General features: G+C 41.2%; 1 protein-coding gene across 1 annotated transcript; it reads left to right on the top strand.

Moving 5' to 3' along the window:
* Positions 1–30,580: 30,580 nt before the first annotated feature.
* On the top strand, positions 30,581–88,547 carry cdh2 (cadherin 2, type 1, N-cadherin (neuronal)). Its single transcript, XM_083889267.1, has 16 exons — positions 30,581–30,715; positions 32,457–32,562; positions 66,983–67,203; positions 70,347–70,514; positions 71,708–71,863; positions 73,226–73,370; positions 73,688–73,860; positions 75,570–75,707; positions 76,176–76,361; positions 77,004–77,257; positions 77,761–77,903; positions 78,954–79,187; positions 80,173–80,406; positions 80,653–80,792; positions 84,363–84,527; positions 87,509–88,547. The coding sequence occupies exons 1-16, from the start codon at positions 30,653–30,655 to the stop codon at positions 87,713–87,715; spliced, it is 2,733 nt and encodes a 910-aa protein (XP_083745393.1). The 5' UTR covers positions 30,581–30,652; the 3' UTR covers positions 87,716–88,547.
* The last annotated feature ends 55,632 nt before the right edge of the window (positions 88,548–144,179 follow it).

The following is a 144,179-nucleotide window of genomic DNA, read 5'->3' as shown; positions in this document are numbered from 1 at the left end:
GTACCGATACCGTGGCCCCAAAACCGCGATACATACCGAACCGTGGGAAAACTGTACCGTTGCATCCCTAGTATATAGTGTTACCGTAAAACGTTCCTGCTTATTATAATGATACACATTTACATATAAAACACCCAAAGAGGGTGGCTTGCACGTGTAAATATGTGTACGACTCTCATTTAACAGTCAAAAATATGATCCAATAAGACATGGAGGATGACACCCCCCCACATTAAAAGAAGAAGAAAAAAAAACACCACAGAGGCTGCCTATCCAAAATGTCCGCAGGCAAAGAAAAACCTTGTCACTCGCTCCGAGTTCCCACATTAATGTCAAACTAATATTACCCACCGTCAGTGGCCATGTGCATCAAAGAGAAACCGTGCATGTCTGATGAAACACTTGCAAAATGACTTTTAAGCACTCTACACTGGGTTGACAGAAAGCAGCTCTAATATGGGCATATAGAAGGCACTTGAGCACTCCAGGCAAGCTCACTCTTTGATTTTTTCCATGGCAATCCCACTTAGAAACTAAATTATTCAGTCTGTTTTGGAAAAAGTGTGCACTTCAAGTGTGAGAACAGGGTGGGCCTTCAAAAGAGGCCACAAAACATAGTGTACGTAATGATAAAAGAATTGTTAAAAAATAGCTTAAATTGTTTAAAAATACATATACGCAAGCAGTGGTTGCGACGGATGTAGACGATGACCCGGGGAGTAATCTTGTGTTGCTCGGATTAAGCGATCACACGGTTCACACATGGTTTGTTTTCATGTAACTTGAATCATCAACGATGGATCCAAACTTTTCTCTGATCAACGTGTAAAAACAACTCAACCATTAGTCAAAGATTTTCATCATTTGCATGATCTAGGGCCTGGTGATTGGCGATGAAAGCACCAGGTTTTGGTAATTTACACCTATAGCTACAGTCTGATTGTCAAAAAGTCTATTATTATCATAATGATGCCATTTCACCACGTGCGACACCTTTGCCTGCCTTCATTATCAGCTTTATCTTTTTGCAACATGGTGTGCTAATTAAAGTGAAGCGATTTCAGTGATTTCCTACTGTAGCAAGTTATTTATTATTGAAGTATTTTTTTTTGTTCTTTGAAATATGAGATAATATACTGCATTGTTATGTGTCAATGAAACCTATTTTTTATTTTTTATTTATCTGTCACTGTTTATTCTATTGCTCTATTTAATATCTATTTCTCAGCATTTGAAATGCATTTTGCGTCCTTTCTAAATAGCGTGGACGCAGGCTTTTCACAACTTTTCATGAACAGAACATGGCGGTGATTAAACATGACACACACCTTGGGGAGTTTGACTCTGCAAAACGAAACAAAAAAAAAAGCGAATGCCTGTGACATATCGCGCCTTATAGCACCGAATCGTGAAGGTGAAAGATGTGAATACAGCCGCCATAGACATGGTTAACACACTTGAGAAAAGGTATGACAGGTAACATTATATATCATAATCTGCATGTGAAATTAACTGGGTTTGGTCACAAAATTCCTCCCAACTTAAATAGTATATATATATATGTATATATATATACATATATATATATATGTATATATATACACATATTCAAACGGAAATTAGAATAATTATGTATAAATGACCAATCCCCCTCATATCGCAAATCATATCAAAATAATCGCAATTAGATGATTAGATTTATATAAAATAATTCAGCCCTATAGTTTACAGCATGTTGAGCTAAGTGAAACAGCGAATGAGATGCATTCAAGGACCCCGGTTCACCTCTGCCAGGTCAACATAGGCAACTTCCTGATTAGAACATATGGAAGTGATGGTTAAAATGAATAAATGAAATCCCATTCTCTACTCAGTTATACTGTTTATTACACACATTACAGCCTGAGCAGTATCCTCCTGTCGCCATTTTACCTTTACTTCTCGCCGTGTCTCTGTTGCTACAATACGCAGGACACGCAATGAATTGGACGACCAATTAAAAGTGCCATTATCTGTTGGATAGTAATGAATGACAGACATATGAAAAGGGCCTGACAGCAGGGGGAAGATTTTTATTTCCCCCTCATAAGAATCTTCATTAGTGGACTAATCTGTCATTTTTTTCTGTCCTGCCATGGTTTTGCACCGACTTGATGATCAAAAATAAGGAACAAAGTGTGTTCCATATCTGTTCAATACGGAACACATCTTTTATCTTTCAGATACGGAACAACAGCATGAGCTTAGAGGAGCGGCTGCAAAATACATTTAAGAAATCTCGTAAACTTCACGAATGCTTGTGGCTGCCACCTTGTGGTTACAGATGCGCCAGAGATTAGGCAGATATTGAAGGTTTTATTTTAACAATGAATTTGTTGATTTTAATATTCATGCCCATCACTAGTACCAACCGCATTGCACATACATTTAGTGCCAAATGTTGGTAAAAAAAAAAAAATGGTACCAATTTAGATATATCTAAGTGAAATGGACGCTGTAAACTTTGCATGAGAGACTGCAGCACCAGAAACTGAAAGGTTTTCACAAATTAAACAACATTTTTGTTTTTACAGAGACAGTAAAGAACCGAAAAACAGGTAGCGTTCAGTACTGGTACCAAATTCGAGCACAGGTACTGGTACAAGTGTCTATTAAAAAGTGAACAGCACCCACCCCTATTCCATTATTGTTATTACTATTAATAGAGCCACTGCAGGCTTGTTGAGGCAGTCACCTTGAGCTGGAACTGCACAGTGCGACATGCCTCAATCTCTGCATATTATCATATATACCCTCCAGATTTGTGAGAGCAGAAGTCTTTTTAATATTTCCCATTTCTTCTTCTGCCTGTCAATGCCACTGCTGCCCTGCATCAGTGCTGCTGCCTGTGGTTCCAGCCCCACCACTCCACTCAGCGTCTACCTGTAGCACAGTCCAGATTCAAAACGGGAATGTGCGTAAACAACAGCAGGAACAAATGCTCTTGTAAACACAGTATATTTCGCCCGCTATTCACCCATGACATTTAATATTATTTCACTGTGCTGACATGCTGCAAAAAAAAATAAAAATGTACTTGCAGAGCATCAGCTTTTCACCATTCTGCTCCACCATATCAATGTTAACAGCTTGTCGAGATGTAAGACGTGCGGCCCAGATAACTGGGAGAGGAGTATTTTCTCTCACTGCTGTAGAAATCCCTGCTAAGAGAGAAAAAGAAGCTACACTTAGGTGAGATCAATACTAGCTCTGACCAAAGTAAAATGGATGACACATCTGACCCGCTGAACTTGTTGGAACAGAAAGTCGTCAGACCATAATCGGTGCATTCGTTCAGGATGCTCACAACAACAGAGAAAACAAGGACAGACCCTCAAGAGCAGCTTGTTGAGGACACGCAGACTGCACTGGGTAGTAAACACAAGAAGGTGCTCGCTGCCATTGAACAATGACAGCCTCTTAAAATGATTTTTACAGTGTAATAGGCCTGCAAAGATAACATTGAACGACACTGCATTTGCACTAAAACAACAGTAACAACAATGTCAGAAGGACATTAAACTGTAAAACGTTCTCCTCTGCAGGAGATAATTTTGTTACATTTGTTACTGGAACTTTCTCTCCTGCTAGATTGGTCTAATGCGTTTGCATTACTGTCCGCCTAAGTAGTGTCTTCATTGATTTAATGAAGCCTGTTCATGTACCGTTTATCAAATATGTTCTTTCTATTGATCAGGTGAAAATATCCAATTGCCATAAGAGAAGAATCGCTCAAGGGAAACTGCCTCATAATTAAGAACCTGCCCAAAACCATTAAACTGCTTCGTAGCTCAATCCACTTTAGTTTGGAGTGCACAGCCTCCAATAGTCCATTACTTTGATCTACAGGTCACAGAGGAACAAAACTCAATACACCAGCTCAGATGATGATATAAGCTATATCAAGTTTAGTTCAGTATCTGACTTTTCTGCAGTATATTAGCTGTAATTTCTCAACACGATGGAGAAATGAGGTAAAAATAGCTGAAGACTGTCACAGTGCATCAGCTCAGTAATACAGTGGTTCGGCTCAATGGTGACAGAAGAAAGGAATACGAAGAACCCATTCCAAATAGCTCCCTCTAAAAAATCTCCATAAAAGGACATCTGCATTCCATCCCATTTGAATGTCAGTGACATATCCTGCTGCTGGCGTTCCAAAGTTCAAAAGCTAAACTGGTTCCTGAACAGCAAGGCCATATTTGCAGGGCTTTCAATGCTGTCAACATTTCATCATCAACTTTCACCACTTGCAGACGAAATGTTCAGTTTGTGCACAAAATACAAATGGATATCTTCATCTTGATATATTGATATCTGCAAGTTGTGGACCAAACAATGAACTGATTCATCACTGACCCATTCACTGACCCATCCATTAATCTTCTACCACTTTATCCTCTACATGAGGGTCTCAGGGGGCGCTAGTGCCAATTCCAGCTGACGTAGGGCGAAAGGCAAGGTACACACTGGACAGGTGGCCAGTCCATCACAGGGCAACATAGAGACAAACAACCAACTACTCTCATATTCACACCTATATAGTCAATTTAGAGTGTCAAATTTGCCTAATCCCCAAATCTGCATGTTTTTGGACTGTGGGAGGAAACCGGAGAACCCGGAGAAACCCAAGCACACATGGGGAGAACATGCACACTACACCAACCGTGTACCGTGGTTGCATCCTATGTGAATCCTAAATAATATCTACATAATTACTATACCTACCTATTATTTAATCCTCATTGTTAATTGGGCACTCTAAATTGACCTCAGCCACAGGGAAGCCACATCCAGTGTATTCCTTGTGCCAGTCCCAAGCCCAGTTAAATGGGAGTGTTGCATCAGGAAAGACATCCGTTGTAAAAAAAAAAAAAAAGAAAAAAGAAATCTCTGGTAAATCAAATATATGGATCATCCACTGTGGCAAATGACTTTTTTGGTTCTCTCATTGGAACAAGAATGGATTTGCTGAGGTGAAAAGGTGATCCCAGAGCCAAACGATGTTTCTGTCCATGTCCTTGATTGGGCTGTTATTTCAGCAACACACTGAGCTCTCGGAATAAATAATAAAACCAGTACCCAAAAGATTCTAATAATTGTACAAAATGTATTCCACCTATGATAAAAGTCTGTCAACGTATAAGAGAAGCGACAAAGGAATGAGAAAACATCTCAACCTTGGAGGAGGTAAAAAAATAGGAAAAGAAATGTGGTCAGAATACAAAGCAACACAGGGCCACGGGGCCCATCAGCAATGACTGAGTAGTATCATTTAGCTTAATGCTATTTAAAGAGGTGGAATCCTGTAGTCTTGGAAACATCTTTTGGTAATGCAGTTTACGCTGACCTGCTGTCTGATTAGCACAAATCTACCATGAAATTGCTTAATTTCGAAGCAGACATAAAACATGGAGTTCAAAGGCTGCGGGTGCATACCAACAAGCATGATGTAATACTTCTTTTTAGCGTCAACTCAGGCTCTGTGCTGATAAATGTGGCGATGATCACAGCTGTGCTTTGATTTAAAACATGAGTCAAATGGAGCTTTTCCACGAAACAGTTCAAGCATGACTTGGCTCCAGTCTAGTCAGTTTGGTATCAGGCACTTTCCATTACTATAGTACCTCCTCAGCGTGGGTGGGGTCGTCATAACACGGCTGCGCTAAACTGCCGAGACGTCGTTTTATACACGACACACACAAACTGGTGATGAGTAAATCAGTTGTTTTCCATGTACTGAATAATTAGAATCAGTTAATATAAAAAAGATTAGTTCAGTACTTCCTGCATGACCAGAGCTCTGTTAAATATTAAAGCGGACCTAGACCGGAAGTTCCAATTAACGCTGTTTTTTTAGTGTGTATCCGCATCATTACCTTGTTTAAGAAGCCCTGAAGGTTCAAAACAAACAGTTCAGCCACAGCTGAGAACACTGTGTTTTATTGTATTCTCGGGCTCAGCGAGATCTCTGAAAAAACCCGGTCCCGTTAGGTAAACAACGGTTCTCGTCCTGCTCCAGGCACTAGTCCAGGCACATCCGGTTGCGTACATTGAACCGCAGAAGAAGAATAACGTCCGTTGTGGCGGTGTTTCACGAGCGATAGTGTCTTCTGACTCTGGGTCTGACTCCGGGTCAAAGTCAAAAAAGGGACTGCGGCGGGGAGTCATGAAGAAGCTATTTTTAAACATTGTTAAAACAATGTTTTGATAATGAGGAGCAGTGCATCCACTGTTCCAGAGGGGGGCGTTGCGCTTCTGAGAGCAGGTGTGCTGAATATGTCACTTCCGGGTACTGGCCAATCACAAGACAGTTGGGAAGCCTGGGTGAGAGTTGAGTCTGAAATATCGCGGCTGGGGAACAGAGACAGAAAAGAGGATTTCTATCGGCTCGTTTACAGCAACTAGGAGGCTTTTGACCATAAAAACAAGTTAATGTATGTAAGTAGACCTCCATAACTAACATATATGTGCAACATGACCACTCTATGTGAGCTTTAATATAAATAGATCAGTTCAGTACTTCCTGCATGACCAGAGCTCTGTTAAATATTAAGATTTTAGAAATGGCCTTGCGGTCAACATTTTCAGCATTTTTTACCGATCTACAGTTCAACATTGTTCAGTTTGTTTCTTGCGTCGGACGTCGCACTCATGACTCTTCCAGTGACGACTCACTGACCAATCGGTAGCCGGCAGTCTGTTGGCGTCACATTTTAGTATCAACTCTCTTCGATTCCACCAGAGCAAGTACTAAACGTCCCAGGTGCTATTCCTAATGGAAAAGCAAACGAAAAAAAATAGTAAATTTGAGCTAAGCCGAGCCGTGCCAGAGCTGTATATTGGAAAAGTGCCAAAAGAGTCTGGGCAGCTTATGGTCTTCATTTGGTAAACACAAGTGGAAAACAGTAGCAAAAGAGAGTCTGTGGAAAATATTGTCCAATTAAATATATGAAATGTCCTAAACTACATCATCTATTGTCTCACAGAATTTCTCCTGGCATTAAAACATTTGCACATAACTAATTTTAAGCAGTTCTTCGTGTTGTTGTTTTTCAAGAATTTTAACTTTTCCCACAGTTGGGACAAACTTCAGTGATTTGTCTCTGTAATTACCTACATAACTTTGCAGCAGCAGCAGCCTAAGAAACCTCTTTGGCCTTCTGTACAGCTGCACCATGACAATATCCAATTCCAGCAGTCTCAACATGCAGGTACAATAAGTGGTAAATGATGCAGTTAGTCGCCCTACGGAGAGAAACGCTCTACCTACTGCAAAGAATTTGCACAAACCCTAGTGAGCTAATTATGTTATATTTCAGGATAAAATCATCTGAATCAATCAGCACGAAATAAAGAAAAAAAACATCTTCAGCAAAATTTCCACTCTGTGTTCACTTCTGTGAAGAAGCGAAACGCTCGCCGCCCTTTCAGTATTACCACCCTTTTGACACAAAAATGAAGAATTCCACACCCACCCCCTCCGTCTGCTTGATGTTGAAACGCTTCAAACGTTTGATTGAACGCGTCCTCCTTTTCGGAGCTTTAATTATATCATTTACGGGGGTAAGTAGATTTCCCACGTCAGGTGAGGAGCAATATCCTCCTACATCACAGCTCCCTCCAGATCACAGCTGTCATTGTATGTGACAGCGGCACCGGTGTCCGCATTTTAGTCTCTGAACGTTCAGGTTTGGTTTTTTTTTGGTTTTCTTTTGTAACGTCGTCATCCAGGCAGTTCACCGACAGTTCGACACCAAGAGACTTTTTTTGTCCCCCTTCATCATAAAGTCCTTTTCAGCAGTCTTGTATTTGCGTCTTGCATCTTATCAGCTTTGATGATAAAAAATGCTAAACTAAATTTAGGTCTCAACGATGCTAAGTGGCTCCTTTGAAAAAGAAACACACCTCGATTAACTCGGGCACAATGCTGTGTCTCTCACGCGGCCGAATGGTGACCAGTCCATACTTCACATAATTCCCCTCCAACTAATGTGACATGTTATGGTCAGTGCTCACCATGTTATGAAAACCACATTTCACATAACCTTATACTCTGGGCAGCGTAAAGATTAAAACCACAAATCAAATGCAAGACTCCACTGATTTTGTTTAATGACCTTCTTCTGGCTGGAGAGTTGTGTTATTGTGAGTGTAATGAGGATAATATTCAGAGTTAGAACAGAACTACTACTTCATCTGTATCAACCGTCCTTTTTTTGTTGTTTTCTTTCTCATTGTACAATTACCAACATCTCAAAAGCCCCCTCACATGCCGTATACACATATTTACCAAGCAATGATTTAACAACCAACCATTCTGTTAAACCAAAAATGAAGAACATACTGTATATTCAAATCAAACATCATTTCAGAAAAGGAACTATTCTGCTCATCTTGAAGTAAAAATATTAAGAATGAAAAGAGATTGTTTCTCTTTCTTCTGTGCTGTCCCTTTACTGAATGAAATGTTTTGAAAATATTCTGGTTGCACGACCGATGATAGACTGGAATGTTTGTTTCAGTTTCACGTCCTTGTTACTTACCTTGTCAAAAGCTTTTTTTTTTTATTTATTTCTCTAACAATATTTCAAATTTATGGTTCGACATTGACTTGTCGGTCTGTATTTCAAAATAATGGTGTCTTGTGAACCCATTTGGGCTGGGCATATTGATGATAAATCAATCACTTAATTGTTTATTTGTTTGTGTGCAGCATAAATCAAAATGGAAATGTTCATTCTATTTCCTGGAGTTGTAGGTTATGGCCCAAGGAGGAAGTGTTTGATTTTGATCTGGTTCTGGATTCGGGATTTATTTTTAAACAAAATGTTAACCTTGCAAGATAGGAGTGTTTTGAACTCTCCCAAGTGCTTCCTCTACCTGTCTTTGCTGATTTATCCGCCTGAAGTGTCACATTGACTGCCAATATTGATGCATTGGCTCCAGTTGACTCATTTTATAATGCCTGAAACCTCATACTATTCCGATTCGTAACAACTACAAAGACGGCAGATCTTCATAATGGGCATGTGCTTTTTTTCTGTGGAAGAGGTGAAAGAATAATGTCCCAATCCCAATTGGAGCTAATTTAAAGCGGTCATATTATACCCTATTTCTCTAAGTTAACCTAGTTCCCTGGTGTCCTAATGAACATGTCTGTGACATGCTTTGGTCAAAATACCATAAGGATGAAGCACCACAGCAGTTCAATCACCCTGCCAATACAGCCCTGTTCAGAACGCTCTGTTTAGTAGTATCTCTTTAGCTCCACCTTAAAAAAAAAGTAAAATGAAAGTTAAGGGACAGGAAAGGACATCAGCCACAGAGGCTACTGGGAGCTAACAGCAGTTAGCATTTGGAAAAGTGATCATTTGCAGGCTCTAGCAGGCACATTGCTGTCATATATAACATGTATCCATTGGACAGATAAATCCTCTGAGGCTGGAAGTTTGTGTAGGACTCTGTGCTGCACTGTGGAGCCAAGAATAGAACTTTTCGCAGACTTCCGTTTTTTGGATATTGTTGCCCTCGCCAGCACTTTTGCGTGTTTTACGGACAAAGCGGAGTTCCACGAAACAACAATTCCAGGAATTTAGCTTATTGTGACGTCCCAGTGAGTGCGGAAGTCAACATCACGTGTTTTATCTCCTGTACTTAGACTGAGGAGGACCAGAAAAACATGAGTGAGTCATCTTTTTTCACACTTTGCCGACAAATAGGGCCTCCAGAGGATTTAAATGATTAAAAAGTTGATGATGCATAATATGGCCCCTTTAAAGGTCACAATTAGGTCAAATGTATAGATCAACCAATGAGACTTGGGTTAGCATCACTAGTGACTGAGATCCAACTGTTCCACAATAAATTATACACACCAGCCACTTTATTGGAAACAAATGACACCTAAAAAAAGTGGCAAGAGTGGCACCTAGAGAGGCCATTTGCTGTCTGCTTTCAGAGATGGTCTTCTTCATACCTGGTTATTAGAGTTAATGTTGTGAGTTACTTTTCCCTTATGACATCATCAAGGCATTTCTGCTGTGTTTTGTTGTGTTTTTGCTGTGAAAACTGCCAAACTGCCATATTTTCTAGTTTTTTTTTTGGACACCCTAGAGATAGCTGTGTGTGAAAATCCCAGTAGATCAGCAAATTCTTAAGTACTCAGACTAGCCATGCTACATTCAAAGCCACTTAAATCATCTCTTGTCCCAGTTCTGTTGCTCAGTTTGAACATCAGCATGTCATCTTGACCATGTCTACATGCCTGAATGCACTAAATTGCCACCATGTGATATAGTTGAACAGGCATAACTAATAAAATGGCTGGTGAGTTGGACATAAGTACCCACGGACGCCGAGATAGACAAAATGGCAGCAATACAAGGGATTCAGAAATGCAGCTATTGCAGCAAACGCAGCACTATAATATCAGTGTGAGCTTGAGGGGGGAAAAATAGAGTAAATATTCATTCACCATTATAATAACAGCAGGACAAAAATGAAGATAAGTGTCCTTGGTCCTGATGTTGCAGCTGCATCTTCCAAGTATGAAGAATGCCTCGTCAATACTCGCAGAAAATCTGCTGAAGTCTACAAAACAGTGTTTACATTTCACAAAGGAAGCATAGGGGAGTCAGCGGGAGGCGGGGAAACATAAGCGTCCTCTGCTGTCAAGTGTTCAATAACGTGTGTCTACAGTGCATTATGCTCATATGAGCACCTGTATACCTTTGTACGAGGAGCGGGCTGACTGTATTTTGTTAGGTGGTGATCCGTGGCCTGCAGGGGAAGACAGCGAGTCCTGCCGTGGAGGTGGAGGAGGAGGAGGAGGAGGAGGAGGAGGCACTGTCTGGGCCAAACTTCTGTGACCACAGGTGTGTTTGTTTGGAAACTTCCACTGTTGTCCAAACCTCAGTTTGGTCCCTCAGCCGCCTGCAGTATCCGATGTTTTCATTTAAAAAAAATAGTTTTTCTAAGTTTACTTTGGTCCCTTTAACCTACAGAAGTTATCACCACAGTGGGGAGGAAAACAAGGCCAGAAATGGAAGTTCCGCAGTGTCACTCTGGTTCCGGTTTAGCAACTAGCAAGTAATTTACAACATAATCAGTAGGTGACATGGTGGTGAACTGGCTACCATTGTCCACAAAACATGCAGAGGGTTGTTTGTCTCTGTGTCGCCTGTGGTGGACCGGTGACCTAACTACGGTGTACCCCGCCTTTTGCCCTATGTCAGCTGGGATTGGCACCAGCGACCCTCATGTGAAAGGTAACGGGTGAGAAGACGAAAATGTGGGGTGCAGTGTTCCTCATGTGGAGGATAACGTGGTAAAAAAAAGTGAAAATTAGATCAGTACAGCAAGAAATCTGTTTTTCGGATTTAGACACTCCCCTATCTAGCAAGGTTAAGAATTGTTTTTGATAAAAATACTGAATCCACATCACCAAAACAGTCTATTTTATTCCTCACAGACATCAGAAATTTTTTTATTAAAATGTACTTTTTGAGTTCTGCTGCTCACAGACAGTCACACGTGGCCAAAAACACAACCTCCTCGCTGTAATAAGTTCAATCAATGGACTGATTAATCTTAACATGGTCGTCAGAGGCTTTCCAATCATCGAGTCAATTAATCAAGAAAATCAAGAGAACAATCATTAGAACTCGCAGCCCTCGTTCGCTTAATAATGTAAAAACAATCCAGACATCACATAACATTTGATGATTTGCATGTGCTGCTTCATCCAACATTTAAAAGAGGAAACTCCCTCGCCTCTGAAGAATGTATTCTGTGTTGTGTTACTGTTTTTGCACTCCCCCACTGTCGACACACTGAGATAAAACACGCGTGACTGTTAGCAAAGCTTGTGCCAGGTCAGGGAGGATGTGTCACTGCTGGTCCAAGGCATTTTAAGTAAAGGCACTCAGGCCAAGGCCTTTCGAGATATCCCAGGGTGAAACTGAAACGCTGCCAGCAGCACAGTTTAAGCCGAACAAGTCACTGAAGTAGTTTCAGTCGGAACTTGAAGTCAGGCCAATAAGGTGTTAAGTATTTGTTCAGCCTATCTGACTGAGATTCCTTTAGACATGTTTATTTTATTACATATTCCCAGAAGCCGCACCATTTTCAAGGAGGGAAAGGGCAATGTGAGAATAATATCTACTGTTGAAATCTGGTTCCTACGAGTATGAGAATAGTAAACATATTCAGCAGAGGAATGTGCTTACACATCTCTATTTCAGTGATTCTTTTTTTTTTTTTTTACTCCACTTCGAGCCCATTGTAAAAGAGGTCTAATTTCAACTTCCTGTCAAATCCAAGGTGGATAGAAAAGTATGCTATCATGATATGACGATGAATTATTTGTTCTCTAATGCGGCTGGGAAATCTGAGTCCAACTTTTTATTATTCCCCAACTGGGAAATAATCACCTGGAAGTCTGCTGTGCAATTAAGTGCTCCATCTTCCTAAAGGCTAAAAGAGGCCAAGCATGGGCCAGCTCATTTTTCCATTTTTGACAGTTTCAAATATTTGTGGCACCAAGAGAGCTTGCTTAAAAAAAAGCACCTGGTTAAGCATTCTCACATTTGGACTGTTTCTTACTTTTTTGATAAAACTCTCCATGGACGTTCATTCTCCCCCAACCCGAGGGTCATGGGAGGGGCAACATGAATGCACAAAAACATAATTCAATCACATAAATAGTAGATTAAGCACATTCACTTCAGCAATGCCTTTGTAATGTTTCTCACCACTTATTTAATTGTAAAAAACATGCAGAGCTTCTATAATGAGGGTCCATTATTAAATCAGCTGTGATTATTGGAAGCAATGGTGTCCGCCGCAACCAACAGTATGCAAATTCACGAGGTAATTTGTTACCGCGGCAGCTTTAGAGATATCCCATTTAACAGAGCAGCGGGGGAACAGCCGAGCAACAAACAGCCACGGACCCTGGCACACTCCAACTGGACAGGATCATCAACAGATCAGCGTGAAGTTGATAGCGTACGGGTCACACTTCTACTAACGAGGGCAGATAAATGTGTTTGTAAAAATGTGGCAATCGGAGTAATCTTGCTGGAACCTGCAACGCAAAGGAAAGCATTATTTGTGTAACTTAAAGGAGCAACAAACAAAAAGCACATCACAGACCTATGGTGTGTAATGTAGTTCTTCTTAATTTGCGTTGAAAGCTCCCACTTCAAATGCAAGTGTGTTGGTGCGAGAACGTGGCAAAGCAAGATGGCAGTGTACATGAACCAAGGGATTATACACTTATATAAAGGTGCTTTTCCGTCTCGACCCTACTCGACGTCGTTTTATAAACGACACCAACACACAAACTAGTGACGGGCAAAGCAGCTGTTTTCGGTGTACTGAATCTTTAGAGTCAGTTAATGAAAAAGATTAGTTCAGTACTTTGTGCATGACCTGAGCACAGACTCTGTGAACTAAAATACAGCTGAACAGGTTGTGATTCAGCCGGCTTTCGGCAGTGCTGTCGCTAAATACACCGGACTCCTCTGTTAAATATTGAGATTTTAGAAATTCCCTTGGTAAATGTAAGCAATTAAGGCAAGTCTTTTTGTTTAACTCATCTACAGTTCGGCATTGTTCGGTTTGATTCTTGTGTCTCGTTCATGACTCTTCCAGCGACGACACTCTCTGACCAATCAGTGACCAGCAGTCTGTTGACGTCACATTTTCAGTATCAGCTCAGCTCGTGCTAAAAAACCGGTACCAGGCACGATCCCTAATGGAAAAGCAAAATAAAACCAAGTAGAGTTGAGCCGTGCCGAGCTGACTCATGTGTATTTCATTTCTTGATGATGACTCATTTTGGGGCAGATTTCCATCCAATTACTGCAATCAGCTCAAACATGAAAGGCCTCAATCCCAAAATGTCCAAGTCATCAAATCATTCGCCTCTTCTTGTTTGATTAACACCGGGACAATGACGGCGGTAGTGAGATGTCATCCGCAACAGAGACTATAGGCTGTGTTCCATGTTTCGCTATGATGTCATGCTGTGTTGTAATGGCTACTCCTCCCCTCTCACAGCTCATTTTAACCAATATACATACACATGCTGAAGGCGTACAGCCGTGTCATGGCAACTTTAGGAGGAAGTGTGTGGATATGGGTGCTGGCTGATTATTCTATAGATGGAAAGAAAAATCAATACAGTGTGTAACTAATTCCAGTTTGGCTCATATGTCTTGTCAGCCTGTGCTCAGACGAGGGGCAACAGGGGCCATGGAAGATTTATTTAGATATATGCTGTATACTACTAGTTATGTATATTTGCATTTAAAAACATGACTTAAAGAATGAAGTAAAATATAACAAAATGTACTGTACATGCTGCTAGCTTTTTTCCTTCTGCACAACACGGTCTGCATATTTACCAGACATCTGTTTAGAGTAACAGCATTGTTTGCTATTTGGAAAAAAAGAAAATTAGTCCTGATTGGGAAATTACTTCAGCCCAAACGCTCAACATCAGTAGCTCAACACAACAAATTATTCATCATGACTGAGGAGCTGTGTGGCAGCTCGCAGACGTTTCCACTTCATTGGCAGGATTAATATAAATCATAAACATGACTGTGTCCCATGAAGGGCACTGGTAGGAGAAGCCTGTTTAACATGTTGGTATTCACATAAGAAATCTTATTAGCCCTTATAAGATAATGCTTTTTTTCCCCCTACTTAGCATGCGGGGAGCTCGTCCTTTCAAATCATAAAGACGGTAAACAAATTAAATTAACGTCATAATATTGCAAGGACAATTTTCAGCAACCGTTCATCGTTGCCTAGAGCAAGGCTGACAATATCAAATGTCTGATGCTTGTGGAGCGTACAAGCGGCACAGTTATGCATGAAATAGAAGTGAGTTTTTGTGTTTTATTTATTCCAAATTTGACCTATTTTCACCTAACTCGCAGCAACGTTTGGAAACAAAGATGTCCAGGTTTTCATCTCAAAGCTTCGTCAGTATCCAATGAGTACACAGAGTTTCATCTCTGCCTTTCTGACTCTAAAATTATCATCTCGTCACTATATTTGAACAGTAAGTCACGAAAAATAGGATTGTAGCCCGAGCAAGAGCATGCCTTTGAAATCCGTCCTTTTTACCCCGTCTAAACAAGGTGATTCACAGCACATACAACAGCATTTTAATAAAGTAAATACCAGGAAATGAGCTCATATAAAACTGCATCCCATACTGGTAATTAAAATCTGCAGATAACCAGCAAAGGCATTTAAAAATAAACAATGTGTCAAGGACGATAACGGTGAAATAGCCCGCTGGAAGACACAGAAGAGGAAGCCGGTGTTAAGTAACAGGCGAAGTAAGGGCCATAATGTTACAGAGAAGATTTCTTAAAGTTTCTTAAAAGCTTGCACTCAACGGAGTGGATTGTGTGGAAGAGGTTACATAGTTTTGGGGCACAGTCACCTTTACTTACTTTCCTGGATTCAACAGCGCTTAAAAGGATTGCTAAAAATAAAACGCAAGTAATGGGAAGTGGTAAATCTCAGCTGGGCTCTTCCTTCTCTGCTGTACCACCACATTTTGTGGTGCCACGGGGAGACGGCGAGTTAGACCTGCTCCACGTTTATACTTCGGACAGGGAGCTTTGATAAACACGGTAGTTTTCCTTTGGATTGTTTTTGTGACATTTTAAAGGTCCAGTGTGCGCTATTTTGGAGGATTTATTGGCAGAAAATGAATAGAATACCCATAAGTATATTTGTATGTGCATAATCACTTTTGTTGAGCTATAGAATGAGTCTGCCAACTCGCTCTGTCACCTTACTATCACTGCCTGAGCATAGATACATATAATTTATGTTTTATTTATTTCTGAATTTCCAAAACACCATGGCAACAAAAGGTGAGCAGGGCAAACACCAGAAATGTAAATTTATAGTGCTTTAACAGCACTATAGACGCGTGTCAGGAGTGAACAGTCACAGCTGCTGAGTGCCTCCCTCCACCTCAGTGCCACCTTGTTTATCCTGATCCGCCAATCTTCCACAAGCTAATGCAAGATGACACTTTGTCACCGGAATCCTAAACTCTACCCACAATACAATTTGTCATCACGTTCAGAAGCCCATGACATTCATAAGAGCCTCTCTGTCAGTATCAATTTCGGTCTAATTTCTAGGGTTCGAAAGAGCTGACATTCTCACAAACAGATGCTCAAACAGTGTCCCCACCCCCCGCTCCCCCCTTCTCCCCCAAGGGTCAGTGCTATTGAACAGCTGGTCATATCCACAACCTAATGTCCACATTTCATCTGCATATTTAAGTTTGCCCCTGAAAAAAAAAACAAGACAGATCCTACTTTTTGTCTACTTTGTCCTGACCTGTGCTCATCAGAATCAGAATGATGTATGCATTACACATCGATCAAAAGCGCTTACTTTATTTGACCCACGGAGCAGAAACTTTGGAATAGCAGCTTCTAATCAAGGTGACATCTGTCTAATTTGGCCTTCAAGGCAGAACTGGAAAACAGGCGTAATGATGCGTTCATGAGAAGTAATTTCTGACCCTCAAGGAAACTCAAGTAAATTAGGCACCAGGGCATTAACATCTCAGCTCTTGACCCAGCGGTTATTACACTAACATTTACATTAGTGAGGCGCGTATATGAGAAACGTGAAGACGGGTTTTAATTGAAGGTTGATATAACCTTTTCATGTGTAGGGTTGGGTAATCAGTCTTAATGTAAAGGGGGTGTTGGAAGAGGGGGTTGCAATGCTCGCTGAACCTACTCGGGTTAAATCACATCTAATATATCTGCCGTTTGCAATCTGCTTGCATTACAAAAGCAAAGTAATGAACCGAACGTGGAGCCTAATTAAAACTTGACTGTGAACCTGAATGTCAAAAGGTCAGCACTCTGTCATACCGTACACTGGCTCTCGCAAAATTAACCTCGTCAAGTTAGATTAGGTTAAAAAAAAAAAAAAAAATACTTAGAGTGAACCCAGAAACGCAAACACTCCAAACTCAATGAAATCGATATGAATTTGAAAGGTGAAGCCGTAACCCTCTCTAAAGGTACAGCTTCCCACAGCGAGGCCTTGCAAAGTGATTAATCTTTCTATTTTTAGATCGGTTTCCTACTTATTTATTTATTTCTTTCTCTCTCTTTTTTTTTCTATGTAGAAGGGAGGCGGCAACTCTGCCAACAGAAATACTTTGTCAGCAACTTGATTGCATTTACATGGTAGAGTGAAGCCAAAGCTGGAGCAAATTAGAGAGCTCAGCCACAGGCTGTGCTGAAATAAAAGGCACTTCAAGAAATGCCATGTGAGGCAACTTATCAAAATCAGCACCTCAGGAATATGATTTAGTTTAATAAAATGTCCTGACATCAGTACTAGTCTACCATGTTTATTTAACATCTTTTGAACATATTTGCTCTTTGCTTTCACTTCCTGCTCGGGCTGCAACTCACTAGTTGACTGATAATTGAAAAAAATCTGAGAGTGTTGAAAATATACAGCTATACAGGTGCATTATGGCATGTTTCGCCTCAGTACAGTACAGTTAAGTTGCATTTCCACAAGCATAGTGCCTGGTGCCAGGTACTTTTTGGTTTAGGGTTAGGGTTAGGTTTTTAGGGGGTTTGAATCGAGTCCTAAGACAAGATTTAGAGGCACAGTCCATCATCCCTCCTCAGAGACACACTCACCAATCCCCAAAATCACAGGACATTGGATAATACATTTGAATTATTGGATGTAGGTTCAATTAAAATGGAAGCAGCAGACAGGATAGGATCAGGTAGGACGAGTACAGATTCAATATAGAGGCAGCCAGGAATCAGGGGCATTCAGAGTGTAAATGAGGTCAAAGTAAAGGTCAGAATATGGTTAAATTAGCATTTAAAGCTCAGGTGTGGTTAAGGGAGTGAGAGTGTTGAAAATATACAGCTATACAGGTGCATTATGGCATGTTTCGCCTCGGTACGGCACAGTTAAGTTGCATTTCCACGAGCATAGTGCCTAGTACCAGGTACTTTTTGATTTAGGGTTAGGGTTAGGGTTGGGGTTGGGGTTAGGGTTAGGGTTGGGGTAAGTTAGTCTGGTGTATTTAGCGCGAGCAGCATCACATCCCTGCTGCTGTATTTCAGTCCAGTGACTGCGTCAGACACGGGCAACAAATATTTTTAATGAACCGATTCTAACGATTCAGTTAAGGCCACATTATACTTCTCCGACTGAGTAATGCGTTATCTGACTGCGTAACCACGGAGACCCCTCGAGCCTTCATAGTTCTCCGTCGTGGTGCCGGATACGCACTGCAATTTCCCGCCCGATCAGTAGGGGTCGCTACGCAAGGTTGTTGTGCTTTTTTGCTACAGTGAGCAATGGCGTCCGAGAGAGAAAGACTGTTGTTGTTGTTGCAGCTGAATAACATTGAAACAGTGGCCGTTTCTCACCTGAAATAAATATTTGTCTGTCCCGGAACGCAGTTTTAAGATCATTTGAGGCGAGAAATTACCCATTTAGAGTCTAAACATGTGGTGGGTGTATTAAGATATGACGTATTTATAGTTTGGCAGCTCTGCCTCAGTAGCAGCGTTGTCTCAGTAGCAGCGTTGTCTCGGCCTGTCCTGAGGACCAATCGCAGCCCTTGCCGTCTCCGTTGTCCCTTGACGGAAAACACATGCTTTACAAGTCACTCGTTTGTGTGTCGCGTGTAAGACAAAGTCAAGGCAGTTTCATGCAGATCTGCAGTGATGACTCCGTCCACGTTGAGTAGGTACTATTCCAACCTAAACCTGTGCCGTGCAGTGCCATGCCGAGGCGAGCAGGGACCATAGGTGGAATAGGGGCTTGAGACTGTTTGAAGTAATAACTAAGTCGATCTGCAGAGGGTGCTTTCCTTATCAGAAGAGGACCACAATGGCTTTTTGTTTGCTGTAGCAATGGAGGTGTGTGTATTACGGTATTTCTGATTCAACACCATACTGTAGATACTCAAATCTTCAGAGTAATCTGTTAGTTATCTAAATGGATAGAAAGTGAGATGATTTACTCCTTTTTGGCGAACATTTTGTTGACACTGTTGGCTAATCGTGTGAATTAGCTGATGAGCAGCACATAGTAAGCACTATCACCTAAATCCCATTGGAAAGAATACCCAGATGGATAAGAATTTGAAGTTAAGTTCATTTACAGACCTGTCGTGTAACCAGCCTATATCGCCCTATGGCAGCACCCCCGCGACCCTCATGTGGAAGATAAAGCGGTAGAAGATGGATGGATTTCGAAGTACTATAAATACAGTTTTGCTTTACCCTTTTTCTCAAACTGACACATTATTGCATCTCATGTCTCTTGTTTTCTATGGTGGTTCTCAACACCAGAGAATTTGTTGTCAGCCAAATGTCTGACAGTTATAATTTGCTAAATAGGCCAATGATGGTATGAGGAAAAATGCCCTTTCTTTCAGGTGCTCAAGGCTTGTCAAGAAAAGATTTACCACTGGTCATTATCGCGAAGTATTTCTTTTGTGATGGGAAATATGAATACCAAGACTGCCAGACTCTTCAAATGTGAAATGAGTTAGGTTTCTACAGGTTATAATGAACAAATGAATGTATTCTTTATTAGGCTTTTTTGTACATCATGAAAATAAATAACAGTGAAACATTCATTAAGCTTTGGCCTCATTTGGCTAACACTGATTCTCTCCTTTAGTTCTGTTTTGGTATTCACTAACTGTTTTAATATCCACTAACTCCTAAGGCATTTGCTAAGTGTGGCCAATTTTTATTTTATTTTTTATGTCCTGTATGGATAGATTTAGTGTAGCTGCTTTATCAGAGTTTCTTTTTCTGCCTGATGCAGGTGGAAAAAACAATTGGGCGATACTAGTGATAACACTGAGCTGGTAGACTAATGTACTTTAGAGATCAGTGGATTTTCAGTGGATTGACTAATTTTTACATTATATCTGCTCATCTGATCAAACGATTGATTAATACATCAATAATATTCTGAAAAAACAAGCATGCAAAACCAAATGTTCTGTGTATAAACCCTATATGTGTCAGGTGCACTGGTGTAAAGTATTTCTGCTGAAGAGGCTCATACGGTAGAAAATGTACCACTGTTCTTTTTGTCCGCTTTACAGCGTGTTGTGGGACGCAAATCTTCCCCCGTTTTGTCCACTAACATCTACTAATGGCTCTAAAATTAAACAAATAAGGGTTCGTGAAAAACGCCAGCGGTCCGTGGAAATCTAAATTAAGCAATAAAGGGCCACTTTAAGCTGTGAATTTGGAGCATAGCATTATGAACACAACAGTTGTGCGAGGCTGATTCATGTAATATTCCCCTCTCTCTGGCTCCAGAGTCCCGCTGACACAGCAGCTGTGAGCAATACGTGTGTGCGTGTGTGTGTGTGTGTGTGTGTGTGTGTGTGTGTGTGTGTGTGTGTGTGTGTGTGTGTGTGTGTGTGTGTGTGTGTGTGTGTGTGCAGGTGGTAAAGGGAGGGTCCACAATGCCTGTGAGCTGAATAACAAATCTAGCGTACTGCACACCTGAGGAGCTGTCACTGTCATAATCAGCCGTTTATAATGCATGGCAGAAAGGGGACATGAGTCGAGAGGAGGAAACGAGGACACAGTTGGTATCAAAGCCGTGTCTGTATTACATCCTTTTCTTCTTATCCTCTCTAATGCTGTATGGATAATTGAAACGGGGAGGGCTTTCCCCTTTCTTCTTCTTTTGATTTTTACTCTCTGTCCAATTGTCCTCCCAGTTTTTTTTGGTGAGCTCTCTCCGTCTTATCCACTGAGCCACAGATGGAAAGCTGGATAGTTAGCTGTCCTTCCTCTCTGCTTTCACCCTATACCTCCTTCTTCACACCCTGTCTGGCCCAGCAGGTTTAGGTCCGGAGAACTCCTCCAGAGAGCTCAAGGTGACACATGGCTGCTCAGGCACAGACTGTGTCCTCGGCCTCTTGACGACCGCCAGTTGGCTTCTTCTCTTTTTTCCCCCCTTTACAGCCGCACTAGAGTCTCTAAGCAGTGATTACAAACACCCCCGCTCTAGTACTTTGTTTTTTCTTCGCGACTCTAATCTATGGTTCTGCTGTGAGGGCCACAGGAGCGGCAGGTTGACGCACTTCCAAATCTCCGACACGATCGTTCAGCCCTTGTATTGGGAGTGCTGGGTGTGTGTGTGTGTGTGTGTGTGTGTGTGCAGCCGGAACAGTGCCTGTTAGACAGCCGGCCTGATATTTTTGTGCAGGGTCAGCAGAGAGTTGGCCAAGCCGGCATCATGGAGGAGTAAATCAATGAAACCCAATTAGACACCAAGAAAGGTGAGAGAAGAACTGAGCGGCTAAAAGAAAAGTACAGACCGAGACAAAAGAAATGACCCATGAGACTTTTTGTGTGTGTAAATAAAAAATATTTACCAGGGTGACACAAGTGAGGGAGCTCTTTATGTTCGGCTGTGCAAAACCTGATATTAAAAATGACATAACTCAATAAAGCTTCACTCGCGATTCATGGGTGTGTTGTGTGGGACATGCTGGAGAAAATTGGATTGCGTGAGTCACATTGATGCATCGTTTTGCTTCACTTTAACAACATAAAGCACTGCTATAAGAGGCTATGAGGGGCTATTGAAACCACAGTTATCATAAACAAACGGTGGGAAAATCCTGAAAACTAAAAAGGTGTTCCCTTTAGACCTTTTATGGTATCTTTGCTCGAAAAAAATTGTAGCCTACTCTAAGATTTATAGATTTTAATTGTGCATATTTACATAACCTTAAGCTGAAAGGTGTCAAAATTAGATTTCTGTAACATCACAAAATAACCGTGTTAATGCTCATGCTTAATCCTGGTCATTACATATTTTTTTGTACCAACCCTTTTGGTTGTGCCAAAGTCCCCCAGCATGTGAGGAGTGCAGTTGTGTGTGTGTGTGTGTGTGTGTGTGTGTTTGTGTGTGTGTGTGTAGGGCAAAAATAAAGGCAATATGTCTCATGATCACCTCCAGAGCGAGCCAAGTGAGACACCCTTCGCTCTGAGCAACCTGCCACTAACATCTGCTGCTTTGGCTTCAAATGCCCTTCCAAGCTGTATTAATCCCGTCTGCTTATTGGTTTGCACCAATGTCTATACGACTCAGGTAAAAACTTCAAATAAATTGGGAATGATTAATTTTATGGATGGCAGGACCTTGCTTTCCCGAAAATGGAGGCAGCTTAGCTTAAGAGTGGACAACGCATCATTGCTTGAAAGCAGGGCAGGATGCGGCGCCGGTGAATTTGAAACATGCTGCGGGTTTTCTTTTCTCAACAGTCGTCTGATTTAGATGAAAACACTGCACTAATTTACGACTTAATGAAAGAAATACCATCGTAAGCTCTTGATAACCTGCTGACTGATAATGAGCTGCAGAGCTTACATTAGACACTATATAATAAACCCATTCACATTAACAGTGAAGACAACAGATACTAATACCCACCGGCATGCATACTGGAATAGGTATGAAGGCAATTAAAATGAATTAGGATCATATTTTAATCTCATTAAAGCACAGTATCTTGTGTCATATCAACAATATTGACTACTGCAAAGAAGATAATGTCCCTAATTTAACTGTCTATTTGGAGGTTTGCCATCTACAGTTTAAACTGCACAGAGCGTATGTGTTACGTAAATTGGCTATAAACCACTGTGATAAAGGGAACTTCACACATCTCAGTGTTCCATGTTTTATAAGGTTGCATATTGCCTTTTATATTGTACTTGTCATCATGATTTCAATCCTTTTAGTGAACACACACTACCTATTTGTGCAATCTGAGAAGCACGCTATTTGCCACCTCTTAAGCTCACAGTAATTATTAGGCTAACAGATTTTTTTTTAATCAGGCTTCTCTTCCATTTGCATGAAAGCAATCTAATAAATGTGAAAATGAATCTTTCCCTACAGAAAACACACACACAAAAAAATATCAAGCATTTATTCGAGCAACCTCTAATCTCATTGCCTCTTTGATTACAAAAAGGGAAATTGTCTCATTCCGTGACTGCCTCTAAAATGAAGCCCTTGATAAGAAAGCCCAGTTTGAGACAGAATGAAGGCACAGGAGGATCAGCAACCACAACAGTCTTCATAAATCCATCCAGACTCCTGTGCCCAGACAGGCTTTTTGGTCTGCTCCTAAATTAGACAGGCCAGACTGTCACGACCAGAGACCTTGTCTTCTTGCAGATCAATGCTGATAAAGGAAATAAATTTTGAGCTGCAGAAAACAAAGAGCCTCTCAGGTTCCTAAGAGCTCCATATAGGCATGTGTTCACCCACTGCATTTTTCTGAATATTACGGAAACATTGCTCACTGACATTAAAAGGCTGAACGAGTTATAGGCCACAAAGAAAATCTTAGTCTGATAGCTGACATTGTCAATTTTGAGCTAAATAATATAGACAATAATGTGACTCAAACCCAGTGTTGCGAGGACCACACTGCAACATTTGTGAAGCTGGTCCTCATAACTTCCAAGGGTCGTTTAAGAGTTAAGACTTGTTCTTGGAATAGGTCATTTTAAACTTGTGTGCCAGTGTTGTTAGTGTGTGTGTGTTTGATGGTAAGCTCTTCACTGGCTGATCTATCATGTTTGGAAGATAAAGCTATTTATTAAAACAAAACTTTCCAATTTCGCCCCAAAAGCTCAGATAACAACACCACAGCCATTTATTGTTTTCTCATTCAGTGGTGAAGAGAGGAATAGAAACTTGTTCAATTTTGCTTTCTTTTGTTGTGTCTTTAAAGTCTGAGGAATTTGTATGCTAAATATCTCAACTCACGCTTGTGGCTTGGGTTTATTTATTATTGTTTGTTTTCTTCCCCTGGTGGTGTAGCTTGTAATAACTTGGATTGTCATTAAAAAAAATATTTTTTTTTACAGATATTAATATCTGCACCCACAATAATCACTAGTGCAACCCAGTCTTTAAAGCTCACATAGAGTGGTCCTGTTGCACATATGTGAGTTATGGAGGTCTACTTACATACATTAACTTGTTTTTATGGTCAAAAACCTCCTAGTTGCTGTAAACTAGCCGATAGAAATCTCTCCTCACTGAAGCTCTCGTCAGCCGCTTCCGACTGAACTCTCACACCCAGAAGACAGACTGTGTTGTGATTGGCCAGCCAACGAGAGCTTTCACAACTGTCTTGTGATTGGTCAATATAGGGAAGTGACATAATCAGCACACCAGCTCTCAGAAGCGCAGCTCCCCCCTCTGGAACGGTGGATGCACTGCTACTCATCATCAAAACATTGATTTAAGTGTTCAAAAAAAGTCGTTACGGCGCGTGTGGAGATGTCCTGTGCTATGCTCGTGCACATATCAAAGCTTACACACTGTGGTTTTCTTGTCGACAATGCAAACGTTGTTGACATAACTCACGGGGAACGCAAAATATTTCCACACCAGTCCAGACCAGTTGCCATGGTTACTATTAGTTGGAAGCAGCTTTAGGTTAGCGGGAGGAGATAATGTGTAGTTGTGCTACAACGGCAACAACCACAACATTGTTTTTTCGCCTCTGGCACACTTGCAGGACGTCACACTGGGGGCGTGGTTAAATAATCAACAATGTCATTTTGATCAATATTTGATTTACAATCGAGATTATGACACCCCTATTTACAAATGCAAGTTTTGTGGCAATTACCAAGTGTTAACTAGCTAAACTGAACATACTAAACCTTATTGTCAAGCATTGGTGAATTTCATCAGCACAGTTGTGTCTGAAAGACAACCATACAGAGCCAGCATCACGTTGTGTTGTAAATAAATGGATCCTTCTGCTTTGTACATGGTGCTCAGCTAAGTGCTTTTTTTGTTCAAAACTAATAGAGTGAGTTTTACAATTTTGAGAAACACGCAAACCGGCAAGACAACCATTGTGCATGATTTTGTGAAACAAAGTACAGGATAACGAGTGATCATTAAATCAACGAGACAGCCACCTTCCTGTATGTGCTATTATAAATCAATAGCCACACATATATTGCATCGCTAACTAAAGATGCTCTCAACTCTCATTGGGTTGTTCTGGGGTTCAACACAATTTGCCTTGATCAGGCAATCAATCACTGTTAGTGTGCCACACCGGCACACAGCAGGCAGATGTGCTCCCCGGAAAAAAAACCAAAAAAAAACCCTCCAAACCTTAAATTGGGGCTGACACACACTTGTGTGAGCCTTGTGACACAGCAGACATTACAAGAGCTGATGGCAGAGCTTGCAAAGAGCATTTTGCCTTTATTTGTTGATAAGGGGGTGGCACCAAGCTGCTTTACTGGCATGTCTTTTCACAAGAAATTACAGACAAAGCACTCAGAGGACACGTTCTCGCATGTCTTTGTCACCGTTTGTCACGTTGCATTCAATACAGTGCAATCAGATCCTCTCAAGGCTCTATTACGTTTTTGTGTCGCATTGTATGTCTATAAAATGTCACGCGTTACATTTGTGAAAGGTAACATTCTGTCACTTTGCTACACTTCAAGAAACCAGATTATATATAAACACAACATACACTGTGCATGTGTACCCTTACCCTTATACATACACTATTTGGATCCATTGTTCACATGATATAAAAGACTGAATGAACTGATTTGGCATGAGAGGAGAATAATCTGAGCACTACTGCAGTCCTTAGAGATCCTTTATTGAATGCATCACAATGAAGCTTGATTGGAATTGATAATGGCTTTGAGGACTAGGTTATTCCCTTCCACTGACTAATTTGTTCCAAAGCAACCTTTGACATGCAAAGGGATTGACAGTGACAGGGTAATTAGCCAACTGTTGAGCTGGGTCAAAATATGTGTGTTTATACCAGATGTGAATACACGCCTCCTCAATAATTGGATGTTGAAGCTGGGTGTCATCCCAAAATACCGCATCTGTCACTTAAGATAAGCAGCCGGTAAATTCAGCAGGATTAAAGCGTATACATATGTTTGCATGTGGGTCACTAAGTGTTATCATTTATAGTTGGCGTAGTCTGAGCAGAGCTGACTGGGCTTGGCGTTAGCGTACTCGGGAGAGGAGGGCAAACTATATGGTCTTCCCGTATCAACACAAAGTCAGCATGAAGAAGTGCCCGCGCGGATGTGAAAGTGCTGCTGACCTCGTCCATTTTTCTTCCAGTGCCATCAAGGCCACCGTGCTGCAGTGCTTCACGCTGCATCCATTTGTGCAGAGTTAAAGGTGTAGAATCGAGGGCTCGTCCAGGCCAACGGCCCTCAGACACCTGCACTTATGAGAGTCAACTGCAGTGTCAGCAACGCGACCAACATGCATCATCCCGGCTGCGTCGCACATGCCTGCAAAATAATGTTATCGCTCTACACAGACATTGCAGGCATTAGTATATTAACAGTCTGCAGAGCCACCGTGATGCTACACGTGCGATTAGACCATGCAAACTTCAGGTATGTGCACATAGATTTCTCAGGGGTGCCAGATTGGTCTCATGAATCATGCAACATGATATTGTTTGATTGAATGCACTAAGTCCAAATTGGATTCCCCCTCACGGCTCCTCCCCTCCCTGCTGAGGCAAGTCCTGATGAAAGATAACCGCTTCTGCATTAATCAAAGAGATGGAGCATTTTGATCCCACTCGAAAGTAGATTAGATTACATATATTTAATAATTTGCACAAAATGCAATATCAATTATCAACAGGTCATTCGGTTTGATCTTTTGCCCTGTGCACAAACAGGAGTGCACTTTGAATCTGAATGCCTGTGGCAAAAACATGGTTTTCCCATGTTTTTAGAAAAGCTGTGAGGGATACTACTTGTGGGAAACCATGGTCGTATCCCGACATGCTTCTTTTAATAAGCATATCTTCATTTTGCTTGTACTTTATTTTCTTCTTTGCTTACACTTGTTTCCGTCAAAGAGGAAGTGTCGTTAATTAAAAACACTGGATGACGAGGCATTTTACTCACTGACAAGAGATTGAAGTGACATGAGTCACTTGTTTAAAGAAGCACTGTTCTCAGCCCTCTCTTCCTGTGTATGTGTGCTGACTGTAAGTGGGATGTGACGGTGCTTATTGTTTGCTAAGGATTACAACAGACTCTCAGGGGCGGATGGTTTGATTTGTAGTAGGAGGGGAGCAGCATCGTTCCCATCACATACTTGCCTGCACCTCAAAACGCCAATAACTTGAAAAACAACACATTGCCCAGGAGGAGGTGAACCAAAAGTCAGCCCTTGTTTATTATTTGGAGATGGAATAAGTATTTTTATTTTTTTTTATCATGTGCCAAACTGAAATATCTCTGTATCTTAGCTACACCCTACTCCACTGAGCCATCTCTTGATAGTTAATTAAGGTGTCAGCAGCACAACCGAGGTAATTTAACCTTCATCATTTTGTATCACATGAGAAGATAATATAAGGGAATTATTCATTGCATATTTTAATACAACATGAAAAAAGCTTTACTTACAAACCCTAGGCTTAAATGAAGATGAATCAATGGAATACAAAATTCCAAACTCCATAGTGATCAAGCCGTTTTTTGAAACCGCGAGCTTCTTTTAGGCAGCGACAAGGGCGGCCGTGTCACTAATGTGTGAGAGCAAGAGACTCACTCATACAGATTTAGCACCAAAGCACTGACAATTAATAAACCTTCAGCTATCAAATCTTAAGGATTTGCAATTATCTAAGGTCAGATTGATCAAACTATTCGAGCTCATGATCAATACAGTCTGAACTCTTTGTGCAAGCTGAGCGTATCCCATGACACTGGAAGCACATTTTTCTCAAAGGGGTCTGAAGTTAATGATCAATGAACTGAGTCAGCTATCACGTTATAAAACAAACTGACATTTGCAACTACTTGTGGTGGAATTCAAATTTGTTTGCCTTCCTTTTGTATTTCCCAAAGTGCCATTTACATATAATGTACATGAGTAACCAGACAATAAGCAAATAAGAGGTGGCCTTAAAGTGACCTGTAATCACAACTGATAAGGCATTTCCTTTCAGACTAAATTACATTTTAACTGGAGAGATATACGTATACTTTATAGTTCATATGGGAGTCAAATATTATAATTGGGCTGGATGGACATGTTATAGATTAAATTATTTAATCTGACAAGACACTAAATTATCTGATTAGAGAACGCAGTAAGAGAGCGCAAACCTCTGCCAAGGCTGCTCAGTTTCCCACAGTGTCAGTACACACTCAAAGCAATCATCGTCATCACATCAACATGAGCGAAGAATAATAAAAGATTTTTTTTTAAAAATGTTTGTCATGCTTCAGAATCCAGATCTGAATCTATGTGTTATTTTACATGATACGATTGTGTGTTTTTTGCAACAACAGTCAAATCTCAGAGGTAATGATGACAATTTTGTTTATACTATATATTTAAAACTTGCTGCGCACATGTGAAAGAAAGGCATCCTTTCTGATATGTGTTGGCCATAGCTCCCTGACTCACTTGGGGAATTGAGGGGTGAGTGGAGGTAGGAGTTGTGTTTGTTATGATCTGTATTACCATTACATGTCACACACTGGACTCTTACTTTTATTAATAATTGCAGTGACACATTTAAACTTAAAGTCAAAGCCACTCAAGGTGATTATTATAGGCAGGTTTCAATTGGGCTTGACTCATACATGTACTGTTTCTATTCCTCTGTCACCGAGGCACACTTTCCATCCACATTAACCTCTCTCGGATCAACAGCACATGAAAATACTCCTTTGATATTCCAGTTTGTAGATGACTGCTTGATAGCTTTAACAGTAACATAGCAGTCAAAAAAACAGCTTTAACACGTTCGTTGCCAGGAATATGTGATAACAAAATATTTTCTAGCCAAATCTCTTCCGATCCGTTTTCTACATCCCTTTCTCCTTGGGAGTAACACTTAGGTGTGCTTAACGCCAGCGGTTAACTAATATAACTGTTCGCATATTCCATTGTAGCATGTAATCCTGCATTAATCATTTAAACCGAATCTAAACTCAAACTCAATACTGGCTCCTACACTTCTCTGCCCCTAATTGGGAGGCAGTGAGGCGACCAATTACTCAAAAATAGCACAAAGGAGCCAGCAGTAAACATAAATGGGCCCTTTTTTTTTGCTCACAAACAGACAAGGTTACTCTCTGGTGGAGGTAATAAGAATGCCATCAAGTCACAAATATAGTATGTAAAATAAAGTGGCAGGAGTGGCAATATGTAGTCGCAGCGGTCTCAAAATGGCGGCCCAGGGGCCACATGCGACCCCCCAATCGATTAATTGTTGCCCCCCACTTAATATCACGTTATAATGAAAACTTGGCCCACGACCTCACCGTCTTTTAAACTTAGTGTGTAACTGAGGCACAGCTGCCAGCGAGGTGATGGGATATAATACATGTTTGCTAGCAATGCTTTTTTAAAACAGTAATAAGAATACATAATTATCACATTATTATCATATACAATATTCAATTACACATATAAACTAGCTTGTTAGGGCCCAAGTCACGAATGGCAGTGGCCGAAACGTCTCCTGGTACGCGCTATTATTTATGTAATTTAAAATAAATGCATGTTTTTGATATTTATACATTAATTATGCATCATAAATAGTATGTGATATCATGATGCAATATTGTGAACAGTTGTTTTTTTCCCCCCCCACTTTTTGTTCTCGAGACCCGGCCCCCTCTTGACCACAATAGATGCCCCCAGGTCATTTGAGTTTGAGACCCCTGTGCTAAAGATTGGTTGTAGAGTTGCGAGTCAAATTATTGTCTCACATTTTTAAACCAGTCTGTCCCTTCTCCTCTGACCTGGCATCAACAAGCTATAGGCATTCAAAATCCCAGAGGATCAGCAGTTTTCTGAAATACTCAGACCAGCCCTGTCTGGCACCAACGTGCCACATTCACAGAGTTATTTCAATCAAGACAGACACAACAGTTTAACATATATATATTTAGATATAAACCACTAAATAAGCAGAACTATTGAAGACAACTCTATGGTGTGGTGTGGAAAAAATGATAATAATACAGTCATTGTTGTGGTGCTGGCTGGTTTATCATAAGAGAACATGGCTTTGTCTTGTCGGCGCGGTGAAATGTGAAGTTGGCAGTGTGACCGGCAGGGTGAGACAGCGAGATAGACGCTTTTTTTTTATATATGGCCGGAGCTCGTTTTTTTGTGTGTTTCGTGTCGGGCAGACTGGATGGGAGGAGGGAGCAGCAGCAGCAGCAGCAGCAGCAGACCTTAGTACCAGGCAGTGCTCTCTCATTCTCTCCCTCTCTCGCCGCTGACTGGAACTGGATAGACAGATAGAGGAGGAGGAGGAGGCTGAGCTGTAGCTGCCACCACCACCACCACCACCACTGCGCTCCTACTGCTGCTGCTGCTGCCTTTGGACGCTTTCCACTGCACTTGAGTCACAGGGATATTTCGCTCCTTTTTCCTTCATATATTTTTTTTCCACTCGGAATTCGAAGTGGGGAATTTATCCGTCTTTGGCGCACCAATGTACCCACTCCACGAGGGCAGCGGTGTGCTCGTGCTGCTGGCGCTCTTGGCCGGACTGCAGGTAAAGCGGAGTTTACACCGGACACTTCGCACGGCTCGCTTGTTCCTCTGTATGCTGATGCTAGTTCGCTCACTTAACGAGCCGCTCGTCGTCTGTGGGGGAAATGTTTTTTTAACACCGCGTACACTTAGTAACGTGTAACAAACAACGCTTTGTGTTAAAGCTAACACACACACACTCAGACAGAATCACAGAGAAAGTAGGTCCCGCATAAGCTTCAGTCACCGGCTAACGGTTCTTCTTCTTTTATTCAACGCCCACGAGATGCGTGGTTTAAAAAAAAGAAAAGAACTACGCATGTTTAAATTAACCACACACCAGGTCAGAGATTCGTATTAAGGCCTACATACATTAACCTGCTTCTCACTTAGGTTTATTATTTATGTAGATTGCTGCAGCGTGTCCCCGGCGAGTTAATTGGCTTTTTGGTTTTAAAAAAAAAGAAAAAAAAGAATTACAAACCGGTAAATAACGGTAGCAACAGTGTAAAAGCAGCGTCCTGTAAATACAGGTTATGTGAGTACATGTACGCTGGCAGGGATGGGATAATGATTGTTGTCCAACTTTTCACTGAGTGCTTTGCTGGAAACAATTTATTTTTCGTGACTTGTGTGGCTGCTTTTGTGAAAGCCTGTTTCCCCCAAACAGCTCAGAGCTACAAGCAACAACAACAACAACAACAAAAAAACAGTTCAATAAATGGAATTGTGCTGTTTTAGGGTGCAACTGGAATGTTTGTTCCTCAAAGGCGGAACAGGTTTTTGTTTGTAGTATTAAATTTACACCAGACTATTATTCAGTATACTGGAAAGGCTGGTGCCATTGTTGTAAAAATACCCTCCTCCTCCTAGTCTTCCATTCCCTATATGCATTTTTCCATTTAAATGTCCATGATTTAGAATGGCAAGTGTGCCACAATGCTCTTTTTCAGCTGGACTCCTCCTTGTTTTACATTCTTCTGCAAGTGCATGTAAAGAAACAGGGCCCAGCCAGAGGCTGAATCAATGCTGATGTTGTGTGATGGAGCAAATTTGGATATTGTTGTACGTCAGAGTTATGCATCAGTTATGCTCTCGTCTGTTCTTCCTTTCTTTCTTGCACGACTGTTGCTTTACAGAAACACCAGCCCCAGTCATTTACACATTCCCTTTTCTTCCCCGGCATCCCCCTTTATTCCATACATCTTTTGTGTTGACACTCAGTGAGAGTTTTCCGTTTTAAAAATGAGGCACTAAAAAGCATTACATTGATCACAGTCGTGGCCCTGCAGTTTCTTTAGACGTCTGCAATTGTTTTCTTTTTGTTTATTCAGACGATCACACATAGGTGTTTTTTCCCACAACAGTGGATCGTTAGCGATGACTTTTTATTCCCTTGTTCCTGCTCTTCAAAGTGGGGGTGTTTGTCCAGAGTATCTGGTGTGTTTGTCCATCAGAGGGGGCCAACGGCAGAAACATTGGTTATAACCCTTCCCTGTTCCTGGGCCCCTCCGGGGGGACAAATGGAGCTTGTTCTTGCCTAGCCATGCTTTTTGGCTAATGCTTAACCCTTTTGGCCTCATTATCCTAATTGCAGTCCCTGCTATAAAAACAACAGATGCTTTTGTACAACTGCGGGGACTTAAGAACGTGACGAAGAGGTTTTTAGAGGCAACAGAGTGCATTTTTGAAGGTTGATTTATGACTCATTGTTGACCCCCCACCCCTCTCTTTCTGTCTTCCCCCCTCCCCAACCATTACAGATTGCAGAGGGCAGGGGCACCGCACCATGCAGGCCAGGCTTCTCTGAAGATGTGTACAAGGTTGTGGTGCCAGATATCACAGAGAAAGGACAGCCCCTTTTCAACGGTGAGTGGGGAATATTCCCTGTGCAGTTTCTGTGGTGGATTCTTGTTATGTCTGTGTTTGATTGACTGTGTGTATGTGTCGGCGTGTGAGTCAGTTGTGTGCGCTTGCCTGCGTGTTACATTACAGGGGATGATCAGAACAAGCCTGACATATTTAAACAATTAGCTTCGGTGTAGTTGTGTGGCATGGCAAGTCATGTAGTTTGCCTTGTAAACCAGCTACAATGTGGTTCAAATTTATATCACACTCTTACCCAGTTTGCCTACATGCTGTTTTTTTTTACAGTCTTTTTTTTTTAAAAGCACACACAGACAAAAATGTCAGTTTCTTGGGATTTGCATTTTGTTGAGATGAATGTCAACTGCTGTCATTAAAAGCAGGGAAAAAAAACATTTGTTTATTGCAGAGGTGACACTTCTCGTTGTGATGAATAAAACTCTGTTACACACAGATTTAAATATTATGCAAATGAGCAAATAACCTAGCTAGGAAACTTTCAATGTCTATAATGTGACTGAATTTATGTTTTAACATTTCCATGTGTCATAATTATGCATTCGTCTTGCCCCAACTATACTATCACTTCAGTACCGATTGGAACCATGTAGTAAATATTTGCACTCATTACTTGTAATTAGACTTTTTATGTGTAAAGATTCCTGCGAGACTCGTATAATAATCTGCAAACTTGCAGTATTGCACTGCAAAGTCCAGCCAAAGGCAGTAATAACAACAACTTTCAAAAGGTTTGTTATAGCAATAGACTTTCTGCCAAAAACCTGACTGTGGGGATTTTTTTTTGAGTGACATTCAGTTTAACCTGGTGCAAACAAGAAAGTGAAAAATAATGATCTTTTGCAGTAGTCCTTGACATCACAACAGACATGACCAACACTGGAGTTTACTATTGGCAAAATAAAGATGCAGCTACCTTGGAATGGCATGCGTTGCCTACATACGGTAATAAAAACTGGAATATATCACCATGGTGCTATTAAAGAGGTTCGAGCCTTGAGGTCATTTGGACCAGAAAGCATTCTCACTTGTGTTGGATTTCACGGTGTGTGCCTAAAACTTGCACACCGGTGTTGGTGTGAGTCAGAGAGGTAGTGCGGGAAGTAGCAATGACGAGATAGGAAAGGAGAGAGGGAAGAGAGTGGCTCAAATGGGTGGGTACAGCTTTCACTGGGCTTTACCTTGTGCACAAGTTTCTGTTTGATCCTGCAGGTGATGGATTTCCCTCTGTTGGCTTGTGGATGAGCTGTGATCGGGGGTAATCAGGTTCCCTTTTGTTTGCCCCCCCTCCTCCTGCACTATCCCCTGTCTTCTTTTCTCTGCCATCCCCTCCCCCAGTGAGCTGTTGCTCTGTGGAGATTTCCTTGACACAGAGGGGCACTCCTGTGTCATTGTAATGCAGCCGGGCTCAGCAGTGTGGGACGATGTTAATGAAACTGCATTCTCTAATGAAAAGATCCTGTGGCATGTTTTGAAAGACAAAGCCCCCACATTGTGGAGGGAAAGGCCGAAGTTTTTCAACTTTGCTTTCACCGTGCCAGTTAAGAATATTGGTTTTGACTTGGAGCAGAAGGCTTTGTCAGCATGTAGCGGGCTAATACTTTACGCTTCCTGGTATTCCATTAACACTGTTAATTGTTCCTTAAACTTCCCTTTAAATTGAACGAAAGGCTATTGTTTTTTTAATTAACATACCTGAAAGTCTGAGTATAATGGTGCAGAACATTTAGGCTTTGCTATTTGCGGTTTGCATAAATTTAAAAAAACAAGTTATTGGTGAGCATTGAGTAGTTGTCTGTAGATCTTACTGGTGTTTAGTGTCCATAATGTGACTTCCTTGCATATATTGTATTGCTTGACCCCCAGATGGACATGAGATGCAGTGGTAGTGAGTCGTTACACGTCTTTGTCCCATCTAATTGCAGTCTCTTCCTTCCTATTGATTACAAGAATACACATCCTGAGGCTTGTAAAGAGCCTGGAAATGGTGATAGTGCTCATGTAAACAGTTGACATTGTATTTGCTAATGTAAAGACATCATGTGGATTACATGATGCCAATTGGGGCCATGTTAATTGTTAACAGTGAACATTGTCATTTGATTTTAAGATTTAATCACATCCTTGGGGCGTAAACTGGACTTTTAACTGTCGGCTGACCAAGTGATGCCTCATTGATTTGCTATCGATTGTTTTAAAATGCATTTCTTCAAAGACACTTTTCAGAGCAGCTCAGAGAAAAGCGAGGAAGGACAATTATTGTTCTATGAGAACTCTCCAATGATCCATTACAATGAGGTTACACTCATTGTCTGCAGTTGCCAAACCACATCTAGTCAAGGAGTTAAGACACTCTCAAAACTCTCAGGTCCACATGACCTTGCTTTTAGGCTTGCGGTATTTGTTTGGGTTGATACCGATTGAAACAACCAAACATCAGTATTTATCATCAGACCTTTGCACAGATGAAAGGACTCTTTAAACATCGGTCCTGTTTTCCCCCTTATCTTGTTTGGCTACTCGATAAAGTCACTTGTTTTACTAAATTGCATTTAATTTCAGGTAGGCTGCCGCTGCGGGTGGTTTGCCCCTGGGTGTCTAATGGAATTCCGGTGGCTTTAGAGAGCTGACACACATTGTGTTTTTTTTTCTTTCTTTCTTTCCAGATGAGGCCTTTAAAGCAGTGTCGCAAAGTGAGTCAGTTGTAGCATTATTCAGCAGAGGTTTCCCCTCACTAAAACTGGGTTAATGAAAAGCCCAAAAACCTAATTGAGCTTAATACCACCTCTTATGCTGTTGTGCTTCCATCCCTCCCCTAACCATCTTTTCTTCCTTCATTTTTCCTTTCGTCCACCCCTCAGCCTTGTGCTTTACTTCTCTTCCTGACAAATATGCGAACTGTGCTGATGAAAGAGATGTGTGTTTATATTAACTTTAGCCTTGGTTCAAGTGCTTTGAATGTTTGAATGTGTCAAGAGGGTACAAGGATCTTTATACAGTCAATTTACACGATGTTAGAAAAAAATTATAATAAATAATGAAAATACAGGTAAACATGTTAGTCCGACTGATATTGTATGAAATCTGATTTCACAATATCAGACTAACACACCTAGATAATGCTTTTTTGGAATTTGTTATTGTACTCGACATGCTGCCAACTACCTGCCAGCTCAAGTAGTTTGTGTGTGTGATGTCATAGGTCAACCAAAACATGCCTAATATTAACAAGCTGAAACAGGGGCATATTGCCACCTAGTGTAGCAGAGGTAGAAAGGCTTTCTTTAATACATCAATTTTCCTTCTTGTGCTTGTATACTGGGTCAAAGACAGTAGTCCAAATAAATGGTGTAATCAAGCTGGTAACGTAGCCCTATTTAACTGTGCATGGTACTGAGTGACGTGTTGGTACAGTTTAATAACACGGTGGAACACCAACTTGAAGGCTCACTAAAGGCTAAAGCTGCAAATTTTCTGTTAATCTATCATTAGGAATAATTGCTTCACTTTGCTCTGTTTGTTTAAGGCAAACCTCTTAAACAAACCACATTTCTCCCTTTAACAAGAAAAACATATCCTTGAAACCCAAAACTTTTTGCTGACTGAACCCATTTTATGTTGTTCTGGTTCTCTGCGCTCTGTTAAGATTCTGATGGCCCAGGGTACAGCTGGGGCCACTCATATGTGTTTAAGGGGCCCCAGTGTTTGGTGAGACATGACCCTGCTCGACCCTCTCCTGTAAACTGGGCCAAGTGCTTAGGAGCATACTCAATCCCCTTTCCTGCTCACAGATTGGGAATGGAACGAGTGGGGGTTTCCTGCAGAGGTGTAGATGAATGGAACACCAGCCTAAGAGGTCCTGACCCATCACCAGGGAGGCCACAAATACATGGCACCCATACCTCATGTTGTTTTGACCTATGGGGTCAATTATTTATCACACGAAGAAACAGACAATGCCAAATTTAACAGATCCTGGTCTTTAGGTAGTCTGCAGACAGTGTGTCTTTATGTTTTTCCTCCAGCACCTAATGAATAATAAGTGTCCTTTGAGGCCCTTGTGGTATGGACCAAGGACCGTAAGAGATTATCTGTGGAACAGAATTTCATTTTTATATAGCTCTGTTGTTTATTGAAATATTCAGTGACAACTCAGGGAAATAGCTTGAAAGGGAGTATTTGCCGAAGCCCACAATGTCAAAAAAAGAAGAGTGTCTGCTGTGGAGATCTTTGTGTTTGAGGTATATGAGGTCTGCACTGATGTGCCAGTGCTGAATTATTCAATAGTCAAACATGACTTTCTTAATATTCAAATCCCTGCTCAAGATGAGATCCATGAGCACACAGGAACCATCATGCAGTCGACGAAAAAATATGAAGAGCAACATGATACGCTGTGCGAGTTTTCCTTTTTATGAGTATAGGGGCTTGCACATTTTACCCATTCTCTTTTTCATTGTGGGACATCAAGAGCAACCCCATGACCACCATCTGATTATGGTGGGGTTCAATCTTAAGCTTCCCTTCTTTATTTTAAGACAAGACTGTGTCTTTATTGTAAGTATGTTCATAAGAGCAGTCCTTAATCCCACCCCCACCGTTTTTTCCCCCTGAGTTGGATCAATGAATCCAGGGTCTTTGTTTGCAGTGATCAATATGTTGTAATGAAGGCTGCGCTCCAATTCTCTGCTAAAGCATCAGTGGTGGGTTGGGCTTGGATTTGTTTTATTCTTTATTGTTTCAGCCTGCATAAATTTGTTTTCATCTCCCATCACTGACTGATTTTTTTCCCTTCCTGGGAGCGCCATGGCCTAGATAACCACCACATATTGTGACAACAGATTGGATCTTGGCGGTTTATGATTTTGGAAGGTAACTTTTTTTAATGCAGTTTTCTTCCTTGATATATTGTCAGCAGAGTTAGTTAAGTACTTCTACTGCTAGTGTTAGGAGCCATTTGTTCGCACACCATGGCTCCATTGCACTCCTAAGGCTGTATCATAACAATTAAATAATAATAATGTATGCATATTAGAATAAATGCACTCATTCATGGCAAATTTGTGAGCGTGCTCCCTGAGACTGCTGGGTAGCATGATGGGATAGAACATATTTAATTTGTCTAACCTTTTTTAGGCTTGAAGTTCTTAACAAAGCCAAAGGAGGAAGAAAAGTGCTTACGCCTGTATGGCTAAATGTAGATAAAGTGTTTTGCAGACGGCTGACATTACCCTGGTGGCTTCTCATCACCTCTGCTCATATCTTGCTTATCAGGTGTAGGCCCTGCCCTCTGCTATTGGCACCTAACTGTTGGCTTCTAACACTGAGCAGTAGTTGAGTTGTCCTTTTCTAGTTCGTGCGTGAAGGCTGTTTGTCCTTGTTATATACTATAATAAGATTATCCTACCCAGGCAACTAGTGATGTTGATGGACAGATATAAAGATGTTGTTCGAGGCTGTAAGGCCAAAGCCGCCAACAGTGTTTGTCAACACTATTTAACCAAACGCAAAGCTGTCAGATCCATGTTATTTTATCTGTAGTTAAATTATTTGTCTGTTAGAACGTTGCATATAACTGTATTTGGTAAAACAAAATATAATTGTCTATTATTGTCTGAATAAATATTTGAAAGGAGGACATTTCACTACATTGAGTATTCACGCAGTTATGTGAAGGTAAGGGGTGGAGGTGTTAATAGGTTATTCAGTTTCAGATCACACCTGGGCCCTTCCATTCACAGTGTCATATTGCCATGGTTTTAAATTTGATGTGTGCTTCCATCTGAATCACTGTCGAAACAGCGGAGATCTATTTATCCCTTTAAAACAAACCCTCCCTGTCTGCAGTTGGCCATTACACGGCGAGGCACTGGAACCATTTGTAGTCACTGTGTTGTGCCGTGCATGGCACACTTCCTCTGATGTGTTTTATTTAACGTGAAGAACACCCAGAACGTGAATCAGATGACCCCACTATATAATGAGGCCGTGTATAAATAGCTGTATTGACCTGGCTTTCTGCATATATGCCTCCATAAAACTAGGCTAGTGTTGTTTTTCTCAAGTGAAATGTTAGAACCAGTCTGAAAAAGAAAGTGCCAGCTTGCACTTCCAAAACAATGCATCAGGAGTATGGAATGAATTGTTTACTTTTCCAGGCACTGATTTGTGGATTTTGATGTTGTTGTTTTTTGGTTTGGTATAGAGCAAACACTTTCTTTAACAGATCCGGTCTGTACAAAGAACCTTTCTTTCTGTTTGCATAGTTGCGCCAGCTGTTTTCTTGCAGAATACACTTATTTGATTTAGCCCAGTGCGACTCTTTGCCATGGTTATGTTTCTCATTATGCCAAGCTAGATGAGAATAGAAAGAGCCTTGTCCTCACATTTTCCATCGGCAGGTATGTGAAGTAAAACCACTCCCATTTGCATCTACTTTCCCGAAGCTTTTGTTCGTGAGGCAATAACGTTCGACTTCAGCTTTGTTGCTGTTAGACAAGAGGCCATTCACTGACTACCATGATGCAAATGCAGCAGCATTACCTGTCTCACGTCGCCGTGAACGACAGGCCCCAGGCAGACAATGTGTCTTTGTGTGCAGGGTCAAACAGGGAAGCTAATACTCCAATGAATATATTAATGAGAGTTTGAGCAAATGTAGAAAACAGAAACAGAACAAGCCCCCCGTGTTAGGCACTTAACTGTATGCAAGTGACACAAATGACTCACATTTTCAAACCTCACACTGCGTTCAGGAGACTACATGAATTGGCGCACTATTATTCCTCTGACAACAAAAGAGCAATTTGAAGCAGGGACATGTTAATTGACCCAGATACTGTAACCGCGTTCATAAAGGCCAATATCCTGCCTGGGAGGAGACGTCTACCTCCTGCGGGCAACACCAACTATTGTGTTCGACAGAGGCTTCAATTTCAACACAGCAGCTCTTCTCTAGCCACTAGCCTCTGATGAGTTGCCTGGTCATATCTCATGACATTCTCCATGCATCCTCCTTTCTACTCAGCCCTCCGTCACCTCCACCGCTCCCCTTCACTGTCGTCCCTTCCCCCCTTCCCCCCTTCCCCCCTCCGCCACACGCTAGCTTTAAGATAGAGAGGCTCCCTTTGCTCTACATGATGATTGATGTGCCTTAATTGAGTAATGCAAGAGCAGAACTGAAGCATTTAGTCCTTTACTCTGCAGCCGAGGTTGTTTCTTGCAGTCATCTTGATTGCCACATGGTTTCTGTGTGACGCTCAGTTCTTGGGCTGTGAGTAATATTTTTGATAGATTGCTGTCTGAGGTTTTGTGTGAAGCATGTTTTTTTTGATACTTCCTCAAGACTAGGTTTTTTTTTTTTACACTAACTTGTGTTCTGTGTGAATAAATAACTCACTGCTGATTGATGGTATAATTCCAGGGAGCTCTGGAATTACATTTTTTTTTCTTTTGCATGTAATACAAAATGAAGAACGTCGTTACTTTTATTTATAGCCAAAGATAGGTGATTGGTAAAATTACCCCCATACCCCAGAGTGTTGGCTCATCAGATAACCATGTGGCCCACAACATTACTTGTCTCAAGTGATCTACTGGCACCAGGCCTTGCTGACACCAGTGTCTGCAGTCACCACATGGATATTATGATTGACCCACAGCAATTACTAGTCTCCATTTGAACACAGACTATATGGCAGTGAGCAACATATCGCTCTGCAGACTGTGTTGTCTGAGTTTATTTTATCTCTTCCTCTGTCGATATTTACTGAGGCATTAAAGAGCGTGCAGCATGTTGCCACTTTATTTCCTGTAGCACTGCATGCTCAGCAGGACAAGAGCTGGAGGGAGGTGGATTCTTACTGAGGACTAGAACGACTGCAGCAAACTGACGATCTGCTAATTCCTTCAAGCATTTTGACTGTGATATGAATGCGATTAAAATGTGTGTTAGGGAGAAATATGGGCCTGTGATTTGGCTAAGACAAAGACGAATGGCATGTACGTTATGGCATATGGCATAACAGTTTGAATATTACTTTGATTCTAATTTCTGTTGTTGCAGAGTACTTTCTGCCTCAAGTTGTGACAAACCAGACATCCAAAAGTTATGTCATCAGTCAGCCGAACCAAAAATATATCTTAGCTCACAACAATATTTATAATTTTATGCAAAATGTGCTTGTTTTTTTGCAATAATCAAGTAGATGTTAGAGCAGCATCCCAATAGGTTCTTTCCATCTCTCAAATGTAAAATAGACATTCTCAGCTTTTTTTAATGTCAGATTTCCAAGTAATACAATACCCTGTCCTTTTACCCTACAAGCATATGTAAGCAGAAGAATCTGCTTACATATGCTTGTGAGCAGGTGGCCATTAGAGCTGCACAACTAATGGTTTCAAAACCAGTATTAATATTTACTACTCTGAAACCCAATTCCTTTTTTTTTTGACAATGACTTTGCTAGTTTTGGATTAGCTGAAGATTACTGGCATGAAGCCAAACCCACCTAATTTCCTCATAAATTGGAAATGGTGACTGTAAGGAAGAGGAAACTAAATTTTTCCAGCTAAGTGTGATGCTTGCTTTTATTAAAATAGGGCCACATGATGATGATTAATGAGATCCAAAAGCACATGGTTCAGAAAATACAAAAATATCAAGGTCGGAGTTGATGCATTGTGATACACTGTCCATTAGTGAGTTTTAACCAAAATACATAAAGCACAATTAAGATAATCTTCCAGATGTAACAATTATTACAAGTAACAATAGTTGTTAACCATGTGATCGAATGCTCCTGCTGCCTGTCTTTTTGGACTGTCAGTTTTCTTAACAATCGTGACGTAGGTGTCTAAATGCAGCATCTGATTCCATCTGACTGCAATACACTCGCTCTTATGCAGGTCCCATGTCAGCCCTTCACTCTCACACTAAGTGTTTCAAGCACCATGACCTTTGTAGAAGATAAGCTTCCTTCGGCTGACTTAAAGAGTTTGGAATAACGGCCTCAACCATTAATTTATGGCGTTGCTAACCATATGAGGGCCATGAGCCAAGGTTATTGACCTTTCATGCCTGTCACTAGTGATAGAGGGAGCCAGACCCAGGAGGAAAATGAATTGGGCTTATTAATGAGCTGGGCTTGGAGGCAAACAAAGCAACTTTAATCTTGGGGTTTCTCTTGTTTAAATTATTTTTTCCCTTAAAGTTCAAACTGTGTTCTTCTGGTTAGGTGTACACACATATAGCAAGGAGTTACCGTGAATGTGTCAGTGAGAAATCAGGGCACAGTGTATTAACTGTCTGAATGGATTAACAACTTTGAGCACAAAAAGCACTACAGCCAGCACATCTTGAACTGAGGTCATCACATGAAGGATTTTGCATTCAGAATCACCACGTGATTCTTTTTCATTTGGTAATGCAATTTGAACTTCTATACACAAGGGCCAGGCAGTAATTCAATAGCACTATACCTCATGTCAATGTATATCATAATGTTCTTCAAGTATCAGTACAACTGAGGCTCAATATATATATATATCGTTTGCACACTGCACACATCTTGTGTTGACGTGTGCACCATAGATTTGTGAAATATTTCACAAATCTTTTGCCATGGAGCAAAAATTAAGTCTTCAATTTCCTGACTTTTATCATAATAGTAATTGATATTGACGTAGAGTATCGATATTACTTAGAGTATTTTATTGTAATAGTGTTTTGGCCATATCCTCGGGCCCTACTAGATAGACACTGCAGTTTTATTTCAACCAAACATCTCTGTTGTCTCTGCGTGTCTTTGCGTATGATTTACTTGTATGTTTACTTGAAAGGCAGAAAATGATTTTGAATAAAGTGAAGCATGTAAAGAATGCTGGGTGGACTACAGAGAAACAGAGCCACGGATAGAGAAGATTGGAGAAATGTTATTTTAGCCCTGTCCTCCCTCAGACATCCCAGTCTGTAAAACCTGGTGGGAGGCAAGGGAGGCATGCATTTATATTGGATCAACATGCTATGATGTTATTTTTCCAGCCCTGCTACTTGTGTTCATAATCATGTGCAGTCCCTTATGGGGTTCATCTAAAGCCATTTTTATTGACTTGGGAGAAGCTTATCTTTGTTGTTTGTACATAGGACCACAATTACATCCCAGTGGAAATAAGCAATAAATAAAAACAGAGAACTCCAGAGTACCATAGATGTGTTTCTGTGATTAGAGGACGTCCAGATTATAGGAGATTTGAACACTGTTATGTTCACACCTTTACCTAAAATATGACACGTGGCTTAGTTCTAACCTCATTTAAATGTAGCAGGGATACAGACAGAATCACTGATGCTGCTTCAGCCATCCTCTGTAGTATTAATTTGGAGGAGCTTATTGATTTTTTTAAGTGTTGCTTTTGTTTATTTGCAATGCTATAGCCAGAGGACACAAAAGATACAAAAAAAAGAAGAAAAAAGACCAGTGCATGTGAATTTCTTGCAGCGGAGTGTGCTGTTTGCAAATGTAATGCACTCTTGTGTGTGGTGGGGATTTATTTGCTCGCTCAGGTGTTACTACTCATTTATGTACAATATTTATAAAATGAAATAAACAGCAACACCATCTTTGCCTGTAGGTAATGGTCTCATGTAAGTGTGCTATTTTGGACCTGAATATCTCCATATCGCGAAAGCTTACCTTGAGCCGGGACTGTGGGCAAGTGGGTGTCAGCTGAAGGAGAAGACATGCACTCAGTGTATAAGCACACTGCAGCTAAATATGGTTGTTGCTCCAAATCTGCAGTTCAACCACAGTTCAGATTTTAAAAAGGACGACCGAATACTGGAACAGTAAAGTGAAGCTGAACAATTTTTGTGCTTTTTTAAAAAAAAAAAAAAAATCTGCAGCATTGGGCAGCTTGTTTTTGGTCTGTTTTTTTTTTTTTTTTTACACTCACTTTCTCTTCACCTTTCTCTTTAAGATGCTAGTTCTCCGTTTATCTTGTACGATGCCAGTTACTCATAGAGAGATGAGCTGTAACATCCTCACATTTTCAACCCAGACGCCACCTTTCCCATCAGAGTTGCTCCCATCGAGTGTTATTTTATTCTCTTGCACTGGGCACTTTGAAGTTACAAAATATGAAATCTCCGTAAGTTCATGGCATTGTGAAGGATGAAATCCCATGTTTGGTTGTTTGAGCAATCAACTCAGGCTGAAATAACACATCATAAATCCAGTAGAAACATGTTTTTGTCTTAATATTGCTGTGATTACTTGTGTTGTAGGCTTTGTGCTAATTCCCTGATTTATTAAAACATTAAGCTTTTAGGTTAACAATTAACATCATGGGTGCCCCCTTAGTCCACCAGTCATCAGTTCTAATGGCGAATGAGTACTTGGACATATTATGGATGTAATGTTGAAGAAACATCTTAAAAGACGCCTGCTGTAAAAAAAAAAAAAAAAAAAAAAAGATCCTCTGGGCAGTGATCAAAGAAGTTCCTCAACTGAGAACAGTCCTACAAAGAATGCAGTGGTTGTCGTTCCAGTAACATAAACCATTAGGCTGACATGACATTATTACTTCAGTATTTAGTGTTTGTTTTAAGCAGCCTTCCCCCCACACACGCACACCTTGTCTTTCTAACAGGATTGTGTTGGATAAAAAGGGGAAAAACAACTGTGGTGAACCAGCGTGAATGTTTCCCCTCTGTCCTACCAAGAATGCGTTGTCTAGGAGAGCTGCATTCAAAAGACACAAATGAGGCTTTGTTCTGGATTTACTAGGCTGTTCACAGTGACCTATAGTGGGCAACACTGGCACTCATTGTTCTTTGAAATCTGTTGATATATTAGGTAGTTGATTGCGAGAGAATATTTATTCATGAGCTTTAATGCTGTATAAATTGATATTTGTTTTCCCTTTATTTGAAAGCCAAGAAAGTCACAGAGTGTTGTCATCTAAATTGGTTTGTTGTAAGTTGTGCATTTAGATTAGAGTTCGAAATGAACCACTATTTCATACCATACTATACTACACTTTAATCAGCACATTCTTAGAGAGAACAGTGGAGCCGTGGTAGACAAACTACCAACCCAACCCCCCACCGGCTTGAATTGTGCCATGTTTTTATCACTGTTGTCTTAATCTTCTGTGTTCTGGCTTCTACTGTTACTTTCGGGCATTAGCAGGGGGCGGCGCCAAGGCCAGCTTGAGTCCAACTCTGGTCTGACTTACGGTATACATGAAGCAGACGCTTTACTAGCAATTGCACCATTCTGGTATGATAGCACAGTTTTGAGAAATTCAATTTAGTTTCTTTCAGACCAACATGTTGAGATGTATTTGAAAAGGCAGGTTTTAGTCACACTAACACACTTATTTGTTTTTTCTACTGTCATGTTAACATACCGAGTGAACGTGTGTTTGTGTTTGTGTGTGTGCGTGTGCGTGCACAGCAGTAGGTGTTGGACCGTGCTGACAGCTGAAACAGCACTCTCTGAAACTTGGCCACAGTCTGTACTGTACAGTGTCTGGCATCTCCTCAGTCTATGCTGTGATCCAAGGCTTTCATTTATTGGTTTGTCTGCTATGTGCTTGGAAAATGCAATCGCACCAACATTGATTTGTGTCCGTTTGAAATAAGGCGGCCCAGACACTGGGGCACATGCATAAGTGGGAGTTTTTCTTTCTCTCTCTTTTTTTTTTTTTAAATTCCACTCCTCTCTTATCCTCTCTCCATTTCCATTCCTATCACTCTTCCTCTCTCTCCATCCACTTCACAGGAATCCATTCTCCGTGTGCCACACAGGCAAGACAATGTTTCCTTTGCCGCTTATCATGCCTTTCTACAGACCACCGAGGGTTCTGTGCACGTGCACACAGGCAGCTGTGCACCACTGTTGAACTCCGGTCTGTGCTGGATAAGTGTGGATTGGCATGTTCTCTACCTGTCTCAGTAGTTTAATCTGGTCCAAAGTGTGACAGCTGAGCAGAGCGTTTCCACTCCTCCCATATGAGGAAGACGGACAGAAATGAGACAGAGAGCCAGAATGAGTGGAGGGACATAGTGAAGTAGCCACAGCTTCCTCACTCTGGCTTGGAGCAAAAACAAATGTTGGCACATGTGTTATGAGTTAGCACCGCCATAACAGTTTTAAAGAGCTGCCCAACACATTAAAGATGTGTGGCTGGCTCATCTACTTTCTTCTTTTACTCTTTATGCTGTAAACACTAAGCAGTAATGGGAGGAAGGGCATAAGAAGAGTAATTTATGTGTAGAGGAGAAGCCTGAGATGAGCCCTCCCTCTGGGATTAATGGGAGTCTCTGTCTCTGTTCACAGGAAATATGAAAGGCCCTTTGTTGGTAAAGAGCTTGCTGCTGCCAGCAAATAACTAGCCCCTGTCATATCGAAAATCCCTCAACCTCTAAATTCATTGCCTCTTCTACTGCTCATCCTTCACCTCCTTTTTTTTTTTTTTTTTTTTTTACACTATGTGTTTTCAGTCAAAGTCTCTCATTTATGATTCTATGTTGTGCCTGCTGTACAGAGACCCAGGAGACAGCAGCTTGCATTGTTGGTGTTCATTATAATTTCCAGTGTTACAGCCACTGGGTGAGCAGCAGTGTACAGGTGGTGATTCATAGTTTCACCTTTGATGCTACGTTAAGTGTTGTTTTCCCTTCTCCTATTTTTGGCATTTTGTGTTGAAGTCCAAGAGTCACTATCATATCAGACAGGGGATTCTGTGGTTAATGTGTGACTTGCGGGCTGAGCTGGTGTAATAGCTTATTTTTAGTGTCAATGCCGGTATGTGTGTTGGTCTGCGTGATGGCTTAGCACACCTCCTTAGGCTATGCTAAATAAAGAATGGCCCATCAGTGAGGGGAAATGACTGTTAGACACTGCACTTGGCAGTGTGTCTTTCATCAGGTCACACATTGGTCTCCTCACACCTGCGTCTCTGGACAGGAGGGTGAAAGGTGATGACAAGTGAAAAAACAAAGCTGGACAAAGACAGGGTACACACACACTCAATATAAACACAATGTACTTATTATGTCACAGTTCAGCCTTTAAATGTTTGAAAATGACTAGACAATTTGGATATATTTTGTTGAGTTGTGTTCTAACATTACATAAGAATATATTTCCAATTCATATAAATCTGTATTTCTATTCAAGGAAACAGACCATTTCTTCATGGTCACCTTTCAATTACGTGATCTGCTTTACCATCTATGTAACTATTTCCCAGACAAACCCCATATGAAACAGTTAGCCAGTGTGTTGTTTTTTTTCTTCTATTATTGTGTGTATTTGTCGCTAATGGGTCACAACGTCTTCATATTAGATCCTTTGTTATTGTTTTGATTGAGAGACCCTAGTGGCAGAAATGACAATTCGTGCCTTTAAGATATATATTTGTAAATGGGAGATTATGTTTTTTTTTGTGCACACAAATTGAAGGAATAACATATTCCATAACTCCATTCTCTGCCTTGCATTTGAATTTTGCTCATGAAATTTAATAAACTATGCAGATTCATGTGCTTGTAGAAAAATTCCTCTGTTCCTTGGTTCTGAGCTTACAACACTTATTCTTTTCTCTCCAATACTCAGGTTTTTCTTCCAGCAGCGGAAGGAAATTTAATTTACTTGCACATTGCTTAACAGGACAAAAACGAAAAAAATTATTTATTGGAACATCTCTCTCACACCCAACTGAAAAGAAATAGCAGTTAAATTGTTGGTTGTATTTTTCTTTCCTGAGATGGAAAAAAAAGGATGTTTTGAGTGGTCCACGATAGTTTTGGCCAGGTTTGCCTTCCCTCCCTCTGGAGTTGCACAGTGAAAGCATAGAATCTATTGGCCTCGTTGACTTCCTCAGGCCGTCAACAATGGATTTGGCATGGATGATGTGGTTGGGTTTGTTACGAACAGGGGTGGGGACTTAATAAAAGCAGGATACCCCCAACTGAAAAAAGGGGGGGAGGAAGAGTGAAATGAACGACACAGGAACTTAAAGGAGGCTCGACTTGGCAAAAGCCATGGGTTGTCAGGGGCAACGAAATTGATTTGGTTGTAACCTGTGTCCCTCTTGTCCTCCCTATATGAGACACTCAGTTACAGGTATATAGCTGGACTTAATATGAACCTGAGATTGAAAGGGTGCAACAAGATATTTAATATCTGCCTTATAAATAATGTATAATTGAGTTTTCCCGCTGTGCTTGGAGTGTAACTATGTAGCTTTAACAAGCTTCATAGTTGCATGTTATTCTATGCTTTAATTGTAATACTGAGGATGCCATTCATTTGTTTAATTTACTAGACTGGGAACTGATGGCTGGGCTGGCATGGTACGTATGAGTTTAATGGCCATTCTCAGGAAGGGATAAGACTTATTAGGTCTCATGGACCTCCTGTCTCACATAACCTAATGTGGCCATGATAGACAGTGGATTCTGGGTTTGGATCCATAGGAACTACAAATTGAAGCATATTCCCAGACCCTGGACTTTGTAATTGTCCATTAAGGGCCATGCTTCTAGATGGAAGGGCCAGATGTCCCCGATGTGGCTGAGGGTCAAATGCAGGCTTCGAGGCAGCATGTAGTGAACATGAGGGAAAGCATGGACTGGACATTGCCCATTATTACAGCGACCTGCTCTCTACTAATAGACCTATAAAAATAACCTTTAATGTTCTTACCAGAGAAGCTCCATAATGTGCCCAGAATTCCACAGTTGTAAAAAAAACGGAATGAGATTTTGTATGAATTCTCTGCTGCCATAGCGCACGGCACCAGCTGTCTGTCCATGTTTAAATCTAACCCTTGGGCGCCACTCCCTCTCTATTTGGTGTGTTCCATATGTTACATTGATCTTAAAAGCTGGCCTCCCCCTGGTCTACTCTAGCAGTGGACCTTAGCCTGATTGAGTGGGACATATGCAAGGACAACATCAAACATTTCAGTATTTGGTCAGATCACATGACCCTGGTGATGTTGTCTCGATTGATTTATGATACAAATGGGGTTTCTCATGTTACCGCTTGCCTCATCTTATTCTCATCTCCAACCCAATGTCTTTTAGTAAATATACACAAACGTGTAATTTGCTTTTATGAAACTGGTTGTCATGAAATGGTATGTGAATGTGTCGGTGCCATACTGTAACGGTATCGCAGCGCTCACCCGTCTCTGAACACCCTATCTCTTGTTTGTGTTGGGCTGTAAATGCCCGTGCACAGCTGCCATTGAGCAATATGTGTGTATGTGTGGGTGTGTGTGTGTGTGGGGGGTGTTTCTGTAATGCCAATGACCTCCTAATGTGAATTCCAGTGAGGCAGAAAAGCAAATGTTTGTGCTTCCAGGTCCTCTTGGTATCCTGGGTCGCTACAGCTGTCATGTTATCCCCTTCCTGCACAAATCTGCTAGCTCAGAATGTAACACAATATCTGCCAGCGTCCTCGCTGCAGATACTCTGTTACACTGCAGATACGTTATTTTTCTGACAGAAGTCTGCATACTTAATCGCCGGGCTTCCAGCACAATAGCCCTCTTTGAGGTTTCAGGAAAGGAATTCAATTTAATGCCCTCATAATGCCACGCTCTCCTATTAGCGCTGAATGCATTTTATGAGAACTACACATCTTGAGATAATATGCCCTCTGAATGTTTTCCAGGGTAAAACTCTCTGCTTAGCTGCACTTTGTGAGCGTACAATAATCACCCCTCCCGCAATGTCTTTAATTTCCTATTGTTTTTCGTTTTCATGAAATGTTATGGCCTTGTTTGTATTCTGGTCGTAATGAGTGCCAAAGGACATGTTATTTACACTAACTGGGTTTAGGAGTGTTGGCCAGTGCAGTGGAAAGTGTCCCCTCTCTGCCAGTCTGTAGGGACAACACCGAGCTCTGTTTCTGATGGATGGGTCTTTTAATGTGACAGCTGAAAGAAGCCCCACGTAGACCTGGATACAATAAAACAGCTACCAGTAGAGCTTTTTTTTTTTTTGTTACCCCTCCCCTTTCTCTTTTGTTAGCTAGTTTTCTGCCTGCCTTATTGTGTTCGCTCTTTCCTCCTCCACAGCTCTCCCCGCAGTCGAAAAACAGTCGAAAACTGATATGCAACAGACCGCTTCAGGTTACAAGGCAGTGAGATACTTGAAAAACTCGGTGAATAACGGGATGTAGTAGAGGTGCGGGCCACGGGGATGGAGGAACGCGGCAGCAAGGGAGGAGCCACACTGTTGTTTGCCGCTAGGCTAAAAGCATTCAGCTCCTACCCATTGTCTGTTCTCACTCTGAGGGATTTGTGATGGGGATGCTCTTTGACCCTTCTACGCCTACATTATGTAAATGAGTGCAAAAAAGAGAGGGATGATATAATTATTTTACTACACACACACACACCGATAGATTTTTGTGAGTTTTAGTGCAATAAAGTGGTCCTGGTCAATGTGACATTTTAGTTGTAAAATCGACTAATTGTTAACATGCAACAGTTCCATTGTTTTTGTAATGCTGCCGCGTCTTCTTTCCCCTGTGTGTTTGTGTTTACTGGTGAATAGTCACTGTCCTGAGGCATCTGTGCAGCATGGCAAGAAATATAGGAAGATGGACCTGTTGTCTTTTAACTGAGCTTCTTCCATGCGTTGTTATGGCAGTGGTTGGGAAGGTAACCAGATCCCACCCTCTCCCTCCCGAACGCTGTTATTGTCCCTGTGCACAAAGGATGGGGGGATGTGTAACACAAGATGGAGCAACACGCTGAGGTTCATGGACAACGCCCTTTCCCAGACTGTACCTCCGTGTATCATTTGACCATTTCTGCTCTTAGAAGTGTTACCTTTCACACCAAAGAATCAATCTGGGATAATGCCGGGTTCCTTTGTTGTGTGAATCGGTTTAACATTGGTTTTCTGAACCGTGTCAACATTCTGGATTTTACCAGATTTGGTAGGAACGTGGTATGGTATTTGGTAGGATGTGAACTCATCATTTCCCCAATTTATAGAAGCAACGACATACTCTAAAGTGTAGTTTGTACAAACACATTGTTGTGATTTAAATAAGTTAAATTAGTTATAATTATTAATAATTATCGCAATAAAATTAATAGACTAGTTTTGGTTCCAAGTCAAAATTTGATGAAACCAGTTTAATGTGCACAGAAAACAACAAACCCTTTTAAAGTTTTTCACATATCTGAGGCAAAACATTTACCAACAAATATGTTGTGTCTCAAGCAGTGCATAAACATTATATCTATATATAAATTAAACATTTGTCATATACATATAGTCATGTCGATGTACTGTTGAATGTTATCGAGTTATTGTACAACACCACTATACTTAGACACACAGTACTTTCCTATCACTGGTCCTTCACGTTTTATTGCTCTCCCGGGAAACGCAAGTTCACATTTATTTAGCGTTTTGTTGTTTGTGTTCACCAGAAACTGAAAACCTGTCTTGCATGGCCTTTTGTGTACAGGGTTAATGAGCGTAACAGAAGCCTCTCTGACACTTAACTAATGGAAGTTTCACAGCTGGACTTCATGGCTCTCAGTATTCTGTTTTATCTTTTTTCCATCCCCTTCTCCCCTGCTTTTATGTTGATTCTTCAATACAGAGATGCACTTCAGAATGGAGTAATGCATTTGAAAGACATGGTGGCCTTCAAGTCCTTTAAGATATAAATAATCTTTACCTTTTGGTGTTGTTGGCAGCAGCTGGTTAATGTGTGTCAAACCACGGATATGCAGGAGGTAATCAGTAGTTGCGTAAAATAATCCGTACAAAGCTTGCAGGCGGACACTTTAATGTTTTTTAAATTTTTGCATTTTAGACGTATAACAAAAGTATCTGTATGTATACTCTAGAAGCATATTTAAAAGTAGAAGTTTAATTTAAAACACTTGGGTTGAGCTGTATTTCTTTTAAGAATTGTACTTTTAAAGTATGTGGCCATTGTGTCAGCATTTTTACATGTCAAGAGGCATTTTGTGATGCATCGCTCAGTGTTTTTAAATTAATCCAGTATTTGCAAATGCACTGGGGCCATCGCTTGTTTTTACAACTCTGATGTTCTTGATTCAAACCATATGCTGAACAAGGCTCAAAACACCACAGCATGAACACGCACAGCTGGCCAGAAAGTCTGTGACCTCATGCTATGCCATGATTGCCATATTTTTGCTGTGCCCGTAAGCCCTGCCAAAGCCTTACCTCTGCTGACTAATTATTTGCCCTCGGATGCCAAATCAGATGCTCACGAATGACCTTCAAATGAGTCACGCTTTTCTGAGGTAACAATGAGGCCCGGTGAATTATACATTGTGGTAAGTTACAAAAGGGCTTTGCAAGTTCAGTGCTGATGTCACAGCCTGTAAACACGTTAGCGGGATGTTATTTACGGATGCTGCGTCTGCCTATTTTTTGAGGGACATCACTTTGACACTCGTGTACCGTGTTAGCATGAGAATTACAGTGTGCAGTGGACGGGAAGTGGCCAAGGACAGTGAGTTACAGCTGAACTGCCCTCACCACTGATCATTAACACTTCTAACACACTGGGATATTAAAGTTTGTTTTACTGCTACCATCAACAACCGTGTAGGGCTATAGACATGTTATTGAATTCATATAATGTGAGTTATTAAGCTGTACATCTTGAGTGTCCATGTATATTGCCACATCTGTCCCGTGTGGTCCTGGAGAAAATAGGGTAGTGGAAGAGATCATAATGGTTATTAAGCAGCTGAGCCTTCCCCTGACCACTGAAGATAGGAACAACAATTGCCATTTTGATTATTATATTGTTGTTGTATATTGTTTTTATAATAATAATAATTATTATTATTGACTGCTTGTCTGAGCAGACAGTCTTTGTTATAACACATTAAATAACAAACAAGGTTACTTTTAGCAGAGTTTTATGGTCAATGAATGTAATGAGATTAAGCCAGTAAAAACAAATAATAATAATAATTCCTGTGCCCACTCCAGTGATTCAGGGGCATGTGGTTGAGTGGAGAGAACAGGCTTTAGATGAGAAGTAATAAAACCAGCCACAGACCAAGTGATGCAGTCATCATCATTCCTGTTGGTCTGTTCATGCACTTTAAAAAATAGTATCAATTCCAGTCTTGGGAATCGCTATTCGTATACCTGCAGGCTTAGCAGAGGAGTTTTAAGGAAAATAGAACCCCACCTGGAACAATTTAATCCTCTAACTATTTCCAACAAAGCACCACTGCTGGATCATGTGCCAGATGGTATTTTGTCTCCAACTTTGCCCAACTATTTTCCAGTAATGAAAAAGTAGACAGATGTCCTTAAAAAAAATCAAATTTTTGTTCATTAAAACTAGTTTTTTTTGTTGTTTTATCTTGTTCTGTATGCAAGCAACAACAAGGGCCAATCATCTCAGCAGTGTGAGAAGGTAAGGATCTAATTGGGGTTTGAATTCTGAATTGTGTAAGGACTCTTCCTCTTCACATGACAGAATGAAGCAAGGCAAACAGGGCGGCACATCAGGAATTGGGTGGTGGTTTAAGGTGCAACAGTGTGGTTTGATGTTTAATCACTCCATACTCTATATGCAAATGTTACTAAGGGGGATAGGAAGGCTTTTCAGTGAGTTTTAGTGGCAGTAGAATGTCTTTCTGCTTCCGTTGGCATAATGCACTTAAACCCACAATTTTTGTTTGCCTGAGAAGATCCAGTGAAGCAGAATGAGCAGGCATCACAAACCAAACATAGCGCCTCACATTTCACCAACTTGTTGGTTTTCTCCTTCTCTGGGTTTGTTTAGGACATTCAGGTGAATCCATCGTGCTTTTTTAAGCTTAAAAGCCCACTTCACAACTGTGTAGATGCACTGTCAAGGCCTAGTCTGAAAGCATTGTGTAATTGGGCAACAATTGCCTTATACAGCAGGTTGTTTTTGTGAAATTCAAAAGAAATGAGCAGCAAAACAAAACAGAACAACATTTCATTGACTACACAACTAAGGATCATGATACAACACCACAGGCTGTTTCCTTTAAATACATACAGAGAGTGCACAAAAGCACCAGAAGCTGTCTACAGTGATTCACATGTTTGTGCCACCTACTTGTTTGTGCTACCACTGTCGATGTTAGTACGACCCGGGCAAACAGTGCTATCACTGCGAGGCGACAACATATTCCCACGAGTTCTTGCGTTAAAAACCCAAGGTCTGGAAACATTTCCACAGGTGGCCTTTCCAAGCAGAGAGTTATTTGTACATGGGCAAGCTTGTGGTTTGGTGTTATACTGCAGACAAACTGGGGACAGATGTGTTTGGAGTCATTTTCAATCCCCTCCACCCTTCCTCCCTCCTTATGATCCTCTACTACCTCCCTCCTTCCTTCCAGTTTCCCCTGATCTGGGACTCATTGTGTCTGTAATAAAGCACAGCTGCATAGATCCTTCTCTGAACCCTCTGAGTTCAGCTGATTACATGGGGGTAAGAGGGGCTCTCCTCTCCTCTCATGGAGTCCAGTCACACACCAGGCTCCCCCAAAAGGCCACGCTCTACTGTTCCCTCAACACACATCATGCATGTGAGAGGAAACACTTCCTTGTGCTCGACTCATGCCAGAACTAATTGTCAGCACCTGATATTGTATTTTGATTTACACTGCAGGGACAGTAATGTGTTTTACATGTTTTACATATTTTTCAGTGGACAGGCGTATTGTAGCAACTGTGTTTTATCAACTAGTTAGTGTAGTTTTAATGCTGCTCACATGTGAGGGCGAGACGCCCGTGTAGCATGCCAATTTGTAAGCTTGGATTGTGTTAAATTACTTCTGCTCAGAAATGTAAAAAGTAGTCATGCATATGGACGTCAACAGCCCTAATAGAAAGATGTGTCTCTCTTGCATACTGATGCCACATTAAACCTTAGAGGTTGACCTTCTGCATATAAAGACAAAAACATTACATATTTTTTAAAATCCCAGTAACAGGATCAACTAGCGCTCTGTATTGTGCACAAAATACATGTCAAACAACATTCTAGCTTCCCATCCAATCAGATAAACACCTCAAGTTCTCAAGGTCTAGATAAAAGTATCAATTTGAAATGTTTCAATTATTTGTTTGCACAGATGGATGTTACATTTCCATCCACCCATATACAAACCTGCCTCCTCCACGTTTCTCTGTTCTACACAGTTGATTTCTTTGAGCTTTAACTATGTGTGTGGGGGGGAGGGTCAAGAAGGTCAAAGTAGGTTAGCGGTGAGACGCATTCGTCATTTCTGTTGTCGTCCCACAGCCCTAGGAACCCACACAATGGATGAGCTTGGTTGACACATCAAGACAGCATTTTGTAAATTCATACAAATGTATGCTTTCCCCCCTGTTTGGTTTCTTTGACTGAAGGAGCACATAACAAGCTGTCATGCGTGTGTAAAATTGAATATGTGTTAGATATAAAAGCTTTTGAGAGGAACATTGAGCTCCTCTTTAATCCTCCCTCTGTGTATTTTTTGTCATATTATTCTCTTAGCAGGAACTAATTGCGTTTCAAGTGGAACTTGACATGTATTGATTCAAATATGCAATGGCAAATGCACACACCCTGTGTATTGGCAGCTGCCCTAATCCATCTCTTTGAAGAAGGTTTATTTTTCTTGCCGTCATTGTTTAGAAGATTTTTTTCCCCTTTTCATCCCAACCTTACGGAGGAGGCAGCCTTCCAAAGTTTACAGCCTTGGGTTTTTCCAATTGATGGTTTGTTTTTCGCTCATGAGGGGCTTTTGGAGGGAGTCTCGCGGTGTGTGGCGTAGGGCAAGTGGGCAAGTTAGTAGCTGTAACTGTCTTCCCCCCACGATGACTCACTTTCTATGCTTGGAAAACAAATATTGGACATGTCCCTGTAGCCACTTCATCACAAGGGCGCTCTCCTCCTCTTTCTGTTATATTACTTTGCTCGGAAATACATTTCCTATGTTAGGGCTGTTACGATTATTCAACATAATTGAAGGTATTGATTTAAAAAAAAGGCGGATGCAGAATTGTAGTGTTGATGTGACATATTATTATTGAACGAACCAAACCAAGTAAATGTTTCATTTGATACTGCAGTGCTTTGCAGTAAGTATCATTTCCACTGTCTGCCACTGACTGCAGTCACTCATGAAGAAGAGCGCATGAAAGACGGCAGGAAAAGCCAGTCAGAAAATATTAAAAGGGTGTGAGAATTCTTTCTGAATATTAAATCCCCTGTTACCTTTTCAGCCTCTGGCTTAAAACCTTAGTAAGAGACGCTGTGCTATTGAGCTTAGTTAATCAAGCACGGATGCAAATTTAGCATTTATCAGTGGTAACAACAAACACTGCATCTCTGCGGTGCAGAAAAGCACTTTTATTGGATAAGCCTCCAACTTGTGATAATACAGCTTTGTTTTGTTTGTTTTTTTATTTCTGTTCTATTAGTACTTTACCAAAGTAATAGTCAGTTGCAGCCAGATTTATAGTAATCATTTCATTCATCTTATACCGCTGAGGGTTGCGGGGGGAGCTGGTGCCAATCCCAGCTGACATAGGGTGAAAAGCAGGGTGCACCCTGGACAGGTCGCCAGTCCATCACAGGGCCACATAGAGACAAATCATGTTTTTTAGGACAGTGGGAGGAAAACCCAGAGAACCTGGAGAAAACAGGTTCCGACCGGGATAAAAAAATAATCTACAAGTCATTAAACTAATTGAAAAAAAATCTTATTCTTCCCCTCTAGATATAGCATTAAAGCCGGACATACAGTACATTGTTTGTATATGTGCTAATGTGCAAATGACCCAGTAAATTACTGTTCTATACTGCGAGAGAGAAGCGGAAGCTGCCACTGTCAGCCTCATCTTCCTTTGTCTCCCACTGTTTTTTCCCCCAAACAAAGAGGATTCATATGCCTTCTCCTTGTTCCTCCCCGTGCCCTGACTTGTGCAAAGAAAAAAGACACAGAAGCAGGAATTCCATTAGCTTTGTTCTCAAAAGCTCTTTGTGAACTTGTGACTGTGCCATGCATGGCATAATGGCCCCCAGAGCTGGTCCCAGATCCTCATGCCTTCTTCTCCGGCTTTTATTTGACATCTTATGCAGTAGGTGAGTGCATCACATCTTTCAGTGTCTTTTCCCTTTACAGACACTCTGTGTTGTATAAAATCCCCCACTTTTTGAATCTGGTTCAAATTGCTGTGCTGTCGCAGTGGGATAATGGGAAATTGTAAACGTGTGCCAGTGTGTATAAGTGTTTGTGGGTGCGCACGTGTGTGCACGCATGGTTTTTGAAAAAAAAAAAGAAAAGAACCGACATGTTTGTGTGTGTGGTTAGGTTTGTAATTGGACGCAGTGGAGTGTGTCAATCTTGACCTGAGCCAGTCATTTGCATGTATTTGACTGACAGTCTATGTAAAGCAGGCACCCGTATTATTCACAATGAAGGTAGAGCGCCTGCTAAAATCCTACTCTTTTTCACGATACATCACGTTCCTGTTAATTACAACCCAGAAATTTTAACTCTGTCCGTGGAGTGTTAATATTGGCAGATGAGATCTCACCTCAGGTTCTTAGCTCACAGAAGTTCATTCTATACCATAAGTGCAGCAAAGCGGAGTGAAGCACATCATTCCACAGCACCGCTGTGTGCACCAAATCAAATTGACCTATTTTGCTTGGTACTTTGTTCTAATAATATTTTTTCTAATATACAGGATATTTTTTTTTTGTTGCTTTCCTCTCTTTGTTTCTGTTTTACAGGCAACAGTAATAAATTGCCTTGACTACCAGTCACTTATGAATATGACTAACTTGGCAGCTACTATGGTGCTGTGCATTTAAATTGAAATGTTAGTCTCTTTTGGGTTAAAATAAGCATTTGAATCCAAACTGGGTCATTTATGTTTCATGTAGATCCAGTAGCTTTTGTTGCTGATTGAAATAGGGAGGTGTTGTGTGTCTTAGGCGATCCAGATGGTGACGCTCTATTAATAAGTGCTGTATAGTACTGGTGGGGGGCTTGTCACATATGAAGAGAGGGTGACCACTGCAGTGATGCATATTCTGCATTAAATAATAGCCGTGTCAAACAGTGACACACAAGGTTAGACAATTTGTCAGGGTTTAATCACATGCTAATATACAACCATACACACCCCGTCCCCCCCTAAAAAAATAAAAAAATCATAACATGCCACTTGCTTCCTTGGTGGTCAGGCGTCTGGGACTTGCCTTTGTCTGCTTGGAACATTAATTGGCTCAGCCTTTCTCCAGTGCAAAACAAAGTTTTAATGAACTCTGTGGTTTATTGTGTCCCAGTCTAGGTACCGTTTGCCTTTTAACTGCTCTAGAACACGTCCCATGTCAAATTGTAGATTTGCAGTATGACTGTGACTGACTAATTATGACAAGAAACCAATCAATCAATTCCCAATTCCTGTTTCAATTTTCATAATCTGATGCTATATTCACACATAGCATAAGATTAGTTAGTTATAAACTCTCATACTCTCATACATACTCTCTTAAAATACTCTCACACTCTGAGTGGGTTTACATTAGAGTCCAGTGCATCTCTTTCAGAATCGAAGGGTACCTTGTGGGTCTGTGGGCGGCATATCACGATCTTGGGTTTGCTATTTACAAAATGTAAGCCTTTTTCTTTTATATTCCAAAAGTTATAGCCCATCCATTGATGCTCATTACCAAGTCTTCACAAAATAATGAAAAGAAATTGTCTCGGACCCTGTCCTGTAGCATAATTTATTCCCCTGCCATCAATATGTATGCAAAAACGGTAGCTGAACACACAGCTACCATTAGTCACTCTGTTATTTGACGTTGGCCAGAATTTGGTGTTTCTGTTTGGCACCAGCCATCGTCAACTATAGAGACAAGTGTGTTTTCCATATTCTCGGCGAGTATCCTGTTGCACAACAACCATAAGTGATAGTTGATACAATTTCCATAAACGTCTGACTCAGTTAAATGAGAGAGTTGCAGTGGCGACGCTGAGGCATTTCATCCAAAAGGCTCCTTCCTTAAAAGACATAGCATTGGCTGGCAGCGTTTGATGGATAGTGTTTACTACAGATGGAGACAGTGAAGCTGAAGAGCACATGATTTTAACACTATTATTCCTCCACTCGGTGAAAGCAAAATGAGACATTGACATAATTGCACAAGTCACCTCTGCTATTTTTTCCACCCAACGCTCTGGCTGGTACGATACTGTTCAGCAGTGTGTTTATGTTTCTTTCCCTCAGCAACAAATCAAGAGATGGGAGTCACTCTGCTGGTGTGATTCGAAAAAGTCTTACGGGCCCAGTGAGCGTTCCAACAGAGGTTACTTCATACCCGCTCCATGTCTCCTGCTTTGTCTGTTTGATTTTATGATGGTATTCTGACAAAAATGATCAAGGGGAAGAACTAAATAGCTTGGAGTCTTAGCTTTGGAGATCAAAAGAACCTAATCATGTCACATTACAGGTTTCACTGAGGCAGTTGTAGAGCCGAGCCCTCTTGATCAGCTTTTTCAAGAAAAAAATATATATAAAAAGATATGAGACCTGCTCAGAACCAGAGGAGTGAGAGCTCATGGTTATAAGTTGATGTAGCCACTGGCAGCTTAACTTGTATACTCTTGTCTCCAACCCAAAACATATTGAAGAAAATAATCCTACACCATATATATATATATATATATATATATGCTTGTGTTTGATTTTGAGTTTATTAAAAATAGAGAAAATGCATCAAAGTGAGCACATAAATTAGATTTTCTGACTGTGCAAAATGATAGACCTTTTTCTTTTCGGTAGTGTCTTTGTTTTCATCACCGTCGATGCATAATAATTGAAAAGGATCAATAGCTGATCTTTTTAGTTATTTCCTACCCAGCCAGAGGCTTAGAGATGAGTTCATTTCATGCTCAGTTGAAAATGCCTGAGAAAGAACTGTAGCAGCACTGTGGTACCGCAGAGGTGGATGCACAGAGCAGTGAAGCATTTCCTAAAATGTGTATTACTGTGGTGTGTGCTTGCCAGAGAATGACCCAGCAACACAGAAACAATAAAAAGTGATGCATGTGGACATCTCAAATGGGTTATTGTCCACGTTCTGATTTTCTAAAAGACATCTCGGTGTCTCACCCTTCCTCTTGCAGGCAAACTCCCACAGATTGCTTTATTTTACTCCCACTGGCTTTTTTTTGTTCTCCATCTCCATCCCTTCCTTCTTTCCCCATTAATCATCAAAGCCTTTGTGGAGGGAACAGAATGACCAATGCCAGCAGTTTTAAGGTGAATTAGGGTATAGAGAGCAATTAACACCCAGCGACCTTTTATGAGATGACGCTCTGAGGTCAAAGAATATCTTTTATGGACATGAAGTTCAACACCTCATTTCCAATAACTCTGATTTACATCTTAGATGCCCTGCCAGCTGGGTGTTGTAGACTGAAGGCTCCTAGATTAAGGGAGAGGAGGCTGTGTTGTTGATTATATGGTCACGTATACCGAACACTTTGACATCATTGTCGTAATTGTAGCTTTTAGTTTTTGCTGTTAACCCTTCAACACCTAAGTCTGTCTTGCTTATCTTAACCATAAAAGGGCCAGAAAATATTCTGTGAGCTAAGTGCTTTTGCCATTTTTTTCTGGAATAACTTTCAACATCTGGCAGTTATTTACAGTTTAGTGCTTGTTGAAATAGTGTATTAACTATTTGCAATGAAAAAACAACGGTGTAGTTGTACATGAGTTACATTTTAACAGTATAGCACATATTTCAAATAACATTTGTTTGAATCTTTGTTGCCATGTCCAAAAACAGGCTAATCAATGGAAACTTATGTACAAGTGTTTGTCCAACTCCTCTCTGGTGACAAAGATGCTGATTCGCTGGCTTCCTGCAATAGTTGGAGTGACATTAATAACCACGTTGGCTTCGAAGGGCAACTTTCTTAGCTTTCAGAAACTGTTGGAATTTTTCCGCTAGCACAAATCGTTAATAATTACAGTAATGCATTACAATCTCGCCTGCAATATGCTTGGTGTGTTAAGTTCTTTCGATTAAAGGTGTCAATTATTGTCCTTTGAACTTTTAATTCCTTATTCTCTTTAAACGTATATATATTTCAGGATGTTAGATGTTACTGCTTTTTGATTTATCATTGTGGAAATGTGGTGGTTTTTTTTTATTTCATAAAGAGTCTCACCTGTAAGCTTCTCCAGGGGTCATGGAGCTTTGCTGAAAGACATCATAAAGAGCAAGCGTGTTTCACATCCCCGGTAATGTGGTCAGTTTAATACACCACCAAAGCCTCTGTATCAAGCCGCTGGTTTCAAGAACTCACAAATCCCAGTAGCTGCACACAGATAACTGCAGAAGGATGTAGCTTAGCCTTATCAGCTCTTGGCTCCAATGACATAGTAATCCACACAATGCTCTGCTGTCATTGTACTGGTAAACACAGAATCATTTCATTTACCCAACAATGCCCCAAGAATAATTGTGATGTCCCTAATGTGCCCCCCCACTGTCAACGCATTGAGAGCTAATTTTCAAAGGATAAGAGCCCAACTGTCTGTGCACATTTCTTTGCAGAGAAATGTGCTCTGCTACTACAGTAAGAGGCTCCCATCGAATGCAAGTTTATGAAAATAACAGTGGTTGGACATGCTAAAACCCAGCAGATATTTACCAGGGCTGAATCATTTTTCAAATCAAAATCACAACTTTTGGATTTTGTCAGCTCCTTAAACGTGAATGTTTTCTGGTTTCATTGCTCTGTTTGACAAACAAATCATCAAAACTGAAAAAGTGTGGTTTATGGACAAAACAAGACATTGTGAAAATCATCGTTTTGAGGTTTGGGAAACACCAATCAACATTTTTAAATATATTTATATTTAATGGACCAAACAAATAATTTGACAGATTATAAAAGTGCAAATGCTGCAATTCTATGCTTTTTGATTATTCCATCTTTCATGCATTTATAAATAAAACATGCCTGTTGGAAACAATTCATATCTTCACATTCTTATTCTAAAATCTACACAATGAGTATGGAACTGATTGTTGACTTGAAATAATTTTTTCCAAAATCATTCAGGCTCAATAAATATCTACAAAGCACGGAGTTGATGTGTTGGAATGGGACAAACTGTAGAGGGTGATGGCAGATTATCAAAGGCCTGCACTGAATAGGTCTCACTTGAACAGATTCTAATCTCAATGTGGTTTCCGAGAAAAATGAATAAATAATTACAAAAAGAATTGCTTCCGTCTAATCATTACTGCGACACAACAAAACAGGGAGGCATCTTGGAGCCTCCAACAGTATGCACATGCAACTCAAACCAAGCGCTGGGGCAATGATCACTGCAATCAAGCTGGGAAAACGATCCAGCTGCCTGTTACATGTGCTCTGATGCAGTTCCTCTCTAGATTTCCTCATTTCTAGAGACACTGTACAGAGCACACACACTGCATTCTTGAAGCAAATCCTTACATATTTTAGTAGCATATGCATAGAAGGCTTTGAGTGTTTGAAGTGCACTGCATCAGTAAAATGCCTTCCAGGGCTTAGTTTGTAAAAGAGAGGCTTTTTTTCCTGAAGAATACCCTATTTTATTACCTCAAAACACATCCCTGCATTTCAGCTTCTTAAAAATAAAAGGGATATTTAGAAATGTCTGGTTGAGATTAATAGTGGAACATGGTATCAACTCACTTACCACGATTGCCCCCTTACCAGTGCTGGTTGTTTTAATAAAAAAGTATGGATGATGTTTTTAACATCCACAGATTTATCGACTATTCTTTCCACAATTATTTGAAACTATCGATCACCGGTTTAAATGTGCGTGGTGTATATGTTTTTTGTAAATGGTAAATGAACTTATCGAATGCAGCGGATCTGGGAGCAACAAAGCATTTTTTTTCTTTGGAATGTTTTCAGCATCTCCATGGAAATGGCCATAATTGTGAGGGATAGGATTTAATTAGTTGCACAGTGACATTTGGTTACTTACCAGCCTTGAAGCTGTGGAATATGTGGAAAATAAATGCACACACAATTAAATGTAATAAAGCAGTCATCTTATTAAAACAAAAGGTTTGTGCGTTTAGCATTTTGTCCAATAAATAGGCAATTACAGAATATGCTGTGGTTGGCCTAAGGTCGTCCAATGCTCACATTGATTCAGCATGCGTGGAAACTTTGTGAATTTCATATCACAGAAGTTGTAATCAAGGTGCCAGAGTGTGAGCTCCACTAGGGGCTTCATAGGATCTGATCTTATAACTGTCATGCTGCTTAGTTGAAGCCCTCATTTCATATTGCATTGTTTCATTGCTTGTGCAGCCCTCTGTACTCAACATGTTGGCAGTCATTTGTTAATAATGCATTTTGGCAGGGGTGTTGTACCACTTGTAAGGGTTGGTGAAATGCCTTCAGGGTATTTGCCTGAGTCTTCATTTCTCTGTGGCTCCTGATGAAACACCTACACTGGGTATTTCTCAGCTGCCAGTGACCTCACTTCTCAGAAATGAATAGTGGTACATTGAGATGATCTCACAAGAGGGGGTTTCAGTCTTGTCACATTTACAGTACATTAGAGGGACTCTCAGTCCGCTCACTTGCAGCCAGCGTACTTGGCAGACAGGCATAGAAGCTGAGATTGTGGAACATTTTCGTCTCGTCTATGAAGTCACAGCGTTGACATTTCATGGTCCAAATTCAATGTATCGCTCCCCGCCGCTGCCGATCTCCTTCTCTAACTATTTGTGTCTGTCTGAGTTCGAGTTATCACGTGAGAAAGCAGACAATAGCGGAGCACTCTGGCTCTACGGAGAGGTTAGCTGGGGTTTTTGTGTTGCTTGTCAGTTGAGAGGGGCGCATCTAAGCTGTGAATGGGGTCGTTGAGTCGTGTGTAATTTTGGGCCCCGGTGCAGGGCATTAGTTGGACAGACCTTTCTGCTGACAGGCATGCTTCCCCCCCCCAGTTCTCCTTTCCCTTTTTTTCAAACCCAACCCCCAATTCCCCATTGCTGCATCGGCATTTCTGTCCAAACCAGAGGCCCTTATCGTTAAGACCATGAAAACATGTCGGATAGGGTGTGGCAGCCAAGGTTTCTTTTAGCCCTGTACCATGAGGAGCAGATAGGATTTGAGCTAAGCCATATGACACATTTCTATGTTTTTATAAACCACAAGAGTCCACCTGATAAATGAATAGACACATGCTGGACATTCCCATTCATTATCATTGGAAACGGCGGTGCCTGCAGGGAGTTTGTCTCGCGATTGCTGTGGGGGCTGCCTGTTGAAAGGCCTCTCAGAAGTGTCCCCATGGCTACATTTCAGACAGTGTTAAAAAGTCGGAGCCCTGTGCAAAAAAAAACAGTGTCTCCGTCAAAAATAACTCACATGGGAATCACGGCTGTCAAGTGGATCTCACCACATGCTCGCGGAAATGTATAGTCAAAGGTGGCAGTAGGACAGAAAATGGAAATAGGGGCTGCAGCTTTGAGGCTGCATAATGTTAACTGTGTCTAGTTATTAACAATTGCTCAGAGTAATGCTTTGAAATAAAATGTGGAATGGAATGACTGACCAAAATAGTGTAGCATTAAAATAACATTGTCATTTATTTTTAATTGTTGGTGCTACCCGTGTCCATACATGCGAGCTGCTGACTTTAACTTCAACTGATTTAGATAATAGGTAATATATGTTTTCAGCACACTTTCCTGAATGTAGTACGGCCACTATTGATATTTGAGAGGCTGGAACTTTGAGATATTGTTCATTTATTTTTGAAATTATTTGTGGTTCAAATCATAATAGAAAAAATATTTGGATAAAGTATATAATTGCAACCTCGCTGACATATTGCAACTGTGATGTGATTTGGGGTGTATATTTATTCAAGTAAAAAAAAAAAAAGGTGGAATATTTTCTTATTCTAACCAATTAGTTTTGTCCATAAACTGCAGAACATGTAATACTGTAAAGATTATATTCTATATTACCAACAATCAATCAAATCAACTTGTTTTGAAACATAAATTGATTAATTAAATTGTGGCAAATAAATAATCACATGGGGTTGCAGCCCCCAAAATAAACAATAGAATCAGCCTTTCATTTGTCAATAAAATGTCTTAAATTTGTGATTTTTATTTGATAATGATTTATTCCTCAGCCTCACAATAAGCAACAAGCATAACAAAAAAATGTATGGCATTCAGACATCCAAGTCAGAGTAGTGTGTGTTCGACTATCCTCACCAGCAGCACAGTGAAGCTTGTTGAATCTGTGGACTTTTCTTCTGCTGTATTGTGAGTTATTTTGACAGTCTGCTCACTCTGTATTCCCCTTCTGTCTGAGTATCTGCTGACTTGGGCCGGCTAGGCTGATTGCTTGAAGGCTTTGACTTTACAGGTGGCTGGCTTGAAGGCAAAGCCTTCAGAGAGAGAAGGTCGTCCACCATATGTCAGCAGCATTGTCAGGTTCAAAGAGAAATAAAGCTAATTGGCCACTGGTAATTGAACAGGAAGGACACACTCAAGTGTATTCCAGGGGAGAGGAAAATATTGTGACATCAGTTGCCTCGATTACTGGAACTCCTATCTCTCCTGAACTGCCATCTCACCCTCTGTGGTGTTAATATTTAGACAATTTAGCAATACTCCTGGTTAAAAAAAAAAACAAATTGCAGTTAGCAGCGCTGCTTTCGTGCTGTGTCAGTGTCGACTATAATGAAAACCTCACCGAAAATGTGTCCCCGTTTGAGATTTGATAAAGTAGATTGCATTTTCTATTAGGCGGGGTGAAAACTATTTGCGAATACACAGCTAGTCAATTCCCAAACTTTACTCAGAATCATAGGTTTCATTCATTTTCTCCCTCGCTCTCGTTCACACAGACATTCTTCTTACGTTTTAAAAACATCACAGTTTACATGGGAATGGGGATGCCTCTGTGGTCATTTTAAAGAATAGGTTTGCCTTCTTTTGAGCCCAGCTATTGTATCTGTAGTCACTCTGAGAACACAGGTCCATCTTTGTCAGGGCTTCAACCAAGGTTCTGAAAACATTTACCCTGTCTACTGTTACAAACAGCAAGGATATTGTTAAATTCACCCCTGTCATCACTGAGAGATTTATTAGTTGAAGGGTGTGAGGTGCACTTTCGCAGAATTTATTGCAAGTGTTTGGGTGATAATATTAAATTAGGTCTGGGAGTAAATGTATGACTTCCTTTAGGCCCCAAACTGATCTACTGCATCCGTCTCCCCAAGCCCAGAGGAACTCAATGCACTCAGAGTGCAGATGATACTCTGAAGACATCAGTGAGTCCCCAAGGTAGCAGCACAAAGGAAGATTAGGCACCCTCCTCCTTCAAGGCTTTTGTTAAGTAATTCCACATCTGCTTTAATAATTCAAAGCAGCACCAGCAGAAGCCCCCACACAAACAATATATGGTAACTTTGTGATCTGTGGCCTGGAGGTATTTTTATCTTTCTCTTTGTGCCGTTTTGTGTGTTATAAACATGAGGTAGGCCTGTCAGGGGAAAAACAACCATACACAAAAGAGGATCACACAGTAAAGCTCCTAGGTATGTGTGTGTACGTGTACATGCAGGATGCATGTAGTGTAGGTTTGTGTTATACTGCCGCTCTTGTAAGAAGAACCAGGCCTGTACCCGTGTCACTGAGGAGCCTGTGGGAATCGAGCGCCCATGAGCCACCTGTCTATATCACCTGTGCATAGGTGTGTGTTTTCTCTGTGAACATGCTGATGAAACGAGCACCTCTCAGGGATCTGAAGTCATCCGTGGAAGACATCCCAGAAACGTCATGAGGGACAAAGCTTGCATGGAATGGCTTTAGCTGAATAATAAATACGACTAGTTTAGCAGAAGTCAACATGTTCATAGTACTTTTCTGTAGTGGATACCGAAACTCTCAATACGGTGGGACATTTAGACAATCTACAGTAGCATACTCCTTAGGTTTTAAATGGATTGTTTTTTTATTCTTTATAATATTCATTAAGGAGAGCAAGTCCCTGTTTTCTTTAGATTTCCCCCAACTTGCTCCTCCACTGCACCTGTTTTGAGCAATACCTTTGGGGCACAGCTTGAAGTGAATAATGCATGAGTGAGAAGAAGAATCAGAATCCCTTTGTGGACCTTCTGTCTGTCTGGTTGTCCGTCTTCCACTGCCTTTGTCTCAGTTTCTAGTATTTTGGCAGTACTTATCTTGTATTTTTTCGAGTTCTCGAGTTCCTCCTCTCTGTCTGATCGGAGGATTTTCAAGTCTAATCCATTTGTCTCTGTCTTTTACAGTGAGGTTTCTCGACTGTGGCCGAGGTGGCCTGGTGAGGTTTGAATGCAGCAACCCCTCTGACTTCCGGATAGAGGCCGATGGAGTCCTGTACGCCACCAGAAGTCTTAAGGAGTCCACGCTCCCCGTGTCTCTGGTGCTGATTAAGGCCATTGATTCCACCACTCAGGAGCAATGGGTGACACAAGTCCAGCTGATGCCCTCCGCCACATCCACCCACCAGGTGACGACACCACATCAACCACTTTTACAGCATTACTCATGTGTTCTGTAGATCGACTGATGGATGTAGAAAGGTGGAACGATCAATTCTGCCCTCATATCAAATAACTGATGGTTATTAGGCACACTGCACATTCACAGATGACTAGTTCCCCAAATTGTAGCAGGTGTTCTGAGAGACTGGATGAATGCCTGCTAATTAAAACTTAATGTGTCACTTTACAAGGACTACAAACATATACTCAACATGGTCAGTGGGAAGCAACAGCAGATGCAAAATAGCTCGTAAATTTGTTGTCGGGGAACATACTTTGTATGTGAGGGGTTATTGCCTTATCATCCAGAAGGGGACGCACCTCTTTCAATACATTGACGGCAAGCATCTGTCTGTGCTGTCAAGTGCCGCTAAAAGTGCTCCGCTGGACGTGTTGGCACATTCATCTGCAATAAGTGACAAAGACTGTGTGCTCATATGTCAACATTGTGGTTGGCCAAGGTTCAAAAGAAGTGCACACAAAAAAACCGCTGCACATGTTCTAGCCATCTGCCTTGTAGCCAGTAAATGAAAAGAAGCCGTAAAGTCGGTGTTATTGTAGAGGTTTTAACTTCAGTGCCACTGGATAATGTGAGACTTGGATAATTAGATAATATATGCTGCACACACACACACACACTATTTTGTCATTCTTTTTCGACACATTCATTACAATCATTAGTGAGCTTTTATGTGCATATGATGATCATCATTCTTGTAAGATGTTTAATCATTAGCCGTCTGGTGTCTTAATGAATGCCCTCAAATGAAGCAATTGTATTTGTTTTACAAAGACTACTGTGCTTTTTTTTTCATTTTAAGCCCTGTAATACACTTTTAAAAATAGCCAATTGTGGCCATTTGTTAATGTCTACTGCAGCCGATAATATCAGGAAAGGCAAGCCTTGTGTTTTATTGGATGCAGATTAGAAGTTAATACTGATAGCCATGCATTGTTAATGTCAATGCTGCAGATGCAGCGATGTGCTGGCTTGAAATTAAACGTGTAGCAGGCAATGATTTCCGTGGTGTTTCGGAAACACCTTTGTTAGCGACTGACAGTCATTAACCACAGGGACTCCGGCAGGTATGTGATTTTAATGATACCATTAGTCACTGTTGTAGCTTGGTCACAGGCAAACGGGTAACCAAAGGCTTTCTGCATTTTTTTTTATGGATTTTAAATAACACGAGTTATACATATGTAAATAAATTACCGACTGTCTGTTGAGAGACGTTGAATTTGCCCTAATTTCTATGTAATGAAACCAGCGATTGACTTTCCTGTAGCCCACACGTTTATGAGGTCATGAGTAGTTATATTCCCCCCCAGTACAATTATTGTCATGAATCACTATGCATCTCTTAATCACATCAGCGATTAGATTTTTTTTTATTAGTGCCATGAATGCTGCGGCCTTGGGGGAAACATTTTAATCAATGACAACCAAACAATATCCTCATTAACATGACAGTGTCCTCGCCCTCTATTTCCACCTCTATTAGAACCTCGGCCTCGCTGCAATCTGTAAGCTCAAAATGGTCTTTTGGAATCTGAAAAGAGCAACTTTTTCTAAAAGGGCAAACACACATAGACACACAGGCATAATCCCTTCCGCACACTCACAAACACTCAGGTCATCACTCAGCCTAACGCTCTCCTGGACTCTGAAGTAGACTCCTAGTCAGAAGATGGAGGGGTATGCGGAGAGTGTGGATGGGCGCAGACCTCCTGTGCAACCAGAGATAGATGTGTGTTGGGCTGAACAAACCCACAATGCCATTCATCATTCCAGATGCAGGTTGCAAATAATTACTGCTCTCACTCGAGCCCATTTTAATAGGGTAATAGATATTTCTGAAGCATGCCCCTTTGCTATCTGTCTGCTCGCCTGTCTACATTTTCAGTGGGTGAAAGCAGCATAATCGGATTTCAAACATGATTAGTGGAAGCTTTCTGACAGCTCCCCAGATGTTAGACAAGAGGGAATTCAGGATATGGGTCACAATATAAGGTGACAAAGTGGTAATTAATTTGTGTGTTTGCACAGGGCACTTTGTAATAGTTTGTTGGCCTTGAGTACAGCACAACCAATCAACATGCATATAATTACAGGAAACAGTGAATAAGATACATCAAGGGACATGACAACTAAATATAAACCCCAGCTAGCTATCACTCATTGACATTGACAGATTCTACATATTGTTTTCCGGTTTTCTTTCCTTCCCCGTTTTGTTCAAGGTTATTTAAACTTTCTCTGGCACTCTTTCAGTCTTCCCAGTCTCTGGAGCAGCATAGGCAATTTGAGCCATCTGTGTGTTTAGTGTCTGGCTTGCAGGTACCATCCTCCTTTGTTTCAAATCTCATTCATTACAGCCGAGGGAGGATGGCAGCTCCATTATGTAAGCCGGCCTGTCTGTGTGGGTGCATTATATCAGCACATAAGAAGAAGCCTGACATTTAAAGCAAAAACAGTGCCTGCTGCAGTAGCCACACCAAAGGCGTATCATCACATATTTCACTGTAGATATTTTAAGCTACAAAGAAAGTCAGGAAGGAGTAATGTTTTGGTTGAACGTGCTTACATCCAGAATGGGTATCAAAGACGCGTGAAGAAGCTTATTAGGTTGTACAGGAAATGTCAGGACGTTTTCTTTTATTATCACATCAGTTTCATTTTGTGCTCCCGTAAAGGAAAAAGACCTCAGATTGCAGTGAGGTGTCTCCAGTAAGTGCACTGGCATGTGCTGCTGTTGATTGTAGTGATTACATGATGAGGATTAAGGCCCGTCAGTCCCACAGGGCAAACATAATAACAAGACTCTCCAGCAATGCTCGCATTGTGAGGGGAAAAAAAGTGCTAATGCTGACGTTTAACAAACAGAATATTTATTAAACTAACCATCTATTTCTACCTGGTGCTGAACACAAATTACATCGCAGTCGATGCAATAGTCATTCGAAGTTTTCACTCGCTTGGTGGACAGATGACCTTGCCTTCCACAGAGCCATGTCGCTAGTGTGGCTAAAAATACACACACTCATATTTTATTGCATAGATGTGATCACCAGCCAGCTCTTGAATCAAATGATTTCCTTTCCGCAGGTCCAGGAAGTCGCTGTCCCTCCAGTCATGTCCAAGGATTTGAGGGAAATAGTGTTTCCATCACGAAACACGGACAGCCAGCTCAAGCGCATGAAGAGAGACTGGGTCATCCCCCCAATCAATGTCCCGGAGAACTCACGAGCCCCATTTCCGCAAGAGCTTGTCCGGGTAATGTAACTCACGCATGCACACGCACACACAGCTCTCCACACTTAAAAACATGCCTTTTTTCCCTTGATTTGACAACTTCATAGGTCCCTATTGACCCACTCAAGAGAAACCAGATGTATGCCTTCGCCAATATGCTTCATATTTACAGCATATTTACAGTTTCTTTTATTTTTTGCAGTGTAACATTTATCCCTTTTCACAAGAGCAGTCACTATCAATGTAACATGTTATTTTGAAGCTGAGCTAAATATGAAGTGCAGAGATATTATAGTCCTTTTGTCGTGGCTCAAGGACACACATGGCCCAGTTCATTTGCGGCAATCCTCTGGCCGGTGCTGTTGAGTGTGGGTGGCTGACAGAGGACATGTAATGCCAGGAACAGCTAAGAAGTCGATTTCCTTTTCAGCAAATTAAGTGGACTTCCTCACCGTGTGTTACATGCCATTTCCATGTATTATATTAAATCTGAACATGTAAGAAGGGATGTTTCGGGGCTTTAGTAGATGATATCAGGATGAGGAAATTCGTTGTTTGCCCTGCATAGATCTGTAGGCACAGACGTTCTCAGCTTACTTGGCAAACAGGATAGACGGCCCAGCGAAGGCAGCACTTCAATACTGCACAGACACACACTCTCTCCTATTATGCACTACTTACTTACACAGCAACCTATTTCTAAGCCAGTGCTGAAATGATTAGTCAATAAATCTACAGGAAGTTGAAATTGTAATGAATAATTTAACAGTTAAGTCACATTCGCTCTTTATTTGTTTATCAATAGAAATTGAAAACGTTTGGGTTTTGCGGCCGAGTACAGTTCAGTAGCCATGTGGTTATTACAGAGAACAATGGAATGCAAATACTGAAACGTTAGGCCTGTATGCCGAGTACTTACACATAAAATGTCACAATATCGATTTTCATATTACCTTGCTTTGTTTTATTCCTTATAGGTATTCCTAAAGATCTACTGTACATATTTTACAGCAATTCAAAACCTAATTACAAAACTGAAATTTAAAAATGATTCGGTCCATGTAGGGTGACAATGATATATGCCATTATATTATGCTACAAACATGATCATATCTCATTTTATTTTTTTCAAACGGGATTTCCCCACGTAATAGTTTTAGTTGAGGTTCTTGAGATGCATTAATTAATAAATCTTTCCCACAAATGACCCACAGATTCGATCGGACCATGACAAAAACCGCTCCCTCAGATACAGCGTGACAGGCCCAGGTGCTGACCAGCCCCCCACTGGCATCTTCATCATCGATCCCATCGCTGGAGAGCTATCAGTCAACATGCCCCTGGATCGAGAGCACATCGCCAACTTCCATGTAAGTCAAACAAGCATCATTTATGGAAAAGAAAAACACTGCTGTAATGATATAGGTATGCTTTGCAAATGCTTTCTTTGAAGTGTGCTTTATCGTGAGAAATGTGTATGATGAGGCTTTACATTCCTGCCAGTTGGCATGTGATCAAGAGTCATGTGTTGCTTAAGTGGCCTCTTCAGACCCAGTGAAGAACAGGGTCTCCTACTTATCAAATTCTTAGACTTATCCGTCTGAGAATTTAAAGGATTGTCTGTGTGTGTGTGTGTGTGTTGTATTTGTTATCTTCCAAGGACCAGGAGTCCTCAGGCCTAAAGAGGCTGATTTCTGAGGAAGTGCTAAGATTTGAATTGTGGTTAAGTTCACTGGTTATGCTTGAGGCTTTGGATAATGGTTAGCTTAAACTGTCCAAATGAATGGAAATCAATGCAAGTAGAATAGCAGCACAACTATGTGCCTTTGTGTGACAGATTACAAGAACCACAGCTAGAGTGGTTTTATTTATTTGTGGGTTTTCTTCATTATATTGTTATGGTTTGTAAAGTATAAAGCTTCATTTTCATAACTCTGTATTCATGTACTTTAATACAAACTGGTGGACATCCATCAAGGTTGCAGCCAAGATAAAAAAGGATGTAATTTGAATTCATCTTATTCACTCTACTTACATGGTCTGTGAAGACAAAGAAGGTCCACAGATTAAAGCAGATATGAACTGTAAATTATGGAGCAGCACAGAAGCAGCTCAGTATTCCGTGACTTGCATATGTTGCCGATATGTGAGTCAATTGTCCATTTATTTTCTGCAATGCCTTCTTTTTAGTTAGAAGGATGCACTTGGAACTGTAATCACTCATGTTTGATGTACACATGAACTAGATTATAAAAGGTAAACATCCACAGACACATCTTGTACTACTGTATTACTGTATATGTATTTATTCTACAGCATGAATCCTGTGTTAGACACTAAATGTGTGTGTATACAGGAAGTGCATCCGAGGTTTAGCAGAGCAGAGTTGTTTGTGTGAAACAATAGCAGAATCTGTGTTGATCCCGTGTTTGGCAACAGTAGTGAATAAAATCAGTGTAACCAGAAAACGCAGCTAAAATGTTAGTGTTGTCATTTCTGGCAGGTGTCATACTACATTTAATCAACATCTGTCTTTTTTCCAGCACTTGCAATAGAGGAGTCTCTTACACAAATATTTCCTATATATTTTGCTAATGATGTTTTTTGTGCGGAGTCAATTATTTCCTCAGTGAAGTGGACAATGTTCAGTCAACACTTTCTACCATTACATTGTGTGCACAGCTCATTGTCCTCACAATTTACAGTTCAGATGTGTTTGTGTTTTCCTCCAGCTGAGAGCTCATGCCGTGGACCTGAATGGCAACCAGGTAGAAAACCCTATTGACATTGTGATCAATGTAATCGACATGAACGACAACAGACCCGAGTTCACCCATCAGATCTGGAATGGCACTGTTCCAGAGGGCTCCAAGCCAGGTAATGTACCAAGTAAAGCCAAGCGTGGCACCACAGTGAACGAGCAAACGATTGGCTGAAGTCTGAGCCTCCACCACATTTTGCCTTAGTGTTAGCAGATCAAACAGCGTTGATGGCATTCCTGGGGTGGCCATTTTGTTAACATTGCTTTTCTCCATTAAACTAATCGCTGGTCTTTTAACAGCAGCTGAAAGAACATCAGATACTTAAACTACAAATCTGTTGTATCCGAACAACTTGCATTCTCTTATGATTAGAAAAAGAGTAAGTCATTATAAAGAAAAACTGAGAAATAACACATCCTTCTTTCCCCACAGGAACATTTGTTATGACGGTAACAAGTGTGGACAAAGATGACCCCAAAACGGCAAACGGGATGCTGCGATACAAGATCCTTTCTCAGACTCCAGAGAGTCCAGCCTCCAATATGTTCACCATCAACAATAAAACAGGAGGCATCATTACGGTGGCAGCAGGCCTGGATAGAGAGGTGAGTGACCATTTCTGTCCATTTCTTCTCTCTTTACCTTCTGTGTATGACATAGCTTTGTTTGGATTCCACATGCTTTGATGCGTTTACCATTAAGCTCCCTATTTAGTGTCATCTATGAATGAATATGTATGAATTAAATTGTTCTAATGGCATTTAAGAGTAGCCTTCATTATCGTTAATTTAATTCATTGTTAATTCATTGCTGCCTGCTGCAGATGCATATAAGCACATCCGTTTTTTCATGTTTACACTGTGCATTTTTTATATAGCAACAACACACAGCTTTAGTATCTTTGCTAATATTCAAACTGTCTGAGAACTAATGAGCCAAAGTGAAAGTGAATTTTGCAAATTACCAATTAAATGAGAAGTAGAAATGGACTTGGCTCTTTCACACTTATTTACTCTTACAAGGAGGCAACGTGCATCACTGAGCAGCTAAATGTTTCCTTTCCCCCACTTCTTGCCCCTTTTTTCTCTAAAATAGACGCTTTACTTGCATTTTCTTTCTCTACACACCACACTGCAAAAGCCACCACTCTTTCATTTAATTGGATCATATGGCTATGTTGGAAAATAAATAAAATAATGTAGAAAGCTGGAGCCAGTTGGTGCAATTCTAGTGAGGCCAATCTGGCTAGGTGGCTGTTCAATCACTTCCACCCTGGGGCTGCCGTTTTATGTCTGCCAGTTGCCACCGCCATGAAAGTAATTTGCCCGGCTCTCATTACCTAGCAACTGGTCCATCACCTGAGTGGCTTTTAATGTGAAAAGAGCCATTTGTTTGCTTCATGATGGTGTTCATAGCAGTAGTGCAAGTTTCACAAATCCACTCACAAACACACCCCCTATAGGGAATAACTCAGATTAATATAAACCACTATCATTTGTCATATTTATAATACCCTATCCAGTTTGGATTTGTTTCATTTTAGTTGAAAACATTTATACTCTTGCATAGAGTTACCACCTTAATAGGCTAGTAAAGGGCACTGTAAATGTTTGTTTACTGTGGCCCAAAAATAAATCTTAATGCAGCTTACTGCTGAGACTCAGTACGTTCCCATGCACAGTTAAGTTAAGCTACGGTTGTAGCCTGTGCAGCTGTTCAATTGGACGACTGCCCTTGTCCCAGTGAACAAGAACTAGTGGGGAATTGATTCACTGAATGAAGTGTAGCCACCTACTGTCTGTTGTTAGCTTATTAGTAGACAGTTTCTGGCTTACCATGTGGCTCGTTGTTAGCTTGGTGGAGACCATTTTGAGATTTTCTACATCCAATAACTTGATATCCAATTCTTTAAGCTGACCTCGCATACAATTGTTTTATGACTTCTTTCGGTTTAGCTCTGGTCCAACTGAAGGTATACATGCAGTCGTAGCTTGACTCCCAGTTATATCATCTTGGTGTGTTAGTCTGAATTCTATTTTGTACAGTTTCAGTTGGACTAATGTGTATTTTACATTGTAAAAGTCTGGTTTTAGTTGGACTTATGCAAAAAATATGTTTTCCTAATGTCATGTTATTATACTGACTGGGTCATAGGTGTTATTTTTACCCTGTATTTTGTGGTGGTTTTATTGCAAACTGAATTATACTTGAGCTTCCATTTCAAACATGAGTTCACTGTTAAATAAAATGGCTACATTATTGCTATACACGGAACTGTGTTTCATCCGTGTTGCTTTTCTTCCTTTCCACACAGAAAGTGCCCCAGTACACACTGATTATCCAGGCCAGTGACATGGAGGGCAACCCCATGTATGGCCTCTCCAACACAGCCACTGCGGTCATCAGAATCACCGATGTCAACGATAACCCACCAGAGTTTACTGCCGAGACGGTAAGAAGACGACAACACAGTAATCTAAGCAAAAGGAACGCACCAAGAGTAGCCCCATTTCACCCCTAATGTGGACATATGCACTCAGCCATCAACACTGTACGCTTAACCTACTTTTGCTTGCCCAGCATTTCCAAAGCCATACACATAAACAAGTAGTCAGCCATGTGAGAAGTGTATTTTCCTCCAAATGTTGACATATGCAGCAGTGCAGATGTCTTCCCGGGTGAAAGAGGCACTTACTGTGTTTGTGAATCATGGAAATTTGTAATGCTACTGTTATGCTATCAGGGGAGGAAGGGGGGAGGATGAGATGACCATGACGACATGATAAGTTGCCTTAGATGTCTATTTACTCAAGATTGGTCCCGCTGTGCTGTGTAAGGGAAGGCCTGGTGTGTTTTTCTGCTGCCACAGCAGTATCACTAACAGCTCACTGTTCTGTTCTTTCATGGTTTATTCATGCAGTTTTTTGGTGAGGTGCCTGAGAACTGTGTGAATGTCATTGTGGCCAATCTGACGGTGACTGACAAGGACCAGCCCAACACGCCGGCTTGGAATGCGGTCTACAAAATCACCGGGGGCGACCCCACTGGCAGGTTCTCTGTGCCCACTGATCCAACCACTAACGAGGGCTTGGTGACGGTCGTCAAGGTGAGGACTCTTCTTCAAAACTGCATCGCTTTAATCCTTGGGAGATGCACAAATCTATGTTTGCTTTACCAACCATCCAGGTTTGTGGATGGTTGGCTGGGTATTATTTTCTGTCAGTTATGATATTCTCCTGTGAGAGTGTATTTATAACATTTCAGGAGGTTATTCAGAGTGCATTGAAGTGCTCCTGGTCGATGAAGTGAACAAATTAATAATCAAACTGTCCATGCAAGTTGTTCAAAGAGTCAAAGCAGTTTATGCAAAGCTACTCGAAAGAGGTTAGAACTGAAAACATTGTATTGATTGGGGAAAATTAACATCTTGAATTATGTGTAAATTCTAAATTAAAATAGATAATTTAAACTGTGAACAAAAATTTAAATTCAGGCCACATTCAAGATTCAATTGGGTAGTTGCACATCTCTTACAGCAGCACTCTCGCTGGTATGTATCCTTCACTGACCACAAAAGGATAAAATCTCTTTGTGTGTCAACACTAAGCTCTCACAATAATATTTTTAGGCAGGAGGAAAAAAAAAGGTTCCATTATTTGTAAGAGGGAAAAGTGTAATGCGATGAAATGTGTCCTGCATTTTGATGGGGTGATTCACTCCATGTGTGCCCTTCTCTGGTGTCTTCCAGCCTATCGACTATGAAATCAGTAGAACGTATGTGCTGACAGTCGAGGCGAGGAACGAGGTCCCCCTGGCCAGAGGCATCCACTCTTCTCGTCAGTCCACTGCCACTGTCTCCATCAGAGTGACTGATGTCAACGAGAGCCCCTACTTCGAGCCCAACCCTAAACTCATTAAACTGGAAGAGGGAATGATGCCCGAGTCAACCCTGACCACCTTTACTGCACAGGACCCTGATCGCTTCATGCAGCAACACATGAGGTAAATGGAGCACAATTTTCACATTGCTTGACAATGAATGTCAAAAAAGACATGTCTCCATCTCATTCTGTTTAAAAAAAAGCCCCCATTTTATTTTTCCTCCGACATGTGCCGCAGTGCTGTTTGGCTGTTAAGGTTTTTCTGCCTGAAAAAAGTCCATGAAAAATAAGCTAGCTTTGTAATTCCACGGTTTGTCCTACAAATTACTTTGAGCTAATGATGACTACAAGCCAGTTTTGTGTCCAGTGGGAGGCTGCTCTCAAATCCTGGAATAATAATGCAAAATTTATGACATCTAAAATATTTATTCAGCACAAACACAAAGGAAAAAAAACATTTTTAGAAGAGAGAGAAGGCACATTGATAAATATATCAACGAGATAACCTCCTGAAGAAAATTTAATTGGGTCTTTTTTTAACTCCTCTCGCTGCTTTTAACTTATTAATAACAAAAGTATTCAAAATTGTGAATGACTGTGTAAACCTCTAATCGGTTCCCTCAGATACGCCAGACTTGCAGATCCAGCCAACTGGTTAAGGATTGACCCCAACACTGGTCGTATCACAACAATTGCCATTTTGGACAGAGAGTCGCCCTTTGTGAAGAACAGTTTGTACAATGCAACATTCCTGGCTACTGACAGCGGTATGTAACCATTTAAGTGGTCCTTCAGTCGCCAAAAGTACCTTTTTTAGCTGCGGTGATGCTGCAGTTTCATGGTCTATGTGTTTTAGCTAGGCTGATACATAGCCACTCTGTTCCAGGCCATTATTGTTAGAGCAGTCAGGGGGAGATAATGCTGCTTTTTGTAAAGGAAGCCTAGCAGATGTCTAATGTAGCTTACCTCCCAAAGGTCATTGACTTTCTCTGTGATGTTTTTCACCTGAAGCCAGTGCACAAACACTGTTGGGGAAAAAAAAAAAACTCCACTACATCAGTTGCGGTCACAAAGACATCCTCCATGCTTGAAGGTCATCCTTTTACCAGCAACTTGGCCTGTCTGGAACAATGACCACCTTAGTTGAAGGTTAATGTACTAGCAATCTCAGAACCATCATCCAGCATGTGGATATATTCACCTCTTACCAGCACTGGTGGGATTTACCTCTGTTCAGGTTTACCCTGTTCTGCGGAGCATAGCTTAGGCCAATAGGCTTAAAAAACTCTACCACTAAAGAGGTTTCTCAGCATTAATGGTTCAGGATTGGATGACTAGCTCCTTTGAGCGTGGCCTGAATGGTTAAAAAAAAGCCTCTTAGCTGAGTGAATACATAGAGAAGCCTGAGAGGAGCGACAGTGGGCTCTGTTTGTCTGCTTTAGTATTCCCATCTCGCGTCCTTCATCAGGAAGACGTTTAGGCACGCATGCAGACAACTCACACACAAACTGATACACACTGCCCAAATGTTCTGCTATCTCTGCCTTTTTTGTCTACCTCCTCAGTCGAGATTAGATTCTCAGATCAGTATGCAGTTTAGATGCATCTTTGCCCACTAGAGTAAATAGCTGTTTAGAGTGTCTCTTTATATCATGAGAAATGATAAACTTCATACTTTTTTTCAAACTCATAATGAGTGCAAAATGAGAGCCAGAATTTCTATAGTATGTATTCCCATCCAAATGGAAAAGTAAAAAAAAAGAATTTCTCATAAATATGTATATTCTAAGTGTGTGTGTGTGTGTTGATCCATTCAGGTATACCACCAGCAACTGGCACAGGTACTCTCCAAATCTTCCTGCTGGATATCAACGACAATGCTCCCAAGGTGTATCCTCGGGAGGCAGAGATATGTCAAAAACCAGAGCCTAATGCCATCAACATCACTGCACTGGATGGAGACCTGAATCCGAACGCGGGTCCATTTGCCTTTGAGTTAGCCCACAGGCCCTCTGATGTTCGGAGAAACTGGACAATCACAAGAGTCAGTGGTAAGACAGAATACACACATAGACCTTAACCACAGTTAAAATCGTAGTCTTCCACTTAATCGATACCTCCGAAGGACCAGGTTTCGGTCTCCATGAGAACTACTGGTCCTGACGAGGTCGGTGTTTATGCCAGAAAGAGGGAACAAATACAACTACACACATTAATTATTTATATATCAGTAACTAATTAGATTCATACACTATACAATTAAGCCAATGCCTTTGTGAAATGTCTGCGATACCCTGCCAAGGACCTTGCATCATCTTTTGATACTGCCCGCTTTTATTAATTATTGGAAAAATTAAAAGGCAAGGCGACGAGCATTTTAGACCTTTTTAATCAGTGGCATTGCATAATTAGAAAACTGTGTGTATATGTGTATATATGCAATATGTGTAAAGTTCAACAGTCTGTTGTTCAGTAATTAAAGATTGCACTATTTCTTTAATAGTGAGCAGAGAAGATCTGAGATCTACAGTACAGTAATGGATTAACCTTCACACGCACCTTATGTTGATGCTAATTTGGAGCATACATTCATCAGGAGGAAAATATTTGTTGTACAGTATAATGTGAGTTGAATTGTAGAGAATATATGTAGCTTAATAGGCTTATGGTATTTGGATCATTGCAGCTGGGAATTTATCCTAAGAAGCATTATCAAAAATGTATTCAGTAGATAGTAGATTTGTAAGCCTGACATCTAAATCATGGCCATGTTTCAGATTAGATATGATGATGCAACTTCCAGGTATGACTTATTGCTGCATATTTGTAATGTGTAATCATATTGTGAACATCAAATGTCTTTTCAGAGGTTTGGTTTAATCCCCTCTGACAAATGTATCCAAAGAAACGAGATGTTATTTTGTATTTAATGACATGAACTTAATCTCTGTAGCCACTTCCCCACGATTATCTCCTCTGCAAAAGAGCCATTGTAGATCAGCCACTCACTCTTGTGTTCTTGTCTCCGTCTCACAGGTGACTATGCTCAGGTGAGCCTGAAGACTGGGCACCTTGAAAGTGGAATCTATGAGATCCCCATCATCATCACAGACTCGGGCAACCTTCCCATGTCCAACACTTCGTACTTGCGGATCAAAGTGTGCCAGTGCGACATCAACGGAGACTGCACAGACCAGCAGCTCATCATGGCTGCCGGGCTGGGCACGGGCGCCATCATATCCATCCTCCTCTGTATCATTATCCTCCTCAGTGAGTGTCTCATTGTTTCTCTAAAACAGCACAACACACATACTCAATGGATTATAAAGACAGCTTAACATTATGTGACATACCACTAGATTACGGTAGGATTACCAAAAAAAAAAAAAAGATAGCCCAGATCAGGACCCCAGCCAAGCTCTAAAACATCTGATTTGATTGCATTTGTGTGAAAATATGCAAGTTATTATGTTTTTTTTAATATGAGATCTCTCCATCTATCCGTCCATCTGCCAGTTCTCGTGTTGCTGTTTGTGGTGTGGATGAAGCGGCGCGATAAAGAGCGTCAGGCAAAGCAGCTACTCATTGATCCAGAGGATGATGTGAGAGACAACATTCTGAAGTATGATGAAGAAGGTGGAGGAGAGGAGGATCAGGTAAGAATCATGTAGTAAACACAGATCATTGCAGTTCTGGTTGTTTCTAAATAAAAGACTTCCATCTGTGCTGCCTTGTCTTTGACCTGTTCCACTCATATTTAGAGAGACGTCTCATATCTCTGAGCACCAGTCAGGATTTAGTAACATTTGAATCAGAATCTGATGACAGCTGTGTGGGAGTTTGCTTTTTTTGTTTTGTCTCTCGCCAGGCCCTTGTCAATCATATAAGATCAAACTTGCTTTAATAGTGAAGCAGATATGTTGAATTTTTGAGAAATAAAGTTAGAGTAAATCTCACTTTTTGGCCTGAAATTAAACTTTTTGGTATGACTAATTTATATTTGATTGTTAACAATAATGACCAAATACCTAAGATCTGAAACCAGATTTTTTTAGGATCATAAAAAAAGGATAATTTTGTTGTATTTTACCTACAAACATTGATGTGTCTTTGTTATACAAAAGCATTCGGATCCCATTTTTGCAGCACAGTAGAAGTTTGTGTATAGTTGAAGCAGCATGAGGACAAAGAGGACCAAGTCTTATTCCTGCATGCATAATATTCACTGTTCTTGGAATTCATTCCTTTTAGGCCTCTTCTTCATTACGCTTCTCTGAAAAACACCTTGCACTTAACAATGCAGGGTGGGATTGTTCAAGAGAAACTGGAAATAGATGGCCATCAAATCTAGAATTAATAAGGAAAATACATTTTGATGAAATTGTTCTGGATAAATTGGAAACGTTTCCTTGGCTGAAAATGGTTCCCACTTACCAACATTAATGGGTTTGCTCACACACATAAACGTGCTAACAAATACAATATGCGTCAATAAAGTCACATCTCAGTATCCCCTTGCACATGCAGACACAAATTCAATTGTCCTAATGACCTCTTGTTAGCATAACGGAATCATTTCATCACAAAGGCAGTAATACAGCAAATGGGCTATTTTCTTGCTGCTGGCTGAAGTGCAGCAATGGCTTAGGTACAGCAGAAATGAGCCAGAGACCATGGTCTGACCCAGCACAATGCCAAATTAGCCTCAGAGACTTGTAATTGGTAAGCTGATGTCATTTGGAGACAGGCATATGTTGTGGCACAATAATGAAGCTCTGTCTAAGGTAACAATATGACTGGAAAGCCATTACACATCTGCCAGTGATTAGGCAAGAGGGAGAGCACCCACTTGTGTATGCACATCGCCACTTTCACACACAAAGATTGCACAAAACTTGTGTGCCACAGCGTGTTGAAAAACGAAAATGTCGCCTGATATAATGTTCCTCTAAAGCAAACGAAGGGATTCAGCAATTTATTGAAGGGAAAACAAGCTTCCATTTTGACTGGTGCAGAGGAGGGCAGGATGCCAGGAGAAAATTGTCTTGTCTGCAGAACTGAGGGAGTCAGTGTCGGGTTAAAAATGGACCTGACTTTCCCAGTGATTCCCCCCTTTATAATGCCCACCTCTGTCCTCCCTATCTCCCGCCAGGGAGGAAATTGAAGTGTCAGACCATTTGGTGATCTCAAAGTATAGGATTTTAGTTGCTGCTGCTGCTGCCATTGGCCTGGTTTGTATGGGTTTTGCGAAGCACTTGTTTTATCAAATGCTGACAGCTGATCAGAGTGCTCTCAGTGGACGTGGCAAAATTAAAACAAAAAGAAAAGCATACACAGGTTAGCAGGCTGGCAATAGAATAGAAATGAGTCACTGGATTTAATTGACCAGAGAATAATTTTAAGCAGCATGGATTTGGAGGCAAAAAGAATCCAAACATGCACAACATGCAGGTGATTTAACGGTCATGTGTTTGTCACTGGAGATAGGGGATGAGATTTATAGGAGAACATTTTGAATAGACAGTATGCTTACTTCTTTTGCTGAGAGTCATTTCATATTTATACATTACATAATATACATTTGGTAGTTATTAAACTTTCAAAAATGGCTGGAGGAAAAGTAAAATGGCCACCTTTATCCAAAGGTGACAAACTCTGCCTACCAAAACATTCGTTTCCATTCTTTACATGAACACACTAAGCTTAACTCCATGCTTTTATTCCATGAGCAGACATTACAGTGGCATAATTCTTCTGATCTAATTCCCAGCAATAAAGTGAATAAGCACGCAGTAATTACCTTGATGTGGAAACTATTTTAGTGACAGTGCGACTGTTTCTTTTCACACGTGTGATCATGTGAATAAGGGCGTTTGAATGTGATGTTGCCGTCTAATGTATTAAGATTTATAAACAACAATAGGTATGATGGGGGACACAAAATAGAGTCTGAGCCTCTTGCCCACTCGTTAAATTGTTCCATGTCTCACAGCAAATCAAGTGTAAAAGGCTTAGCAATGTTTATATGTGGGTCATCACGAGTGCCTGAGGCAGCCATTTCACCAGGCCAGTGTCCATGCGAGTAGTCAATTCCCTGAAGGAGGCTGGTATGTCATTAGACCGTCCTGCTTAGTTCAGCCATTATACGGCGGCTCCGTTGCAGTTCCTGTCACCAACTCCTGACCCCTCTGGTGTGTGACCTTAGAGAGGGTCAAACAGGAGGCAGACTGAAATTGGACCAAAAATGATGGATGGCTTTATTGCATGATGCGCTGTTCCTCTGCAGCTCGCCTCAGGGTGATTGTCATTCCCCATGAAATCAAATTACACATGAATAATCAATGTGTTTGTTTTATATTTTATGATACTTATTAGTGTGGAGTTGAGTCGGTTGTGTGCGAGTCGCATCGTTATGTTTTCATATCGTAGTTGTTTGCGCATCATCATAGGATTTTGAATTCAGTCCTCCATTTTGTATTCATATATGTTTATTTTTTTACCTCGGAGTATCTGAACCCTTTTTATTTTCTCCCTTGGGTGCGAGTGTGCATGTGCCTGTGTGTGTATGTACATGTGCAACTGAGCAAAGACTATTTTGAAGGAGGATATTAGAGATGGATGGATTACTGAAAATCTTCTAAAGAGGGACAATCCATCATGCACGCTTATTAGGCACACACCCTGATTCTCAAATGGCACTTTCTCCATCATATCTGCTGTCACCGTGATACCATCCAGACATTTCGGTTCAGCTCTTTCTCTCTCCTAACTCCTTTTTTCTCTTTACACTTTTCTCCTCCCCCTCCCGTCCTCATGACTTAACACAAACCGCGAGCCATTCAGGTTGCCTTGGTAATGTTAATAGGATTAGCAATGGCTTATGCATATCCACCATCCCGTGTCTGGGCATTGATTAGAGCAAAGCAGTCGCCTGCACATCCTTCCTGCAGCATGATGCCCAAGTACAAACACTTTTGCAGCGTATGATGTGGTCCTCAGCTTGGCCCCCCTTCAGCTCTGGCTCTTTTAATGTGTCAAACTGTCCCCAGGCTTGTGCTTCACAGACAAGAAGATTAAAGTTTCCCCTCATGTTCCCTCAGCATCATTGCTTCATTCTCAACTTCCTCTGTACAGCACAAGACGTGTTTGCCCATTTAAATAATCACACTCAGTCTGGGGTACAGAGCTCCGCTAACACCCAGCTTTTATTTTTGTGCATTTCCTAGGATTATGACCTCAGTCAGCTCCAGCAGCCGGACACAATAGAGCCTGATGCCATCAAGCCGGTGGGAATCCGCCGTCTAGATGAGAGGCCGCTTCATCCTGAGCCACAGTATCCCATAAGGTCAGCAGCACCCCATCCTGGAGACATCGGAGACTTCATCAATGAGGTAAAAACACCACTCCGACAGCAATACTTTTTTAAATCCCATGAGCTTGTGAAATAGCTGAAATGAGAGGATCAGAGCTGTCACAAACTTGAGTTTTATTTTCAAGTCGAATGATTTTCCTACAATACATTTGTATCTAAACAAACAATTTGTTTCAGTGTCAAAGAGGAAAGCATCATCTTGTAGTGAGAGAGAAAGACCATTAAGTGAATAAATTATGAAAATTGTCATTTAGAATCTTTTGCCAGCAAAAAGATGAAAGTTTTCTCAGCCCACGTCTATCCAGGCAGACATTTGCGAAGCTCGAAAAGTACATGACGTTAACTCACTTGGATACAATTGTTTTTCTCTTTCTGCCCAAGTAGAGTTATAGATGTGTCGGCATAGAAATCTGAGATGAGAGAAGCAATGCGCTGGCTGTCTATGGCATGGCAGTGTTGAGAGTGCCCTCATTTGCCTGAGGCCATCATTGACTCCAGCATGAAGGGAGAATGTAAAATGAAAAGAGCAGTCATGTATTTTTCAAAAGCTCCAACAGACAAGAGTTTCACAGCATTACAAATGGAGTTCGCTCCCTAGTTTTTGGATGGCGCCCATGTTTTTAGATTAGAACTCGCTCTCTCATTTCTGCTCCCCCAAATTCCATCTCTCAGATCCCTTCATCCAGACGCCACTCATTTTCTGTCTCACCGTGTGTCAGGAATACTCCGAACACACTTGTCTTACCAGCAGATATGAAACGAAATGTAATGTTTTACATCGGTGCAATAAAGTGCCATTTGACGAGGCGCGCTGTCCTCCAGCAGACGGAGGGATTTGAATATTCTCACAAGACCTTTGGGACTTTTCCCAAGTCTGAGCATCCTGACCCAGAAAACACTCACTGCAGCCAGGCAATACTGATCGTTTTCAGTCCCAGATTTGACTGTCGATGGAGCTCAGTCATGGTAGCTTCCACTGCTCACATGGAGCTGGAATCTGACCCAACTGATAAGGGCGCGCTGCCAGAGGAGGAGGGAGACAGAGAGAGGTGGGGTCTGATCTCCATCCTGAAATGTGCATATGCCCCTGGCGCCTGTGGCTCTTAATTAAATTAGAGAGACAAAAAAAAAAGAAAAAAAGAATTAGGCATAGGAATAGCGCATGGACTCACAGTTGGAAAAACTAAACTTCTCGCCTGTTTCCACAGAGGGGGGGTATCATTAAATACATAAAAGATTTACAAGACCTCTATTGGTGGACACAGTTTGTATTGAAAATTTTATCTACAATGTCAAAGATTTGGTAATATGTGCATTTATCAACTGCTGTAAAGTTAGTTCACCAAGATAAGCAGTAGGTGGCATTAAAGTCTGTGTCCCTGCAGCAGGACAACAAGGCGTAACTTGATGACAAAAATAAAGAATGCCAATAGCTGTTGATGAATGGTGGTGGTGGTTTTGTTGCTGCCTCGGTTCATTACTGCTTGTTGTGGTCTCGTCATCAGTCCACACAAACCTCCTCCCTCCCTGCTGTATCCATGGTTCCAGAACAGAGAAATGTGGCGGTGGAAGGGAAATTCCATTCATGTGCTTTTTAAAACACCCTTTATTTGTTAAACTGATTTCATTGCACCCACTTTTTTATAGATATGCCAACATTTCCACCTCCTTCAAGCCTAAAAACTTTAATGCTATATTTCAAGTCTTTTGCGTTTCCATTCACATGTTTTTATGTACAAATAATACAAAAAAAAAAGGGCTGATGGAAACTCATCTACAACCATACAGGGAAACAAAGCTGAAGTGATTGAGTACAGTGCCTTGCTTTCAGCCCTGGTAATGTTGTCTTGAGTAGAAATACCTGTGGGTCAAAGTAAGAGTTGTGGTTGTTTCAATGTTTCACAGTGGATAAAGAAACCATGAAGTTCAGTGGTTTACAAACCATATGGAAGTTCCAGTGAGGTTTTTGGTTGCAGATGGTGGGGGCCGATAACTAGCAGAGCGATTATGGTTGCAATTATAAAGAACAATCCATCTGTCATATCTCCCACCAAATTATCAGCAACACGGCCATGAGCACATACTTAAGGAAAGCTAACAAGTGGAAAATAATCCCTAAGTGCCCAGGTACTTTAATTCAATCAATCTTTTTTTATTTGAGAGCATTCGTACCCTATAATGGCAGCACGGAGGAAACGATAAATCTTTGACAAGTTCCCAATGAGATGAAGTCTCATTTCTCTCGTGTTGCTTTGCTCTACTTCTCCTAATTTATTTATGGTTTGTGGGGTGTCAGCAGTGGGAGGGAGAAACAAAACGTGGACCCAAAGTGGTTCATGGTCAAAACACAGCTCAACGCCCAGATTAGCAATCCATCAAGTCTCCCGACTCCCTTTAAGGAAACGACACCGGGGATCAATAACCCGACGCTGTGGGAATTTCTGGGAATGTCGAGCACAATCATCAAAACCAACAGGAACCTTAAGAGAACACGTACGGACACGTTCACAACAAACGGCGCCTCAGTTAAGTCTTGTGCTCGCTTCTTTTTCTGACAGGAGTAAGAGAAATCTGAAATATTAAATCCATCTCCGATGAAAAAGTATCAGTACATGAGTTGAACGGTCTGCGCAAAGCCGTGAAGAGGGTCAATGGGGCTAGGGGGGGGTGGTGATTTCAATCACTCCAGATTGCTGGTCACGCTCAGTCTTAGCTTGTGATCAAGAACGTGGATAATCCTACATCTCAGAAGCATCATGACAATCCCAAAAACAAAACACATGGGGAAACTTGGAGGAGGCAGGAGAACAAAAGTTTGATATCCTGAACATGTCGAGCCAGAACCACCGACTGCTTTCAGGATAGATTAGCTAGTTTGTGCGCAGCAGCAGGGGGTAAGGAGCTGCGATCACATGGCTTATTCCTCGTAGCAGACGGTGTCGGCGTGCAGACATGACTTAATCTTTTCATCTAACAGTGGTTTTCCTTCTCTCTGTGCAGGGACTCAAGGCGGCAGACAACGACCCCACCGCTCCTCCCTACGACTCCCTGCTAGTGTTCGACTACGAGGGCAGCGGTTCCACAGCTGGCTCCCTAAGTTCCCTCAACTCCTCCAGCAGCGGGGGCGACCAGGACTACGATTACCTCAACGACTGGGGCCCTCGCTTCAGAAAACTGGCAGACATGTACGGTGGAAGTGATGACTAGGACACACAGCCACTACTTGAAGGATGAAAAGATGGAGGAAAAAAAAAAGAAGAAGAAAAGGAATGACTTCCTGGCGATGGACATCTGCAGCTTCTGATATTCCCCTGAGAAAGTGATGGAACTGTGACAGAAAACAAACAAAACAAAAAAATAAACATTGATTCAGAAATTTTTTCAAAATCTACCAACCTAGGCTTATTGTTGTAGTCTACGCATACATATGCTTGTTGAAAGCTTAGGCAAATACCGTGGTCCCGTTACGGAGGATGTGGGAGGGAACACTGGTGGACTGTTACCACTCGGATTGTTGGTATTGAATGCGCTCAGTTACACTTGAATTTCACAGTACAGAAGCACTGGGATATAATGTGCCTTTTTGTACATTTTTTGTTTTGATCTAAATGATTAGTTTTATGTTCAAGGCTTTAATGGTACTGACTTTTGGAGTGATTTCAAACAGTATGTTACACTCTGGTATGCTTCTACACATGCTTTTTTTTTTTTCCTTTTGGTCACACAACGCTCCTGCTTGTTGAAGATTATTTAAATTAAGTACGAGGAAAATGAAGGATTATCTGTTAGCTTGGATGGAAAGAAAAACAATTAAGAGCAGCACTGTACAGAACGCTAGACTTTTTCACTAAAAATTATGCAGCTGGTTGCAAATAAAGGGAGTTATGAATAATACTTTTGTAGCAAGTTTTTTTTTCCTTTTTTGAAGTGATGTAGTATTTTACAAAAAAAAAAAGTTTTGGTCTAATCTATGTACACTTCATTTGCCTTAGTCATCATCTGATATTTTTAAGTTTTACTTCACTGTAAAAAGATGTGTGTACATAATGTTTTTTTCTTTATCTTCTTTTCTTTTTTTCTTTTGATGTAGTATATGAAGAAGTGCAAAAAGTTCCAAACTTGTAAATGTATAATTTGGACAACAAATTCAAGTTTTTTGCATGTTTTTATCAACGGAATTGAAAAAGCTGTTGTTCCCCAAATTTATTTACAAAGTGGAAAAAAAAAAAAAAATCTGGGTGACATTTAATGTGTAGAAGTTAAGAGTTTTTTTGTATAAAACATGAGAAAATAAAATAAAAACTGAAAAGTAGTGATCTTGTCAGCACAACTGTTGAATTTGTACCAAAAAGGGGGTGGGGGGGGGAGGGGTGAAACGCTATAGGCATTAATTCATCAATCAGCTTTAAGACTGGAAAAAGGTTTTGGATTTAAGCCTTTGTGGATCACCATGTGTACTGGAAAACAAATTCTATACATCTCTGACCCCAACCATCCAAATAAAATGCTAACTTTGGAGCTAAAACTGCCTCTTTATTTATTTGCTTTCCCTCAGAAAACTCATTGCAGCATTGCAGAGGCTAAACTAGACTGCGTTTTGTGCGCTATATCTCAAAAGATAGATTTTAAATAAAACAGTTCTTAGGACAGTATTTTACCAGGGGTAAACTAATCATATCATCATTTGTTTGTTGTTTGCACTTAAGGTGAGATGTTTGGCTCATTCTGGGCAACCCTATTCCAATTCAAGGTCAAATACCTGCAGAAAAACACCAAATCCATTCAGCACCTGTGTGATATCAGGGATTTGTACTGCAGGTCAGACCTCGAAATGAACAACACCTGCAAAAACTTCAAAAACTCCAAGGACACTGCATCTGGACTCCTGAGACGTGTGGACGGACGAAGACGAGAACATCCTATGTGTGTACGTGTAGAATCAGCCATCTCAGTCTTCACCTTCCCCTTTCTCCATCACTGTGAAGACATGTAACTCACAGAGCCACCACTTGAATAAACACATCGACATGGTTTATTAATTCAACCAAATTAGACAGAAGAACGTTTGACAGACATTCATTACCCTTTGTGTGTTGACTACAAAACCAGAGAACACGCACTGGAGTGTGTACAGCCCTTTTGTTTAGCAGCCAGTGTAATCAGTGCAGACGGTCTGTTCCACAACCTGTATCTCCTAAGAACACGAGTAGTCCTCGTACGTCCCCCTCCTCAATGAGCTGAGGAGTTATATTCTTACCCTGGGTTATGCTTGGATTCCCTCGTGCGGCGTGGTATCACTTCATCTCACATTATACAAAGCTAAGCATCCCATTTGCCAGAAGCAACATGAAATCTTGCCCAGTCAGATGAAATGTGAAAACAACTCGCCCCGACCTCGAGGTGTCAATTCAACTCAAATGTGACTGCTGGTCAGATTTGTTTTGCAAATCACTTCCTCCAACTTTGAGGTTTTCAAACCAGATGGCGGATTTAAACGCATTTCCCTTTGTCTTTGGTTTGCTAATCGAGGGCTTTGACAACGTCAGCCTCTGCCTTGATCTTTTGGCGAGCGCGGACACGGTTAGTGACTCACCATCTGAAAAGGGCTTCATCAAAATCCTTTTTATAGCGTCGATGGGCCCAGTTAACAACTGTGCAGCCAAGCAGGGCATTTTTTTTTACCCCCGCAACACAGAAAGAATAGTTTGAATTTTTAAAGCAAAGAATAAGCTTACAGTAAGTACATTCTTAAACTAAACACCAGAGGCATCCTTATTTTATTATTTATTTATTTGATAAGACACTGCACTGCTGCTGTATACTCACAATAAGGGAGTTTTGAAATTCTAACAATAGATTTTCAAAAGTGGTATAGGATTAAATAATAATACCACAAAGTCATGCTTCAATGTGCCTCATTAGAGGAGAGAAGAGTGTGTTTTCTAAGGTTGTTACAGGTGGTTAAAGCTTGATATCAACTGTAATGACTGATTTTATTTATCTCAAACTTGCCAGAATATATTTTTTTTCCTGTTAGCACTACTCGGCTCTACTTGGTATGGATGGGTTTTTTCAGTGCTGTCACTAAATACACCAGACTCTTCTGTTCAAGAGATTTCAGAACATTTCCTTGCCAAATATTGGAGATTAACGCATGTCTTCGGGGTTTTTAAAGATGCATTATGTAATAAATCTAAAGCAACTGGCCATAAAATCCTCTTAATATGTCAGAGGCTGAGGAATAATGTTCATATCACAAACTGAACTCAACAACAACAGCAGTACAGCCCAAATATTTGCGTTAAAAAAAAAAACTTTTGCAGACTGCAAATCATGTTTGTTTTGAAATCATGTTTTGGCATGTGGCGCCACCTACTGCTGTCTAACAATCATTGCAGTCAGAGTCTCAGCTGCCGAGCAACCACGGGTTGCCAGTTACGTCAAAAAAACGAAAACCTAAAAGACCTCGGTATTTTGAATTTGCATGTAGTAACCGTTTTTGGCCACATTCTTACATATGGCACCTTTAAGTCTTTTTAACCGACTACAGTTCGGTTCATTGTTCATGACTCTTCCAATGACGACACTCTCTGACCAATCAGTGGCCGGCAGTCCATCTACATCACAGTTTAGTAATGGCTCAGCTGGCTTGGAACTTGCCCGAGCAGGTAACAAAAAAAGCACCAGGTATTATCACTAATGGAAAAGCAAAAAAAAAAAAAAAAAATAGCCTTACATATGAGGGACAAATACGGGAGCAGTACCAATTTTTCCGTCAAATTCTCCACCAGAAAGCGAATTAGCATGTGCCCAAAATACCACTTCTTCAAATAACACCCCGATAAGTGAGTGAATTTACAATTGCGGCACCAACTACTGTGTACACTAGCTCGTTCAGCTCTTAATGCCGCCACTTCCTCCGGCTCAACTCCTCCGCGGGCTCTTCCACCCTGCTGTATTGTCATATTGATGTTCAGATTGCTCCAAAAGGGTTCACGTCCACGGAGCGGAGTCGAGTCCCGTTTCATTTTTTTTAACCCTCAGCAGGGGAAAAAGAGGATTGATATTCTAGTACTGCACTTCAATTTCACAACATGGATTATCCCTGAAGGAACGCTGGCAATCTAAAAGAGCCCGGGACATAAAAGGCAGCCACTGCACGGCTCCTTCACCATCCACGCCCAAATATACAGTTCTGCTCCATTTATAGACATGTTGGCATTAGAGCCTGCTTAACAATACAATAAAATATGTCTACTTGAACTTAATTTAGAGTAAATATATATAGTTTTTAATTCTAATCAGTGATTGTTACCGACTGAGCCTTTGCTAATTGGAATGTCTGTTGTGTGAAAGCCATTTTTTTTTTAATTTGCCATATGGTTCCAGCGAGGGCGGGTGAAATAATTGCCACATCTTATTTGCACGTTTTATTCAGGTGACAATTGAATAAAAATAGTGAATACAAGGGAATTTAAGAACGCTGAAAATATCTAAGCTAATTAAGTCGGACGAGACCGACACCGGATTCATACGTCGGTGCATGTAAAACAGGTACACGGAGCAATAAGTAGATTATGCTACCATTTCTTGGCTGATATTGCGTTTGTGTGGAGTGAAAAGTGGCTCTCGTGGGCCTATTTCACTCCAGCGATTCCATATTCTTTTCCCCCCATTAGATACGGCAATATGTGCATATTGTTTTTTTTTTGTTTGTTTGTTTGTGTGGTGTTTCATTGGAAATATTACCTCTTAACACGAGAAGAAACTCAACTTGTAATGTTACCGTCCTCCCCCAAATACTCCCAAGATGTTCTTTGGAAAACGGCTGCAAATTGCTGTTCTTACAAGCACCCGAGGGCCCATTTTATTGACTATGAAACTATGCTTTCACCGACACCCCCTCACCATCGCAGATTTACAAGACAGCCATCGTCAGCTCCTCCAGTCAGTGTGCGAGGATGTGAGGGGTGTCTGAACAAGTGTCACAGAAACCCACCCAGCCTCCACGGAGGGGACCGTCAGCAAAACATGCAGAATACAGATTTGAATCCAATGCAAAACCACCTTCTAAGTTATGCTGCTTCTGACCTTTGGTGGACTTTGGGAAGATAGATGCTACCCGGGCTATCGATAGAGATTTCTGGCCTGCAGCAGCAAGAGCATATTTCTTATGGTTTCCCAGCCGCTGCATGCTGCCTTCGAATGAATAAGTAAGTAGGCTGGATGACAGAGAGCGCGCACACACACACACCGTACATGCAGGTTTAAATGTATTTGTGCATGGACCAAGTGTAGAATCAATCATTTTAATTTTTGCTCCGTTGCCCTCAAAGCGTAATATTAGATCAATTTGTTTGGATTGCTGCACTCACCGAGAGTGAAACGGACCTGCTCTTGAGTCCCAGGTTTTTTTTTGTTTTTTTTTTTCCTGCAAACACACCAACATCCAACTTTGATCTACAGCTCCCTCATGTCTCTGACTGCAGGCAGATATCTCTCGAAAGGCTCACCTCTCTGTTTCTGCAGATATTGTTCTACCTCTCCTCACAATGCTGATTTATCCGCCCCTCATTTATCAGGCCCCCGTGCCGCCATTATTCTCAGTCCACATGCAGCCCGTGACACCGCGGTCACAGAACTGTGGAGGGGGGTGGGGAGGTACGAGGGCGGAGCACACCGAGACGAAAATGATGAACGCTGTTACTTTCATAAGATGCATATCGGCTGAGCATGAGCTTCTCGGCTTGTATACGATCCGTTCAATGTCACTTTCCGCTGCATGTGAGCGGCGTTCCTCATATCGCCGTAGCTCCTCTCTTGCATGAATGGCTGATGTGCTCTACACAAAAAAGGGCATGTGATCGTAAACCATGGCCACACATTTACACACACACACACACTTTCTCAGGGTTTCTCATTCTCTCCGTTTCCATCACCCACATGCACTGCACTTAACCTCCTTTACCACCTGGAAAGGACTCGGTGTAAGTAATTGCATTAAACAGCCACACATTTAAGAGAAATGTTTAAAATATCTGAAAGAAAAAAAAAATGGAGTGAAGGGAAAAAAGAATTAGAAGAAAAATAAAGCAAGGAAACAAAGACTCCCTCGAGAGCCTTTAGATTTATTCATGCTTTTAAACACTTGACATTCCATCACCCTCCTGTCATTAAGGCTTTATTTCCCTTGGCCACATCCACACAATAACTGGATCATTTTGTCCAATGAGAACAAATAAGTTACCGCAGTGTTGTTGCTGACTAGTGAGGGACTTCCATGATCAGAGGCTAATAAATGTGCTGAAGGCGAGACGACCCTCCGATCAATGTGCTGCTGATTGTACAAAGGGGTCGTTATATTATTGTCTGTGTGGAGCAGAAAGGAGGCCAGTGCGTAGGCCTGTCTTTCCTGTCTGCTGACTCTATTGTAGTCGCCCATTTGTATGGATCGCCGAGGGGTAGAGTGACAAAAGTGACAAGCCTTCAGCCAAGGCAGGAACAAAGCTCCAGTGCACAGTCGGTCTAAAGAACATCAGCTTTCTTTCACCCGTTGTCAAAGGATGCAAGTTGGGATATGAGATTGCACATTAATTCAACTACGTTTTAATTTATTTGACATCTGTAAACTGTCAAATGCTACAAGATTTACAGCTCATTAGTATTACACAGCATTGAATTAGTGAGTGTAAATCATCAGTCTGCACTGACGTACACGTCAGCTGTGATGGGCTGATAAACACAATGATAACACCCTTTAAATCCTCTTTGTGTTGCCATGATGGGTCTCTCTGGTGTTTCATGCTAATATTATGTTGCCACAGCTCCTCTCCATAATAAAAAAGGTGTAAAAATGGATTCACACAGTGACAGGGTGACGTTGAATGAGTTTTCAACCCTCTGCTGAATAATCGCTCTTCATACTCTGGTTTCTCCAAATGTCTCCTCTGGATTTGACCCTTCACTCTCAATTCAAAAAAATGGAGAAGAGCTTCCAAAACAAGCTGGTTTAAACTGGGAACGCTCTCTCGTGCGGAACGTTTATACAAGCCGTGTCCTTAGAGGTCCAAAGTCCAAGTGCAGATTTCACTTGAAAAAATAAAAAAATACAACTATCCTGTTGCTTCTGCACAAAATAAAAACACTCCTCTCACATCCATGAAAAACATCTCCAGTACATATTAGCTATAATAATACATGAAGCGACACAGGGAATCGACTACAACACAGTAAGTGTGGCGACTCCACAGTTCAGGATAATTCAAAAAACATTTCCAGCTCCAACTACAGTATATTCTCTCCTCTTTTCTTTTGTTTTCTGTTCTCGGAAGTATTTTTAGCCCAGAAACAAAAAAAAAAGAGAGAGCAGGATTTACTGGTGGCACACAGACGGATCCTCAACTGCAGCAGTGAGAAGACTCACTCACTCCACTTGTTTATAGCAAGGAAAAATTGTATTATGGGCAAACAAACACACAGACTGGGCCAGATGCTACCTAATAGTGTGATGGTACTGTGGCTGAAATCATTACAGCAATGCAGGATTTCACTTCTACTTTTTAAATATTACCCTTTGCTTTGTACTCACATCTCTAGGGGGAGCAGTGCTGCCAGTCAGCCTTTCTCCAAGAGACCCTATAATCTTTCCCCCTTTTATTATTGTGTTGTTTTGTGTGACCAAAAGACAGCACCAAAGTGACAAGCCCTGTAAACTCTTCAGTTTATAAACAAGCAGAAACACATGCCTGTCATGGTGAATATGAAATTAATCATCCTTTTGGCTTCAAAGCCCCAAAACACAACATACTGAAAGTAGTTTTGGTCATCATCAACAACAACAACACACCCGAGGGTATCTACAATGCCCACATGCCTTTTTTAGTAGTGCCACTTCTAGGCTGTTACTTCTGAGTAACAGTCAAAATAGAGCTGATGCAAAACATCAAGTCTTTCATACGAAATGCACATTCATTTACAATGGTTACTATTATATTTTGTGATTTCCTCCCACAGTCCAAAAACATGCAGATTTGGGGATTAGGTAAATTGGACACTCAAACTGAATGGTTGTTTGTCTCTGTATCTCTGTAATGGACTGGTGACCCGTCCAGGGTGTGACCGCCGCCTTTTGCCCTTTGGAACTGGGATTATCCTCCACATCAGCTGGTGCCAAAGCAGTAGAAATAAGGGTTCGTATATTAGCAAGTATACTGCCAATGACAAATTCACACACAGGCAACAAAGGATTATATAACAACCATATTATTATTATGATAAAATAATAACCCATGGACACATACTGTATATAGAGTGCTGTATGTTCCAGAACAGGGCTATTCAAGTAGAATTTCCAGAGGGCCAGCTTTTTTGGAAAGCTGTCCAGCCAGTGGGCCGGTCAACCCCTGTAGTAATATTTTGTTTTGCATGTAAAATAAACAGATATAAAATGTTATTATTTATTTATTTGGGATACAAAATGTTATTATTTAGCACTTATTAAATACCACAAACACTCAGGTACAATACAATTTGTGTATAGTGCAAAAAGGTTACAGTACTACCAACATTTGGTAACGGTCACAATTGGCTCTTACAGAATTAGAGGTAACAATATAAACAACATTAAGGTGCAATGGCCCCAATAGGATATTTTTGTGCAGAAATATAAGTAAAAGTACCAATAATATTCCGGTACAATTGCTACAGTTGGCTCTTTGTGCAAAATATTCTGGTACATAGGCTGCCAATTACAGCTGTACTAGTATTTGCCAAAAAGTGTCGCAAAGTGCCAGAAATAGGCGAAGCTACGGTTTTATTGGCTTTTTAATATTGCATTCATTATTTATGAGTTAATGGACGGCGGGCCGGTCCAAATTGCTTGGAGGGCCAGGGTCTTGTGTTAAAATTTTCTGAAATCAAACTATTGATCTGGTCGATTAGTTTAATTCCCTGCCTCAGATCTGAATGACATTCACATGTTTTGGGCAGTCCAGTGTTGCTGGGTTGAGTCCCCACCAGGTCAAAGGGCTCAGGTACCCAACCCCCATTGCTCCACAGGAGCTGCTCAGTAGAGGTACGACCTTGTGAGTCTATTGATACACACAATTCCTCGTACAGTTAGATAAGCAGCACAGTCACAATAACACAAATTCACCCTAATCACGTGTGAAACAGGGCGGGAACATGTGTCCAACATTAATACAGGACATGGCAATTTTCCCCCACCTCATTATTCACATCTATCGACGCAACAGCCAGATCTCTCATTGTAAATGCATCTCCATGTGTATGTTCATCGATTTCTCCTCATTTCAATACCGGCAATAAATTGCATCACAGCAGCCCGAAAATGTCAGTACACGTGTGTCTGCATGAAGCTTCACGACACGCTTTGCAGCCTCCTCGGTGAAAATGCATCGATAACAAGGTATCCAAGGAGTGAGACATCAATTGCATATGAGGCAGGGATCAATAATTAATTTAATATAACACCACAGTTTGAGATCTCTTACTGCCCATTAGTGTCTTAAATAGAAACCACAGAGACGTCATTAAGACACGTTAATCATGAAATTACTTTGGAAAGCATTGTAGTTGGCTGCATGGGGGTGGGGGGGGTCATTATACATTCATATGTTTAAAAGAAAACAAAAACCCTTTAATAATCATCATCATAATGATATATATATATGAATATATATAAATATAACAAGCTGAAAGAAAAGATTCAGTCAGAAGCAGATACATGTGCCACTCTGTCAGGGAGCTGCAAACATGACCTTGTTATCCTGGCGTCTCGATGTGAGCTTCAACATCATTAATGGCATGATACTGTGATCAATCCCACCCTATAATAAGAGAGAGAGGTGAATCTCGACTCAATCCCTCACCTGATTGCTTCTTTTTACCTGTTCTTTTCTCTCCATCTGCTATTTGTGACACATTAAGTTGGTTTTATAGTTTTATTGCACTGCGGTGGGGGGGGGGGGGGGGGGGGGGTTTAACACTCCTTACTGCAGATTTTTCTTGTGGAGTTGCCGGTTTCATTTGGAAACGTGTCACAGTAGTATCTCTCAAGTCACTCAGACTTTGTTTTAATGAGGGATCGGAGGGAAAGATGACAATTTCATTGAAAGTGTGAGAAAAAAAACAATCACTGAGCAGCGGTGACATTTTTATCATGTTCATCTACAGGATGCTGCAGACGGTTTAATATTTCCGCAACACAAACCCGCTCATTAGGTGCATTTAAACCAAGTACGTTTTACAGAATAAGAGGGACGAAGAAACGGATTACACCTATAATCTTATATAATCTCTTCTGACAACATATCCAGCTTTAAAATGAGCCATTGTACAAGAGCTCGGATAAGCTCATCTCTCAGAATGCACACATTGACAAATTGCTTTAAATACACTGTTAGAATTCCTTTTTCAATACAGCATGTTGTATGCAGGAGTAATCCCGAAATCACTACCAAACACTCAACAAGGTGTTTCCCCTCGTTTAATTAACTGTTATACGTTTTTAATATGTGGGGGCCTCACTGCTTTTTTTAAAATTATTTTTTTACACCAGCACAAAGAGGAGATGGATCTGAGCAGAATAATAATCCGTGCCACTGATGAGCACGTTCACAGGAGCAGTGACTAACACACGGTTGGATCACTGGCCATCTATCATCATTGCTGGACTACTGAGCACAACCTCATCAAGGACGACGCTCTTGTTTACACGTTGAAAATGACCTGGGACGGATATGATGCGGCTTCCTCTCGTGTATAAACTCCGTATGCTCCACTGATAAAGTGTTACAGTCACAGATTACACAAGAGCAAACATTTACTTAAGCAAAAATGAATATATTATTATATAATTCATTTTGGTGATAAAAGTCTTCTTGTTCACAGAACGTTAAAATATCTATATATGAATTACTGTCCAGGAAGTATAAGTGGTAGTTGTAAAGAAAGGCATCCAAGGCAGTTAGATGTAGAAAAAAAAATATACATAAAATTAATTCATGGATATTTATGACAGCAGGTGCATAACAGACTATTCATTCATGAGTCTGATTCTAGTGGGAAGGCTATCATACATAAGTGAAGACAGACTGGTCCTAACCTGCACCTGGAAGCAAGTCTTAGTGCGTATAACATACAAGATTTATTGTAGTTGAGCTACAGAAGTACATGAATATATTAAAGTGAAGTGTAATTACTTATAATAGTTGTCCTGATGTGCAGGTATGAGCGTCTTTATGTCACGAGGAACTGAATTTCACTGATGTTAAGATACTGTATGGTGTTCATGTGTTTTTTATTATTATTATTATTACAGACGCTGTAATCAGAACAAGTACACCTGTAATACTACAAATAATACTGAAATATTTTGCTTGTGTAATGCATTATTGCAGCTTTACAACACGTTTGAAATCAATTATATTTCAAAGTTCTACAGCGTTCAGCCGCTGCTGTCCTGCTGTGATTTGAACTAAGCATCACCCGTCAACTTTGCTTGACCGGTAGAAGGTCACGACATTTCGGCCAAGCCTTCAAAGTTCTTGGGCTTATGTGAGGTCATTAAAAGTTTGGAAAAAAGCAAACTTCAAATCAAAGACATAAGATATATCCATGTCTATCATCCTGAAAGCTGACAATCAGCTGACATAGCCGATAGGCGGGTTACAACTTGGACAGTTCGCCTGTCCATCGCACGGCCATATATAGTAACAAATAGAACAACCATCCACTCTCACACTGACGATCAATTTACCTAATCCCCATATTGCATGTTTTCGGACTGTGCGAGGAAATCGGAAAACAAAAAATCCACGCACACACAGGGAGAACTCGATGTACAAAGGCCCTTGTTCCGACCTGGTCTGAGTGCGGCAAGAGTGCCAACTGCTACACCAACCGTGTGGCCTGAAGCAAGAGACATAAATGACTAAAACACAGAAATAAGCAGCTACACTTAAATGTATGCGTCAGCTGGCAGGAACTGAAACTGCGCCTGCTTTTGACCAGAAGCTACAGAGAGTTCCCCATTTTGCTTCGTTGTGCGAGAGAAAAGTATCCACACCTTCCTCTCCTTTTTTTAGCTGTCTAAATTTAAAGCCATCTCAACTGCAAACCCTCATTTTGCATCTCTGGTGGAGACTCTTTTTTAGAGGGGTACTGAGGCTTTTTAGGTTCAGTTTCGGTCAGCAAATCTGACACTTTGCTGACAATCTTGTGGGTCAAACTGGAAGTAGCTGTGTTATTGGTTGGGCGGTGATGGCGGGCCGCAACAGCAATGCATAAATGAATTCATTTTTATAATTAGAATGATTCATTTCTCTCATTTGTTTGGTAGTGAACATTTTAGGACTCCATTAGAGGACATGACTCGGCATCAAGCAGCGGATACAGTCTTTTATCTAAATGGTGTAATTGATGAGAGAATATGACTGGCTGTACTCCAGCTGCAGCCCTGCAGTGTTTGGCAGGAGAAAGCCATTGTCTTCTGAGCTCTTGACTTGAATTTACCTCAGAGGTTTGATCATCCACCATATAAAAGAAGACTGAGACCTCAAGCCAAGGCACTGTTCTTTTCTTCTTAATACCAACAATCTGCATTTCTCATTGCAGGGACCACATTAAAGGTGAACATGTTTTTTTTTGCGTTCAGACACTGTGAGGCCTGGCAAGATTTAGGACGGACTGATTGGCAAAAAAGAGGAATGTTTGAATGCGAGTGTGGGTAGGACGCAGCATGCAAAACCAAGAGGAGGCTTTTTTTTTTCTGAAGGACACCCACAGATTTTGAGGAGAAATGTTCTGAATAGGCTGCCTATAAAGTTGGAGGCGGAAAGAAAACGAGAATAAAAGAGCAAAATTGTCCAATCTACTGTGGACAAACTGTGGGATACTAGTTGTCAAAGGCGTTTGCACATAGTCAACTTAGAAAAAAAACTGTTATCAGGGCCTCACAGGCAAATTGGTGGGACACTTGCAGGGAGATTGCTCAGCATTCGTGGCACAGGAATACGCAAAACAAGCTCATTGGTAAATTAATGTGAGCGATAATTAAAACGCACAAGTTAAAGAATGTCGTCTCATGTGCGGTACAAAAATCCTGACATTCCTAATATTTGAAACCGCTTCTGGGTATGGAACCACATTTGAAAACGGTTTACAATTGAATGCAGTGATAATTAGCGGCAACAATTGCCAATGTTTCCGTCAGCATCAACCGGCTTTAATGTTGCAAATTACAATCTCAGAGGAACACATTATAAACCCATAAACTCTTACAGAAACCTATAGGACACAGCTACATGGAATGCGTTTCCCATTTTATGAGGTCATTAATATTGTAGGTCTCTCTAAACCCACGTTTTTCTATAGGTGAGCAGAGAGGTGAAGAGACACTGACCTAGTTCAATAATGAGGAACAACGAGATCCATCCGAAAGCATGCGAGGGAAGGGGGGGGTTTGTCCATCCCTCATGCACAGCCTATATTTTATTCATATGGATATTAACATTATGCTTGGGTTGGGATAAAGACAATTAATATCAGAACATGGACAAACTAAGTGACAAAGCGTTGGCTAATTTGTGCTCCGGTGAAACACTTTGAGAGAAAATACAAGAGGCTCTGTGATACGTTAAGGATCAGTCTGAATGAAGAAAGAACTGAATAATTCTTTTTACACGCTGTGGCCTTGTTAACACTGAACCCCCACCACATACACTGTCCCACCCAAGAAGTGGTATCAGCGATTAGAGCGTCATTAGCTGAGCATAGGGGAATTTTCAGCTCAGGATTTGCAGCAGATTTATGACAGCAGGAGCCCATGCACCAGTGACCCTCTTCACGCTGTCTCTTTGTAAGGGTTCCACCATAGAGATGGTTAATGGATGCACACAATGGGCCTCAATGGCCCTGCAGTGATGGATCTGGGGCATTGTGAAAAGCTCTACAGACAAACCAGGTATTTCAGAAGCCCGTCAACCAATCTTAGCAGTGGGAGGAGTGCGGACAAAGTGCACGCTGCGAAAATGTTGCTGCAAGGGAACAGTGGGAGAAATATAATTGATGTACAGTGCAGAATTTCTTGGCCATGTTTTAATTGTACATATAGGGAACAGATTGGATTAACATCTTGCCAAGAAACTGACCCAGAAGTGTCACATGCACATGAATTTATAAGCACATACTGTTCATACACAATTAAGAAAGTTGAATTGCCCTTTGGGACAAATAAACTTGTCTGAATCAGAACAAAATCTATTCAAATATGCCTTCACTTAATACATTTTGTGTTGCAATAGACATTGCAACAAAAACATTACTAATGTAAACAAACCTTGAAAAAGTGACATGTCAGTGCAGTCAGATTATCACTTTCTTGACAATACAATAACACAAAAGTATGGCAATATCTGAATATTATGGTAAAAATTATGTTATTTATAATGCGATTTCCAGTTTGATAATAGTACTATGTTGGTAAGGAGATTATATTATGTTCTTTCTAAAGCAATATCCAGGTGATAGCTTGGTAACAGGAATTACTGTGTGCTACCATCAGTGTAATACCTTCACATTAAAAATGTACAGGAATTGAAAATGTAATTAACATTTTATAAAGTTGAAATTCATGACAGCTGATTTAGATATTAGATTCTTAGCAAGCTTTTACTTGGTGATGACGTTTTTATTTGATATCAGGTTCCATCAATGGAAAAAAATGCACCTCTGAAACAAACATGGCCTGTGTGATGATCAGAAAAGCCTCGAGTGGCTGTGTGTTGAGGGAGAATGACGACATCACATTGTTGGACTGAAATTAGAGGGCTTTACTTACTGCCCCACAGTCTCCGACACAATTTGTCCATGTCAAAAATCACACCCTCCTCCTTTTAATTCAACCAGCCCATTATCACTTCTTACTTGCCTTGTCCACAATCATCTACTCATCCCAACAGGCAGCGATTAGGCCAAATACAGGAGTCATCTGCTGAACTTTGCCTCCACTCACTGTCTAATGACAGTGCTTGGTGGGTATGGATGGTACATGGCTATCTCCCTCTACAGGGTTGCAGTGCCTTGTGGCAATGCTCTCTGCAGGGGAGAAATGTGGTTATTATGTGCAAGTAGGCAGATAATATATGTGATACAGAGTCGAGGTCGTTACCTTATCATTTGGATGACAAATGGTGTGGTGATGCCTGAGCGTCACTCCGACACATGTTTTGTTGTTATTGTTGCTGCCTGCTGTCAGACCTCAGGTAATTGCATGATAACCGAAGAAACAACAAATTTAATTGTGTGCGTTTACAGTCATCATGTCTTGCTTGCTATAAATTTAGACCGATGCGTGTCGGTGTACAGGCTGCAAAGCTGCTGCCTGACATTAATATGGTCGTTGTGATTAATGGATTGTAACTGCACCCCCATTCCATCCCATGAACTGCAGTGTCAGAGAAACTTTGTGTTGAGGTGATCCGTTTCACTACAGTGCCCCCCCCCCCCACTCCAATTATTGTACACAGTGTTCTCTTCCACTCAGCAGCTTTGATCATGCTGGGATTGTTTGCTCGAGCTTGTCACTGCTCTCTTTTTCCCTTCCAATCATGTCTCAGTGCCAGCAGCGTTGTCCCGAACTCTGGTGACATGGAGAAAAAAAAAGAAAACAATGAGCCTCATTTGCCAAACAAGAGGAAGAGAAATGTGCACTGAAAGCCCCACTAATAATTTGCAATCAGACATAATTAAACTGCCAGTTAGACCGCGGATAATCTTTACAAACACTTGGCAAGATGGTTTTGCGCTCCAATTCTGTTTTGGCTTTGCATCCTGATGCCCGTCACTGAGCGAATGCGCCTTCCCAACCGTTATGTAAACACAGACAAACTGAGAGTCATGAAACATTTCAGCAAGGGGTTAAAATCTGCACTTGGGGGGGAGGAAGCCATCTGTGACTGTCCCAGCCTCAGAGATACTGGAGTCTAAAGATTGATGACAAAATGGCCCCTCAGGCAATCATACTCCCAGGAGGAACATGGACATGGAGGGTGCCTTCAAAGTGTTGATCAAAAACCTTTTCTACTCAGAATTCATGGTCACCCAGTCTAAGAAAGCCTGGTGTAACAGAAGCAAAGAGGAATGAAAGACAGAAATGTCACATGGACTCTACAGCTAATATCCATCCTCTTCAGTCAAGTATGGTGACGGATGAATAAGCTCCACTTTAAGACACCGATGCAAGAAAATCTGCAGTTATGCATTCCATTTCACTGCTAAGGTGCAAATGTAACCCGGTACAACAATATATCTCCTCTTGTATCCATCTCTTCATTAGCCCCTGTCATTTGGAGTCTCACAAGTCTATCACAGGTGACTGTGACAAGGAGGTCCCTCATTATACTTCATATCGTGTACGACTGGTACGAGCACAGCTGTGCACTTCAGAGGAATTCCTCGATGTCCTTTTTCGCCGCTTTCAATCACTTTATCACAATGACTCCATTTGGCCAGTGAATTACAAGCCATGGCAGATAATATTTTAAGTATGTCTTATGAATTATTCTTCACATATATTTAGCCTAAAGAGGAGAATTGTTCCATTTAACATGAAATATTCCCTATACTTTTCTTACTGAAAGAGGGAACCAGGCCACCAGAAACTAGAAGTGATTTCATTAAAATAAAATAATATGGATTTAACGTTTCCTGTGCAACACCTGAAAAACATTATACATACATAGAAAACACATCTTTAAAGGGAGACTTGAATGAAACATAACCATGTGTTGTATGCAGGATTTTTTTTTTTTTTAAATAGGCACCCCTTGTGGTAGTATAAATAACAGCAGGCTGGTATTTTGGGTGTGTCATCAGGTAGCTTTGATAAGGTTTCCACCGGCAGGTTACTTAGTTTAGATATGCAAAATTCCCCACTCTGTTTTACTTTGTTCCTTTATTTTGAAACGTTGGAGTGCAGGTGCTTCTTCCTTGTTTGAACAAGCTTTCAGCACCAAGTAGCTTTGGATCTTCAGTCCATGTCAGCTCAACTATTTTGACACTGACCACTCTCCCAAGCTTAAACTTATGTATGATGTGCCATTTGCTTCTGTGAGCTGGGCCTAGTACCTCCAGAACTTATTGACATGGGGTCTCATGCATGAAAGTAGTGCAAAGCTTTCATACTGAAAGACGGCATACTCACAAAATGTTAAGTCTGTACGGCAAGAAATTCTCAGGTTTATAAAACTGCACGAACGCCGAGTCCTGCACATCATTTCTCTATCCATCTCAATTAACATGACATTAATCGCAGCTGCATGGGCAGCTTGGCACGTCCTGTCTCCGCCTATAAATTGCAATGCAAAGGATTTGAATATGATCTTGATTGTAACAATTATTGATAGAATGATAGCTAATCGCCCCAATTTGAAAAAAACAACAACTTTAAACTGTGAACTTGAGGTGCTGTTTTCACAGGTGGAAGCCAGACGAAAAGTTTTATTTGGTGGCTTATCATCTGGTATAAGCAAAAAGCGAAAACATGTGGAGTGGCACAGCGTCACAATTGCTGTGAATGCAGTTGGGTCAGAGACTCGCAGCAACCGGAGGGGGTCCCGGCAAGTGCCCAGAGCGGATGCCACATGAGAGGGTGGCGGCCATAATTGGGGCGAAAAGTCAAATTGGCATTTTGCCAGCACGTGAAGGAGGTTCCGTTGCGCATGCTACCCAAGAAATGGCCTTCAGCTCACAAGGTAAGCGACCTGAAGGCCATTCACAAACATGTACCCTTTCAGAACCGCTTGGCACTGACAACAGACCAAACCTTGCCCTCGAATTGCAGTGAACCTCTGATAAGACATCAGGAAACTTTCAGTTGACATTGTGTTGGCAAGGATAGCTCTACTGGCCATAGCAGTGCAGAATACAACTCCCAGACTTTCATTGTGACCCTTTTCCTCACGTCATCTTTGACTTGATAAGATCCAAACAGGCCAATGTCTATAAACTCAAATGGAGAAGCAGATCTAGGTCTCTCTTGAGGCAGATTTCCCTATCACCTGTTGACATCTTCTGGCTCTCTTGCAGATCATACAGTTGTCTCTCGGGCTGTTGCAAACACATCCTTTGCAGATCGGCCACTTATGAGCTGGTAGACTCAGGAGCTTTGGTCCCTGCTGCCATGCTGAATCTCAAGTGATGGCATCAGCAATGTTCAGTAGTCCAGGGATCCAGCACCAATCCACAAAGATTGGTCCTTTCTGCCTTGCAGGCGTTAGACCGACCGGGTCATACAGCCCAGCAACTTGACTAATCCGTCATGTCAGTGGATCTGGTGTCTGGATTCACTCCAGTACAAGATCTTAGCCCACTCACATTTCGCTCTTTGAAAAGTTTATTCCAACCACAACACGAAGCTTGTCCTCTTCCAATGTGTAGCCAAGGCAAAGAGCTTTGTCGTCATCTTTGAGCTGGATTAGTAGGATCACTGTCCACTGTTCTGTTTTTTCAGATGTCTTTACTTTGGCCAGGGAAGAGTCAGGGCTTCAGCTCAGGATGGGTACCAGCAACAGTTTTTCCCAGTGGTCCATCCCACATCACAAGATTCCCCACAAGTGCAGACTTTCTGGGGAGCCATCTGACCTTCCTTATGACTTACGAGGTAGTGGCTCCGTCTTGCCCTCACGAGTTCACTCAGTGGGAACGTCTGGGATGAACTCTTGCAGTTCTTTGGCTGTCACCGCAATTGGTGGGTGGGAGGTAACGCTTTGTTTTGAAGTAGACTTTCATGCCTCCTACAGCAAAGACCACAAGCATGATGCCGTTGCCTTTTTCCGCCACTTTATTAAGCCACCCTCTGCCAGAAGACTTGACTCTTGGTAACATGGGAGGTTCTGGACCCTGTGTTGCAGAAAGCATCCTGGCACTGTTGGGATAATGCAGGTAAGAGTTTTCTGAATAATTATTGGGTCTCGATATAGTTCATCCTGTTACCACCTCCCACTGTGCTTACTTTGCTCTTCCTCTGGGCTGCAGGTAGTAGTGGTGTTCTGTAGATCACTTGTTTTCACATTCAAGATTTCTGCACGGGAATTAAGTTTTACAGTGGCCATCATCATGGACCTCCAGACATTTCCCACAGGCTCCCAGCTTTCTTACTGCATCCTTCCATGAACTTGAGTGTGTGGAACTTTTTGCAGAAGTACAGCTTTCTTTTATGCTCAATGCCTCCACAGACGACACACCCTGGAAGATGTCTGCTGATTTGTGGCTCTGGTTCTGGCTTGCCTTTGCTCAGACTGGATTTCTCTCTTCAGTGAGTCTTTATCCCTCAATTGGTCCAGCTGCTCATAGATGCTGTCTTGACCCTTGAGGAAATCTAGAATACTGTCAGTGAGCTTGCCTGGCGCAGCCTCTCAGGGAGTTTGCCTTCAATCGACATAGCCACCAGCAGATTTTCTTATGGTGCCAGTGACACCAAGATCACTCAGGTCTTCCTCAACAGTTTGGATGAGCTCAACAATTTCCTTTTGGCTGGTGGCTTTCACCAGCTGGAAGCATCTGGAGCTCCTTGACTATCTCTTTGGCGATAGCAGCTTGTCTTCTGTGTTATAGGATGATCTCTCACTATTCTCTTATCCAAGCTGTCAAGTAGCTGGAACTTTGACTTCCTTTGACCCAGTTGTTTCCCCTTGCCTCTGACAGGAAAGTCACATCTGATGCCATCAAACCTAGAAAGGGATGTTGACTCCAGTCTGATAGTCGAGTATCAGCTGATAGCTGACTCCACCGAGTTTGAAGGACGACACCCACTCCACCTTATCCTCTGCAACCTTTATCATCATAAATCACCCCTCCCCAAAGTTGGCCCAGAGTGTCTTTTGGATGAGATCTCTCAGCTACTTTAGTTTCAACTCACATTCAATTGGAGTTTTTTCAATATCAACCCTTTGCTGCTCAACATAGGATCTCCCTCCAGCTCTGCTTCCACAACAAACTGGGCCTTCACATCATTGGCTTCCATGATTTTGTTGGCCTTTATTGTGAGCTTTTTGAAGCCGTCTGAGCTCCTCTTCAGAAAATATTGCATGCATCCTAACAATGTTGTTGGCCAGCTGGGAGAATTAGTGGGTCACTATTGTCCTGTTGGCTTTAAGCCGCTCCAGTGACTGAGTCAGCCATCTTCTCTCCAGACTTTCATTGTGACCCTTTTCCTCACGTCATCTTTGACTTGATAAGATCCAAACAGGCCAATGTCTATAAACTCAAATGGAGAAGCAGATCTAGGTCTCTCTTGAGGCAGATTTCCCTATCACCTGTTGACATCTTCTGGCTCTCTTGCAGATCATACAGTTGTCTCTCGGGCTGTTGCAAACACATCCTTTGCAGATCGGCCACTTATGAGCTGGTAGACTCAGGAGCTTTGGTCCCTGCTGCCATGCTGAATCTCAAGTGATGGCATCAGCAATGTTCAGTAGTCCAGGGATCCAGCACCAATCCACAAAGATTGGTCCTTTCTGCCTTGCAGGCGTTAGACCGACCGGGTCATACAGCCCAGCAACTTGACTAATCCGTCATGTCAGTGGATCTGGTGTCTGGATTCACTCCAGTACAAGATCTTAGCCCACTCACATTTCGCTCTTTGAAAAGTTTATTCCAACCACAACACGAAGCTTGTCCTCTTCCAATGTGTAGCCAAGGCAAAGAGCTTTGTCGTCATCTTTGAGCTGGATTAGTAGGATCACTGTCCACTGTTCTGTTTTTTCAGATGTCTTTACTTTGGCCAGGGAAGAGTCAGGGCTTCAGCTCAGGATGGGTACCAGCAACAGTTTTTCCCAGTGGTCCATCCCACATCACAAGATTCCCCACAAGTGCAGACTTTCTGGGGAGCCATCTGACCTTCCTTATGACTTACGAGGTAGTGGCTCCGTCTTGCCCTCACGAGTTCACTCAGTGGGAACGTCTGGGATGAACTCTTGCAGTTCTTTGGCTGTCACCGCAATTGGTGGGTGGGAGGTAACGCTTTGTTTTGAAGTAGACTTTCATGCCTCCTACAGCAAAGACCACAAGCATGATGCCGTTGCCTTTTTCCGCCACTTTATTAAGCCACCCTCTGCCAGAAGACTTGACTCTTGGTAACATGGGAGGTTCTGGACCCTGTGTTGCAGAAAGCATCCTGGCACTGTTGGGATAATGCAGGTAAGAGTTTTCTGAATAATTATTGGGTCTCGATATAGTTCATCCTGTTACCACCTCCCACTGTGCTTACTTTGCTCTTCCTCTGGGCTGCAGGTAGTAGTGGTGTTCTGTAGATCACTTGTTTTCACATTCAAGATTTCTGCACGGGAATTAAGTTTTACAGTGGCCATCATCATGGACCTCCAGACATTTCCCACAGGCTCCCAGCTTTCTTACTGCATCCTTCCATGAACTTGAGTGTGTGGAACTTTTTGCAGAAGTACAGCTTTCTTTTATGCTCAATGCCTCCACAGACGACACACCCTGGAAGATGTCTGCTGATTTGTGGCTCTGGTTCTGGCTTGCCTTTGCTCAGACTGGATTTCTCTCTTCAGTGAGTCTTTATCCCTCAATTGGTCCAGCTGCTCATAGATGCTGTCTTGACCCTTGAGGAAATCTAGAATACTGTCAGTGAGCTTGCCTGGCGCAGCCTCTCAGGGAGTTTGCCTTCAATCGACATAGCCACCAGCAGATTTTCTTATGGTGCCAGTGACACCAAGATCACTCAGGTCTTCCTCAACAGTTTGGATGAGCTCAACAATTTCCTTTTGGCTGGTGGCTTTCACCAGCTGGAAGCATCTGGAGCTCCTTGACTATCTCTTTGGCGATAGCAGCTTGTCTTCTGTGTTATAGGATGATCTCTCACTATTCTCTTATCCAAGCTGTCAAGTAGCTGGAACTTTGACTTCCTTTGACCCAGTTGTTTCCCCTTGCCTCTGACAGGAAAGTCACATCTGATGCCATCAAACCTAGAAAGGGATGTTGACTCCAGTCTGATAGTCGAGTATCAGCTGATAGCTGACTCCACCGAGTTTGAAGGACGACACCCACTCCACCTTATCCTCTGCAACCTTTATCATCATAAATCACCCCTCCCCAAAGTTGGCCCAGAGTGTCTTTTGGATGAGATCTCTCAGCTACTTTAGTTTCAACTCACATTCAATTGGAGTTTTTTCAATATCAACCCTTTGCTGCTCAACATAGGATCTCCCTCCAGCTCTGCTTCCACAACAAACTGGGCCTTCACATCATTGGCTTCCATGATTTTGTTGGCCTTTATTGTGAGCTTTTTGAAGCCGTCTGAGCTCCTCTTCAGAAAATATTGCATGCATCCTAACAATGTTGTTGGCCAGCTGGGAGAATTAGTGGGTCACTATTGTCCTGTTGGCTTTAAGCCGCTCCAGTGACTGAGTCAGCCATCTTCTCTCCAGACTTTCATTGTGACCCTTTTCCTCACGTCATCTTTGACTTGATAAGATCCAAACAGGCCAATGTCTATAAACTCAAATGGAGAAGCAGATCTAGGTCTCTCTTGAGGCAGATTTCCCTATCACCTGTTGACATCTTCTGGCTCTCTTGCAGATCATACAGTTGTCTCTCGGGCTGTTGCAAACACATCCTTTGCAGATCGGCCACTTATGAGCTGGTAGACTCAGGAGCTTTGGTCCCTGCTGCCATGCTGAATCTCAAGTGATGGCATCAGCAATGTTCAGTAGTCCAGGGATCCAGCACCAATCCACAAAGATTGGTCCTTTCTGCCTTGCAGGCGTTAGACCGACCGGGTCATACAGCCCAGCAACTTGACTAATCCGTCATGTCAGTGGATCTGGTGTCTGGATTCACTCCAGTACAAGATCTTAGCCCACTCACATTTCGCTCTTTGAAAAGTTTATTCCAACCACAACACGAAGCTTGTCCTCTTCCAATGTGTAGCCAAGGCAAAGAGCTTTGTCGTCATCTTTGAGCTGGATTAGTAGGATCACTGTCCTGTTTTTTCAGATGTCTTTACTTTGGCCAGGGAAGAGTCAGGGCTTCAGCTCAGGATGGGTACCAGCAACAGTTTTTCCCAGTGGTCCATCCCACATCACAAGATTCCCCACAAGTGCAGACTTTCTGGGGAGCCATCTGACCTTCCTTATGACTTACGAGGTAGTGGCTCCGTCTTGCCCTCACGAGTTCACTCAGTGGGAACGTCTGGGATGAACTCTTGCAGTTCTTTGGCTGTCACCGCAATTGGTGGGTGGGAGGTAACGCTTTGTTTTGAAGTAGACTTTCATGCCTCCTACAGCAAAGACCACAAGCATGATGCCGTTGCCTTTTTCCGCCACTTTATTAAGCCACCCTCTGCCAGAAGACTTGACTCTTGGTAACATGGGAGGTTCTGGACCCTGTGTTGCAGAAAGCATCCTGGCACTGTTGGGATAATGCAGGTAAGAGTTTTCTGAATAATTATTGGGTCTCGATATAGTTCATCCTGTTACCACCTCCCACTGTGCTTACTTTGCTCTTCCTCTGGGCTGCAGGTAGTAGTGGTGTTCTGTAGATCACTTGTTTTCACATTCAAGATTTCTGCACGGGAATTAAGTTTTACAGTGGCCATCATCATGGACCTCCAGACATTTCCCACAGGCTCCCAGCTTTCTTACTGCATCCTTCCATGAACTTGAGTGTGTGGAACTTTTTGCAGAAGTACAGCTTTCTTTTATGCTCAATGCCTCCACAGACGACACACCCTGGAAGATGTCTGCTGATTTGTGGCTCTGGTTCTGGCTTGCCTTTGCTCAGACTGGATTTCTCTCTTCAGTGAGTCTTTATCCCTCAATTGGTCCAGCTGCTCATAGATGCTGTCTTGACCCTTGAGGAAATCTAGAATACTGTCAGTGAGCTTGCCTGGCGCAGCCTCTCAGGGAGTTTGCCTTCAATCGACATAGCCACCAGCAGATTTTCTTATGGTGCCAGTGACACCAAGATCACTCAGGTCTTCCTCAACAGTTTGGATGAGCTCAACAATTTCCTTTTGGCTGGTGGCTTTCACCAGCTGGAAGCATCTGGAGCTCCTTGACTATCTCTTTGGCGATAGCAGTTTGTCTTCTGTGTTATAGGATGATCTCTCACTATTCTCTTATCCAAGCTGTCAAGTAGCTGGAACTTTGACTTCCTTTGACCCAGTTGTTTCCCCTTGCCTCTGACAGGAAAGTCACATCTGATGCCATCAAACCTAGAAAGGGATGTTGACTCCAGTCTGATAGTCGAGTATCAGCTGATAGCTGACTCCACCGAGTTTGAAGGACGACACCCACTCCACCTTATCCTCTGCAACCTTTATCATCATAAATCACCCCTCCCCAAAGTTGGCCCAGAGTGTCTTTTGGATGAGATCTCTCAGCTACTTTAGTTTCAACTCACATTCAATTGGAGTTTTTTCAATATCAACCCTTTGCTGCTCAACATAGGATCTCCCTCCAGCTCTGCTTCCACAACAAACTGGGCCTTCACATCATTGGCTTCCATGATTTTGTTGGCCTTTATTGTGAGCTTTTTGAAGCCGTCTGAGCTCCTCTTCAGAAAATATTGCATGCATCCTAACAATGTTGTTGGCCAGCTGGGAGAATTAGTGGGTCACTATTGTCCTGTTGGCTTTAAGCCGCTCCAGTGACTGAGTCAGCCATCTTCTCTCCAAGATGAGTGGGGTAAGGTGATGTTCAGGTTTTGGTTTTAAATGTGCAAAATTCCCCACTTGAAAGGTCAATCTGTTTCAGGACATCTTCACTGGATTTCACTCAATCACTTTTTCCTGTTTCTTTGTTGCTTTATTTTGAATTTTTGATGCTGGGCAGGTGAACAACCAGTTGCTTCTTCCTTGTTTGAACAAGCTTTCTTCTGCAGAAAGTAGTTTTGGATCCTCAGTCCATGTCAGTTCACATTCATTTCACAAACTGTTTGCTCCCACTGCATCTGTAAGTGTCTGACTCCAAGACCAGGGGCCTCATGTACGAAGGTTGCGTACGCACAAAAACGTGGCGTACGTCCTTTTCCACACTCACGTTCAGATGTATTAAATGTGAAATGATCGTGGAAATGTGCGGTGCTCATGCCAACTTCATGGCTGGCGTACGCCCGTTTCTCCAGCTATTGTTCCTTTGGCGACACTAAGTGGTGATGCTGTGAAACTGTTAATAATGTGAAAACAAGTTGTCATCAGAGTGATGCGCACATCAGACACACACTTATGAACAATTAACACACCCACGTTTTAATTATGCGTGGATATAATAGCAGGCTCAATGTGATGAAAATGGTATTAACAATGGCAGCGTTAGCCTTGTTAGAGGACCTTGCAAACGGTGCAAGCCGACGTGAGCGAGTGTTTAAGGAACGGGAGGATTTGCTTGCAAATGAAGATCATTGGCTCATAAGCCGATTTCGCTTACCCAGGCCAGTGTTACTGGAGTTGTGCGCAGAGCTTCGGCCGGCCCTAGAGCGCAACACGGCAAGGAGCCAGGGGTTGTCAGTGTCCACACAAGTGCTGACCACGCTGGGGTTCCTGGCAACAGGGGCATTCCAGCGGGAGCTGGCCGACCGGTCAGGAGTGTGCCAGTCAACCCTGAGCTGAGCCATGCCAGCTGTGTGGGAGGGAATCATCCGAATGTAACCCAGGTACATCAAATTCCCATACAATGCTGTTGAACAGGCCAACATTAAAGCACAATTTGCAGCGAGAGCCGGTTTCCCTAATGTAATCGGAGCTATTGACTGTACACACATTGCTATAAAAGCGCCATCACAGGATGAATTTGTTTACGTTAATAGGAAACACTTTCATTCCATAAATGTTCAAATCATATGTGATGCGCAAATGCAGCTAACAAACATCGTGGCAAGGTGGCCTGGTTCAACACATGACTCATTCATTCTGACTAACAGCATGGTTGGAAACAGGCTGGCGACTGGAACAGTGCGTGATGGGTGGCTTCTGGGTGAGTAAATGGTTTCTTTTATTGTCGTCTCGTATGTAAACCAGCGCCATGCACATTTGGGCATGTGCGCATTCATATATCAAATATCATGATTTTGGTTTTCTTAATTTTCTGCTGGTGAAATTAGAGCTACAGAGCTTTCTAACAAGCTCCCGATTGTCTCCCTGTGTTCAGTATTCATGTCAGTAAAGGCGTGCGTAAAGTTGCAAATGTCAGCCGCGGCGCACTTCATTCATTAATTATGTGGTTAATTTAAGTGGTGTGATGTATTCTGACTTCATGTGACCCCAGGGGACCGTGGCTACCCCCTAAGAACGTCGCTGATGACCCCGCTTACGAACCCCAGCACCGATCAAGAGAGGGCGTATAATGACCTTCATTCCCGCACTCGAGCAGTCGTGGAGAGGGCAATCGGGCTGCTGAAGGGACGGTGGTGCTGCCTGGACAGGTCGGGGGGAGTGCTGCTGTACCGACCTGAGAAGGTGTGCCACATTGTGATGGCCTGTGGCGTCCTCCACAACGTGGCACACCGCCATGGCATACGACTGCCAGAGCAAAACATCCCCCCACCGGAGGAACCGGATGTCAAAGTGTTTAATATCGTGGCATCTTTTACGCACAAGCGATGTGTATTGTGAGCAGCTAATTGTATGACCTGTATAATTACAACATTCATGAGTGCAGCATATTTACCTTGAGGATGATCCGTGTCACCTTCATGCGCTCCCACCACTCCGGTGAGAGCTGTGTCACCCATTAAGAAGGCTACTCTCCTGTCAAATGAGGAGAGTTCCTCCACTCCTGCCCCCCCCGCCTGTTGCGGTCACGCTTCGGCGGTGAGCAGAAGCCCTCCTCTTCACCTCCACCTTCAGATCAGACCATTTTTTTTTTTATTTCTGTGTGTGTGCGCTGCTCTGAGCCCACTCCATTAACAGCCTCACAAACACGATCCCACTCACGCCTTTTTTGGCCATATTGATCCCGGTGGACAGGGTGCCAAACAAAATTTGTCTGCGCGTCTCCACTTCTCGCGTCTCCACTCAGCCTCTGTAAAAATTCCTCTTCTTACCTTTCATTGCATTCTTTTAACGGAGAGGTGAATCTCGGGGCCTATTTAAATAGATGTGCATATTTAAATAGGGGCGTGGCCAGGGAGGAGTTTGGCACCACTGCAGGTGCGCTCAATTCCACGTTGATTTGGGATGTACAAAGGAAACGTGCTTGGATCCATGCGTATGCACACTTTGATACATCTGAATTTATTTGTGCGTACGACAGTTTCTGGGTTTGGCGTACGCCAAGATTTAGGAGGAAATCCACGCAAGTCTTTGTACATGAGGCCCCAGGTGATTAGCAGATCACCCTCAGCTGGTGCACTGGGGTGTGGCCCACAGTTCACCTCACACTGGCTTTACACGACAACAATCTGAACACAAACCGCAAAAGTGGCGTTGCGTTCCCACTTTTTATTTTGCGTTTAGACAAGCGTCTTTGGGTGGGTTAATTTTTTTGCGTTTTTAAGCCCCAAAAACGCCGTCGCCGTCTAAACGAAAGGCACATCATCTGATAAAATATTTTGTCAGTTTCACCTGGGAGCGTTGCCGTGTAAAGCCAGCTTAAGTCTATAACTCACTGCCTGGCCCTGTCTTTTTGCTATGGGTCATATTCAGGTGTTGGCCAAAACAACCTATAGTTCCGTTTCAGTTCAAGGACAACTGAAAAGCTAAAGTAGTTTCCTAAGATAGACAAGTGAACTGTATCATCTTTATATCATTATATTAGTGACCTTGATATATTGCTATTGTAACATTCAACCCATTATTTGTTTGCCTGAAATAGGACACGCAGTTGTTGATGTTCATAGTTAAAAGCATGGAAATCAATCATATCTTCCTCAAAATGATTGTGAATGTGTTGAGTTGTTGTTAGTGTAACAAGGAGGATCTGGCACTGAGCATATGCTGCGCTGCCAGTCCTACTTTCACAGCTTGGTAGGTGCCAGCTTAGTCAAACCGATTTCTAACATGCCATGTGTTCCAATTGTTCTCAATTTGCAGCTATAGTGAGACACAGTGAGGAAAGTAAAATGTGGGAAAGTAGTGTGTCCAGCACATTATCCTGTTTGTCTATCTTTGCTTTGCTCAGATTTGTTTAGCTAAGCAGCTTAAATTGCGCATAGGGAAAACGCATCCTACAGTGTATGAGCTGTTTGGAGGTATTCTGACAATCCATCTATCTCCGTCTTTCCAGTTGGCTGCAGCGTGGTGCTGACCTGGTGCCACGAAATAAACCGTAATTCTCTCCCAGTTCACTGGGCCTGTACTTAAATTAAACAGCTAATGTTTAAAAGAACTGTGGAATTTCTGCCCTGCGGGGGATCCTGACAAACTCACATGCTCAACTAAACTTCTGTCAGCTCTACTGCTGTATTTCTTTATTTATTTTGTTTTTGGGATTGATTTTTCTACCATAGAGACAAGGCTGCTGCCCTTTCCCCAAACGCTTGCATCGACTCCATTTTCTGATGTGCGTGTGTTGTTTTTTTAAACATGTGTCGCCAGCAGCAACCTCACCAACATTTGTGCAAGAAAAGCCATAAAACCACCTCTGTATATCTACTTTATTGCTTACGCTAACATGAAATGTTCATGTAGCTCTCTGCCAGAGGGCAACATGCTCATTTGCTTTTTTGCCGAGTGTGAGATGAGAAGATTGATACCACAAGACCAGAAAGGCAATGGCTCAAAGGCAACACTCTTTTGAAAACTCACTCAAGAACTCATAATGCCTTAATCAAACAATTCTTGGAAAATCTGTGCAACAACTACACATTTTGTGATTGTAAAAGGGTTTGCTGCTGGTCATTTCATTTTCTTGCCCCATAAACATACAACAGAATACATTTTTGTGACAGCGTTGTAGCCTTCAGATCTCCTTCAAGACCAGGAAGGTTGTGACACTCATTTATAAAGGTAGGCCACTCCCACTTGACTCATGTGCTCGTGATCACAATGATTAGCCTTCACCTGTTGGGAGGGAGCAATCAGTCAAGGAGAGTTTGACTCTTTTACATGGAAACAAACATATCTAAAAGATGAACAAACAATGTTTTATGAACATGAAATAATCTGTACTGCTATGCTTTTAAAAGGAGGTAAAGATGCCCATTACAAGAAACACGTCAATTTTCATCACATGTTTTTAAATGGTGAATTCAAGTGTTCTGTCCTATTTGTTTGTTTTCCCAGTATATGACTTACCACAAGGGCAATTAATGAGATAAATGACAGATGTAGTCATACGCGAGATAATTCTTTTTATAGCAATGTCGGTGTCTGTATGAGGATGTTTGAAGCTGTTAAAAATGATCAAGTATAATTACATTGGCTACAACAACCACAGCAGCAGTTTCCTTTCATAGGTGGTAAAGTCCCTTGAGATAGTGTCCGTTTAGGGGCAGATAAATATAAACGGACCAAACTGTCTCTTAGATGTTTCCTTCTTTTGAAAACCATTAGGTGTTGTTCATTAAATACATCCCTGTGTTGATCAGACTGGAGTATGGCCAATGTTTTGTTATTCCTTTTTCAAAATTCTGCACCTTTTGAGTATTCTGTTATAATTTTTACATGGCTACTTGTTTTTTTTAACAAGCCTTGGGTTATTCTGTATCGTAGTTCCATTAAATATTCTCTTAGCTGATGTAACATGCCACTGTTGTTCTTAAAACAGTGTGCACATTCATTATTTGAAAGGCTTGACCCTTTCTCCTGAAAGTTTTAAAACTGGCTTCTACTCGGTGACCCAACAGTTCCCCTTTTTCCCTTTCCTCTCATTGCCTGTTAGTTGTAGCTTAGCTTGTTTGCTAAGCTTGCCTGGAGCCACTGGCTAACTATAGAGAAATGATATATAGTTCATATTGATGGTTATTCTGGAAATGGCTTCAAGTAACAAATGTTATTTATAGTCAGGAGAATCAGGGCATTGAGTGTAATGAGTGAAACTAAGGCACAGTATGTTAAAACAGCAGATTATAACAGAAACAAATAAACAGGTTTGTATATGCTTGCTTTTGCCTTGAGGATCAGGCACGTTGTGACACTGGCTCTCATTTATAAGGTAGGTCACTCCCACTTGACACAGGTGCTGGTGATCACAATCATTAGCCTCCACCTTTTGGGAGGGAGCAATCAGGTTTTGAGAATCTGACTGTTTTAAAATGCATAGAAACAGAATAAAACAATCCAAAAAAAGATTTCTCGATGCACAGATCAGGTTTTAACATCAGTATACATGTCATAAACCTTTTAACTGTACAGCTATACGTCAAAGATGCCCAGTATATCATACCTAACATTTTAGGTCATAGTCAAACAAACATTTTAGGTCACAGTCAGTGTTCAGTCCATGTGGTGGCAGAGTTTTAATAGTAAAACCGCCAATGACACCTTGTCAATATCAGTATCGCTGAGAGAGGAAACCACATGGTTAAATTTAGAGTGGATATCTTTTGCGCCAAATCACACTTCTGTGTTCTGCAATTCATGTTTTTAAATGCTCTACTTGTTTTTCCAACATATGACTTAGCACAAGGACAAGTAATGAGATAAATGACACGTGCAGTCAGACATGAGATAATTCTTTTTTATAAGGCTTTATTTGCCGGCATGAGGATGTTTGAAACTGTCGATTAAATATAATTACATGGGCTTCAACAACCACAGTGGCATTTCTCATCAGCAACAGGTGGCGGTCACTTAAAGTCAGTTAAATGTGTTGTTAGTTAAGGTGCAGGTAAATATTAATCTCTCAGATTTCTGCCTCTTTTGAAAACCATTAGGTGTTAAATTAAATACATTCTTGAGTTGACCGTAAGATTGGAGTAGTTTATATAATTATATATATATATATATATATGGCTTCATTAAGAATTACATTTTTTTATATCCTCTTTGGATATGTTTTGGTAGTTATTCTCTCTGATAACCCATGAATCTCCCCCCCAAAAAAACGATGTTTGAGGTCATAATCCATTATAAATGACATATTCAGAACTTAAATTAAAGTTTTCAACCCCTTGAACAAACAAAACCATCATACATCATCATTTTTTTTGTCCACAGAAAAATGTTGAAGACGTGAAGGATTTACTTTCAAAGATAAACCACTTCTGGATTTAAAAACTCACCGCATTGACTATGTAAGTGTTTCTTTATCACTGCTGTACAGTTAATTATTCATGTAAAAACTATTATATATATTTTTTTAGCATTGGTTTCTGTTTCTATGTGAAAGTGTCAAACTCTCCTTGACTGATTGCTCCCTCTCAACAGGTGGAGGCTAATTATTGTGATTGTCAGCACATGTGTGAAGTGGGAGTGACCTACATTATAAATGAGAGCCAGAGTCACAATGTTTCTGGTTTTGAATGAGGTCTGAAGGAGATATTGTCTCTTTCACTTAAAATGTATGCTTAGCAACAGGGTACATAAACTTTTTCCACTTTGGTTTTTGGGGGGTTTGTTACTGATGTGCTTTGCGCATGAACAGCTTTTTCAGTCTTTGTTCTGTGTTAACTTGTGAAGCACGTGTTAGAGTGCTAATGAATTCCATCCAAATTTCAGCAAAGCAAGCGTTGGGTTCCCAAAATGTCAATGGTTTCAGTTAAAGCTAACACATTTTTTTTTTGGTGTGGTTTCTCCAAGTGAAAGCGGTTGGTTTCGGCTTTGTGATGCAGTAAAGTGTGACATTTCCCGCAAAACATATGAACGGATATTTGTCTACATTAAGTATGAAGTGTGAAAAGTCACCATCTTGCACACACTTGGTACAAGCAGAGGGTAATTGAAAAATGAAATGAAAATAAGTCCTGTTTCTTTTTCAAAAGATAACGATTGCCTCAGTGTGTTTGTTTTTTGTTAGTTTTCTATAAAGTAATCCAAATTATTATCATCATAGTTTATATGGCATGCAAAAAGGGGAAGCATGTAGTGTTTCAGTGGTTTACAAATCACTGCATGTGTGAGTTAAAGATACATTTCCTCTGTATTATCACATCGAGTGACTTGACTTTAGCTTTACTTTCCTACAGATGAGCAGTGCTGCAGAATGTGCTGATGATAAATGAGACTGAAAAGTTGCAGCATCTCCTCCTAATTGCAGGCAGATACTAAAGAATAACAAACAACACATGGTACCATCAATCATGTATCCTTTCATTTCACATCGTTGTAGCATAGCATGTAATCCCACAGTACAAGTGTAACCAAAGTTTTTCGTACACGATTACTATTATATTGCTATGTTTTATCTAAAAGCTTCTGTAAGGTCATGTCCGGTCAAACAATTAGCCTCAAGTGAGGCTAATAATATTGTTTGTGAAAGGCTGCTGATCTGAAACCATGGTCCTGGCAATAGGGGCTTTATGTAAGAGATGTATTTTTTTTAACCTGTCCTGTCCAGTACCTTGGTCATGCACTATGGTTGACTGCATGTTTGTTGGTGTTGAACAGATTTTGCTGTTTGCAGGACGAGTAATTACAGGACTGTAATGCCCATCCTGCCATTTATGTATGTTATTTTTAAATTTTTTATTGATTTATATATTTATTAGGTGGTGTGGGATGACCGGGGTGGGGGTGATAGCTAAGTTCTGTGTCTCAAAAGTAAAAACGTGTGCAACAATACAATATGCACATATACATACACATATACATTCAAGGACGGGGAAACACGTGTATATATATATACGAATGAACAGAGAAAACCAGGTTGTCCCTCATACTCCGCGCCTGGAGATCAATGATCGTTTCCTTAATGTTTTTATTTTCGTTTGAGAGACGGCTGGTTTGTTCTGTGATCAACGCCACTGAGCTTTTTAAGTTAGCATTTTCAGCCGCGAGCTCGGCCACCTGTTGCTGACTGAACTCCAGTGACTCCCGAAGCGCCTGAAACTCTTTGTGGAGTATCTCCATCAGTGAGAGTCGAGCATTAAAAACTTGACAGCTTCCCATTAATGGAGGTAAGGATCTCCAAAAAGTCATGGTCCGACGTAGGAGTTGTTCCGGGAGAAGAGGCTGCTTCGGGTGAGTCCTTCGGGCGGCTTCTTTTTGACGAGGGTGTTTTTGGTGTTTTCTCCATTAATAATCGGTGAAAACACTCGTCGATGTACTCCTAAGTCATCCAGTCTTCTGTTTTGTCTTACTGTTTTTTTTTTTTATCACGACTGTTATTACTATTTGGCCTCGGATTAGATGGCGATGTGCAGAGGAAATGTTTGCATTGGATTTTCGCACTGATCTCACGGAATCTCGCGACACTACAGCATTACCCGCAAACTTCTGAGATGTATTAAGTCCTAAAATGTATCTCGTTCGTTCAAGTTGATGATGACTGGCATGTCTCAAATTGTCCTCAGTGGTACATGCCATGACTTGCGCAGAGCTCCATCCAAACCCAGGGGCAAGACATAAGTCGTGTTCACACCTAATACGCCGCTGAACTCGGTATGATTGGGGCTCTGGGGTTGCAACCTTCAGCCGGTCCGAGTTTGCTTTCACACTGCACTTTAGTGAAAAAAAACTAATTTTTTGAAAGTATTCCCCTCCTCACCTGAGGCAGTGCTACATCAACAATTACTGAAGGACAAGACGAGAACGAATAAGAAAACTTTCTCATCTGCTGGTTAATGCAGGACAACTACCGTTTCCTCCCCATAAGAAAAACATGGAGCTGCATCAAAGCCTATTATGTGAACATAGGACACGTAATACACTGCAACAATGGCCTCAGATATTTCTCCTGGCTATCGTTCTACACGCCGGTATGTTCTGTTTGTTTTTACAAACAATATCCTTTCTGACTGGTGCGGACTAAAGCAATCGAACTATAGGTGTGACAGTGCCCTTAGGCGGACCAGAGTTTGGTTGTGCATTCACACCTACCTGAAATGAACCGGACTTTTTCCGAGCAAATAAACTAGGATTTCAATTAGAAGGGCTGGTGTGAATACGACAATAGTCAAGACTGAGATCTAAAAGCTTCATTCATCTCTGCTTTGTAAAATGCCACTATGTGCTTTCATCCAAAGACCGAGCGACAGCTGACTCACCAGGCACTCTGTAAAACTGTAAAATATCCCACCGCTAAACCAGTCGGCTTTCTGCATCAAAGGAAGTCATGATCAGGAATACAATGCCTCATGAAATAATATTGAATAGATTTAAAAACTTTCACTTCCAAGGTCAAGAACAGGCTGAAAATAAAGCAAGATTGTACCCACTTTTAATGTAATCTCTACCATGATGAACGTCTGTTGCTGCCTTGATAGCCAGTGCCTGGTTAGGGTGTGGGTTTTTGTCATGTCGTAACGCAATTTGTGTTTCTCTTGAGACCCGAGACTTTGCGAGACCTCCTGATTCTGAGGGTATCTTGTCGACGGCCCTTATCTTGTTGCAAGGCTGGTTTTCTGCTAAAAGACAGCAGGGGGAGTGGAAACTGCCTCCAATCTCCCCACAACAAGCCATTAAACCGTCATAATGACTCTGAAGCTGTTAATTGAGCCATTAAAAAGCCTCACTACCCCTCTCAAAAAGTTTCGACGAGAAGAATTTGCAGTGGCGAAGTTGAGGACTTGGATTAGCTAATGCTTTCTCTCCCTCTCTTTCATGCACATTATTGGGGAATATCTAATGTATATAATGTTTTGATAATCTGTGACTTTTGACCAACTCTTGCTTTGGAAATGTTGGTAACCACACCTTATAATGTTTTTAACCAGGCCTGCAGTAACTATTTGTAAAGCTAAACATTGTCTTGCTCATATTTTGCATTTACCTGACATATGTTGCATTGCTTTTCTTTTTTCTTTTTCTTTTGAACACTGCTGTGCCTTATCCATGGCAGCCGTCATCATCAGAGCTGACTGGTACTGCTCCAAATATGTGATTTTATGCTTTTATTTTAAAGTCTCTGGGGAAAAAAAGGCTGGTTGCAGTTTTGTGGCTTGTTTTTAAATCTTGTAGTTGCTTGATCTGACAAGTGAATCATGTTGTACATGGATGGTTGCGGGTTTTCTTTAATGCAGTGACTGACACCGTTTGCCCACAGTCAAAGAAATGACATAGCATTGTGAAGAGCCCCAGATCTATTTATGTCACCTCTATCTTGCACTGAGAGCCTTAAATGATATATTGTTCATAAAATCATGCAGCTTTTGGAATTTCTGTGTCCGCCATTAAACGAGCGGGATTGACTTACGACATGACGGAACATCTCCACTGACTGTTTATCTGCCGCTTTATCTGAGGATTTATAATTGGGGCTAAAGTTTTAAGCCTGTGTATAAAAGAGGATGAGGGCTATAGCTGGACGTGGAGAAAGGGTTAACTTCCTATTGTAGTAGCAAATGAGTGTTTGATCATAAATAAAAGTGATTTCTGCATGGGAACATCAGTGTGTGATGGAAAATGAGACAAACAATGCCAAGGGAGTTAATAAAAAAAAAAAAAAAAAAAAAGGAGGAGGGATTAGATGATTTTATGGAAGACATGATGTAAATATTATCAGAGCACATAATCCTCATGTAATATAATGGGGATTCAGAAGAAGAGGATGAGGCAAAGAAGATAATACAGTACAGTATTGCAACAACCAGCCAATATGACATACAATATAATAGTTACTGATGAACATCTGTTTGAATATTGGCGTATACCTGTGGTGCTGTATAACAGAATGATGTGTTAATGGTTTACTTTGCATATATAATGATGCAATATATGATGAATACAAATGATAAGACTTGGTTGAAATCTTTATTTTCTCAGTTCACAGAGTGAGACAGTGGGGGTGTGACAGACAGAGGAGAGGCAGAGCTGGTGGAGAAGAGAAGATGAGGGCATCAGACAGAAAACAGAGTTAACACACACACTCCATCATATATTAATTTTTAGTCTGAAAAATTGAGTGAAAATGCGAAAGTTGTTTTTTGTGCTGGTCTAAACCCCATGTGTTTCAAGATCCCATCAACTCCTCAGCAGTTGGATTAAGTGTATATATACTGTAGGTGCTTTCGCACCAGAATGTGTGCATAATGATTCCCAGTCTCTCGCCCTCTCTGGCTGCTCAGTGGAGATCAGTGGACTGTCACAGGGGAAATAAACAGCAGCAGCTCAGCAGGATGGGCCTAGTTAAACATAGCGCCTCAGCGTCTTAGACCAGTCCAGACATGACTGGTCCTGCCAAAGGCCCACTGTTGCCATGAACACCGGTTGACTCTGCAAGTGAATGCCAGGGAGGATTAATAGGAGGAGAGAGTGAACATAATGTTCAGAAACTCGTCTTCGCTCTGTGCTACAGTTGAGGAGAAAATGGACTTTGCTTTTTTCCCCTTTTTTCATTTATATTTAGAAAAATAATTATTAGAGACAAATATGACTTTTAAGGCTAAAGAACATGACATGAGGCTTCGTTAAGTCTTTCAAATCTTTATAAAAAGGAGTTGTCTGAAGGTTCTTAGTCATCCTCATTAGTTAGCTGTAGGTGGCTGGACCTATGAAAAACGTGTTATACCATTGCTAAAAAGCCAAAGTAACACTTTGGACAGAGGAATTAAATTGCCTGGTAAGGTAATTCAGTTTCTATAAGACACAATTAGGTAATTATGAATTACCCTATTTCATAATCTCTAAATTGTATGTTCTCCAAAATGTTTGAAAACAAACACTTCTATGCACAGTGGCCTGTTCACATTTCATTTACCATGCTGGTAATTCATCTCTTTGATATTGTCAATAAAATAGTCCCATCTTTGAGGAGTAAACATTACAACCCAAGTGGTGTGTGTTGCACCAGTGAGGAGGTCTTCAGACACACTTGAAACTTTAATGGCAGAGTTATCTTAAGTAACTTCATAATTTCCCATTTTACATTGGCTCTTTTAAGGGCTAAACTGAGTGTTGCAGATTATCAGATGAGATGATCAAGGATTATTGACAGCTCAGATCCAAGGAGAACTGAGATGATGCCATCCTGTTATTCTGCCAGTTAATCTCGGAGTTAAAGTATATCTTTGGGTTGGCGGAGAGATGCCAGGTCAAGAAGAGCGGCGCCTTCCTCTGCTGATACCTGGAGTCGACCTTGACCAATAACTCGACTGCGTAGTCGAGTTAGGTTCAACAAAGATGTGGACTCTGTAGACAAATTATGGGTGCCAGGGTTACACAGACGCCTTTTGTGATTTGTGAGTTGCAGCTGGCCTTATACTGAGTTGTTAGGTCTGTGCCTCGGAATCCATCCATCCATCTATGTTGCTAATTTAAAGAAGGCTGAATTATAAGTTTTCTCTTACAGTGAGGACAAACCTCCTAATTCTGAATCTTCTCACATTATTTTACACGGATAAAAAAACAGATTATCAGACTAAAGGTCTTGTAGCGTTGGTACAATGTCAGCTCTTCACAATACTGTGATTATTGTAATATTTGAAGAAACCCTGCAATACTATTATCTACGTTGGAGAGTGAATAAGATGCATATTCAAGAGCTTTTTTTAAAAAACAAATTCCTACTATTACACCAGTATTTAATCTTAAACATCAGTCACTTTATTAGGTACATGAGCCACTTTATAATGGTAGGAGTGGCACCCTTTGTGATTTGCTTCTGCTTTAAACTGTGTTGTGTGTGTTCAGAGACAGTCTCCTGCATACATTGTCTCTAACAAATGCCAGAACCAGAACATACAAATCCTGGTTAACCACTTTTGAAATACTCTCTGAAGGTGGCATGGTTTGTTATTGCCAAAGTCACTTCAATCAGTTTGAACTTCATCAGGTCACCCTGGACATGTCTATATTGATGCACCGAGTTGCTGCTGTGAGATTGGCTGATTAGATAATGGCATTGAACGCTTTACCTAATAAAGTGACCAGTGAGTCACAATATCCCAGTCAGTGTGTAGACATAGAGATATATTACAAATTAAATACAGAAGTTTGGTTGAGTTTACTCGGAATAATTAAATATATTTAAAGCTCACAGAGTGGTCCTGTTTCAACTATAGTTATGGAGGTCTACTTACATACATTAACTTGTTTTTATGGTCAAAAACCTCCTAGTTGCCGTAAACGAGCCGATAGAAATCCTCTTTTCTGACGCCGTTTCCCAGCCGCGAGATTTGAGACTCAACTCTCTCACCCAGAAGACGCAGAAGCGCAGCTCCCCCCTCTGGAACGGTGGATGCACTGCTCCTCGTTATCAAAACATTGTTTTAACAATGTTTAAAAATAGCTTCTTCACGACTCCCCGCCGCAGTCCCTTTTATGACTTTGACCCGGAGTCAGACCCAGAGTCAGAAGACACTGTCTCGTGAAACACCCCCACAACGGACGTTATTCTTCTTCTGCGGTTCAATGTACGCAACCGGATGTGCCCGGACTAGTGCCTGGAGCAGGAGGATCTGATGTTCCGGAGAACCGGTGTTTACGTAACCCGGAACGGGTTTTTTCGGAGATCACGCTGAGCCCGAGATTACAATAAAACACAGCGTTCTCAGCAGCGGCTGAACTGTTTGTTTAGAACCTTCAGGGCTTCATAAACAAGTTAAGGACGCAGATAAACACTAAAAAACAGCGTTAATTGGAACTTCCAGTCTAGGTCCGCTTTAACATAAAAAGACAATGTGAGATCCTCAAAATTGTAGATCTATTGCAATATCTGTCAGGTGCAAAAAATCTGTTACTTTAACAGGTAAAAAGCTATTATATCTGACAAAATGTTACATGGTGTAAGTCCCACTAGCAGTACAGAGTGTTAGTGTAATATGTCATGAGACTGGAAGAGATATTCCACCGGCCACTTTTCTCTCACTGGTCGATGAGCAGAGAAATGTTCAGCTAAAATGAAATATCAGAGCTGCTCTCATGTGATTTACAGCATGAGCCTGCAGTAAGAGCTGTTCCTGACTGTGTCTTTTTTTTTTTTTTTCTTCTTTCCATGTCTCACAGGAAATTACAACAAGCTTTTGTGAATGTTTGCGGGAAGGTGTGAATTGGATGGTTGAGAGCGAGCCAAGTCTCGGCGTAGTCTTAATGCAGCCTTTTTTTTTTTTGGTGCAGAATTTGAAAACACCGACTCGAGTTTCACATCCTCCCCTCCTGCTTCCTCCTTTATTTGCACGGTACATAATAGAGGATGACAGAAAAGATGTCGGCGAGGCAGAATAACATGCGGCCATTTGAATCGGAGCGAAACCCACAACATATCCCGACTTGTACCTCCAGTCATCCGATCCCCCAGTCTCCTGTTCTAACCTTATATATTTCATTTGACCTTCTGACTCTCAGGGTGTCACTAAAATAAGCAGCTCCATCTCTAGTGCTATTCTTAAACCGCTTATACATGCAGAGAGAGGGGGGGAGAAGGAGGAAGCTCGTTCACAGTGTGATGTTTATCTGACATTTTCCACTGGCCTGTGACTCGGTGAGCTATGATTGCTAGCAGAATACACTGAGCCGGTAGGTGCTCTCCCACTGACTATAGGGCACCACTTACTGGACGCTGTGCTCACGATGCAAGACGCAGCAATGAGAAATATTCCACCGCAATTAGGAGGGGATTTTTGGACCTGTATATGCTTCATATACATCTGTACGATTATTGTTCTGAGAGACCCTTGATGTGTTTAATTTAAACCCTGGGCTAAACCAACTGCCTTAATCTTAATCAATAATTCACTTCATCCTATAAAAAGCTGTGAGACAGTAATTAACATGCTGGAAAGATTACAAGAATCCGTAAATAATGAGGGGGCCACACAGTCCATTCTCTCTCTCCTGCACACAAACCTGCTTGTGTTTGAAGAGACGCAGTCGCAGAGTTTCCACTTAAAAGTCAAAGAGTGATTATAATTATCCCAAGATTTCAGCTTTGAACTTTTCCGATCCTCTTACTGTGGCTTGTGAGGCGTTTGAGATGAGACGTTTAATCAAACAAATGCATGAAAATCTATTTTTCCTTTACTTAAAACTTTTAACTACCGTGCTTGTGTTTCAGTACAGAAAAAGGGACACATCTCCTCCCATGCAGTACGGAGAGCATAAAAATGGATTCTGTAGAAAGAAAATACAAGGAACGGGTATAGCACAGAAGTTTTCTTGATCAAACTTGTCTTGAGTGGCAGCCTAATGGCCAGGTGCATCCTGTAACAGCCGGCACGATGGCACTCCTCCATATTCATATTTCAAATGAATTTGTATTTCACAGTGAAAAGCTGACATATCCTGTCATATCCACCTGCTAACTTATTTCAAGTTCTGTTACTTCTGTGACTTTCACCAAAGGCCAGAAAAAGTGAACTTTAACGATTCCAGCTGTTGCAAACTAATGTGCTCGGTAACCGTGTGTATGCTGTGTGGGTTTCAAACGTGCCTGATGACCATATTAAGACGTTTCAGAACCGGCAGTACAGCAAACGCAAAATAAACATTTTGGGAAGTGTATTCCCAGGTCCTTGATTCATAACAGCTTTTTAGCATTAAGGGTCATTGCTTTTCCAAACCACAAGGCCTCTATAATCAAAGCCACATGTGGACCGAGGGTAGAGTCTGGTCACCGACATCATCATTGTTAACAGTCTGAATCATTAGCTTTAACACTTTTTCCATCATCTTGCTGTAATTTGTTTGTCTGCTTTCAGAACGAGCGTCCGAGATGATCTTTCACAGCAGTTGAACGGAGCTTTGCCTCAAATAAACGCCGACGACAAGTTCTCTGCGGACACGATTTACCTGGGCTGCTTGCTTTAAACCCTGTCTGCTGCAAATGTAAATTGCAGTGGGAGTCGGTGATGAATGGACAATATAAATTACACACTAGATAACTTCTCTCTGCTGCAAAGGGTGTACAAAGAGGGAGACGATCAAAGAGGAGTTATGGATGCAAGAGTGCACCTCTCTCTCTCTCTCGATGACGACAAAGCAGTAATAAATTGTAACGGTGGAGAAAATGAGTGCATGGGGCTTTATTTGAAAGCCAAATATTATACGGGCATCTGATGCATTCTGCAATTAATGATGTAAACAGTTATTCTTTTTCGATTAATATGTTGTATTTTAGTTTGCACTCAATTGCAGCGATTAATCACAGAAAGGGGGTACACGTTAATTGGTTAATGGCTTTATTTTTTTGCCTCTTACCCAGTTGGTGTACTGTATATTTACAATACATCATTTGTTAGGGTGACTCCTTTTTGTTTGGACTGACATCTTCATTGTGCTCCAGTGGCATGTGTTTAGTCTTTTGTGATTAATGGATAAAGAAGCACACAGCTGAACCTCCATGAATGCTTTACTTTGGTTTAATCATTCATCTGCTTGCCAAAATCTGACCACCTGGTCCAATTTATGAATTTTAATTTCCTATAATTATGGATCATGCTTGTCATGTTTGAAATATGCATAATCTCTGGGGTGCATTTAACTCGTGGCTAATAATGGTGATTTGACATGCAGATTGCATGTAGAATATATCCATGATGCGCTTGCCTGTAAATTCCACACAGTAATGTGTCAAGAGGAGAGATGTCATCTCAGACTGTACTCTGTTCACCTCTCTGTTGCCTATGTGCTGTTCATAGGTTTTTTTAATAAATGTTTTTATTTGCAGTTTTATTGATTTATTTATTCCAGAAGCCGTAACCACATTAATTCTATGATATGATCAAAAGCCACATGGAAACTTGACTCTTGCAGTATTAATCACGGTGGTGAGGGAGTGTTTTTTTTTTTAATGTCTTTTTTTGTTTTGTTTTCCATTTTGAATCTCGTTTGTCCCCAGCTCAGTTGTAATCAAAGGATCATACCTTGTTGTTCAGTCTGAGACACAGCGAGGATGCTGTACTCTGGATCCCTCAGTCACACTGACACTGTGCTGATTGCGGCGTTTTGTTTCCACAGACCTTTGATCGCGAGACCCCCCCCCCCCGATTGTTGTATATGTGACTAAATCACCATACCTAGATATTGCTCACATGGTGCGAAGTGGGTGTTTACAAAATAACTGGTTTTGTTGAATGCACCGAACAATATAATTTCTGTGAGTCTGTGGCCTCAGTTGCTACAGTTTCAAGAGTTTTCTGATATGTTATGTACTTTGATGTACACACGTTTATTTTGTAAAAAAGTTTGGTCCCATATCCCTAAGTTGAGGTGCAGCGCCTGAAGGAAACCTACTACATGATAAGGAATGTAAAGGCAAACATAATATAAACACTGTGCAACGTCATTCAGCACAACGCAAATCAAATACGCCACGTTCACCACGTTAGCTGCAAAATGGTAGCATGCTTAATAAATATGTGCTTGCTCGCGTATTGGTGGACACCAACTTCGTCGCTTCACTATAACGCCATATTCTGCTTTGAAACGTGTGAAAATGTCTCACCCACCGTGAGGACAGCCTCTTCACTCCCACCTCCCTGCTCCAGACAGTGTTGTTGTACCCATTGTTGAAACTCTGCCAATCAGCGAAAGTGCAGCGTGATAAATCAGCAAAAATTAAAATTCCTCCTGAAAATCAAGGATGCACACCATCAGGACATGCTCAACCCATATCCCAAATTTTAGGGCGACCTGACTAACAGTCAGCGAGATATGCCTGTCATGAGACAGACTCAACTTTCATAGATAGATGTGCACCATGTGATTGACAGCCATATTGTGGATGTGCACCCACTGCCGCTCCTGCTTCTTCCTATTTGGTTACTTGGTTGCAAAAAGCCAACATGGCATCACCCTAAGGCCAAAATGATTCATTGAGGGGTGTCTTGACAAAATGGAAAACGCAAGGCATAATGTATGTTCATGCTGTGTACTTTATAAGTGTTAAACTGCTGGTTATAGTAAAGTTTGATCAGAGAAAGGTTAGAAAAAAAATTGTACTTCATCTACATGATATAGCTTGTCTATACTTACAAAAGTGGATGTGCAGAACGAGTTAAAATCAAAACTGGGTCTCCAGTGACACTGGGTATTAAGAAAACTAAATGTACTATACTGTTACATCCTTGCAACAAAGCCACTAAAGCCTGCCCCACACGAGACGATAATTTCCACTCCGTCTCTGCATAAAGCTTGTTCACAAATTGCAAAGCTGGTTGTTACCCATGGAGAATGCACATTTCTATAGCCAATGCAAATTGGTCTTGAATCTTATGTTTGTTTTTGGTTCCTCTTTGATGCATTTCTGTTTGTCACTTAAAGTAAAGGATGGAAAGAGATGAAATTATCCAGGGATGTCTGTTGGGGCAAAGAGAACAAAAAAGATTTGGGTGTGGATTCAGGATTTTATTGTTAACCTTTGGAGATAATGAGATGTAATGCTGTGGGAAACATTAACTGGCACTATGCATCACTTGCTCTACTGAATAAAATGCCAAAACACCCCTTTGTTTTAGTGTAATTTACTTATGGTTGCGCTCTTTTGTAAGACTGTTGCGCTGCTGCTCGGTGTTGCTTTTCCTAAGAACCCATATCTGCCGAGAGCTTAGAGTTGTGGCTTCAGGGTGACTGTGTGGAATAAATAATCACACTTTGTGGAGAAACAATGTTTGCACCTTGTATGCCACTGCTGCCGAGTGAAGTTCTGCTTCATGTACCGTTGTTTATTTTATCTCCTCAAAGATGCACCTCTTGCCGGAAGACAGTTTACACTCCACAGTCTATCCGTTTAAGATTACATTTAACTGTGAGCTGGTTTTTAACTGAAATGGTAGCGATCAATGCTGTACATTGCCAAGCAACACAACACCCAGTGTGGTCTTCTGTTGCATTTCAGTTCAATATGGTGTGCATTGAGAAATGATCTGAAAATCTTGTTTATAACGATCAGCATTTGAGTTTGTTCTTTCATTTCACTTCTTTTCTGTAAACCTAGTAGATGCCACACTCCAAATCAATTCAATAATTTCCTTTCTCATTCTGATGAAGTCTTAACTGTCCACATGCCTAAATGCATTGAGGTTGCTGCCATGTGTGATTGGCTGATTAGGTATTTGCATTAACACCTAAGCCTCAACATGTCCATCTTGTATTTTTTTTGCTTGCTTTAACCATTAAAGGGTCTGCAAATGTCCTGTGAGTTAAGTGCATTTGCCCATTTTTCTAGAATAACTTTCAGTGTCTGGCAGTTATTTGCAATTCACTGCATGTTAAAATAGTGTATAAACAATTTAAAATGAAGAAAAACAATGAACAGATTTTGCGTGTGAAATTTGAACGGTATAAAACACGTTTAAAGCAACATTTTTGGAATTTTTGTCTCGATGTCCAAAAAACAGGTGTAGACGTCTTTCCCTATCTGGCAAAGATGCTGATTTGCAGGCTTCCTGCAACAGTGCATGTGAAATTACCATAATAATCACATCGTGGCTTGAAGGTTTTTCCTAATAGCACAAACCGTCACGTAATTACGGTAATGTGAAGTGCACTTGCGTGAACGTGTTGTCTGCTCAGTGTTAAAAAGTTAACAATCAAATAATTGTATCTAATAAAATGGCCTAGAGTATATCCTAGCTTGTTCTGCTGCACATTGGTGTTGGCTACTATGAAAGCCAACATGCACACTTGATGTTTTGAAAAGTCCATGGCTCTGGACAAAAAAAATGTCCTGTCATTTTCCGAAAGAGCACATTTATCCAGGTTCCACTGACTCCATTCATCCATTCATGTTCTCTACCAGCTTAACCCATTTATGGTCCCAGTAGGACCGGAGCCGTTCTCAGCATGCAATGGCCAGAGTAATGTGTGTATAGCCTGGACAGGTCTATCACAAAGCTGTAAGGATATAATATTCAGGTGAAACCACAAGTTAAAAAAACAACAACTAAAACACAATCCATCAGCAGCTGTGGAGATCTGACATATAAGCACCAATGTTAAAATGTAGTGAATATAATATCCTACACTCCACTTGTAAAATGACAGGCTTTATTTATCGCCCCTGCCAAAGGAGGCCATGTTTTTTTGCTGCATTTGTCTGTCAGTCTGTCTTTGAGCAGCAGAACCCAAAAAAGTAAACAATGGATTTGGATCAAATCTTCTCAAGTTATGAGTTATGTCCAAAGGAAGAAATTATTAGATTTTTGTGGTAATCCAGATTTGGATCGAGTATCATATTTTAACTTTGGCATGTTAGCGGAATATATCGACACTGAGGGAAAGTGAGTGGTCTTAGCAGAGGTATTGTATATAATTAGATTCCCTCAAACTTTTACATTTCCATATTAACCACTGACTCTTCCTATAGAGACCTTGTAATAAAGGTGTTGAACAGCCCTTAAATGAACTATGGATTTACTGTAAACAATGAAAAAATAGTCGTGATAACGGGGCTTTGTGCAGGAATATGAGCAGTAAGAGTATGCATCTCTCAGAGTTAATATAAATACCTATGTAGCCCTGAAGGCACAACCAGATAAACAATTATTTTCGATTCATGTGAAGTGTTTTATTTGTTCACTCATTTCATAAAAAGCACCACATCTCAATGACATATAATGCTGGCCAAGTTAAATATCATCCTTGACTGGAGAAATGAAGCTAAGGAGTACAATTATTTAAAAATTATTATTAATAATAACAAAGGTTCAACATTATATTACTACATCACCTCCTTCTCTTTCTATCTGTGCAGTGTGCACACACACGCATGTTTTAGTAATGGACTTGTGTGTACATACAATATATGTATGGGCTAGTTGGTGGTGGGCGAATATGTAATCATTCCCAAGTTGTAACCTTTGCAACCTGTCTCACTAATGTGGCCATTAAGGATAGTTATTGTGACCACACAGCAGCTTAATGCTTCTCATGGAATTTCAAACAATAATGGCATGTCAGGTTTATTAACATTACACACACGTGCACAAACATTAACTACCGCAGAAACCTGGATCTTGAAATAATGGTTCACTCGGTGGAATTAGCAAGACTTCATCCCCGTGTAAAGTGAGGCTCTGTTTGGAAGTTGTTCATTTCAAAGTTAAATACTTTTAAAACTTTAATGGAATCAAACACCAATTATTGTACTTTATTTGCTGTCTATATTCAGTGTAGTTGAGCAGTGTTTTGTAAAAAATCTTCCGTGTCCATTTTTATAATGCATTGAGGTGAAATATGTCTAGGTTTAGCATATTATAATCTACATAAGACTTTGTGGTAGGGTCTTCGAGCAGCACATTGCCAAGTGGAAGGGAATCGGGCTTGCTGGTTTAAATTCCCAGACAGTTCAAGTTCTTTGGTTTACAGAAGGTTCTGGTGTCCTATGGCGCCTCTCCCCTATGGGGTGCCGCAGGGTTCAATCCTCGGGCCCCTCCTGTTCTCATTGTATCTGCTTCCCCTGGGCTCTATTCTATTTTTTTTTCCGAAACGTGGCATGCTATTCCATTTTTATTCAGACAATTGTCAAATGTATGTTCCCCTCCAGGCTAACGATGCATTCTCGATCAAACCTCTGACTTGTCTCAATGACATCGTGGCTTTAAATGTTCTAAGTTTTAATGAAAGGAAACTGGGGTTATACTATGTAGCACAGGTTATAAAACACAGCTTTTTCCAACTGAGGCAAATAGCCATGGTTAAATCAATTCTGCCAAGAGACGACCTTGAAAAACTTACACACGTCTTCATAAATACTCGACTGGATTATTGTAACACTCTATATGTTGGGGTTAGCCAGCCTTCTATTACCCAGCTAGTTCAGGATGCACAACTTTTGACAAGAACTCACAAACATGAACGTATCTCTCTAGTTTTGGCTTCACTCCACTGGCTCCCAGTACACCACAGGATACATTTTAAGTTATTGTTTGTGTATCTTAAAGGGACACTGTGTAGTATTTATGGGTTTAGATGACCCAAAATCCACTTTTTTATACATATGTGCTCCTGCATTGTCTAGTCACTGTATAACTGTTTTTGTTTCATTTTCATAGTGTTTCAAAAACTCATTTAAAATAACATGGTCATGGGCCGCTGTTGCATTGCCACTGTTAGCAGCGAGACGCCATGTTTCTACGGGAGCCTGTATAGACAAACCCGAGAGAACAAATCGAGCACCGAGACGAGGCTGAGAGCGGATCTTTTTTACGCGTTTAGAATGGAGCACCACACCTATTTTACAGCGGATAATGGAACACCAGTACCTGACCGTACACCCGCACCACGGAGAGAAAGACGACGAGGACGACATTTGGCATACGGGATGGACCTGCTGCGTCTTTATCCATTCTTTCATCCATGGTTTCGGTTCTCAACTAAATCTGACCATGGAGTTGGATTCATTTTTTTAGAAGAAGTAGTATCAGGTACTCGTGTTTATGGATAGAAATGTAGTGGAGTAAGGAGTACAATATTTGACTCTCAAATGTACTTGCGTAAAGTCATGAGTACTCCCCAAAAATGATACTCGAGTTAAGTACAGATCCCTAAAAATTGTAATTAAGTACTGTACGCAAGTAAATGTACTCCATTACTCTGCTCATGAGGTAGGCCTCATCGCTTCCTGATTTCAAGTCTCTCTTATGTTCATGTTTTTGCCTCACCTGATGTATGTTGTGCTGTCTGTGTTTTAAATGTTTGCTGTACAGCACTTTAGTCGACATTGTTTTGAAAATGCCGGTTTGTGCGTTTACTACTAGTGTGTAATAAAGATGAGTTCAATGCAGTAAAATTCACCATCGCTGAGTGGTGTGTGCAAACATAAGAAATTGAAAGTCTATTGGCATCTGTTTTTTGTCAGAGGCTTCCACGCCGCCAAATGCAATATCTTCATTATATATAGGCCATCACCCTCCCGACTATCAAAATATTGGCACCAGCATCTGAAAAACTATTGGTCGTCCACTAATTCAGATTGCCTTTGCATGCACATGAATTCTCAGGAAATGATACGTCCTGCCTTCATATACAATCCTGGGTAATTTTGCTTAATAGATAACATCTGCTGTATTAAGCTGGTCATGCAAAATTTCCGACTGCTTCTATATTGGAATAGCTTTTTTTTTTTTCAGCTGATGGAACATGGAATGGATTTTACTGTGATTCAGAAATTAAGTCTTTCAGAAATTTCATAACACACATGCAGATAAAAGTAATTTTTTGACGATATGAAACGAGAGTGTTCTGTTTTTGCTTTGGCAAAAAAAGGCAGGAACAGCAGGCAAATCCCACCGAGCTGCATGGTACGATCATATTGACTGACATTATCAAAACAATGTGATTTAATTTATGTTAATAAATGCACCAGTTGGTCAGGAGCATTTGCTGTCCACAGAATCCTGGGACCTGTAGTGTTGACCCACTCTTGCTGATGATGACAGTGACCATTGATGCCAACAAATGGACTTTGACTAAAATTGTGAAGATTACAATTTCACACCTGGCTCTGTAGATTTTTTTGCGTTAGGTCACTTCACCTCTTGAATACAAACATCCTGAAACTGAATAAAACTGACTGTGTCAGGGTTTAGGGGTTCATAAATGAATCTGTGCTGAAATCAGAGTAAATATCAGGATTACATTAAAGAAAAGAGTCCAGTGAGATGACTGAGTTGTTAGATGTGTAAGCACCCAGATGAAAACTTTAGCCCCAAGCACTCAATAAGCTGGTGATGTATCAAGGCTTTGTGTCTGAATGTGTCTTTCTTGTCTCAAGTGGTAAACACTTAATGCAGGTTTAAGAGACATTCATTAACATATGACAACGCAAGGCAGACTTTCCTGAGGGACAACTTATACGCACTCTCAAATTTCATGTTTAATTCATCGTCACACTGAAGGCATTTTGCAGCCGCACTGCTGTTGACAGAATACAGTAACTATAAACGCATAGAACTGAAAGCAAAAAGGATTGTGTTGGAGTGCTGTTGAAATGAAGAAAAGGAGGACAATTTAATCCACATGTTGGCTTTTATAAAGTGCCCAAAAACTTCATGTGTCAGAACACTTATGATTTATGAAGCCTTCACTGTAGTGGTCCAGTATAGTTCATGACAGCTGACAAAGCCATTAATCATATGATGTGTATCTTGCACTTCCCATGGGGCTGATCTACTGTCATTGATCATTTTTATGTCAACAACGTCAGGCCTGAGACACAGCCTGGAGATATTACATTTTAAATAAAGATGATGTGGACATTTCCTATCATGGCTTAGTGCTACAGACTAGTATGACTTGACACCACATGTAGGCCCATGAACTCATGAACCCATGACTCGGCTTACCTTTGAGTTCACTCTTATTAACTTTATATGAGGCAAGTTGAGCTGATATGTTCGGGTTTCACTGGTGCAGCATAACTCAAAATGTCTGTCCACTGAAGACATGATTAGATTTTGGTTGTGATTTGGATTTATGATTATTATTTTTAATCCCTTTGTTAACCTTGAGATATTTTTGAGAACTCTGCTTAAATTGTCAGCTGTCAGTTTTGCTTTATAGTACCGTGTGTGTGTGTGTGTGTGTGTGTGTGTGTGTGTGTGTGTGTGTGTGTGTGTGTGTGCGCCACTGTGGAGTATGGTTGATATCTGGTTCTTGATCTGTATTGACATGGGGGAAACTCGGCAGCCGTGCCTGAGGAATGCACCCTCTAAGTGCTTTCTCTAGTTATAGATGATTTCAGGCAGATTAGATGGAGGTGACTCTTTGGAGCACATCACATTTTTCTCGCCCTATCCCCAAGTCACTTGCATTACATTATGCTTTGCAATCAGCAGCACTGAAATAAAAAGTACTGCGTATATTAGGGGGCTGTCACTTTTTTATCCGAAACTGAAAAATCTGTTCGAACTTAAGGGGGAGGTAGTTCAAACCTGTTTGAGTTAAAACAAATATAGAGCCTGGAAGCTGAACAGACAATCATGATACCAAAGCTCCAGTTCATCTTGAGCCTCAAAGGAATTCCTCAACTTATGCAATTTTAAAAAATGGGAATTTATGTCCATAGGGCATATTATCATAATAGACAATATGACAAAAGAACAACCCATAATGTTGTAGCGTAATGTGTAGTTCTTAAAGTATATTCTTGCTACACACACACGTGTCCACTGCAATAACTTTCTTACTTAATGTAATTTTGTGACTTAAAGGGACACTGTAGTATTTATGGGTTTATATAACCCAAAATCCACTTTTTTTATACATATTATGTGTTCCTGCATTGTGGAGTCGCTGTATAATAGTTTTTCTTTCATTTTCATAGTGTTTCAAAAAGTCCTGTAAAATAACATGGTAACGCCTTCTGTTGCATAGCCACTGTTAGCAGCGAGATGCCATGTTTCTACCGGAGCCTGTATGGACAAATCCGAGAGAACAAATCAATCGTCGATTTACTTGTAGCGGAAGTCCCGCCTCCACTCTCCGCTTCGTCTGCTACGGCCGCGGTAGCTCGCCCTCTACCTCACAGGCTTCTGACAGCTCTACCACGGCCACGAAGAGCAGTCCCTCGTCCTTGTCCTGCCCTCTCCCCCCTCCCTCTCGTTGTCTGAATAAATACTAGAACCTCATCTGCTGACACGGAGAAAGACGACGAGGACGACATTTGACCGGCTGAGGATACCGTAGCGCTCAGGGAAGGGAGGGGGTGAGCAGAGCAGCAGTTCTTTGTTGTAAATTTCAGCCTCTCCTCTAGATGTCACTATAAACTACTTACTTCACCTTTAATTGTTTGGAATCCTTTGTTCAGATTTACCTTAAGTGACAAAACTGACCAAACAAGGCAGCAGTACACCAACAATTTTTATCTCATGTGACAAAAGCTAGCCATGCATCATGACACCGATATGCCATCACACATATTATATATCATATACAATTTGGCAATTTTATATTAAAGAGAAGGATATGAATTGATAAAGGTAAAGTAAGTTTTTCTTTGATATACTGTACAAGTATAGAAATGCCTTCCCCAAACCCAGTCATCTTTTGCTTCACCGTTGCTTTGCTTTACATTTTGTTTTGTATTCATATGTTAACAGCTGTTTTCCCCTCTGTGCGTGTCAGGATGGCAGGGCCTGAAGGTGATTGAACTGAACACGGAGAAAGCAGAAACTGTCATCCAGAGGCAGTCGCAGACCTCGCCTCGCTGCCCTGTTAAAGTTCACAGAATATCAATAACTCGTAGAAACATGGTAATCAAGTTTCAAACTCTGCACAGTACAGACTGCAACCAATTTTCGGTGGAGATTGTGAGTAAAGCCTGCAGCGCTCGGTGGCAATAGTGTTTTAATCACTCTGTCACAGACTTGAGGCCAGTTTTAAGAGCACAGTGTGACATGATGAATGATGGCTTAGGCCCAAAACAACTGGTGTAGTCTGCACTATTGCTATGATGCTCTGATGGAAAAGCTGATTAGTGGCATCTGGGAGGATGATTAATTGATGCAAACACATTTCAATTTAACGGCTCTTTGATCAATTATTAATGAACAGACCCCCCTTCACTTCTCCCCTTCTTTTATTATGTACAACTTCAATTAACAGGCGCTCTGCTTTGACCTTTCACTGCCCTCTCCTGCATTTCTCAAACACTGGAACTCTGCAAAGTACGTCTCAATGAGCACAAACTTCCTGCACATTCGTATGGTGAAGAATAATCTGCTTTAACATCAGGAGGCCTTGAAGCTGCAGTGGGTAACTTTTGGTGATTTTTAGTTTTCCGCCTCTGGTCTTTGGGAACAGAAGCGATATAACATTCATGTGCTGCATTGCTCACCCGAAAACAAGCGCTGTCAAGACATACTATCAGACCTGACTGAGGGAGTGTTTTTGTGTACAGTACAGGGGCGGGTGGGGGCAAGAAGCTTTTATCCTGTCAAACTGATGAACAACCACGTTTTTTTGAGCAGTAAAATTTACTTCTGAACCATTTTTGTAGGCGTTTCAGTCACACTCCAACCTGTTTGCAGCTGCCTCGCTTTACTAGCACAATGTTGTTGTCCCCTCCATCTGTCTTGACATAAAAGATGTCCTCTCATCTGTCCACTGAGTGACTAAAATTCTACTAAAGACCCTGATTTCTCATTTCAGGACACTTTTGTCTGATATTCACACAATCTTTAAACTGGTGCTCAGAGAGAGAGAGTGCTCTTGAATGTGCTGCTGGGTGAGATTGGAACTGTTCCCCTCGAGGCATCACTGCCTTCGCTCTGATAATCTCACTTGTCTGTGGACTTGCAAAAAAAAAGGTGTTTCTGGTTGCCAGGTAGCCGTGGGTAAGAAGTAGAACAGCTGATTGACATATTCTCGAGTGGTGGTCAAGCAGCAGTATAAAATCTTTTAATATTTAAACAGGATTCATAATTTCCCTGTTACGCAGCAGGCAGGATTTTTACAGTTAAAATCAAATGCTTGTGCATGACAAATTAATTGTGATGGCGTTTACAACAATGGCCCTTGCGATACTAATTGAACTCTTTTGATTCAAGGTTTTGACAGTGTCGCTCAGACCGCTTGTGTTCCCGACGGTCATGTTTTTAAAGCTCTTTTTCAAGTTAAAAATATCGCCTTGCCTATTATACTTTGAAACCCATTTTAGTAAAAGGGCAAACGAAGCCTTCCATATCATTTTATTGCGGCCGTCTCTCCTTTTACTGGTATGTTTATGCACAGGGAAATGCTCTCTACCCCCTTACCCTCCCCACTATAAATAATTCATTAAGGAGCCGAGGATAACAGGGGTACAAAGAAAAATATATGAATTGTAAGTGATCTGGGAGAAAAGCCAAAGGATATATCAGATACAATTACGGGGAGAGGGGAGAATAATTCGTCCTGTGTACTCTTTGGCCCCACTTGTCCCTCTGGCTCTGTTCTTGGCTCCTCTAGCCAGTGTGGATGGGTGCATTAAGACACACAGGTGAACTGATAGGGGTTGAAAGTGACCCTCTGCTCTCAACACTGGCACAGAGCTGCAGAGCATCAGGCCTAAGCCACTTTGACTCTCCCAGCTCTCTTAATTGCTCGGTGAACCTGGCTGCAGCATTGAGCTGCCTGACTTACTGGTCCCTGGAGAGTGCATTAGGAGTGCTCTGTCCAACTAATCGCCTCCTTTTGTCCCCCATCATCCCCACACAGTTTGTCCACACGAAGTGACAGGCCACTCATGATGCTGGCCCCATCACCTTTTTCCTTGCACTTATTTTCTCCGTACACCATCACATGTACAGCAGAGTTCAAATGACAAAAAAAAGAGAATTTAATCTGTTCCATCTTGTCTAAAAGAATAAATGTTTTTCCCACACAAAGTACTTGACGGTGCCAGTTCCTCTGTACACCATCGCATGTGCAGCAGGGTTCAAGAGATAAAAAAAAGAATTCAATTCAGTCTTCTCTGAAAGAACAAGCATGTTTTCCCACAAACAAAAACAACTTTCTAACACACAATGCTTGTTGACATGACAATCTCCCATCTGTAAAAAAAAAACAACCTTCAACATTCAAAGACACTTGATTATTTGATTTACAAAGACTCGATGTAAGAGGTGTCAAAAATGTCACTAAAGTTTTATTTTGACTTTTTTCTTTTGGAAATGTGTACAAAAATTGATGTGGCCTGCCACTTAATACCAAGTTGTAATTGGGTATTTTTGTCACTTTTTATTTTGCATCACAAATGTTTTAAACCGAAAATATTGTGATTATAATGTTCACCCACCCCTACAGACTAGATACTCATTGGCCACCCACTATGTATTTATTGTACTTTTACATATGTGGAAGTGCATGTTTCTTATTTATTATCTTTACCATCTTTGCTGACCATCTTATGTTATGGCGGGGTACACTTTGGACATGTGGCTAGTCCATCACAGGGCCACACGGAGACAAACAATCATTCACTCTCATATTCACACCTAATGTAGAGTGCCCAATTTACCTAATCCCCATATTGCATGTGGGAGGAAACCAGAGAAAACCCACAAACATGGGAAGAACATGCAAACTACTTGCTGCAAAGGCAAGAGTGCTAACCATATGTGGCCCCCTGTATTTATTTCTTTATTTTGTTCAACGTCTGACAGTGTTTTTCCTCTTAAGAGACCTGACCACACAACTCAAATAGTTGCTCAAGGACATACTATTTGAGATTTACCCGAATCCTTCAGAATAAGCACACGACCACATCATTGTCTTTAACGGTTTGCCCGTTAAGCCATTTGAAAAGGATTTTCAGACAATGTAGCTCATCAGTGCGATGTTTTCCCAAGACAATGACCCATTCTTCAGTATTGAAGAGTCCTTGAATGCACCTGCCAAGGAGAGTTTTAAAAAAGGTTGCCGTTAGAACCTGCCATTCAATACCACACTGAAGACGTTTGTGTATATTTTTTCTTATTCATACCACATCAGAGTTGAACTGAGGCTGAAAAATGTGTGAAATGGGAAAAGACGAAGACCGAAAGGGCTAAATACAGTAGAATACGTGTGTGTGTGTGCGTGTTGGCAAACCCTCTCTGCCAACGTGTATTATTTTTTCATCATTTTAGAGACAATTCCACAGTAAAAACAGAAACGATCTCAGAAGTGGAGAGGCTATAGGTGGAGGACTGGTGTTTGATATGGTTTGTTTTTCCTGTTCTGTTATTGGATTAAAAGAGGGATCTGGTTTAGCTTCAACTATCTCCTCCCCAGTCTACCAATTGTTTCGTCTGGTGTCATCACAAACGACAGCTGCTGGATGTAATTGGTATTTTTAAGAAGCCGTTTTTATGGCCAGTGTTTGAATTATAGACCATTTGCTGCTGGGGGGGGGGCATGAAAGGAGAGTTTTTAAGACAGATTCCTTTTTTTTCTTTGTGGGCTTTCCAGCAGGGTTTCTTTGTACACTGTTGATGCAATTATTATGAAAGAATTATGTAGAAAATATTTCAGCTACAACAATATGGTGGAAAGTGGATAATGCTGAAGACCTTTTGAAGGTTTTGCCCCTTGCTCCTCGAATAGAAAACCTGGTAACAATAAAACAAAAATCATGCTTGCTTTCATGATACAATGAAGATTTGACATTTCATAGGTGGGTTAAGTGACATCGTGTGGTAAGTGGCAGTTTAAAAAAACCACAAAAAAGATGCTTTTGACAGTGCAATAAATCACTGTGGATATTTGAAAACTAGAAACAGGAGACTGTGTCAACAAAGACAACAATTGCTTGATGAATAAGAGTATAAATAGGATGAATGTACTGCAAAGAGCAAAAAAGGTATCTTTTAAAACTTAACTTTTTTTATTTACTTCTCTGCTTGACATTCTTTAATTACTCCCACATTAATTGACAGGAGCTCTGTGGATCTTCACTCATTAATTCTCTCACTGAAGTGTCACATTTTACTTTCCAGAGTGTTTTACATCCAACTACTCCTTCACTTCTATTTTTATTTATTCATCAGTTTCTGGGGAAGTAGGAGAAGTAAGCGAGCCAACGATTCTGCAGCTGCGTCGGCCTACGATTAGCACAAATTTTGATTCAAGCTCCCACGAGATTTTTACTTTTTTTTTTTTTTTTTTTTAAGTTGCTCAGGAAGTCGAGAATAACCTTCACTGTTCTCCGCTGCTCCAACATTAAATTCAGCTTGGTTACCAGGTTTATGTGGACTAGAACTTCTGATGCCAACTTTGCAACAGTCAGCAGATTCTTTTCCAGCTGTACTTCCTTTAGTCTTTTAACAGCTGTTATTGGAGTTCCCCCAAATGCTTCTGAAAATTAAAAGTAATAAAAATCCGCTCTCCGGTCGTGTTGAGAATGGCTTAATGTTATGTCATTAACTGATAATCAGTTCACATTTTGAATTCCTCATCTGCGACAGATGAGTGATGGTGTCAGTGCATGTTTAAGTGTTTGAAAGCATGCAGTGCAAACATTTTCACTGTCGCACGGTTACAGCTGTTTTCGCACAAAACGCCATTTACATAAATCAGAAAAACACTTCCCTCTCATTTACCTACTGCTGCTACTGCTAAATGATAAGTGTCTTTCTAACCACGTATAAAAAAAAAAAAACCCAGGAGCAATGACATCGCCACCATCCATTTCACACTTGTTACATGCTTCATAGCTTTGTATCATAAATCTGTGATCTCAAGTTGAGCCCTGTGGTGGGAATCTCCTCCTGAGCCCCTAAAAAATAAAAAAAAAGGAAGAAAGAAAGACTGAAATGACTCTAAGGACTTCACTTATCCCTGTTCCCCGTGTCTCTGCACACAGCAAGATGGAAGTCGGCGAGGATTCTCTATCTACTAGATCACAGGATTTCCAAGCACCATTAGTCTGGGCCAACTGTACTCGCAGTTTGTTCTTGGACTGGGTTCAGTGCTTCTTTTAAAAAGTTTCAGGAGCTCTACATCACTCATTAAAACCGACTGTCCAAGCTGTGACGGCATTGGCAATTTCACAAGGAGACGGAAATCTACGCAACAATAGTTATCTCTTAATAACTAAATGGGTTCTTCCATTTTCAAATCTTCCACTGTCAGAATATATTTACAGTATGTTTAATACAGATATATATATTTTTTTGTTGGATGGAGCAGGCTACAATTTACATAAGAATAAAACCACCTCCAACCCAGCAACAACGAGCTAAAAAAGATTTTATG

The sequence above is a fragment of the Microchirus variegatus genome (assembly GCF_963457635.1).
Source record: "Microchirus variegatus genome assembly, chromosome: 5".
Lineage (NCBI taxonomy): Eukaryota > Metazoa > Chordata > Actinopteri > Pleuronectiformes > Soleidae > Microchirus > Microchirus variegatus.
The sequence above is the reverse complement of the archived record's forward strand: the minus strand, read 5'-3'. Positions and strand labels throughout refer to the sequence as shown.

Coding starts and splice junctions, on each gene's coding strand:
- cdh2 (XM_083889267.1), top strand. CDS start 30,653: ATGTACCCACTCCACGAGGGCAGCGGTGTGCTCGTGCTGCTGGCGCTC. Junction 70,515..71,707: donor TTCCGCAAGAGCTTGTCCGG/GTAATGTAACTC, acceptor AATGACCCACAG/ATTCGATCGGACCATGACAA. Junction 77,258..77,760: donor TTCATGCAGCAACACATGAG/GTAAATGGAGCA, acceptor CGGTTCCCTCAG/ATACGCCAGACTTGCAGATC.